General features: G+C 41.9%; 4 protein-coding genes and 3 long non-coding RNA genes across 13 annotated transcripts; 5 read left to right on the top strand and 2 right to left on the bottom strand.

Moving 5' to 3' along the window:
• Window positions 1-60,539: 60,539 nt before the first annotated feature.
• Window positions 60,540-63,225, top strand: LOC107276161 (transcription factor GHD7-like). The gene is made up of 2 exons (XM_015790784.3): window positions 60,540-61,220; window positions 62,866-63,225. The coding sequence occupies exons 1-2, from the start codon at window positions 60,777-60,779 to the stop codon at window positions 63,193-63,195; spliced, it is 774 nt and encodes a 257-aa protein (XP_015646270.1). The 5' UTR covers window positions 60,540-60,776; the 3' UTR covers window positions 63,196-63,225.
• Window positions 63,226-83,798: 20,573 nt separating this feature from the next.
• On the bottom strand, window positions 83,799-84,609 carry LOC107281722 (uncharacterized). The gene is made up of 3 exons (XR_001547482.2): window positions 84,482-84,609; window positions 84,140-84,401; window positions 83,799-84,039 (listed from the first exon to the last, which is right to left on the bottom strand). It is a non-coding gene; the product is annotated as an uncharacterized lncRNA (long non-coding RNA).
• Window positions 84,610-90,371: 5,762 nt separating this feature from the next.
• LOC136357178 (uncharacterized) lies at window positions 90,372-92,781 on the top strand. The gene is made up of 3 exons (XR_010742355.1): window positions 90,372-90,986; window positions 91,303-91,384; window positions 92,510-92,781. It is a non-coding gene; the product is annotated as an uncharacterized lncRNA (long non-coding RNA).
• Window positions 92,782-101,205: 8,424 nt separating this feature from the next.
• On the top strand, window positions 101,206-110,198 carry LOC4342872 (phospholipase D delta). 2 transcript variants are annotated; one of them, XM_015792502.3, is made up of 13 exons: window positions 101,206-101,343; window positions 102,788-102,850; window positions 102,920-103,157; window positions 103,275-104,319; window positions 104,828-104,944; window positions 106,184-106,378; window positions 106,789-107,049; window positions 107,149-107,217; window positions 107,366-107,513; window positions 107,866-108,014; window positions 108,162-108,326; window positions 108,581-108,778; window positions 109,583-110,198. In XM_015792502.3, the coding sequence occupies exons 4-13, from the start codon at window positions 103,399-103,401 to the stop codon at window positions 109,874-109,876; spliced, it is 2,517 nt and encodes an 838-aa protein (XP_015647988.1). In that variant the 5' UTR covers window positions 101,206-101,343; window positions 102,788-102,850; window positions 102,920-103,157; window positions 103,275-103,398; the 3' UTR covers window positions 109,877-110,198. The 2 variants fall into 2 exon arrangements, with proteins under 2 accessions (XP_015647988.1, XP_015647990.1); XM_015792504.3 differs by having other exon boundaries at window positions 104,817-104,944.
• Window positions 110,199-112,811: 2,613 nt separating this feature from the next.
• LOC4342871 (uncharacterized) lies at window positions 112,812-116,622 on the bottom strand. 3 transcript variants are annotated; one of them, XR_001547832.2, is made up of 10 exons: window positions 116,330-116,622; window positions 116,159-116,224; window positions 115,363-115,443; window positions 115,234-115,287; window positions 114,394-114,462; window positions 114,233-114,295; window positions 113,535-113,617; window positions 113,396-113,461; window positions 113,193-113,300; window positions 112,812-113,080 (listed from the first exon to the last, which is right to left on the bottom strand). XR_001547832.2 is itself a non-coding variant. In XM_015792505.3 (9 exons), exons 1-9 carry the CDS (start codon window positions 116,573-116,575, stop codon window positions 113,270-113,272), a joined length of 759 nt encoding a protein of 252 aa, XP_015647991.1. In that variant the 5' UTR covers window positions 116,576-116,622; the 3' UTR covers window positions 112,812-113,269. The 3 variants fall into 3 exon arrangements, 1 of the variants encoding a protein (XP_015647991.1); XR_001547833.2 differs by having other exon boundaries at window positions 112,812-113,072; XM_015792505.3 differs by having other exon boundaries at window positions 112,812-113,300.
• A 2,072-nt stretch (window positions 116,623-118,694) lies between these two features.
• Window positions 118,695-120,116, top strand: LOC107281674 (uncharacterized). Its single transcript, XR_001547434.3, has 3 exons — window positions 118,695-118,830; window positions 119,347-119,437; window positions 119,629-120,116. It is a non-coding gene; the product is annotated as an uncharacterized lncRNA (long non-coding RNA).
• Window positions 120,117-137,848: 17,732 nt separating this feature from the next.
• Window positions 137,849-144,047, top strand: LOC4342870 (pentatricopeptide repeat-containing protein At3g29230). Of its 4 annotated transcripts, XM_066312790.1 has the most exons (7): window positions 137,849-140,781; window positions 141,143-141,352; window positions 141,478-141,556; window positions 142,579-142,605; window positions 142,693-142,742; window positions 143,409-143,634; window positions 143,738-144,047. In XM_066312790.1, the coding sequence occupies exon 1, from the start codon at window positions 137,929-137,931 to the stop codon at window positions 139,813-139,815; it is 1,887 nt and encodes a 628-aa protein (XP_066168887.1). In that variant the 5' UTR covers window positions 137,849-137,928; the 3' UTR covers window positions 139,816-140,781; window positions 141,143-141,352; window positions 141,478-141,556; window positions 142,579-142,605; window positions 142,693-142,742; window positions 143,409-143,634; window positions 143,738-144,047. The 4 variants fall into 4 exon arrangements, 3 of the variants coding, with proteins under 3 accessions (XP_066168887.1, XP_015648036.1, XP_015648034.1); XM_015792550.3 differs by lacking the exon at window positions 141,143-141,352; XM_015792548.3 differs by lacking the exon at window positions 141,143-141,352 and having other exon boundaries at window positions 141,478-142,605.
• Window positions 144,048-144,179: the final 132 nt, after the last annotated feature.

The following is a 144,179-nucleotide window of genomic DNA, read 5'->3' as shown; positions in this document are numbered from 1 at the left end:
GAAAGTAAGATAAATATAAATCCATAATGCCGACTGAAAGATCTTCCGTTGGTTCTTTTCAAAAGAAAGCAAAAGAACTTTGGTTGATAGATGGTTTTCATTGCACATGATCAAGGCCATATAGATAGTTCCACACTTCCACATACACTTACCGACTTCTTTTTAGAAAGGGTTAAGTTGATTTATGTCATTTCAGATAAATACCACTACTATTCGTGTGTTCGTAACCATGTCATTGCAATAACTGCAAAATTAGATCATACCATTTTATACGCATAGGATTATCTTTTGAATAATTTTTGCTACTGTATTTTTATATGGAAAAAAAATACCTAATCTACATATGGGATCCAGCCGTAAGTTTCACCTTCTTCCTCCAATCCTCCACCCAATCCGGCGCCGAAGCTTTCTTTGTGCTGCACGACCCCGTCGCCGTCAACGCCACTGCACATGAGGGAGCCATGGCCACATTTGAGCGGCATCCCTGGTGATGAGCCTGTCTAGACCATGGCGGCGGCCTCTCCATGCTCTTCGACAAGCTAGCAGTGTCGCAGCCGGCATCCAAACTCATGGCACCGCTGCTACTTGACTCCTGGGTTCATCCAAACTCATGGCACAGTGCTGCCAAGCCGTCCACCGTGTCCATCGCCCAGACGTCCTTGTTCGCCACGTGGACTATACCATCCCGAGGCCCCATCCCTCCAGTGCCGTTGCCTCCACATCTCGGCTTCCTCTCGTTGCCGATCCAACCCAAGCCGGGGCAAAGCTGCTACACGGACAGTCAGTCCTTGCACAGCAGTGGCGACGGGAGGCTAGGGTTGATGCGTGGTAATACGGGTCAGCCCAAAGTTCGTCCTCCAGGAACACATCGGCGCCAGCAGTGGCAATGGCATGGAGTGCACCCGTGGAGCCCGCGACCATGGGCGGTGGGGAGCCACTGCGGATCGAAGAGGTCCATCTCCAGTTCACACTCCCTATTTCGTCCATCGAGCATCCGAAAGGGGATGAGTCAAATCTTTAATATGCAAGGGTAATTTTGACCATATGAAAATAAAGTACAAACAAAATAAGTCAAACCGGGCTTGTGATGTACAGCATGGCATGGAACCAAATTTTTTGTGTAGTCAGGTAACATGGTTATGAATAGATGAATAGTAATGTCATTTATCTGTAGGATCGTAAATGGTCTTTCCCACCCCAAAAGCTAGCCATTGAGGTGAGGGGATCGTAAATGGCCTTTTCCACCCCAAAAACTAGCCATTGAGGTGAGGGGCTCCACGGAACAGGCCCACGGTCCATCAGGTATACGGTTCCCGCAGGCACCCACGGTCCATCAGGCAACCTAGCCTGGCTCTGATACCAATTGTAAGATCGTAAAGGGCCTTTATCACCCTAAAAGCTAGCCATTGAGGTGAGGGACTCCCCTACTTATAACTTAGGTCCTTTACCCTTCCACAACTAATATGGAACTATTCAACATTATCAAAAATGACACTATTGTAATAGCATGGATCAAATTAACCCTTTTAGAAATCACTACACCTACCATTTTGATAACGCATTGAACATTTACCTGTTTCACCATTAAATAACAAGAAATTAAACCGTGATTGATAGACTGCACCAAACTAGCTTTATATATACCAATCTTATCATATTACACAAACCAAATAACCTTTACATGAACCAGCTAGAAGGGAGAAAAAAAATCGTTGGAGTAGGAGACATCAGGAAAACATGGAAGACGTAATTGTCAATGTAAGCATCATCCATGGACCATGAAACCTTGTGAACCTATAAATTGATGAAAAGAACCCAGATTGGGTGATGTCCGCTCGAATTAGAGCCCCAATTTATATACTCTGCTTCTAGTAGTTCCTTGCATAAGCGTGTTCAACATGATAATCCATCTTTTGTATCGGTTTACAAATCATAGGCTTTTGTTCTGGCCGTTATATTGAGTTGGATGAGAAGTTCATCATGTGAATGTAGTATTCATCAGAGATCTGGTTTACTGAACATTGATAAATGTTTTGTCAAGTACTAAGATGACATATCAAATAATATCTCAATTGAATATTGCCCAAATCATAAGAGAACCACCACCTTTTATTTGCAAATTTACAGTGGCCCCCAACTTCACGATCACCGTTCTGAGACGTCATATGAGATTTAAACCACATTTAATTTAATTTTTGGGGTGCATAATTAAAGGATCGCTATGTAGGAAACAATTTTTTTTATAGGTAACACAAAACTTTAGTCATGACCTCATCCACATTAATAGCTCTTAGCTTTGTCATCCATGACCTCATCCACACAAAGCATCATTATCATACATAGAACACAATAGCATTGCGACTAACAGAAACATTAAAAACTGAAATAACAGTAGAGGGTTATACCCTGTGAAAGTCCCTCCGCTGGATTATGAGGCAGAACTGCCTCCGTTGGTGTTGTCGATCAGTGCACCAGCTCCCGGTGCACTAGCTTCGGCTCCAACTCCCGGCGCGCTATCTCCAGGTGCGGCAGACATGGGTGATGCAAACGACCGGTCAAAGACAAACAGAGGACGAGGAGCAGTCGTGCGGAAGCACTCCCCAAAAACCTAATCACCCACCTACCCGGTGCAGATCTCAGGCGAAGGTGTGGTTCCGAAGGCCCTGCTCGTTCCGATCTCTTGTGCGCGCAAGCGATCAGAACCGGGGAAGCAGCAGCAGCACAGGCAGCGCGAGGAGGAGGAAGAACCAGTGTTTGGAAAGCAATGCAGGAGATCTGATCGAGGTTCTCTCTTTCCTTATAGCGCAGGAGAGAAATCCGCCCGTTGCCGTAGTAACGACACGATCAATGGATATTGAATCGCCTGCCCGTTACAGAGGCAATCATGTGGTTGGATTCCGATCCATTGCAAAAGGATAGAGAGAGAGAGTGAGTCGCAATGCACGCATGCCCGCCACGCCCACGGCCTCGGCCCGACCTAGCGTGCACGCGCGCGCGTGTGGCTTTCCGATCCCCACCTCAACCGGTCAACAGGGAGCCTCCAATAACTCTCTATTTAAGTTGAGATACTCCTCTTTTAATTCCCATGGTGGTATTATTATCCTTAACATTTATTATGGGCCCTTGAGATTTAATAGAAAAATCGGGCCTCGCCTATTTATTCTAACAATCCCCACCAAATTTCATGGCTCATAAGAAATGTTGTCAAAGTTGTGCCTGTTTGATATACCAGTGTTTTGGTGGAGACTGTTAAGTTGAAATTCCACCTAGGAAATGAACTACGTCAGACCACAACTGAACAATGGACTATGCCTTAAATTGTCAGTCTTGTGTGATTAGGTTTTACTCAAACCCTTGACTGGTACTAGGCTGCCGTTTGCACCCCCTCTGTTTGGAGCATATAAGTCAAACTCCAGGCCCTTTCATGAGTATCTAGAGATCGCCCAAATCTCATATACTATGACTAGCAGTCGAACTCATATAGGTGTGTTCCTTCTGAGATGTTCTTCAGGTCAACATCTCTGCTTAGAAAAGCCACTTGGATCACATTAAGGTATAAGCCATCCTACCATGCAGAGTAGAAGAGAAGTACATCATGAAAATGAGCCCTTTTCAAGGGTCTCTTCTCTCAGCCACACAATAGTTTGTTTCGCCATCCAAATTTACGGGATCTCCGATCACAATGGACAGGTTTCCACTATTATGCAACCTTAAGTGGGTATCAAGCACATTTCCCTCGATGCACTGTCTATCACATTACGTGGTAGCCCCTTGGTAAACTGATCTGCCAGATTTTTAGCCGTCTGGACATAGTCCAATGCTATCACTCCGGAGTTTTTCTACTTTCTGACAGATTTCAGTCTTCTTTTGATATGCCTAGATGACTTCATGTTGTCCTTTGAACTGTTCACTTTAATAATCACTGTTTGATTATCACAGTTCATTAGGATAGCTGGCACTGGTTTTTCAACCACCGGCAAATCCATCAGGAGTTCACGAAGCCACTCGGCCTCAACTGTCGCAGTATCTAGTGCTGTAAGTTCTGCTTCCATTGTTGACCTCGTTAAGATGGTCTACTTGCAAGACTTCCAGGAAACAGCGCCACCTCCAAGTGTGTACACATATCCACTTGTGGCTTCTATCTCATCAGCATCAGATATCCAGTTTGAGTCACTATACCCCTCCAGTACTTTTGGGTACCCGGTATAGTGAATTCCATAGCTCATAGTGCCCTTTAGATAGCGCATTACTCTTTCCAGAGCCTGCCAATGATCATCTCCCGTATTTTGAGACAAACCGACTCAGCTTGCTTACAGCAAATGAGATGTCAGGCCTCGTTGTACTAGCCAAGTACATCAATGAACCAATGATTTGGGAGTATCTCAGTTGATCCCTTGCTATTCTTCGGTTTTTCCTTAATAGCACGCTGGGATCATAAGGAGTAGGATCTGGCATGCAGTCGCTGTATCCAAAGCGACTCAGAACCTTGTCCACATAGTGGGATTGCACAAGTGTAATCCCACCCTCATCTCCTCTTAGTAGCTTAATGTTAAGAATAACATCAGCCTCTCCCAAATCCTTCATTTCAAAACTCTTAGACAGAAAGTCCTTGACCACCTCAATCACATTGAGGCTGGTCCCAACGATCAATATGTCATCGACATATAAACACAAGATCACTTCTTCTCCCCCACCATAGCAATAGTACACACATTTGTCAACTTCGTTCACAACAAAGCCAGCAGATGTAAGTGTGGTGTCAAACATCTCATGCCATTGCTTAGGTGCTTGCTTAAGGCCATACAAATATTTCAATAGTTTACACACAATTTCCTCCTAACCTTCTAGTACATACCAGTCTGGTTGATCCATATAGATCTCCTCCAGCTCTCCGTTTAGGAAAGCTGTCTTAACGTCCATCTGATGGACGAGAAGACCATGAGAGGCTGCCAGAGCAAGTAGTACTCGAATCGTGGTCAAACGGGCAACTGGTGAGTAGGTGTCGAAAAAAATCCTCGCCTTCTTTTTGGGTATAACCCTTGGCCACAAGCCTTGCCTTGTACTTTTCAATTGTACCATCAGGCCTAAGCTTTTTCTTGAAAACCCATTTGCATCCTACAGGCTTGCACCCATATGGATGCTCAACGACTTCCCAAGTACCATTAGACATAATTGAGTCCATCTCACTGTGTACTGCTTCCTTCCAGTAGTCAGCGTCAGGAGATGAATATGCCTCTTCTATGGTTCTTGGAGTGTCATCCACGAGGTATATAATGCAGTCATCCCCAAAGGATTTTGCAACCCTTTGTCTCTTACTCCTACGAGTATCTACAATGCTATCCTCCTCACGATTTCCCTCAGGCGTTTGATCATTGTGTTCTATCGGTGCAAAGTGCTCATAGGATATGACAGTTTCTTGACTAGAAGTGCTAGGTGTATTTTTCATGGGAAATTCATTCTCAAAGAATGTAGCATCCCTGGACTCAATAATTGTACCAACACGCATGTTGGGTACTCTAGAGTTTACTATTAAGAATCTATAACCCACGCTGTGAATAGCATAACCAAGGAACACACAATCAACAGTATTCGGTACAAGTTTACGCTTTTTGGCTATAGGTACATTTACCTTAGCCAAACAGCCCCATGTTCGTAGGTATGAGAGATTTAATTTCTTCCTTTCCCATTTCTCGAATGGTGTTACTTCCTTATGCTTCATTGGAGTTTTATTCAGGACATGACACGCAGTCAAAACCGCCTCACCCCACCATTCCTTGGAAAGTCCGTAGTGTCTAACATGGCATTCACCATCTCAGTTAGAGTACGGTTCTTTCTTTCGGCTACCCCATTTGATTGGGGTGAATAGGGAGGCGTCCTCTCATGAATAATTCCAAACTCCTCGCAAAAGGATGTAAACTCATTGGAAAAATACTCTCCACCCCTATTAGACCTCAACCGTTTGATTTTCCTTTCAAGTTGGTTTTCTACCTCAGCTTTATAGGTCTTAAAGTAATGCAATGCTTCATCTTTTGTTTTCAATAGATACACATAACAAAATCTAGTGCAAACATCTATCAGTGTCATGAAATATTTCTTTCCCCCTTTAGTCAACACGCCGTTCATTTCGCACAAATCGGAATGAACAAGTTCTAGAGGTGCCAAATCCCTCGCCTCAGATGCCTTGTGAGGCTTGCGAGGTTGTTTCGATTGAACACAAGTATGGCACGTTCTTCAGCTGCACGGTCTTTCCCAAAGTAAACTTCAGATCGACCGTACCAACACCATGAACAGCCGTAAGTGACCCGTTTCCCATCAACAAGGAGGAACCTCTCCCGACCTGATAAGAAGAAAACAGGGAAATATCAGCACATACATGAATATTAGCACCAGTATCAACCCACCAATCTGGTGAATGAAAAATAGAGAGAACTGTAGGTAAAATTTTACCGTACCCCGATGTTCCTCTGCCCTCGCTAGTGACCATGTTGGCAGACTTCCTATCTTTGCGCTTAGGACAGTCCTTGGCCCAATACCCAGACTTGCCACACACAAAGCAGTCTCCCTTTGCCTTTCCCTTGCCTTTCTTCTTAAAATTGGTTGTAGCCATGGGTTTAACATCAGGCTTGAATTTCTTGTTGTTGTGGGATGCATGAGGGTTCTTCTTCTGTACCATATTGGCACTAGAACCACCCTCAACCTTTTTGTCCCTGTTGTCCTTTGCCCTCGCGTTCTCTTCAACACCCAAAGAGCTAATGAGATCAGAAACACTGAACTCTTGTCTCTTGTGCTTTAGAGAAGTGGCAAAGTCCGACCAAGAAGTTGGCAATTTGGCAATAATGCCACCTACCACAAACTTGTCCGGCAACTCACAATTGTTGTTCTCAAGTTACTTAGCCAGCATATGAATCTCAGGAGCTTGTTCTACTACAGAACGGTCATCGACCATCTTGTAGTCATAGAACTGCTCCATGACATACAGCTCACTGCCGGCGTCGGAAACTCCGAACTTGGCCTCAAGTGCATCCCACATGTCCTTCCCTGAAGGCATGTGCATATACACGTCCACTATATTGTCAGCAAGTACACTGATCAATGCTCCACGGAACAGGCAATCCGAAGCCTCGAACTTAACCTCTTCCTCAGGAGAGAGAGGTGGTTCACTTCGTTTACCCCGTGAAACATAGAAACATTGCATCACAGTCAACCACAGTAGTGCACGTGTTTTCCACCTCTTATAATTAGAACCATCAAAAGCATGTGGTTTCAGTGCAGCAGCAAAGCCAACTACCGAAAATGACCTATCAAGTTTTTGGATTTTTGGAAATATAGTCATATATCAAGATATTTTAATCCAAATATTAAGACAATGATCATGGCATGAACAATGTGAGATGATCTAGTGATAAAATCAAACATAAACAGGAGCATGCTTAAGATAGAATAAGCATCATCATCATATATAGAACGCAATAGCATTGCGACTAACAGAAACATTAAAAACTGAAATAACAGTAGAGGGTTATACCCTGTGAAAGTCCCTCCGCTGGATTGTGAGACAGAACTGCCTCCGTTGGTGTTGTCGATCGGTGCACCAGCTCCCGGATCCCTAAAAACCTGATCACCCGCCTACCCAGTGCAGATCTCAGGCGAAGGTGTAGTTCCAGAGGCCCTGCTCGTTCCAATCTCTCGTGCGCGCAAGCGATCAGAACTGGGGAAGCAGTAGCAGCAGCACAGGCAGCGTGAGGAGGAGGAAGAACCAGTGTTTGGAAAGCAATGCAGGAGATCTGATCGGGGTTCTCTCTTTCCTTATAGCGCAGGAGAGAAATCCGCCCGTTGCCGTAGTAACGACGTGATCAATGGATATTGAATCGCTTGCCCGTTACAGCATCGCCTCGCCCTCGCCCTCGGCCCGGGCCCGGCCGGCCGGCTCGGCGCGAGCGCGCGTGTGGCTTTCCAATCCCCACCTCAACCGGTCAACAGTGAGCCTCTAATAACTTTCTATTTAAGTTGAGATACTCCTTAACATTTATTATGGGCCCTTGAGATTTAAATCGGGCCTAGCCCATTTATTCTAACAGGTACATGTGGCGGCTCATCGAATCCAAGGCGCCACAGACACCGCCGGCCATCCCTATCAAGCCACCTGCACCGCCTGAACATGGTGATGACCTCATGCTCCAGCAGCAGCATCAGCAATAGCAGCAAGCCAGCAACAGAGTGTCATGCAAATGTTTGATCCTCTTCAGATGCTCCCAGGGATGGGTTGAATTCGGTATCTGTTCTGCAGTTATGCTCATTACTTCTCTGTATTAGTTGGGTTGTTCCTCCGTGAATCCAATGCTTGTTTTATGTACCTTTGTTCAATGTTGGGGGAGATTGGAAGAGAGTAGAACTGAAAATGAGGAATTGGGAGAATTATTTAATGAACCAATTAGCTTCATGCTAATCATCTCGTCAACTTCTTGGTAATGTTGGGTCGTTAGTTGGGTATATAATGTTGGGTCGTAAGAAGGGCAGCGGGGAGGCATTGCCGGCGGTGGGATTCGGGTGGAGCACAAGACCAAGAGAAAGGGTGAGAGGATGAGGGAAGAGAGAGGTAGAAGATGAGGGCAGTTTTGTTCAATACATGTAAAATATGAATTTTAGTGGCACCATTGAGATTATAAACGAGTAATAGTAGCATCATTACAAATATTTGAATAGTAATGGCATATTTCCAAACTGGGATATTTTCAATGGCATGGATCTAATTAACCCTTAATTATATTACTTGGATTGGAAAAAGTTTTGGTGAGGACTATGCATTGCTATAGAACCTAGCATCCTTGTCAGCCCAACTATGGTAGAGTCATGCGATCCGTCACAAAAGCACTAACCTGTGAAGGGCTGAAAAGACCCGGTTGAAGATTCGGCCTTATGACCTAACCCAACACTGATGATGATGCAAGTTATCCGCCTGTCAAAGATTACTATATATGGACCATCACCAATAATCTCTAATCTATAACAACTATAACAATACAACCCGTTAGAGATAAAAAAAACATACCTCTAACGGGTTATTCTCTCTACCTGTCGCTGATGAGGCCAAACTCGTCATCGCTGCATTATATTTTTAATGTCTGTCTCCCCAACCCCCACCCCCCCCCACACACACACTGCACATAGCCACCCCACCTCTCTCTTCCCTCTCTAACTCTGTCTCTCTCGAACTCCCTCCCAAGCGGTGGATCCAGCCACCCTAGGACATGGCGGTGATGCATAGTTGCTAGACCCAACCACCCACTGCTGGAGAAATGGTCTTTTACACCGATTTGTAACCCCCTTTTGTACCGGTTATAGCAACCGTGATCAACAAATCGAGATCTGATCTTTAGTACCAGTTAAATAACCAGTACTAAAGATGCATATTAAGTCAAAAAATATACTAAAGATGCATATTAAGTCAAAAAACATTTGGGGACGGGGGGATAGGGATTTGAACTCAAGACCTGTCACCTCAGCCCTCACACGTCTAACCATCCCACCAACTCCACACATCTAACTTGGATAGATGTGCTTTCCTTTTGAACTAACCCTGGAAGCATCTTTACTCGGGTTGGTGTTACCAACCGGTACTAAAAATGGATTTTTAGTCTGGGTTAGTGTTATCAAGCGGGACTAAAGATCCTCTATCATTAGTCTCGGTTGGTGTTACCAACCGGTACTCAAGATGTATTTTTGGTAACTCCAACCGGAACTAAAGATGTTTTTAGGACTTGGACTTTTAGAATCAGTACTAAATACATCTTTAGTATCAGTTCTTAATGTTTTTTGTACCACAACAAAAGATCAATTCTCTAGAAGTGACCCGACCCTAGGGGAGGGGGGAGGGGATCCAACGACAGCCAAATGCCCGAATGTTGAACGGCACCACCTACATCAGTGAGTGTTGGCCGTCACCTCGTCTCCCTCTCCACCTCCCAAGCATCGGCGCCGCCGCAACCTGCAACCCCAAGCATCAACCTCCTTCTCATCTCCCCCTTTGCCTGCAAATACACGAGTGGCTGCCACCTCCTTGCCACAAGCTCCGGCCTTGCCTCCTTCTCCCTTCGCCTCCGGTGGCCAGATGACCGGATCCATATCCTGTGCTCAGGGTCGGGGTAGGGAACTGTAGTACCTTAGTCCCATTCTCCCTTCGCCTCCAATGGCGAGATGGCCATAGCCGCATCATGTGGTCAAGGTTAGGGTCCAGGTAGGGAACCGCCAACACCTTAGTCCCATTCATCAGCTCTCCCTCCATGCACCTTTGCCTCCATCGCTGCTGTCGTCTTGACCGACTCTGTTATTGTTCCCCTTCCTCTTCGTCGTCTTGATAGAAGCCCCCATGGGCAGGATTAACCAGATTCGCTGCTGGGCTTTGGAGGGGCTCTTTGACATCGTCGGCATCATTTCATGCTTGATATATTGTTGACATTTTTGGTTTTCTTTACAAATATTGTAACACATCGATTTCCATATTACCGACAAAAACTATTTTAACAAAATCCTAGATTCTAAAAGATTGACGGAGCAATGCAGCAATGTAATACTCCACAAGCTCCCGGAGAGGAAGAAAGATCCGGGGTGTCCTACGATCACCTGCTCGATCGGGGCATAACAGTTTGACCAGGCCTTGTGCGACCTGGGAGCCAGTGTCAGCGTCATGCTAAAAGACGTCTTTGACAAGCTCAACTTCACGGTGTTGGCACCAACACCAATGCGCCTTCAACTGGCTGATTCGTCAGTCCATTACCCGGCAGGGATAGCGGAGGATGTGCCAGTCAAGATACGGGATTTCTTCATCCCGGTTGACTACGTGGTGCTGGACATGGACACGGGAAAAGAGACGCCGCTTATCCTGGGGCGCCCTTTCCTTAGCACTGCAGGAGCCAACATTGACGTGGGAACAGGGAGTATCCGTTTCCACATCAACGGGAAGGAAGAGAAGTTTGAGTTTCAACCGAGGACGGAACAATGCTCCATGGTCAGAATAAAGTATGGGTCGAACCCATGGAATATTCAAGAGGTCGAAGTGGAGCCACCCAAAATGGACGGCCCAGTGAAATTCATGCAGAATTTCCTGGAGAAGGAAACAACGATGCCTAGGAACCGTTATTGGAAGACGCCGGTAAAACCACCCATACCGGCTAAGAAGCTAGAGCAGCCGGCTCAGAAGAAAACGCAATCCGCACCAATACCAAAGAAGGTGTGGAGGGAGAAACCAAAGACGCCCGCTCCATCACCTCCGGAGACGGGTGGGAAATCTGCAAACTGAACTAGAAGGAGGTACAGTCTTGCACGTCAGACTTTAAATGACGCGACCTTCACCAACAGGTACATTGGTATGTATCCGTATATTTGCTTTCAACAATTTGAATTTTTGCATCATCACATGTTTGAATTTCAAAATTGCATTCAGGATTTTTGAATTTTGAGGAAATTTCTTCAAATGAATTTTTCAGAGCAAACCAAAATGAAGTTTTCAACGAAACTTCGCTGTTCCACGACCACACTGACCGTTGGAACCCAATGGCCGAAAGTGGTGCTGGTTGGGCCCACTGTGGGTTCGGCCGAACTGGCCAGGCAACGGTTCCTTGCCACTTTTGGCAGGGTAACGGCTAGTGGGTCCCACATGTCATTTCTGATCGTTGTGAGTAACCTATAAAAGCTAGTCGGCCGAGAGAGGGAATTCCACCCCATTTCATCACATTTTCATTTCCCCTCCAAAGTTTGCTCTCAAGTTCATTCAAGCTTTGATAGTTTCCCTCAAATTCAAATATTTAGTTACATATATACAAGTTGCTTTGGTGAAACTAACCGGCGGGTGAAATTTTTGTCATTCCTAACCCCGCCGAGTTAGTCCGTTCTTGCTCCATTGTGCAGAATCAGGAGGCGACTGTCTCGTCTGTTCAAGGGGTCCGGCTTTTCATCAAGTCATTATGACGAGTCTAGCACTCGTTCATCAGCCGATGTCTCGATGGAAGACGCCGAAGCTCCACGACGACTCCTGAACGACACCGACCTCGACCTTGTCATTGATTGGGAGAGACAGGCCTACTACATGCCGAGCGACCGGGAGTATGCTCACACGCGAGAATACTCACCGAAGCTGCTAAAAATGATAGGTATGGATGTTGAATTTCGTACTATTTGGAAAGCTGTTGGTTGGCAGAGATTTGTTGTGGTAGATGAGCCTGGTTTTCGTCTGCTTACTTTGCAATTTCTGTGCACTTTGAAAGAAATAGAAGATGGAATTTCCTTTCGCTTTTTCCATAAGGAGTACACACTTAGATGGAAAGGCTTAAGTACACTTCTTGGTTTTCACGATACCTGTAAAATCGATCTCCAGAAAGGAATTTCTGGGTTCGAGAAAAATAGGTTTTCGGAAGACATTTCTGGTGCTCCAATTTGCAAGAAACCAAGAATGAATGAAATCCATAATCCTACACTTAGGCTCATGCACAAATGGATTGCTATGACTTTGTTTCCTAGAGGTGATCAAAGGCCCATTAGGGGAGATGAATTGATTATCATGTTTGCCATGGTTAGAAAGATGAAAATTGCTCCTGTGAAATGTATGATAAGGTAATGGTTAGAAAGTATAAAGTTCTCTGCTCCTGTTGAGTGCACTTCTCTGATTACTCGGATAGCAAAAGGGCTAGGGGTCGGTAGTGACCAAATTGCTTTTATCTCAGCCGCTGTCCGTGTATTGACGAGAATTATCTAGTGCAAGGGCATATTCTGAAACATGGAGTAGATGGATCTTTGATTTACTTTTTCCCCGGTTGTACAAATGAAATCCCGTTGCCAAATGCGGGGTATCATTTGTACAACTGCCATGAACTAACCATTCCCCTGCAGACCATAGAAGAATCTCGTGTAGGTGGAGCATACAGGGAGACGCACAACATGACAAGGAATGAACGAGAAAGTTCATCATCCTCAACACCCGTACAGATGTATGAGGCAGGTTGGGCAGCAATTGGGGATGCATCCGGATGGACCCAAGCTCCACGTCACAACATCGGAGTCTCAACCTGGGCAAGTGCCAGTGAGGACCGGTGGCTTGCGCCTCATGACATCCAATGGGGGGACAACCAAGCCTCCAGCTCAAGTGGTGTGCCTTCATCTCCAAGTGAATGGCACTCAAGTTCCTCTCATTGGGACTTGGGTGAAATCACTAGGAGAATGGACACCCTTGATATGCAGACAGAGGAGATCCAGTAAAACCTCATGGAACTAATAGCACAAACGCAAGAATGGTAACGATCTGCTGATGCTCAGTTCGCCAACATCAACAACATGATGCAGCAACAGCACGATGACCTTCACGCGTACTCTCGCTTTCAGGGGTTCAATCCTTATCAAGGACCCTGAGCGAAAGCCAAGCTTGGGGGGAGATATCTCTCCCCCAACCGAGGTAACTTGTATCACACTTTCCCTTTTCACTTGCATATTTGCTTTCCAATTGCATCTTGTAAACCTTGAAAACAACATAAAAATTTGCAAAATAGAAAATACCAAAAAGATAGGATAGGTGTGAGTCATGCTAGGTAAGACAAGCTAGTTCTCATTGTTGAAATGATGAATAGTTGCTCTGTTTTATATCTCTGATATATGGGTTCTTGGTAAGTGCTCTCTCAAAGGTCAAATATAAGTGGCCAACAATTATCCGGGAACCTGACGTAAATGAGCTGCACTTGCTGATCTAAGTCTAAGTTATTACGAGATATGAGATAGTAAATATGAGTTGCTATGATCCTGATACTAGTTTGACTTGAATTCCGGATGTTTTGTTTTTTTTTTCAAAATGATAAAATTGAAAGTTCCTCATTTGTTATAAATTCCTACCAAAGCCAAAAATGTGCCATCATGATTAAACCATATATATTTTGGTTGCTTGTCATTCCATTGAACTTTGTCAAACTCTTGTGACTTGTGTGGATACTTTTCATGCTCTATGATCAAGATCATACATCCACATTTATACACATGCTAAACTCCTACACTAGGAGCTAAGAAATATTCCATTACATTCCCATTTTACCACCAAAATAAATTCTCCATGCTTTCATGTGCTTTCTTCTCCTAGAGAAAAAAATATCCTTTTGAAAAAAAAAGAAAAAAAAAGAGGAGGGAAAGGCATGGTTATGAAAAATAAAAGTTATGCTCCATCAAGCATGAGCATGATGTTGAAAAAAAATGTAATCATGCCCTCTCCTAATCAATAAAAGAAGGATTTTTGGGAGAAGAAAGTAAGCACAAAGGAGAAGAATTTTCTTTATTCTTCATATATCATTTCCACCATATATCACACACATTGCATGATCTTGATCTTGAGTATGTTTAGTTATCTGCTTTAGTCTAAGTTTTTGACTCAGTAATAAATGTGAATGCAAGTATGCCATGTTTGATCCTTACCGAGCTCCACATATCAAAACCTTAGAGTAGGAATCAACAAGGCAACAACTGGTGAGAAATTCATTTTGATACACTTGGAGAGACTGAGTAAATCATTTGAGGAACTTGGCTTTCTTTTGCAAAATCATTTGAAAACTTCTGGAATAAGAGTTGAATAAAGATTGGGTGATTGGTGCTCTAATTACTATTCTATCTTTCAACTGCCTAAGACAAGGAGAAGCAGTGTCTCGTGGGAATCAGGGGTAAGGGTAAGCCACCGTGCCAAAGATTATTTAATCTGAGAGAGAGTACATATACCTTGCACCTATATCTTTGAGATATGCAGCATAGTAGCAACTCCTGATCAACAACAAGTCTTTGTTTCCTTTCGTCCTTCACTCGGGACGAGCAAAGTTTCAAGGTTGGGGGGTTTTGTTGACGGTCGTTATCAATCAGTTTCGACCGTCAGTATTACCAAAATAGAGGAGAACTAGTAATGCTTGCAATGCATATATCTGTTAGAATAATAATATTCCACTAGTATTAGGTATACTAACCTTTTGCAGAGAATGACAATAAAGTGGAGGATAATCGACATCAACTCAAACGATAAATCAATCGGACGATGTCGAGAACCAGACTTATGTATCAATGGGCCACAAACTCAAAATTGACACGATGAATTGGGCCAAAATTCACAAGTCTACAAAGTAAAGCAATAGAGCAGGCCGCCAGCCGAAGATGGGCCGGGAAGACCTAGCCCATGGTTCGGCCGAACCCATCCTAGCACCGTTGGATGCAGGGTTCGATGTGGACGTCCAGGATTGCATTCCAATGACGGTTGGAGGGCACTTCAGACAATTCCCCTTCCACAATCGTCATAACTACCTCTATATAAGGACTTCACTTCTCACTTCACTCACACACCTCAAGTAATAGCTCTCTCATTTCTCTCAAGTTTAGTTTAGTAGTATCTAGCTAGGTAATTAGGAATAGAATAGAAATCGGAGTCCGGAAGCCTTCAGAAGAGTTCGGGTATGGCTCTAGTAGCTTTCCTTTCCTCTTTTGTAAGCTTTGCACTTTTAATAGAATACTCTTCTTTATACATTTATGGTGTTGGAATACTTTCCGAGTATATGAGTGCCAACTTTACATTATGTCCATGTTATACTGATTATACTGCTAGCTTATCTTGGAGATACATAGGTACGGGTATAATGTTTGCTTATGCAATTACTCTATGTCATGACGATGATATTAGAGTAGTATCTGGTAGTTTAGGCGTGGTGTCTAGATTACGGGATATTATTATTTGGGGTTATATGCTGCGGATGAGAGGTGGTCCGCTGATGGTGACAGCTCAGTATGGGTATTCCTCCGCGCGTGTATATAGTCCTAAGTTAATTCCCTGGGGAGGGTACTCCTCCGTATTTAGCCCCGGTTGTATGGTAAGACGAGATGTCGTAAGGAACTCGACAGTCAGGAGTAACTTCTCGTAGTACTAAGAGGGCATCGGAAAAAGGGTATTAGCTAGTTAATCATATAACTAGAATGTATGTATACTATGTATACTAGAAGTATAGGAATAGATTCTCTTTCTATTTTCTTTCCACTTAGCTTAGATATTTTAGTATGAGAATGAGTAGCTTCCTGCTTGTGTGTCACTCTACCCTTTGATTTACCTCAACCCTTGCTTAGACTATAATTATTACAAGTAACATATAAATTATTAGTATAGTTCTCTCTACTATGATTTTTCCACGGGATTAAATAAATACGATACCCTTGGAATACTCTTGGGTGAAATGCTACAATGGTATATCCGCGCGCTTGCAGATGAAATCTGTAACCATAATATACCAGGAGTATTTCTGGCGCCATTGGTGGGAATTATATTTCTAGTAATGTCGTTAAGAAATACCAATATCGTTATCAAGCGCCTGCCGCAGCTATAAAAGCCACTAGAATAGCTCTATCCTTTCCCGAGGCAGGTCGCATGGCAGCGTTGTCACTACCACCAGCAATCAAATCCTCGTTCATGCCATCCTTCTCCGCCACCAAACTGTTATAGTATATGGTAGTTAGACGGCTAGATATGTATTAGGATAGGATTGATTTGTGTGGACTTTTTTTTCTTATATGTAATTTTTCCTTATCTCTATCTGTGTATCTCCTATATATACCGGCCCCCTAAGACTCAATATAATGCGTCCAATATTCATAATATCCCTCTCCCTCTACTGTCCAACATGGTATCAAAGCAAGAGATCTAGTCGCCGCTCGCACGCTTCTGCCCATGCTGTCCCTACGACTAGCGATCTTCTGCGGTGGCCATTAGTTTTTTCGTTTTCCTTGTCATCGTCGTTCACACCTTCGAGTAAATTGATCTCCTCAGCTGGGCTAGTTCTTCATTGCTCTATTCGTCTTTGCGTCGAGTCAGTAGCATGTGCACACCACCATTCTCTTCAACCTCCATCGTGACAACTGTCCCCATTGGTCCCATTGTCGGCACCCTAGACTCCATCACGCGATGCACGCATAGCCTAGACCGCCCACCTTCGGCCATCCCCTCCATGGCCACCACCGTTGAGGGTTCTCTCCACCGATCTGGTGGGCCACCCAAAGGTCATCACTTCTCGAGACCACCGTATCCTTCCTCGTCGTGCTTCAGCCCCGCCCTTGCCAGCTGGCGCTAGGCTCCTTCTGTCGCAACCTCCCCTGCAGGCTAGCTCCACCTCTCTTTGATGTCCACAGTTGAGGCCGCCATTGCTAATCCGGGAGGAACTAAAAGCGCATCTAGGCCCCCAATTATTTTAGTGATTAACGACAATACGATTTTAGGTAGGACTAACGATTTATTTTATTTAGTATAAATGACGCCCCTCTACTACCAATCTGGATGACAATAGGCCACCGGTCTGGATCTCTTCATCGGACTGTTCTTTCTGCTTTTTCTTTGTCTCCCTCGTTCTTGTGAACTTGTGCCCTCGTACCAAGAGAGGGAGGAGAGAGACCATAAATGGCTGCAGAATTTATGGCCCATTGACTTGGTCATGGCCGGCCATGGAGGGCATAGAGGATGTTGACACATGGTGCTCCTGTAGTGGTACTGATTGCTGCTAGTATCTTTTTTTTTCAATTAATTATTGGGTTTGCGTCACCCATCGCCTCATCGATTTCTGCGCATCTCCGAAATTGGCATTGACTCTAGCTTCCTCTTCGTCATCTCGCCTCGCACGTCATGTAACATCCCTAGAATTTGACAACTTTTTAAAACCGATTTAGTTTGCTTTGATTCTCTAAAAATATAACCGTCGAGTTAGACATTTATTTAAAAAATATTATTTTCCATGTTTGTTTCCAGTGTTTCTTTCTTGTTTAATTTTGTCGCAAAGTGCATATCATCCCTCGAATAATTCCTTTGATCTAATTTAATTCTATCCCGAATGTCTGACCATCTAAATTCCACCAATTCAAATCCTATCTATTTTAATCTTCCTCATATATTAGAACCCTGGTGGGCCTGTGTGGCTTCCAAATTTTCTACATGCTCAAGCTAACTTATTCTAAGCACAGAAATGACAATTTTACAGGAAATTAAGCATGCTTTAGATGAGATCATTATGATTCATAATCGATTAATTCAATAATATCCACTTCTTCATCTAAAGTTTCATCCGGCTCAAGGAAAATTTTTAAACGTTGACCATTTACCTTAAATATGTTATCTGAATCGTCGTGGAGTGTGATTGCCCCGTGCGAAGAGGTGTCAATGACATCGAACGGTCCTTCCCATTTACTGCGCAATTTCCCATGGTCAAAAAGCTTAACCCTAGAGTTGAACATCAGCACTTTGTCTCCTCGCTTGAATTTCTTGATTTTTATCCTTTTAACATGCCAGCGCTTCATCCTCTCTTTGTATATCTTAGCGTTGTGATACGCCTTCTCTCTCCATTCTTCAAGTTCAGCAATTTACATTTTCCTCCATTCTCCTGCTCTTTCAAAGTCCATGTTCCAATTCCTGATGGCCCAGTATGCTCTGTGCTCAAGCTCTACAGGGAGTCAGCATGACTTCCCGTAGACTATCTGATAGGGAGACATTCCAATGGGTGTCTTGTATTCTGTCCGGTATGCAGAACCTAGGCTGGGCCCTCTTGGCCTGGCATACGGCTCATCTTCTCTCTTGGTTCTCCTCTATCCATTTCCTGGAGTTTTGGGCTGATTCTCTGGTATTTTGATGAAGTTCACAACCCATCCTTGTATGGATACATGTTTCTCCTCACTTTAGTCTGATTTCCCTCCCAATTCGGGGTTTGACACCTACATATAAATATACACCAATACTTGTGGAATATGTGAGATTTAATACCTATCACTATGTTAGATGTTTTATTATCTGGACTTTATGCAGATGTTGGCGGTATAGAATCGGCATTTAAGAACCACCAACAGCTTCCAATTGCTAGCCTCCACTACAATCCATGTTATGTAGTTAATAGGAACAATATTGTTCTGTTGTTCTCTCTTTTCTACTGTCAATGGCAGGTTACATCTCTTATGGAAATTAGATAAAATTGGATGGGAGACAAACCATAGCTGCTACATCACCTTCCACAGATGCACGTGATGAAAGTACTTTGGTGCAACAAGTGCTAAGTTCTCAAATGGATAAAGCAGAGCAAAGGTCGTACCACGAACTATTTGAAACAAAGTTTGAGGTAAAGGATAGAGCATGTCGTGTTATAATCGATACTGAGAGTTGCAATAACTTTGTGAGTTTAGATTTGGTTGAGAAACTTGAGTTGCCTACACAACCACATCCTCATCCATATTACATCAAATGGTTCAACTCTTGTGGTAAGTTCAAGGAAAATAGAATTGTGAGAGTAAACTTTTCGATTGGAAATTACCATGATACTACAAATTTTGATATTGTCCCAATGCAAGCATGTTCTTTGTTATTTGGTCAACCATGGATATATGATAATAATGCTTTGCATAATGATATTGCTAATACATACACATTTAGACATAATGGTCAAAAAATGAAATTGGTACCAATAAGTGTTGCTGAAATTTTCGAAGATAATCTTGAAAGGATGAAGAATGGAATCGATGAAATTTACAAAGATAGTCTTGAAAGGATGAGGAATAGAATTGATGAGATTTTCAGAGATACCAAGAATGATACTAATATTGCGATGCCTTCAACTAAGTCTGAGTTATTACAAAACGAATGTATTGTTGTGCCTATTGCTTTGGATACTAATATTTTGCAGGCATCTGAGAACAACCAAGGTAATGAGGAAGAGAAGAAAGATGAAGAGGAAAAAGACCTATTGTTGGTATTTCTTACGATCACATATAAGATCCACAAGCGCACGGATATACCGATGTAGCACTTCCCCTAGGAGTATTCCAAGGGTATCGATTCTAAGGGAACGTGTGTGACATCTGAGAATAACAAAGCTAATGTGGGCAGAGGGCAGAGAGGATTTCCTAATAAGAAACAGTGTCTAGGGAAAGCTTAAGTTTAATCCTAACGTAATACTTCAGGCACTGGCAACCTGCTGTTCCCAGATGTCACTCTACTACGTACCCGGACAGGGAGGACTTAAGTGCTCTTGAGGGCCGTCACCACCTCTACACCCACCTCAAACGTACTGTGGGATACGCAGCAACCACTGGAGATTAATTTCCTAGACACCACGTCTACGCAATTAATAACTACTCTAGTGCCGATCAAACACTAAAGCAATCACTATAAATAAATGGACTATAGTGAACAATGATCCCGTATGCTAATTAGGAACTAACCAAGAATTAATTCTCACTAAGCAAATCTTAATTACTCAGAATGATATTTCTATTAAAGTAGAGTAAATAACAAGATACAAAAGTAGGAGGAGATTACCGACAACTCCGAGATTCCTCCGATTCCTTCTACCTTCCTCTCTCCCTATTCTAATATACAATAAAGTACACTAGAGCCTCTTGTAATTCAGCTCATGCTTTGGTGTGTGTGAATGAGGGAGAGGAGAGGGGTATTTATAGGTGGATAGTTGCCTTGGGAGAGTGGAGATGCTAGGAATATTCTCCATAGAATCCAAAGAGCATCTTCCTTCTCCTCTTGCCATGTGTCCTCTTGATGATGGTTTCTACTGGTATTAACGCTCGTAACTGTCATAGAATGAGGAGCACAACCGTCATACCGAAGTCGGGCTGGATTGGGCCAGCTGGGGGTTCGGCCGAACCATGGTTGGCTCCCCTGGCACACATCCTTCTTTAGGATGCTGACATGTGGGCCCCACTTCATGATACTCCATGTTTTGGCTCCAAATGATTGCACATTTTATATATTGTAGCTCAAAACCATGTGAGTTTGTCAGAGCAAAATATATTTCCTTTCTTTATGCTCATTCTCTCCCAACTTTAGTGGTTGATCACCTGCATACAAATATACACCAATACTCGTGGAAATTGTTAGAAATAAACCCTACCACTATGTTGGATGTTTCACATTTATGGTTTTATGCAGGTATTGACGGCATTATTTTGGCACTTAACAATCGTCAACACCTATCTATAGCTCCATGCATGCTTGAAGAATGTTCAATTGACCAAGCGTCTATAATTTCTGAAGATGAGAAAAAAGGTAATGATAATGGTGCTACAACTACTCAAGGTATGCATATTTATGATGTGCCAACTATGTCCACTACTTAGGCTGAGTTTGGCACTCCCTCTTCCCAACCCACCTCTCTCGTTTTCCGCATACACGCTTTTCAAACTACTAAACGGTGCATCTTTTACAAAAAATTTTATATACGAAAGTTGCTTTAAAAATTCATATTGATCCATTTTTTCAAAAAAAATTAACTAATACTTAATTAATCACGTGTTAAAAGGCTGCTCCGTTTGCGTGCAGGAGGGATGGGTTCCCATCCTCCACCTGCGAACACACCCTTATGCTACATTGGAGCAACCCATAGTGGAATCAATTGCTGAAATACTTTTGTCACAAAACAATTTGCTTGATGTTTCTCGTGATAAAGAAGAGTTGTGCGATGCTTCACTTATATCCATGCCACAACTAGTGAATGGACATGTTAGTTCTATAGTAGAGCCACCATGTGTTGAGTTTAAACATGTTATTCACATTGCTAGCGAGAATGAAGAATTTAAATTGCTATCTTCTTTAAATACTTGGGGTTATATTCAAATTTGATGATTTGAATTGCCATGCCCTTCTGATGTGATTTTTCATATTATTGGCAATTATGATAGTAAACGAGTATATAATGTGCATCGAGTATATATTTGTTCGAATTTATCTATACCTCCTTTTCATGATGAAATGTATTGTCTAGAGGACCGCATGCGTATAAGTAATTCTCTATCTTGTTCCTCTAATTGTTTAAATGAGTTACATGTTGGTTTGCAAGAAGGGGAGTGACGTGGTTCTTCGACTATAAAGATTTCAGGATCCAACCATATAGCCATCAAGAAATGTTCCTCACTAGATGTTGTGATAAATAAAGATAAGTTCACTACGCTCCATGACAAAGTGAAACCGATGACGGTTTCCAATCAAGAAGGGGAGGATGATGAGGGCACAACTAGCTCGGATATAACTATGACTACCTTATGTATTAATCAACCAAAGGTGCATATGTTCTATATTAGATTTAATTGTTATATATTTGAACAAACGTTGCTACACAATAAGTTCCTGTGTTTTTCTTTGTAGAGGTATTTGCTTGGGCGAAAGAAAAAAGACTGGGCATAAGGAATGTATGGATGATTAAAGAAGTTGATTGGGGACCAAATCAAAACCTTCTACAAGTCTACTTCTACCTCACCACGTCATTTTTGGTCCATAGAAGACAAGAGATCAAGTTCTATACATTTTGGATTCGGATTCGGGCCTCCTAACAGCATCAACTTCAAACGGACCTAGCCACTGATCTAGAAGGAATTTCGGGGCCCATGAGTACTTGTTGGAATGCTTATGAAGTCTACTTACAGATGGTTTTGGTCCCACGTCAAAATTCCTACCGAGCTGCTGGGAATCTACAAAGCAGGCCGCGTATCTCATCCAGTCCGAATCTGATTTAGGTTTTGGGCCTTATAATTGTGTCGTGGCTTAGCCCAAGGGGGTGTGCATCCTAGGGCAACCCTAGAACGTCCCTAATCATACTTAATCAGTGGTCGTCATCGTTTAGAGTCGGGTTTTGCTTAGATTATTCTGTCAATAACAGTTTCGCCGCTAGATCGGTTTGTGGAACCCCAAATTCGTGTGCTTAATCATTCATATGCATTTTGTTGTTGCTTGTGCTCTTCGATTCGCATGCAGGGATTAGCCTTCTTGGTTAGGTCAATCGGGTTTCAACACGGTTGATAACCAGAGGAGACGTAGTGCTGTGATTGCGGGCCTAAGTAGTGTGTTAGTTCAGAAGCCGGATTGAGTTGTATCGCGACTTCGCCCAAATCGACTGTTTATCAGTACCTATTGGAAGATCGGGACCTAACATCCTCATCATATACTTTGAATGACCTGAAGCTTAATGAAATTTATTTGTAAGATAGTCATGATTAACAAGTGTGAATTATAAAATTATATGCACAATTTTATATTTTTCTCCTAATTCTCTCGGCTATCAGATCTCGTAAATATAAGTCAATGAGGTACTTGTAAATATTCTTTTTTCCAAATGAACGTGTAAATATTTCTTTCCGCGGGAAACGTTACGTAGATAGGTATCAAAGGTCTATTTACAAAACATTTTTTTTACTGAGGATGCACATGGTAAAATTATATCCATTAGTATCTTTTTCTTTGTTGGCACATGGGACTTATAGACAAAGTCTTGTTTTTTTTAAATAGGATTACTATTTCCTCTATCCAATATTACGGCCCTGCTTATTTCCTGCAGCCGGCCCACCAGTAGCCTACATCGATGACGGCGTGCGTTTGCTTCCTTTCTCACAAGTTGGGCCTTGTCGGCTGGCCCTCAGCCAAACAAGCTCGATTGTTGTAGTAACTAATGGATTGCCTCACAAAACAGCGCCTCGGCCTTTTGCCCCACTCGATTTTATCCACAATTTTCATCACTAGATGCGACATTGTGAGTTTGTTGTTTGTGAAAACTTTGTTCCGTTCACACCAAATCTCCCAGCGGAGAAGCATATGAATGGAGTGTATTCCTTTTGTTTTGCTCTTGTCGTACACTACTAGAAAAAACATTTTTCCCAACGTAGGGGTCTTATTTTCGCAGACGAACATATCGCTTAGAGCTAAATAACCGCCTACAAAAATATAAATCGGGGTTAAATTTGATGTCCGCCTACGAAAATAGGGACCACTTAAGTGGCGCCTGCGAAAATCATTTTCGCAGGCGGACCATATGAGGTGCGCCTGCGAAAATTAGCGTGGTATATATATGTGGCATATGGGCTAAAATTTTTCTAAGTCCTTTCCTCTCCCCTCACTCTCCTCTCCTCTCCCATCCCCTCCCCTCCCCTTCACCTCTCCTCTCCCCTTACTCTCCCCACGGCAGAAGGGGCGGCCGCCGGCGGCTCCCCTCCTTCCCTTTCTCCCCTCCAGATCTGCCCGAAGAGGGGAGACCGGTGGTCGGCAGCCGGGCGCGGGGCGGTGGCGGCGTGTGCTCCCGGCGGTGGCGGCGGCGGGCGCGCCCCTCCCTCCCGCGGCGTAGGGCGGCAGCGGCGAGGAGAGTCGAGGCAGCGCGGCTCCTGGCCCCTCCCTCCCAGATCTGGCCAGAGGGGGCGGGGGGAGAGCGGTGGCCGGTGGCTCCCGGCCCCTCCCTCCTAGATCTGGCCGGAGGGGGGCGGGCCGTGGCCGTGCGGCGGCGGCAACGGACAACGTCCGCGCCCGCGCCCGTGCGGCAGCAGCGACGGACGACGGCTGGGCGGCGGACAACGGCTAGGCAGCGGCCGTGATTTTTTCGAATGTTTTTATTTGCTTTCTTTGCTAGAATTGATTCGGTGATTTTGGATGAACTGGATGAATTGAATGGATTGGATGGGGATGAAGTGGACGAATTGGATGGGGATTGAATGGGGAATGGATGGGAACGGGATGGATTGGGAATGTTTTGGATTGGGAACGGGAAGCTACCGCCGTCCGACGGTGGCTGCCCATGTTTTTTTAGCGCTCGAAGCTATTTTCGCAGGCGGACCTGTTGCGCGCCTACGAAAATCAACTATTTTCGAAGGCGTTGAGGTGCAAGCGGATGGCTTGTCCGCTTGCGAAAATATGATTTGGCCGCCTGGGAAAAGCCTTTTTGTAGTAGTGGCAGTAACTCGTTCTTCTTTCCCACCAATCAAGTAAGGCAACGTCGGCAATGTTTAGCATGAAAGCGTGATTGCAATTCAATCTGGAAGGGACCCTATATATCCCAAACATCCCTTTGTGAATGTGCAGTCCTTGAATAGATGCTGAATAGATGCTGTGTTGTTTCCAAGAGTTTCTTCACGTTTCCCTGACAAATGTTTCTGTAGGAAAGAGACCCTCTATTTCACAATATAGCAACCTAAAATTAGATGTGGCATATACTAGTCCTATAAATTTAGAGAAGTTATAGAGTATACATTAACTACAAAGCTAGCTCGAGATGAGTTGGATAATAATTAGAGTAAGCAAGGGCTCTTTTATTGCCCTTGCCCTAATATATTACACTTGAAAAACAGCAGCATGGAATTAAAGGATTGATAATTGAATGCTCAATACATATTAAGCTATAATTAACTAACACAGAATGGTTAGCACACAATATACAGTGATTGTTGGGATTGAGTATGGCAGTAATTCAACTGATCTTTTCAATATAAAGTGGTTCAATATAGCTAATTTTCTTTTCTAATTATATGGGAACGCCTCTGCTCACCTCTTGGTTTGATGTTCAGAGATGCATGTACGACTGCTTTCCCTTAGTTATTTTGAATTTGACTTCCGGATTAATTTTAGGGTTTTTTTTTTTCATCACCTCCGTTCCATAGCTTTTCATGATTACCTAAAAACAAGCAAATAAAAATTTCCATAGCTTTTCATGATTACCTAAAAACAAGCAAATAAAAATTATTCTTGAAAATTAAATTTCAAATTCGAGAAGCATATTGGATTGCAATACAAAACAGAGCCAACACTACTAAAGATCCGACCATCAGTATCAGCCAGATTTTTCACATTTTGATCCTTTTAGAAAACTTATTCTACAAATTGACAAAAAAACATATTTTAGAAATGATCTTTTTCGCTGCTCCAACGCCATTGACGCCGTGATCCAACGTAACGGCGCCAATGATATTGGTGCCATTCACTAACCCTCCGGTGGAAACTAAGTCACTAATGTGAAGGGGACGACACCAATATTATTGGCTCCAAGGTGTAATAAAAATGATCAAGTTGTGATAAAATAATGTCCTCAGTACCATTGTCATTGGTGCTGAGGACCTATTTGTAGATATTTTTTATTACAAATATATCCTTTTCTACTACAAATTGGTCCTTTTATTTTTTTTTTACAAAATGGTCCCCTGCGCCGTCCCCTGTCACATTAGTGACTTAGCTTCCACTCGAGAGATAGGGGAATGATACCAACGTCATTGGCATCGTCATGTCGAACCATAATGCTAATGTTGTTGGCGCCGTGAAAAGCCTATTTCTAGAATAACTTTTTTTACGGATCTATTTGTACAATAAGTTTTCAAAAGGATTAAAAGGTGGTAAATCTAGTCAGTATCAGATCCAAATTACCATCGGTGTCAGTTTTAGGATTGGAGCTACAATATTGTAGCACTAATGAGGGGTGCTCATTGCCAAATTTGTGAACTGGCACTCACGCCTTTTGAACAAATTCAAAAATAACAGAGCACTGAGACGGTTCAAACCGAGATGGCTCTACGAGCTTGTGAATCACAAAATCACAGCATCCCAAAATCGTATGAAATCATTCTCAAAATCACAGAATCACTAATCCTAGTGGATCTGAACCAAACATGAATCATTCACGTCTGAGAATCATTCAAGTCCCAGAATCAATCACAAATCCAAGAAGATAAACGAATAACATCATATCACACTGTTGCGCCGTTGCTGGTCGGAGTTGGTCGGAGGACGAGCCTACTGCCACCGTCTCTGCTCACCGTGAAACTCAGGCCACTAGGGATGTTGAGGACGGTGGTGAAGTCGGAGGCATGGGACCTCAAGGCTTCCGAATCCTGGAGGCCCCAATCTCCATACGGTTGGATCTAGCAGCCTAAGGCAGAAGGAACGGTACCCGACAGATGCCCGTTGTAATAAGGAAGATGGAGGGAGCCGCCGCGGTGCTATGGAAGAGGGAGGGAGTTGCTGCTGTCAAACCCATTGAACCAATCGGATCAAGTCGTGCTGAGCTTGTGGCAACTCTGGGTGACCGGATCTATCAGGCCCAGAGCTTCAAACAACCACCATGCTGGTAGAGGGGATGGGAGGTGGCAAGGAGGATGTGTGGTGACAGTGGCGCTGATGCTGGCAAGAGAGGTGAGGGGGAGAGGGGATTGATGCTTGTGCTGAAGAGGGGAGGTACGGGAGAGGGAGTGGTGTTGGGGCCGCCGCGTCGAAGAGATGCAAAAACTCATGGATGGCTAGAGATGAGCGCAGAGCGACGATATCATGTGGAGCACGCTTGGCCGGTGAGAGATGCGAGGTGGATGGGGAGGTCGAGATGATTCGAAGAGATTGAGAGAGAATTTATCGGCTTTGCGTGGATGGATTACGCAGCGGCCAGAGCTCAGCGGTTTTCTATACCAGCTATTTCAAAAAAGAAAAAACCAATACTGATTACTAGGACATCAGAGATATTTTTTTAACAAACCAATACTGATGCTATCAATGCTGGTTGTTTTAGTAAACCGACGCAGTGGTGGTGTCATTAGTGCTGGGTTCTTGCTCTTGGAGAGCACGGACTTGGTGGGTGGGCGGGGAATCTCTTATCAGTGCTAGGTTTATATACCCTACCAGATAGGTGATACAAATGTGTCATTCTGTAGCGGTGCAATAAACTCATGAGAATTAACTTTGCCTAGTATTTTTAATTTGATAGCTCCACTCAACCATGCATCCACCAAGAATCAAACTCAACAAAAGGAATCTCTAAGTGCAAAGCATGCGGTGGACCCCACCACTAACTGTCGCTATATGCTATTTACAGGCCTTATTCATGTAGTATCGCCATCTTAGCACAAGGGTGTGGGCTCATGAGGTGATAAGAGGATTATTCCTTGTCCTCTCTTATATTATTTGCTAGCTTTTGCTTTCTCTTCTAAGTGTACTGCAACATATTAATTAGGGATGGCAATGGTACCAGATTATTATCACTTATTCACAAGGTACGACTATATTTAGGTCCAACATGTTTTTAATTTTATGCCTGTGGGTACGACTATTGGCCCAATTTTAAACTGGTATGAACATATATATTGGTGATCACTATACACATGCCTACTTTGTCCATTTACTTGTTTTCTTTTAGGAAAATCGTACATTTACCTAAATTGAACATAGTCGACGTATTTATCGGTTCCAAAATTAGGTTTCCATTGCTCCCCTCACTGTCTCCAATTCTCCCAACGATGTCCAACATGGTTGCAGCACTAACACCTTCCCTCGATCCACCTCCCAAGTCCCCAATACCTTCCATCCATCACCAAGTCCTACCACCTTCCATTCATCTCAACTGTTGCCCCCTAAGTGCCAACATGCACCACCCATGTAGTCTCTAGACATGGCCAACCATCCACCCTTACCTTGGTGGCCATCGTTGTCCTTTCATTATCTAACAGTGGCTAACGCTGTCCACTAGATTCCAAGTGTTAGGTGTCAAGCAAACCTAGGTCCTAGGCTACATGCGCTGTGTTGTTCAGGGCAAATCATAGAAATGCCTGGAGTTTAAAAATTTTTGCCAGGCTAAGTTGATGGTCGACCAAAATAGTTTATAAAAAAATTTCAAGCTTCAATATGTATGATGATATGGAGTGTCGTGGGACCGCTTCAGTACTACTGATGACGTGGAGTGCTGATTTTGTATCACCGTCTCACCCAAGTCCAAAACGACATTTATGACATACGGGCCCAATATATCCATAACATGAGGGATTTATGCACAATCGTTATGGAAGTAGTTAATATTGCAACAATCTGACAATTAAGTAAACTAGGAAGGTAGCCCACGTAGATACGCGGGCAATTTATTTTATGTTTATATAAAAAAATCTGAAAAAAAGTCATATATCATCATATTAATTATAAGAACAGTATATTACCTCGTAACCTTTCCATAAAAGAAGGAAATATTTATACTGTGAATTTGATAAGGTAAATGATAGTGTCTATCATATTCAAACAAAAAATCACTTTGTTTTGGTTATATGTAAACTTACCTATCATCATCCTTTGCAAACATAATATGAGTTTTGATGTTTTTTTTCATTTATTATACATCTAATTCACTTACGCATGTTCATGGGTAATGTACAAAGAAATACTCTATATTATCAAAATTATTTGTACTAATTGTTAACACAATTTATATGAGAACGACATAATTAAAAGGGATAAAATATGATTCCATATGACATTTTTTATTGTACGTATGTATGTAAGTTTTTTTTTCCGAATGGTAGTCTCTCGTATGTTCGTTCTTTTTCATGTTTTTTTGACAAATATTTCTCTCTCATAGCAGGTAGGGTGTGCGTATGTGTATTCATAGGGTGGGTGTGCACACGTTTAAACGACCGCCTATGATTGCGTTTTATATCGTTAGTCAAAAAAATTATTTTCAAGAAAATTGGCAAGGGTGACATGAAGTGGCGCCATGGCAACGTGGCTTCTTCGACAACCTCGCAAAGAGTGGTCGCTACATATATGTATAATTTAAGGAGAACCTAAGGGCTACAAAGAAAGAAATTGAAAAATACCAGACGTGGTGGACCATATACACACACTTCTTTTTTATTTTTGACATCTCGTATATGTACGTGCATATATACACGCACTTCTTTTTTTATTTTTGTCATCTCTTGTATATGTACGTGTATAGAGAGGGATTAGCTAGTTTATAGAAGCAAGGGCTTACCTGAATAAATCTAATTTAATGGTTGAAAATAATGGATTCATCGGTTTAAGTGCAAATCGATGGGTAGATGTTTTGTTTTCTCCTTATATTTTTTCTTAAATTTCCTCCTATTTATTAGAGCATCACATGACATCTCACAAGTGTTTGTAGAAGTATAGGAACGCTATTGCTTAAACTCATAGTCTATTTGTAGTCAACTATTGTTTGTTGTGATTTTGTGTCATCCTCTACTAATCTATCATTTTTTTTATTAATGGGTTCCCACTAAGTATCATCATATATCTGCGGTGCTTGATTACGTACGTGCTTATTGGATGTCAACTAATTATTAAGTGCATTGTGCATGGATGTATCATAAACAATATAACTTGACGATTGTTGACACTGGTTTGTATATAGAACTTATTACATAGAATTTATCGGGGACATACGATTGATATATTATACTATTCTAGATTCACAAAGTATATTATACACTACATATTTAGTTTTACTGCATAAGTAATAAATTTATGGTTAAGTTCTAAAGTGCTTATCGGAGTGGCTACTTCATTATTTATCATGACCATGTTTACCGAATTGTTAAACGGTGCATATTTTACAAAATATTTTTTATTATAGAAGTTTTCTAAAAATACAAATAAATCCATTTTCAAGCTTTTAATATTTAATACTCGATTAATCTTGTGCTAATGACTTGTGACTTTTCGTGTGCCCTGGATACGCTAAGTCAATGAGCTAGATCGAACGAAGGCTAAGTAGGAGAAAAAAGATATTGATGTGGTGTCAAATGAATATATTTGATCTTCAATTTTCTAATAATATATGAATAGAGTAAACACATAATACATAAAAAAATATTTCTGATAAATTTATAACATCATTTTTCCATATCAGTATTTTTTACAAGAGAGAGTGAGTAATTTTTGAAATTCTACACACACTTGAAGTTGTTTTTATTTTGGAAAATGTAAGTCTAATTTAACTATCACATAATCTATACTTTCAATTTATTTATATTTTTTATGGGTGTTTCGATGACATGCGCCTAATTTGAATACAACTCGAAATAGCATATAGTTTTACAACTCAAAGCATAGTTGATATTAGTTTAAATTATTAGTTTGGTTTTCCATCTAATCCAAATGATGAGAAGAAAAAAAATAAGGATGTGGGATGCGGTGTGTATACGCACTGTTCATAGGAATAGCTGTGTATATACTCTACGTAGGTACGTACTTTTCTTAAAAAGCAATACCTACATACCTACGTGCATGTATATTGGCCGGTCGTGCCAATATGACATGGGCCTTTTTACAAATAAATTTATTTTATAGTTTTAAGATAGATCTAATAGTTGAAAATAATGGGTCCACCAAATTAAATTAAAACCGATTGGTCGGGATTTTTTCTTATTTTATACAATTTCTATGATTTATTAGAGTGTCACATGGTGGTCTATGAGCATTTATAGGGTACTATGTCTGGATTAGAAGCGTTCGTAGGAAGTTTATCCTCTTGATTAAAATTTCTCCCTTTTTCTCTTTATGAAAATATTTGCAACAATAATTTTTAAATAACCACAACCTTCTGAATTATATATTTATTTGTAACAATATATTTTAACTCATTATAATTTTTAACTTTTAAATCATACCTTCATTTTTTTATTTATTTTGGACCATTGTGTTATTTATGATAAAAATCACAATTAGAATTCATACGTAAGTTATCTACTTCACTCATAAAATGCATATTCTTCCATGTTCTATTTACTATCCTATGCATGTATATTCTTCCATGTTCCATTTACTATCCTATGCATGTCATTCAAACGTATATGAAAAATTATAAAAGGAAAGTGACTATATATTATTTCTTCCAGTACCACTTCACTTGCATGCATAAATAAAGTCAGTCACTGTATATTGTTAGATCAACTTTTTAAAGAATGCCCGCGTAGCTGAAAACATATATTTTCAAATCATATATTTTTTATTGTACGTTTTTTACCTTATTGGTTTTGTATACGCGTATGTACGTTCGTTTTTTTTAAATAAACAATACCTAAAGTTTCTGTTTTTTTTTAATTGTGCGTACGTACGTAGATTTTTTGGTATAAGCGGTTTTACTCGTATGGACATGATTTTCCGGTATATACGGCTTCAATGTACAATGTAGTACTTTTTTTTGGCTTTATAGCTGCGCGTATGTTTGTTTGTTTTTTTAAGCGAGCAGTACGTATGGGTTTGATCGGAATATACTTTAATTTTTCTCGTAAAACTTTCTCATGTATAAAGCTTATACGTTAAGGGTGTAGCAATGACTTTTCAAGTAGATCTAATCTAATGGTGTAAAATAATGGGTCCACCAATTTAAGTGAAACTCAACGGTTAGATTGAAAATTGCCATGTGACGATTTAGGAGCGTTTGTAGGAACGCTACATGGCGGCTTAGGAGCGTTTGTAGGGAGATTAATGGACTTTTAGTATATAATAGATAATTTTATACTTCCCCATTTCATATTATTATAAGACTTTCTAGCATTACCCACATTAATATAGATGTTAATGAAATGGGCAATGCTAGAAAGCCTTATAATATGAAACGGAGAGAGTAGTTCTCTGAAATTAATTTACTCCAAATATTAAGCTCCATATATGAGTCCTTTGCATTAATTTATGTGCCGATCAGTACCATAAGCCTCCAGAGAAATTAAAGCTTGAGTGCTTGCAGATAGACAGACCAGACATAGACAAATAGATAGATAGATTGTCGACAGATAGACACAAAAAGCAAGCAATAAAGAAAGATATATACAAAAGAGATAGATAGACAATACAAGATTGGGGAAAGGACGACGAAAACAGAAAAGGAAAGCGATTGGGGAAAAAAAAAAGAAGAGGCAAGATGCCGGCGCCCACGCCCTCCCTGTCCTTGTGGCTTCTCCCCGTCCAGGTAACTGATCCCAGCCCACGCCCCCCGCACCGGTTTGTGTGGCCACAACATGTGTGTGATCAAATTTCGCGCTGTGGATCGGAGCAATCGCCAGCGAGAGAGAGATCCTGCGGCAGCAATCAAAAGACGGGAGGGGAATGAGTGATCGATCGATTGAATGGATGCGGATCATCGACCGGGGGAATTCAAGAGCTTTTGCTTTGCTTTAGCGGTTTGGAAAGGAAAGGTGGGCAGCGGATTACAATCCCCAACCACGGAGGATGGCGGTGCATCTTCCCCCTCTAGCTTCCATTCCTTCCTTTAGCATTGCCCGTCGTCGCCGTCGCTGGCCTGAACATGTAATGTTCTTATCCCGCAGCAGGCGATCGAGCTGCATCGACTAATCAAGCGACAACTACGTACATATACTTTATTTTTTATTTTTTGTAGCTGTCTGCGTCGAGCTCTCTCCTCGTCTCCTCTTATACCTTCCTAAAGCCAAAGGAGCGAGCACACCCTGCTGCTTAGCTTTTTATTCTGGCTGCGCAAACCGTCAGTGCTAATATATAATAACTTAACCGCTAGAGATCGATTAAGCTTTTGTGTAGCAATAGTGGCTGTTAATTACAACATATACACAGAACAGAAGCTTCCATTTTAGCATATGTACTGCATCTATCATGCCATGTTCTTTTCATTTACTTCACTGGATAATTGCCTTGGATTATTTGTTCCATGCCTAAAAATACGATCTTTAATTTATTTAATTACTACACTTTTTATTTTTTTCCTCAAAATATTTAATTTATTCCTATAATAAAGTGGATGATCCATGGAAATAATCTGATCAATAGTATAACTCAAAGCTTGGGAGAGAGGATCGAGAGGGCTCGGAGGAACAAGATAATTAGAATATATTCAATAGAAAAGCCTAGCGTTGTTTGAAACTGCTTGTAACGTGTGGTCTCAAGGGCACGCGTATATGTTCAAAGGTGATGATATATGGCTGTTGCGTTCCATGGCATGTAAACACAACGTTATGAACAAAAAACTGAAATAAAGGATTCAACAGAAAGAGACATGCAACAAAATAATCCCCTTGTTTAAAGTTTTTATTCCTAGCCAATCCCATATACTACCAACTCCCTTTCAACGACACCTTTTTTCTTTGTTCCTAGCTATAGTCACATCCTCGCATCTCTGACGACACTAATTGTTCATACAATTAAAAGGAAAATCACCAACTTTAAAAAAAATTGGTCTAATGTTATGTAGGGAAGATTCTAATCAAAACCACAAAGTTTGGAAGTTTTTTGTTCAAAATCCTCCCCTCATCTATTGAAATAAAAATTTGGTAAGATAAACGTTTCTGGACTAAATTAAACATGTCTATTAATTAGACTCGCTGCCTCTATCACAGCTAGCATTGATAGCTTGCTATGAGAGGGCATCTTGGGGAAAAAGGAGAGGTCCCATAAAATGTATATTCTGTAGTAGTTTCACCTGCAAGCAAGGGATGCCATCTTTTCTGATGTTTGCTGGGCAACTTGAGTAGTAGATGCTCTTCTCTCTCCAATGTTTTCTCCATTCAACACGTAGGATTGCATATCCTCACGTGTATGAACTAATAAGCCTACTGGGTAGGACTAACTGTTTAAATTGCTTTTGTTGCTAATTGATCTCATGTCATCTCTGCTAGCTTTTTAATAAGGAAGAAGAGAACATATGCAGAAATATATATATATTGCACCTTCTATTTCCTACGGGGCACTTAATTTAAGCTCATGAAATTAATTAAATGCTTGGACATGCATGTTGTAAATTATTTTTATTAGGTTTCGTTCTGATTGTACCTAGCTAGGTCCCATTTGGAAGAAAGGACAAAAACAAGTTAGGAATTGGAACATAAATGAATATTATATGAATATATGTGCAAGACGAAGGATCTCCTTGTGACTGTCCAAATAAAAAAAACACATATATTCATTTCAATATCCACTCATCAAATTAGGTCAAGTTAGATCTTACAAAAAGGTCATGTTAGATACTAAATGACCAACCGTTTCATTTGATAATGCGTATTATACAGTAAAAATGACAAATTGTATAGATTTTGACCACTTTACTTATAAACTGAAATATTAATGCCTACAAGCTTAATACTATATGAAAATGCATTGGAGTATAGTTCTATTATATTGGTATACTTTTTACATGTCAAATATAATTAAGTAATTATTAGTGATCAAAGTTTATAAAATTTTGAACTTAATTTCTTACTTTATAATATGCATGTCTTTAATTAAATAGAAACTGAGGCAGTATGATGCACTATAAAGAGCTAGGTTCTGATCATGTGGGGTTCGCTGGAGCTCTCCTCTCTTCTTTAGTTTGTTCCATTTGATGTGGTTCACACGAAGACCCAAATTGAAAACGACTTTCTGCCCGCTAGACCTGTTTCTTGATGCAATCTGTAGTGACCACACAACATTTCAACCATATGTGTATACCTCACTGCTATAGAAACAATTTTTCCATACAAGAACCCCAATATGTTCCAGGCGGAATATAACTAATATTGCCTGCAAAACATCAACCACTATTTTCGCATACGGCTATTTAAGAAACCCGCATAAAAATATCTATTTTCGCAAACAGACCTCTAAGGGGCTATATGCAAAAAGGAGCATATTTTCTCATGCGATTCTCAAGGAGCCATATGTAAAAATAGATTTTTGCATACGAGCCTTTTAAATGGTCCACATGGGAAATTGCCTCTCTTTTTTCTTCCTTTACTCTCTCTTTATCCTATTAGGACTTCAAATTTTTTTCACTTCCTCTGCTCTCTCTCTCTCCCTCTTCCTCTCATCTCCTGATATTGTTTTCACCTCCTCTCGATCTCTCTCTTCCTCTTCTCTCCTCTCTCTCTCCTCTCCTTTCCTCCGACCAGGAGCAGGCGGTGGGCGGCTCGGTGACCTCAGGCACCACTACTGCCAATGATGAGGTGGCAGCCAGTAGCAGCGCCATCCCTGTCCCCGCCTAGCACTTGGAGGCCGACGACGACAAGGAGGCGGCCAGGAGCGGTGCCACCATCGACGATGAGGAGGCGGTCGGGAGTGGCTCCATCCCCATCCCTGCCTGGCGCCGCCACCGCCGACAAGGCCAGTGACGGGTGGTGCACCCGCATGAGGTTTTGGTTTTGGCTGCTAGCCCCATGACAGCAGGATCCGCCGGCGCCGGTGCTGGCACTGCGACGGCCAGATCCGCAGCCGCCACAATTGGGGAGCTAGGGTTTTGTTTTTTTTTTATTTTTTTCAGATTTTTTTTTGCGTGTGGACGACATAAGCACCCGCATGCAAAAAAAAAACATTACTATATGCGGGTGCACCACCCTCATGAAAAATTTGCTATTTCCGCATACCTTTCCTAGCAGATTGGCGGTCTAACCGTAAAAAAAAAGGTTTTGGTTGCATGGGAATATGGTTTTTATTGTAGTGCTTATGCAAACGTTTACCAGCTGGTATGCAAAAGATATAGGACGATTGAACATGTGTTCACCAATTCCACTTAATGAAGAGACCTGCCAAAACGTCAGAAACCTCGTACATTCTTAAGCGTATAAACAATTTGCCACTAATAATGGAATAAGATATCGCCACGGCTTCAGATATAGATCACCTTTGCTCAAAACTAGATCCTTAATTGTATTTAAGTTTTTTAGAACTAATTATTTTCAAGTGAAAACTTAGGTATCAAAATTAATACCCCGGGGACACACATCCCACATATATCCACGTGAGGAGAGTAATTTCATATACCACTACGCTATAAGACTGACGATATTCTATCTAAGCATCTAAAAAAGAATGGATGGAGAACAAATGTCAACATCAAATAATATGCTTTGTGATATCCCAGTGTGCTCTTCAACGAATACAAGAACCAAGTGTACCAAAGAGGGTGAATGGTTTCAACACCAAAAACTTAAACTTTTAGTGCAAAGACAAAAAAGTTACCCTCAAACTTAACAAAATTGCACTGGTCACACCGCTGGATTGCTGCTGGTTGGACCGTAGTACTCTCGCCAGTCTAACCGCCTGCACGCCGACAGTCTGACCGCCGTCTTGTCACAGGTTGGACCGCTTTCCTGCTGCTGGTCCGCCCAATGAACTCCGGTCAAATCGTCGGGATTCAGAAAAACACATATCGATGAAACTCTTGAAAATATATCAATTTTATTGTATCAATATGTGTTTACAAAGTGCATATAAAGCACTCATCTCTCAAATCATGAAGTAGGATTAAAACCTTGGAGTAAACCCTAACTTTAAAGTCAATATCTTCTAAACTCAACGCCTTGTCTATTTATACCCACAACATTGCTATCCCTAGACACGAATCCAACTAGAACTAGGACTCCTAATCACATAGGAAACCTACCCAACCAAGAAAACAACATCCCCATACAACTCCACACTCCAACACTTTAAAACTTGGACTCAAATCCAAATTTGACTCCTCTTTTCATACTCACATATGGAAACCACGTGTAGTCCATATGAAAAGTTTCTCCTCCACATGCATCCCACACGCTATTCTTGAACGTCTAGACCTTAACTTCTCCTAAGTCTAGTCCTGATCTATTACCGGCTATACTCTCATAGCCTCATGCAACACATGCACAAGAACAACAAAGAAACTCCATATCCAAGTACAAGTTCAAACCAACTTGACTTACATCATCACACAATAGTATCACATATGAATAGAAACTATCTAGAAATTAAAAATATGAAGCAATTTAAAAATTCTACGAAAATAACCCGAAACCAACTCCAAGCCCGGAGTCTACCGGTATGACTGTCGGGTTACCTAGTCAGACCGCCCGGATACCCCTAGTCTGACCGGACACCCATTGCCAACCTGCACTGTTCACCGTCTGAAAACACTATGTACCATATTTTCCAAAACACTCACCTTTGACACAATTATATTTGATCATCACTGATTTCACATTCACCACGTGTACATAAATTGATTATCACGTCAATTCATGCATATCACGATCAACATCGAGTATTTCGGTTATGCAGTGAATAATTAACTGTGCTAATTAATTTAATTTTGTGCTTGCATCCAATCAATTCATCGGTGCCTAGCTGCACGTACAGAAGTTTTATGTACTTTCAAATATGGCCCACCTGCTTTGTTATATTCTTCTCTTGTAGCTTTCATGTTTTTGTCCCCTGCTGAGAATATATTCATCTGATCATACCTTGTTTGGAATGGTTTTCTTTTTGGAAAAAAGGCGAAACACCCCATTAGCTTTACCTGAACTATTAAATCAGATAGGTATAGTAAGCCCCTAACTTGTTCATTTGGTCCAAATGATCTCTGAGCGGTTTCACCTCTATGGTGTCACTGGTGGAGAAACCCTTTGTAGTCCCGGTTCGTAACCCCCCTTTAGTCCCGGTTTCCAAACCGGGACTACCAATCCGGGACTAAAGATCGCTATCTTTAGTCCCGGGTGAAATAACCGGGACTAAAGATCGATCTTTAGTCCCGGTTGGTAACCCCAACCGGGACTAAAGATGGCTTAGCCGTACCGGTTGGTGTTACCAACCGGGACTAAAGATCGAGCTGACCTTTTTTTTTGCGTGGCCCTGTTGCTGCATATATATGTTTCAGTACATATATGCATATATAATATATGCATATATATATATATTATTATATTTATATATGTTTCAATACATATGTACATGCATAATATATATGTATTTATACATATATATGTTATGCAAATGCATATGTATATATATATATGACCAAAATATATTTACATTATAGAAAATGTGTACACATGCATATAGAAACATATGTAGTCATGTATTAATTACAATCCATTATATGTCCTAGCTAGCTACGATTTCGACGTAGTAGTAGTCGCTAGCTCAGAAGTTAAGGACCTATGAATTGTGTTTCCGTCGTAGTAGAATTCACCCTTGGGATCAAGGATTTGTTCGTTGATGAATCCCATGAGTTGTTCTTGAACCGCCGCGATAAATTCCTTGTGCGTGGTCAGGTTATCCCTCATGCGAATAAACTATATGAATGTATGAAATTGATTAGTATTTAAACAAGAAATCGATACGTAATGAAATTTTGAATTTATTTGTACGTACATTGAGCTCTCTTGTGATGATGATTTGGTCTACAAGGCAGTGGCAATACTCGCACACGTAATAGCCGCACAAGTTAGTTCCCTTCTTTTGCTTTGCGCACTACAAATAAATGACAAACAACGAGAGATCTAATTAATATACACTTGTATGTATTTGAATCGGAGAATAAATGTAGAGCACGTGTACTCACAGGAAATTTGAACTTCCGCCTAAGTCTTTCTCTCCATTTGCCGCGGACCAAATGACGGAACCGATACCAAGCCCTACATGGAGTTTAAAGCTATGATTCGTAGTAGCAATTAACATAACAAGATTTTCTTAATTAACAGAGGAACTTATGACGGTACCTGTCTATAAGTTCAAAAACCTTGTCAAACGTAGACTCTTTTTTATCCATTGAGTCATATACGTTGACGGTGCAGGCCGACAGGTCGAAGAGTAAAAGCACCCAGTGGAATCTGCAATGTGCGTGGGATGCATTACATATGAAACACTTAGCAAGTTCGTACGGGAATGAAATTTGGTATAGGAAGACAGTAAAATTAAACTAACTCTGTGTTGTACGGCAACAGTATGAACGTCTTGTAATGCTGCGCCTTCAGGAGATGGACGAGATTGTCCTCTGTGGCTTGCGGATATTGGTCGAGCATTGCGACGTTTACTTTCCGAGGGTCGATGAATCCAGTATCGAAAACCCCCCGCCGTTTGGTCCTTTGAATCTCCATTCTACAACGATAAAAGGGAGTATATTATTTTCTATAGTCTACTTATATACAAGGACCTAATTAATTAAAGGAGACGTAGTAAGAAATCTAACTGAACGATATACTTACAAAATCCAGCAACTCATAATAGAGACGTCGAGGGCGTCCAGCTGGTATAGTTCGTAGATTCCCTTGAAATTGATCCAGAGAATGTCATCTTCTTGCAAGAAGTCCGTGTCCCTGATCCTCGCTCCGATCATCTCTCTACCGGTGGCGCTCATCTCCATGTACAGCTGATGGAACTCGTACATTTGTGTGGGTAGGGACTGCAGCAGCTCAGGCTTGACAAGCAGTTTACCGAGTTCGTACATGTATTTCACTTCCGCCTTTTCGATTGGTGCGACTCCTAGCAATTGATCCGTAGTTAGACCGGTGTCAGTAATAAATTCTTCTATCGTCATTTCTTTACCGGTCACCAACGGCTCGATCTCCTGGTTTGGTTGCTCTCCAAGCTGAGGGACTGGTTTGGACTTTCCAGAAGAAGCTTTCTTCAGCGTTCGCTCATAGTCCGATAGCTTAATGGCCTCCTTGGCAGGTGCAGACATACCCCTGAAGAAGTTCATGACACTCGGGTCTATAGGAATCTTCTTTTCTGAACTTCGAGGCTTGAATTGTCTCTTGACTTCTGATGCCACGTAAGTGTTAAGCTCCTCTTGCATGCAATCGTACCCCGGGTCCTTCTTCTTGGCGGCGTCAACTTTCGCCTTCTTTGTTGCCCTTGTGTGGGCAGGCGGTGGAGCTTGGGGGGCCCTTGACTTTGAAGGTGCCGGAAGAGGAGCTTGCGGAGGAGTCAGTGTAGGAGCCCGAGGAGGAGTCGGTGCAGGAGCCTGAGGAGGAGTCGGTGCAGGAGCCTGAGGTGGAGACGGTGCTGGAGCATGAGGAGGAGACGGTGCAGGATCCTGAGGAGGAGATGGCGGAGCCGGAGGAGATGGTGCACGAGACGCCACTTGTTGCCCAGGGAGGATGATGTACCGCCTGCGCCATAGAATAATGGCTTGGCTTGTGTCTCGTAGATGCGTCTCACCGTCTCCTCCAGGGTAATCCAGCTCGAGGTCGTCGTACGCGCCTTCGACCAACTCAACTTCGACCTTGGAGTATCCTGCTGGAATCGGCCTGCAGTGGTAAGTACCTGAAGGATCCATTGGGATGGCCATGCCCGACGCCACCTTCATGTGGTGAGAGGTTATTTATTAGTAATCAACATATATAAGCAGCAACTAGCGGAATGGGCAAATCTAAAATATATAAACTACGAGCTTACCTTTATTGATAAGTTCTTGAAAGGAATATGCAGCTCACATGGTGTCCGCTGAGTGATGTCATCAACGGGGCAGGTGGATTCGTCCTGGGTTTGCATGGCGTCCAAGCTCTGTGATCCTACCTGCCCCGTTGAGGCGCAGCTGCTACGGTTTCCTGACGGGCTCACCATTGCAGGAGGAATGGTCGGCTGGGGATCATTGGACCGATGTGCGGCCATGCGTTCATCAACCTTCCTTGCCACCTCCTCTTGCATGCTGAGCTCGTAGCTCGATACCCTGAACTCAAGATCTGCAATCTTCGCCTCGGTATCTCTCTTGCTCCTCATCCCACTCCTGTATGTGTGGATGTCCTCCTTGAACCCAATCTTCCAAGGAATCACCCCTTTCCCTCGTGTTTGTCCTGGATGCTCTAGAGTCTGCAGGGCGAGTGACAGCTCGTCCCTCTCTCTATCCGGTCGAAACGTGCCGTCAGAAGAGGCTTCCACTGCGTCTGTTAGTCGACGCGCAGCCTCTCATATCTGATCGCCGAAGACCAGTGAGCCATCAGCTGGTTTGAGTGTTCCACCGTGAGCATAGTACCAGAACTTCGATCGTTCCGGCCAATTAGCGGTGGCCGGTTCGATACCCCTCTCAAGCAAGCTAGCCTCCATCTCCTCCCACTTCGGCATTGCGACGCTATAGCCGCCTGACCCCAAGTGGTGATGGTACTTCTTCTTGGCGGCATTTTCTTTGTTTCTTTCCATCATCGCCTGCCCTTGTTCACCTGTCTTATATGCAACGAACTCGTCCCAGTGATCCCTTAGCTTTGGGAATGTGTCGAAGTTCGGTGTTTGCCCATTCAGGATATATTTCATGTACAGCTCTTCCTTGAAGCTCTGAAACTGTTCTGCCATTTTCTTCAAAGTCCACCTTTTCACTTTGTCCTCTATACCCGCAGGAAGGGTGAATGTCTCGAACATTGTGGTCCACAGCATCTCTTTCTCCGAATCTGGGACAAAGCTCTCATGATCTCCGCGTGCCCTTGTTCTTCGCCAGTACACCGTACTGACAGGCACGTTATCCCGCACAACCCAACCGCTGTGACGTACATAGTTCTTGGCGGCTTCTGCCGGGGCACTAGGTCATCCATCTTCTTCCACTTCCGTTATGATGTGCCGACCCTCAAGCTTCTTCACGTCACCTCGTTGCCCGCGTGCCCTCTTCTGTCCAACGGAGGGTTGACTTCCACTAGCTTCCTCCTCCTGGTTCCCCTCCACATCCCTTTCCACGTGCCCCTCCTGGTTCCCCTCCGCATCCCTCTGCATGTTCCCTTCCTCGTTCAAATACTGGTTTGGATCCTCGTTCCCCTCTTCTTCATTCCAGTACTAGCTGCTTCCCTCCGCGATTGAATCGTACAATATCTGTTCCTTATCGCGATCAGCCATCAGTTCATACAGGAAACATCTGCTAAGTCATGAGACATTTATGTTTTAACAATCTTATATTAAAACTCAAATAATCTTATATGCTAAGACTAAACGAACAGTCATGTATGCTAAGTGTAACTGTCGTATATTAGAACCCTACACAATCTTAGAAGCTAAGTCTAATTACAAATCTAATAATCTTATACTAAAACTCAAATAGTGATGATATATGCTAAGACTAGGTGACGTATATTATAGGACCCTAGCTAGTCAATAATTATATACTAAGTTTAATTACAAATATAATAATCTTATATTAAAACTCAAATAATCTTATATCCTCAGACTAAAATAGCCATGTATGCTAAGTGTAATTGTCATATATTAGAACCCTACACAATCTTACATGCTAAGTCTAATTACAAATCTAATAATCTTATACTAAAACTCAAATAGTGACATATGCTAAGTCTAGGTGACGTATATTATAGGGCCCTAGCTAGTCAATAATTATATACTAAGTCTAATTACAAATATAATAATCTTATATTAAAACTCAAATAATCTTATATGCTAAGACAAAAATAGCCATGTATGCTAAGTGTAACTGTCGTATATTAGAACCCTACACAATCTTACATGCTAAGTCTAATTACAAATCTAATAATCTTATACTAAAACTCAAATAGTGATATATATGCTAAGTCTAGGTGACGTATATTATAGGACCCTAGCTAGTCAATAATTATATACTAAGTCTAATTACAAATATAATAATCTTATATTAAAACTCCAATAATCTTATACTAAAACTCAAATAATCATGTATTCTAAGTGTAACTGTCGTATATTAGAACACTACACAATCTTATATTCTAATTAAGTCTAATTACAAATCTAATAATCTTAATTGCATTACAATTATAACAATCATATATATAATTATGTCACTTGCCTGGGCGAATTCCTTCGAGGGCTAGCTCTACCACTCTGGCTTGAGGGACAACTCCGACAACGTCTTTTCTGCAAGATACAAAAAGATGCATTAGGATAAACGCGAAGTAACATATATTGCATTCGACGTTCACGTTTCGTTCACGATATCGTTCATGTTCGCGTTCTCGTTAAGGTCACATTTCATTCACCTACGTTTGTTCGTTCACGTTCATTAACCTGCCTATAATTGCATTTCACGTTCACGTTCATTGGCTCGTTCACGTTCGTCTGACAACGTTCTCGTTCACGTTCATTCACCTTGTTCTCGTTCACGTTCGTTCTCTCGTTCTCATTCACGTTCGTTGGCTCGTTCACGTTCGTTCGCTCGTTCTCGTTCACGTTCATTCACCTTGTTCTCCTTCACGTTCGTTCGCTCGTTCTCATTCACGTTCGTTGGCTCGTTCACGTTCGTTCGCTCGTTCTCGTTCACGTTCATTCACCTTGTTCTCGTTCACGTTCGTTCGCTCGTTCTCGTTCTCGATGTGGCGGCAGCGGAGCGGTGGCGGGGCGGCGCGGCGGCGGCGTGGCGCCACGCGCGGCATCGGGCCGGCGCGTGGCGCGGCGGCGTGGCGCCGCGCGCGGCATCGGCGTGGCGCGGCGGCGGCGTGCGGCGTCGTGGCGTCTCGTGGCGCGGCGTCGTCGTGGCGTGGCGTCGTGTCGTGACGAGGTCGGCATCGGCGTCTGAAACAGGGCGGCCGGCGGCAACCGAGAGGGAGAGAGAGAGATCGAGATCGGAGAGAGATCGAGAGGGAGGCGGCGCACGGCGGCTCTCACCCCAGATATGCGGCGGCCGCGGAGGAGGCGGAGGCGGCGGCGACGACGACGAGCGCGAGACGACGGCAAGATACGGCGGCGGCGTCGGCGCGGGGATGCCCTAGGCAGTGGCGGCGAAGGAGAAGCCGAGAGAGATCGATCGAGCAAAAACTTCTAAGTGTTGGTGGAGAAGACGAGGGCGCGCATCGGGAATATATATAGCCCTAGATCTTTAGTCCCGGTTGATGAGAACAACCGGGACTAAAGAAAGTTCTTTAGTCCCGGTTGTTCTCAACAACCGGGAGTAAAGATATCTTTACTCCCGGTTGTTCGCATCAACCGGGACTAAAGATATTTTCCTGCTATTTCCAAATTCTTTTTAAACCCAGTTAGGGTTAAGAATCGGGACTACTGATAAGCGCACTGAATATTATTTTCCATTACATATGTGTTTCTAAAATAGAAGATAATGCATTACAATTATTTAAAGTACAAAGATTAATGACAATTACTTTGAAAAATTATTGTTGTCTGTAATAAATTAAGTCGATAAAACGTAATAAGCAAATATATGATTTAAAATTAATAAAAATTCTAGTAATCATATATACTTAGCATATGAATGATATTATTAAATCGGTAAAAACTCTAATTAACATATGTATATACATACGGCATGATTTAAAATTAATAAAAATTGTAATCATCATATATACTTAGCATAGGAATTATATTAAATTAAATTGTGAAAAACTCTAATTAACATATGTAAATGCCACATGCATGATTTAAAAATTTTAAAAATTCGAATAGTCATATATAATTAGCATTTGAATGATAGTAAATTAAATTGTGAAAAACTCTAATTAACATATGTAAATGCCACATGCATGATTTGAAACTTTTAAAAATTCTCTAGTCAATTATAATTAGCATATGAATGATAGTAAATTAAATGTTAAAAACTCTAATTAACATATGAAATTGCCACCTGCGTGATTTAAAACTTTTAAAAATTGTAAGTATCGCATATAACTAGCATATACATGATTTAAACTTGTTAAAACCTCTAATAATCGTGCGTAATTAACATATGCCATACATCAATTGATTTATATGGATAATCAATACATCCAAAATAGTTTACATCGTGTACACAATAATTACGGCAATACATCAGCGGTGACGGTTGACCGCACGTACTTTCTCCTCACTATTGTTCCCTCCTTGTGATCGCTACGTGAGTAAGGGGTGTCTTCATTTGATAGGAGGATGCTAGGTCAATCGTCACCGTGAAAGGGGGTTGCCCATCCAACTGATCATAATCCTCGTTAGTCTTGTCCTCAACTCCGACGATTTTTCTTTTGCCTGGGAGAACGACGTGACGCTTAGGCTCCTCAGGCCCTCTGCCCTTCTTTCCTTTGCTAGACATGTCCTTCACGAAAAAGACTTGCGTTACATCATTGGCAAGGACAAAAGGTTCGTCCGAGTATCCAACCTTGTTAAGGTCAACCGTTGTCATCCCACTGTCATCAATCATTACGCCTCCACCAGTCAACCTAACCCATTAGCACCGGAACAGAGGGACCTTGAGAAGACCATAGTCAAGTTCCCATATGTCCTCGATGGCACTGTAATACGTGCCAGTTGTTCCATCGTGCCCATGGCATCGACACGAACAGCGCTGTTTTGGTTCGTGCTCATCATGTCTTGGGCTCTCATGTAGAATGTGTACCCATTGATCTCATATCCCTGGAATGTCGCGATCGACCCAGACGGTCCCCTTGCCAGGAAGGCAAGTTGTTGGTTGATCGACTCGTTACCCATGAGATGTTGTCGTATCCATGTGGGGAAAGTATCAATGTGATGCCATGTAATCCATGCATCCGACTTACCGATGTTCCTGGCGCGAACTAGAGCCAAGTGCTCCTCGATGTAAGGAGCTACCAATGAAGATTGTTGCAGAACTGTGGAATGGGCTTTACGGAATAAATTGTTGTCTACCGCCATTATTGCTTTCCTTCCGAGAGTTCCCTTTCCCCGTAGTCTCCCTTCATGGCGTGATTCAGGTACCCCGATTGGGCGAAGATCTTCGATAAATTCTACGCAAAATTCGATGACCTCCTCTGTTCCATAACCCTTGGCGATGCTTGCCTCTGGATGAGCACAGTTACGAACATACTTCTTCAGAACGCCCATGTACCTCTCGAAAGGAAACATGTTGTGTAGGTACACAGGCCCGAGAATACTGATCTCTTTCACAAGGTGACAAAGCAGATGCGTCATTATATTGAAAAATGAAGGTGGAAATATCAACTCAAAACTGATGAGACATTGCACCACATCATTCTGAAGGGCTTCTAATCTATCCGGATCGATGACCTTCTGCGAAATTGTGTTCATGAATGCACATAGCTTTGTTATTGTTGCCCGGACATTGTCTGGAAGGATACCCCTTATTACAACTGGTAGCAGTTGTGTCATCAACACATGACAGTCATGAGACTTTAGGTTTGTGAACTTCTTCTCCTTCGTGCTTATTATTCACTTGATATTCGTGGAGTATCCAGACGGTACCTTTATGCTCTCCAAGCATTCAAACATACTTTCCTTCACTGCCTTGCTAAGATTGTAGCTGGCTGGACTCAAGTAATGGCTTCCTTTCTCCTTTGGTTCCGGGTGAAGGTCGCCACGTTGTTCCATATGCTTCAGATCATTACGTGCTTCCAGTGTATCTTTCGACTTTCCGTATACACCTAGGAAGCCAAGAAGGTTTACGCAAAGGTTCTTAGTGAGGTGCATCACGTCGATTGCGTGGCGTACGTCCAAGAATTCCCAATAGGGTAACTCCCAAAATATAGAGTTCTTTTTCCACATCGCCGCGTGACCATCTTCGCTCTCTATAAGCTGGCTTCCAGGCCCCTTTCCGAACACTACTTTAAGATCTTTAACCTTAGCAAACACTGTTTTCCCGTTGCGATGTTTAGGCTTCGTACGGTGGTCAGCCTTATGTTCGAAGTGCTTGCCTTTCTTCCGTACTGGGTGGTTTGCTGCAAGGAATCGACGATGACCCATGTATACAACCTTCCTACAGTGCTTAACATACGTACTTTCTGTTTCATCCATACAGTGAGTGCAAGCCTTGTACCCCTTGTTGGATTGTCCGGATAGGTTGCTAAGTGCAGGCCAATCGTTGATGGTTACGAATAGCAGCGCTCGTATGTTAAACTCCTCCTGTTTGTCCTCGTCCCACATGGGGACACCTTCCTTCTTCCACAACAGCTTAAGATCTTCGACCAGTGGTCTTAGGTACACATCGATGTCGTTACCAGGTTGCTTGGGGTCTTGAATAATAATCGGAATCATTATGTACTTCCTCTTCGTGCATAGCCAGGGGGGAGGTTGTAGATACACATCGTAACGGGCCAAGTGCTATGGCCGCTGCTCATCTCTCCAAAAGGATTCATGCCATCCATACTCAAACCAAACCGTATGTTTCGTGCGTCCTTTCCAAATTCTTCAAATTTTCTGTCTATGTTTCGCCACTGCGAACCATCGGCGGGGTGTCTTAGCATCCCGTCCTGTTGATGCTCTTCAGCGTGCCATCGCATCATTCTAGCATTCCCCTTGTTCCTGAACAAACGCCTTATCCATGGTATTATAGGGAAATACCACATCACCTTAGCAGGAATTCTCTTCTTTGTTAGCTTCCCGTCAACTTCTCCTGGATCATCTCGTCTAATCTTGTATCGTAGTGCTTTGCAAACAGGGCATGCTTCTAGGTTCTCATACTCCTCACCGCGATATAGGATACAATCATTCGGACACGTGTGAATCTTCTGAACTTCCAGTCCTAGCGGGCAGACTATCTTCTTAGCCTCGTACGTTGTCTCGGGCAATTTGTTTCCCTCCGGAAGAATGTTCTTGACGAGTTTCAATAAATCGCCAAATGCCTTGTCACTAACCCCATTTTTTGCCTTCCATTGCAAGAACTTCAGAGTGGTATCCAACTTTTTGTGCCCCTGCTCGCAACCTGGGTACAACGAAGTTCTGTCGTCCTCTAACATCTTGTCCAATTTATGGGCTCCCTTTTCACTTTCGCAGTCCTCCTTGGCGTCCTGCAACATCTGACCAAGATCATCCGCAACGTCGTTACCATCAGCATCCATTTCCTCCTCGCCCGTTTGATTTCCTTCAAATCCAACGTACTGAGCAAAGTCTGGAATATTGTCGTCTTCCACTTCATCTTCTTCCATTTCAACACCTTGCTCTCCGTGGGATGTCCAACAATTATAGCTTGGCATGAACCCCGACTCAAACAAGTGGAAATGAATAGTTCTGCATGCAGAATACTCCTTCTGATTCTTACACTTATTACATGGATAACAAATAAAACCTCTTTGCCTGTTAGCTTCGGCCACTCTCAAAAAATAGTGCACGCCGTCAATAAACACTTTGGACCGCCGGTCAGCGTACATCCATTGCCGATCCATCTACATGAGTCGAAAAAAAATCGTACAAAAATAATTATTCTTACAATAATGACAGTCATACAATAATTATAAGATAATTACAAACTGTTTCAACAGTCATACAATAATGACATATCTTTATTCATACAAAAATCATGAAATATTACACCAAATAATTCTTATTTACTATTTCTAAAGTTTTAAACTAATTTTAATGTGTTTTACTTCTTTTAATTTTCATTTTAGTTTGTTTTCTAGTATTCAAGATTAACTTTCACTATAGTTTTCCTTCTCAACTATTTTATAAAACCTTCTTTAGCAAATCAACTAAATTTCTATATATTCTTTCTTCCCCACACAAATTTTCTCCCTCATCAACTTACAACTAAATTTTGGAGACAAAAAAGTGTGCAAAACATAGCTGCAAATGTAATATGACAAAAAAAACATTGGAGGATGAAGTTGCAAACCTTTTAGGCACCTCCGATTTGTATGTAATTACCAAAATAAATTCACTAGAAATTTTGGCATCACCTCCCCTCTTTTTTGAAGAAATTTTGAAGCTTGCTCGGGCAGCTGGAGGAGGAAGAAGACATAAATATAGGGGTGGGACTTTAGTCCCGGTTAGTGTTACCAATCGGGGCTAAAGATCCCGGGATCTTTAGTCCCGGTTGGTAAGTTACGATCTTTAGTCCCGGTTGGTACCAACCGGGACTAAAGATCCCGGGGGGCCTGACAGGCCCTGACAACATTTGAACCGGGACTAAAGATGATCTTTAGTCCCGGTTAAAAAGGGTAACGCGCATATTTAAAGATCATCTTTAGCCCCGGTTTTTATTGCATCCGGGACTAGTGTGGAGTTCGGCCGACCGACAAAAGATGGTTTCTCCACCAGTGTGTGTAAGGGTTCAACGATGTCGCCTTTTTAAATACTCTCTCCGTCCCATAATATAAGGGATTTTGAGTTTTTGCTTGCACCGTTTGATTACTCGTCTTATTAAAAAAAATTTGGAATTATTATTTATTTTTTTTGTCACTTACTTTATTATCCAAAGTACTTTAAGAACAACTTTTCGTTTTTATATTTGCACAAATTTTTTAAATAAGACAAGTGGTCAAACAATGCAAACAAAAACTCAAAATCCCTTTTATTATGGGACGGAGAGAGAAGTAGTATATGGAGGATGCTGAGGAACGTCCATTTGAACTATATGTCATCCGAAATTCATACTCTCTTCCGGGACAAATATGTAGTGATATAATTAATTAAGCGTTTATTAGTTAGATTGACATGGTTTTCGGTGTTGAAATTAGAATCAGTACGGCACAACTCGTTTTTTTACTAAACATGTAATTAATAAAATTGCTAATTAAGTTAATAGTTAGCTAAAAGTTCTAAATGTCATTTTTGTATAACACATGTATATATGTATTTCAATTATCTACTGTGGTAGTATATTATAAAGCGGCATCAATGTATTGTAATATCATAGCTAGGAAACACATTAGCTAGGCATGCAAGAAAAATTCTGGTCCAGCAACAGTGCTAAAATAAAAAGCATAGAAAGGGAGTTATCACCTCCCACCCAAAATGAACGTACGACACCCAAGTAAAACAACAATAAGAAAATAACAAATAAACAAAAGGTCCAGTAAAAAAAAACAAAAGGATTGATCTTCCTTACATATCTGTTGCACCCAAATTGTCTAATTTGTTATGGAAAATAAGCATAAGCATAGATATATTTTTTAGATAATGGAAATGGGTTACATCTCCGGCTTCTGTTATAAGACACACAGCCATAAGCATAGATATATAAATAAGGTTCTTAATTATCCATGTGGCACGTAATTGTTAATTAACGCCTTTGTTCGGTTTGAAGGGGATTAAGGGAGAATAATTCCACACCACAATAGGTGTTGAATAAATTGGGAAATAAGTAACAATATTGATGTGGCGCTAGAGTCTTGATCATATCCATCATGTTTCGAATCCAAGTGTCAAAATAAATAAGGTCACATGCATCCTTGGGTACTGCATGTAGGGATGGAAATTATGCATGTGATCTATATATGTACATAAAATTATAATTAAGTAAAGCTAATGATGCGTTCAATATGGTTTATATTCTAGGGTTTTGCCTTCTCCTCTGTGCTGCGTCGTCGCTCGTAGACTACTCCATCCCGCTCGCAGGCGTGCACCTGCAATCGGGAGAGCAGGTCTCCGGAACCTCTGCCTTCGACGTCCTGCACCGGGAGAAGGCGGCAATAAGGTTTTTGGGAAGTACTTCGCGCGACTGCTCCCTGTTCGTCCGCGACGGCTCGTCTTCCTCTTCGCTCGCGTGCTGTGCGCCGTCTTCGACGCCCGCAACCGCGAGTAGTTCCTGCCGAGCAACTGGTCTTTCCGCCACCTCGGTATGTGTTCGACATGTTGTGCATATTTGATCTGTTCATGTTTTACTGCTTAGTTTACATGTGTAGATCTAATGATGCGTTCAATCTAGTTTACATATGCAATGTCATGATTTATTTATGGAATAAATTAAATCATTATTTTCTTATAATTTCAACAATCCAAAAACCTTATTATAGGCACTGTGATTTTACTATGGCTGGTTTTGCCGATGCACTGAGGCCGGATAAATTCACCGGTGTGCACTTCAAGAGATAGCAGATCAGGGTCACTCTGTGGCTGACAGCTATGAAATGCTTCTGGGTGAGTACAGGCAAGCCTATGGGCGTTCTTAATGTTGATCAGCAGAAAGAATTCGATGAGGCCACTACTCTCTTTGTGGGATGCATTCTTAGCGTGCTTGGCGATCGTCTGGTCAAGGTGTATATGCATATGACCGACGCTAAGGAGTTGTGGGATGCACTGAATACTAAATTCGGTGCTACGGATGCTAGCAATGATCTGTATATCATGGAGCAGTTTCATAACTACAAGATGGCTGACAACCGTTCTGTAGTCGAACAGGCTCATGAGATACAAACCATGGTTAAGGAACTCGAACTCCTTAAGTGTGTCTTACCCGACAAATTTGTGGTCGGGTGCATTATTGCGAAACTACCTCTATCTTGGAGAGGTTTCGGTACTGCACTCAACCACAAGAGACAGGAATACTCTGTTGAGGGGTTGATAGCGTCTCTTGATGTTGAGGAGAAAGCTCGGGAAAAAGATGCCGCGTCTAAAGGCGATGGTGGCCAGTCCACTGCCAATGTTGTGCACAAGGCCCTGAACAAGAGCAAGGGGAAATACAAAGCTCAACAGACCACCAACTTCAAGAAGAAGAACAACAACAACAATTCTAATCAGGATGATAGGACTTGCTTTGTGTGTGGTCAACCTGGCCATCTGGCCAGGAAGTATCCACAACGCAAGGGGATGAAGGCACCTGCAGGGCAGACCTCTAAGTCTGCTAATGTGACCATTGGCAACACTGGAGATGGAAGCGGGTATGGTAATTTACCTACTGTTTTTTCAGTTAATCAGTCTACTAATTGGTGGGTTGATACTGGGGCCAATGTACATGTTTGTGCTGGCATCTCATTGTTTTCTTCTTATCAGGTCGCACGGGGATCCACCGTCCTAATGGGGAATGGGTCACATGCTTCTGTTCATGGTGTTGGCACGGTAGATCTGAAGTTTACTTCGGGAAAGATCGTGTAGCTGAAGAATGTGCAGCATATCTCTTCTATCGACAGGAATCTTGTTAGTGGCTCCTGTCTGACTAGAGACGGATTTAAGTTGGTTTTAGAGTCTAATAAAGTAGTTATGTCTAAACATGGATATTTTATTGGTAAAGGTTATGAGTGCGGAGGCCTGTTCCGCTTTTCCCTTTCTGATTTCTGCAATAAGTCTGTGAACCATATTTGTGGCAGTGTGGATGATGAGGCTAATGTTTGGCACTCACGTTTATGTCATATTAATTTTGGCTTGATGTCTCAGCTTTCCAGCATGTGTTTAATTCCTAAGTTTTCCATTGTCAAAGGTTCTAAGTGCCATAGTTGTGTGCAATTGAAGCAACCTCGCAAGCCTCACAAGGCTGCCGAGGAGAGAAACTTGGCACCATTAGAACTCCTACATTCAGATCTTTGTGAAATGAATGGGGTGTTGACGAAGGGTGGAAAACGATATTTCATGACGTTGATTGATGATGCTACTAGATTTTGCTATGTGAACTTGTTGAAAACGAAAGACGAAGCTCTAGACTATTTTAAAATTTATAAGGCAGAAGTTGAAAATCAACTTGACAGAAAGATAAAAAGGGTTAGGTCTGATCGTGGTGGAGAGTTTTTCTCAAACGAGTTTGACTTATTCTATGAGGAACATGGCATCATACATGAGAGGACGCCTCCCTATTCTCCCGAGTCTAATGGGATTACTGAAAGGAAGAACCGCACACTGACTGACTTGGTGAATGCCGTGTTGGACACAGTGGGACTACCTAAGGCATGGTGGGGGGAGGCATTGTTGACCTCGAATCATATGCTAAATAGAGTTCCTAACAGAAATAAGAACAAAACACCATATGAGATATGGATTGGGAGAAAACCATCACTTTCTTACTTGCGCACATGGGGGTGCTTGGTGAAAGTCAATGTACAAATAACGAAGAAGCGCAAACTTGGACCTAAGACTGTGGACTGTGTCTTTCTGGGATATGCTCATCACAGCATTGCCTATAGATTTTTAATAGTTAAATCTGAGGTACCTAACATGCATGTTGGTACAATCATGGAGTCTCGTGATGCTACCTTCTTTGAAAGCTTTTTCCCAATGAAGGATACACATAGTAGTTCTAGTCAAACCTCTGAAATAATTCCCAATTCAATCACACCACCAGAACAAACTGAACATACACACGAACATGTCACTGAGGAGGATGACAGTGAAGCTCCTCGAAGGAGTAAAAGACAAAGGACGACTAAGTCTTTTGGTGATGATTTCACTGTGTACCTCATGGACGACACTCCTAAGTCAATTTCAGAAGCATATGCATCTCCTGATGCAGACTAGTGGAAGGAGGCTGTCCATAGTGAAATGGATTCCATTATCGCTAACGGAACTTGGGAGGTAACAGAACGACCCTATGGGTGTAAACCTGTGGGGTGCAAATGGGTGTTCAAAAAGAAGCTGAGGCCTGATGGTACCATTGAAAAGTATAAGGCTCGGCTTGTTGCTAAGGGCTATACTCAGAAAGAAGGCGAAAATTTTTTTGACACTTACTCACCTGTTGCTAGATTGACCACAAGTCGTGTGCTACTTTCCCTAGCAGCCTCACATGGTCTTCTCGTTCATCAAATGGACGTTAAGACAGCTTTTCTTAATGGAGAGCTGGATGAGGAGATCTATATGGATCAGCCTGATGGGTTTGTAGTTGAAGGTCAAGAAGGCAAGGTGTGCAAATTGTTGAAGTCTTTGTATGGTCTGAAACAAACTCCTAAGAAATGGCATGAGAAATTTGACAAAACATTGACATCTGCAGGCTTTGCAGTCAATGAGGCAAATAAATGTGTGTACTATCGCCATGGTGGGGGTGAGGGAGTTATTCTGTGCTTGTATGTTGATGACATACTGATATTTGGGACAAACCTTGAGGTGATAAATGAGGTTAAATCATTCTTGTCTCAAAATTTTGATATGAAGGATTTGGGAGTAGCTGATGTTATCCTAAACATTAAGCTAATTAGAGGTGAGAATGGGATTACTCTCTTGCAGTCCCATTATGTGGAGAAGATCTTGAATCGCTTTGGCTACATTGATAGTAAGCCTTCTCCAACACCTTATGATCCTAGCTTGTTGCTTCGCAAGAACAAGAGAATTGCTAGGAATCAACTGGAATACTCCTAAATCATTGGCTCGTTGATGTACCTGGCTAGTGTAACTAGGCCTGATATCTCCTTTGCTGTGAGCAAGTTGAGCCGGTTTACCTCTAATCCGGGAGATGATCACTGGCGTGCGCTTGAGCGAGTAATGCGCTATCTGAAAGGTACTATGGAATTGGGGCTTCACTATTCTAGGTATCCTGCAGTAATGGAAGGATATAGTGATTCTAACTGGATCTCTGATGTGGATGAGATCAAAGCCACTAGTGGATATGTCTTCACACTAGGTGGTGGTGCTGTCTCATGGAGGTCTTGCAAACAGACCATTTTGACGAGGTCAACCATGGAAGCAGAGTTGACGGCACTGGATACTGCTAATGTTGAGGCAGAATGGCTGCGTGATCTATTAATGGATCTCCCTATTGTTGAAAAACCAGTGCCGGCTATCCTTATGAACAGTGACAATCAAACGGTAATTGTCAAAGTGAATAGTTCTAAGGATAATATGAAATCGTCTAGACATGTGAAAAGACGATTGAAGTCTGTCAGGAAATTGAGAAACTCCGGAGTTATAACATTGGGTTACATCCAAACAGCTAGAAACCTGGCAGATCCCTTCACGAAGGGACTATCATGAAATGTGATAGACAATGCATCGAAGGAGATGGGTTTGACACCCATGTGAATTATACTATGGTGGTAACCCAGTCTATGTGATCGAAGATCCCGTGAATTAGAACCTGGGAAGAACAAACTATTAGTAAACTATAAGAGAGTACCGAGATATACCCTCTCTAAGTGAAGATGCATGTACTCTCGTGAGCTGCAAGGCAGGTTGGCTATGCCTTAATGAGTTCTGTTGGCTTTAATTAGCGAAGATGCTGTCCTGCAGAGCATTCTTGAAAGAACTCACCTTTGTGAGCTTGACTGTTGGTCGCAGTCTATGGAGATTTTGGGTGAATCTTCTAGGAAGCTTACTAAAGACCTAAGAGTATGACTTATATGCTCCACCCGAGGGGTAGTCTACAGACGGTCTAGTACCAGATAAGACTCTGAGTGAAACTTGCTTGCACAAGACTTGCAATTCAAGGCGTAGTCCATTGTTCAAGTTGTGAGTAAGTGTAGCTTGGAGTTCTAGGTGGATGTTCAACCTTAATCGGTCTCCATCAAACCGCTGGTATATAAACAGTACATTGGAAAAGGCAAATCTCAGTGGGATTTTGAGATTTGGTGGGGGATTGTTGGAATTAATAAATGGGCTAAGGCCCATTCGAAGATTAACTCTTTGGAAAATCACAAAAGCCCACCACATGGGATGGCATGCATGTGAAGTTTAGTACCACCTTACTTATTCTAGGAGAGGGGGACCTCCTTAAAAGGGAGATGCCCTCCTAGCCACTTGAAGCATGTGTGGTGGAGAGAAGGGGGAAAACACGCGCGCGCGCTCACTCGCCTCGCCTGGCCTAGCAGGGCAGGGCTGGCGGCGCGCGTGCACGACGTACACGTCGAATGATCCGCAAAATTGGCTCCTCACCCTTGCGCAGATGCAGCTTCCTTTTGCAGTTTTGTTTTGCTACAGGAAAATTCGGATTTGTTTTGTTTTGGAAACATTCCGAAAAATCCGGTGCGTGAAAACGGCGTGAAGTCCGGATAAGTTACGCGCGACTTATCCGGTTCGGTTACGCGGAGTGGAGATCGTGCGGGCGCCCTGATCAAGCGACCTATCTCTATATAAACCGAGCCGCCGCCTTCACGCAACACACACGAAATCAATCTAGGGTTTGCCTCCTCCTCTGTTCTGCGCCGTTGCTCGTAGACTACTCCATCCCGCTCGCAGGCGTGCACCTGCAATCGGGAGAGCAGGTCTCCGAAACCTCTGCCTTCGACGTCCTGCACCGAGAAAAGGCGGCAATAAGGTTTTTGGGAAGCGCTTGGCGCGACTGCTCCCTGTTCGTCCGCGACGGCTCGTCTTCCTCTTCGCTCGCGTGCTGCGCGCCGTCGTCGACACCCACAACCGCGAGTAGTTCCTGCCGAGCAATCGGTTTTTCCGCCACCTCGGTACGTGTTCGACATGTTGCGCATATTTGATCTGTTCATGTTTTACTGCTTAGTTTAGATGTATAGATCTAATGATGCGTTCAATCTAGTTTACATATGCAATGTCATGATTTATTTATAGAAATTAAATCATTATGTGCTTATAATTTCAACAATCTATGCGTCCCCAAAAAGTCTATTTGGGATAGGATATGATCTATCCTAAGATAGGAATGCCCTGTTTGGTTTAGGGACTAAATTTTAATCCCTATCACATCGAATGTTTGACACTAATTAGAAGTACTAAACGTAGACTAATGCCAAAACCCATTCCATAACCTTGGACTAATTTGCGAGATAAATCTATTAAGCCTAATTAATCCATAATTAACATATGTGATGCTATAGTAAACATGTTCTAATCATAGATTAATTAGGCTTAAAAAATTTGTCTCGCGAATTAGCTCTTATTTAATCAATTAGTTTTATTATTATTCTACGTTCAATAGTTCTAACTAGTGTCCAAACATCCGAAGTGACAAAGACTAAAATTTAGTCCTTAGATCCAAACACCACCTAAGACAGGAATCTAGATATCTAGATTCGTTGTTCTATGATAGGCCACGTCATATCCTAGATTATTTCTTTTTGGAACGGAGGGAGTAAGTATACTATCGATCATAATGGCGACGTGACCAATAATATACGTGTACAATTACCAACTGTGTACTCCCTCTGTCCTATAATATAAGGGATTTTTTAGGGAGGTCTAGACAGGCTCCTTATCTAGATTCGTCAAACTATGATGTGCCATATACTTTTAAAATCCTTTATATTATGTGACGAAGGGAGTAATACAGATTTATATGTGTGATATGACATGTAGATATCTTTTGTGGGTTCTCAAACCACGGTATACTAATATGACTGCGATATGTTTACGTAACCTTTATAGCGAGGTAGATTTATTTTCAGATAAGTGGAATCGACTTTGTACATAGTAAACTCTAAATAATTAGTATGTATGCACTCATGAAATCGGATCAATGATCTTAATTATTAAGCCTTGATTTTGCATATAACGTGCGCACATGATCAATTCAAGTATCTTATCTATCTACTTCCTCCGTTTCAGATTATAAGACGTTTTGACTTTGATCAAAGTCATATTGTTTCAAGATTGACTAAGTTTATAGACAAATATAGTAATATTTATAATACTAAATTAGTTTTATCAAATCAATAATTAAATATATTTTTATAATAAGTTTATCTTGGGTTGAAAATGTTACTACTTTTTTTATAAACTTGGTCAAATTTAAAGCAGTTTCACTACTACAGGAAAGATTTTCTTGGATACCGGACCCTTTTATTTCTAGGCGGACTGTAAATGGAACTGCAAAGGAAATGGGGCGGGGGGGGGGGGGGTACATGCGCCAGACCATCGCCCGCATAGGAAAATCAATTTTCGTGTGCGGGTCACTATATAGTCCACCCTACACGAAAATAGTCCACCCTACATCGAGCGCTCGATATCCTTTCGCGCCCCTCGCCCCTCCGCCCACTGCCCCACTACCTCCCTCTCTCCCACCTCACTCTCTCCCTCTCTCCCACTCCACTCCTCTCCTCCCACTCAGCGGAGACAGCAGGCAGCGGTGGGTGATATAGCGGCAGCGCTTGGCCCCTCCCTCCCTCTCCCTCTGCTGTGGGTGGGAAGAGGGGCAGTGACAGCGGTGGCGGCGGGCGACCACGGCGGCGTGCGGCCCCTCCCCTCCCTGCCCTTGCATATCCGGTGGAGGGGAAGCATGGGGGCCTGGTGGATCCGGCAGAGCTGCGAGAGGCGACGTGCGGTGGCGGGAAGGAGGCAGCCCGCGCCCCTCGGTGGCGGGAGGCAGTTGGACAGAGTCGGCCTGCGTCCCTCGGCGGTGTTAGGTGGTGGGACAGAGGCGGCCCGCGCCGGATCTGGAGGTGTGGCAGTGTCAGCGGCTGGTGTGGAGGTGTGACTATCGGCAGGAGGTGCGACAGTGGCATCAGCGATCGATGTGAGTTGATGCCCCTCCCCTCCCCTCCCCTCCCCTTGCAGATCTAGCGGAGGGGAGGAGCGTCTTCAGCTGGCGACTATGGATCCGACACCAGCGACGGGAGCGGGTGGTAGATCTGTAGCCGGCGACCGCGGGGGCAACGGTGGCGGGCCTCGGCTAGGGCAGCGGAGGATTAGGATTAGGGTTTTGTTTTTATTTTTTTTGTTTCGATATTTTATTATCTCGTGCGGGCAGCTTAAGCGCCCGCACGCGAAAATCCGATTTTCGCGTGCGGGTGAGGCACCTGCATGTGAAAATCACGATTTTCCCAGACCCCTGGGTGCGAGCGGGCCGACCATCCGCGCAGAAAAATTATTTTCGACCGCACGCAAAAATCTTTATTGTAGTAGTGTTTGACTTTGACTAAAGTCAAAACGTCTTATAACTGAAATGGAGGGAGTAGAAAACAATATTTTCCCTTTAGTAAACTCATGAAACCATCCGGCTTTGCAATTTCAATAGACACTAAAATTTCTGTTGTTGCCAAAATTTTGAAAATTTCATGAATTTCGATGTTTTCTAACCGGAAATATTTTAAGTTTTAACATATTTTTGACCAAATTTACAAATATTTAAAAAAATTAGAAAAATTTTGGGGGAGATTTGTGCTTGCCGGTGGAGCAAAATTTGTTTTTTTGAACGACTCGCACAAGACGGTGCGAAGTTTTATTGATAGAGCAGAAAAAAATTACAAGATTAACCAAGAAAAAGGAAAAAATATACCACCACCCACACACCGACAGCGCCAACACATGGGTCCGGGAGAAGGCTAGCACCGGACAGGCCGTCACTAAGCGTGACCAACCGCCACTAGGCCAACAAAGGAACACAGAAGAGAACGCCCAAAAAACGCCCTTACAACCAACACAAAGCCCAACTCCATCTAGATTGTGCTTGCACCAATCGTTCGAGTGGTTTCGGCAAGGGGATGCCTAAACGACGTCTCCAACGAGAGAAGCGACGGAAAACCGTCGCCACCATCCGTCAGGGACTCAAAAGAGCCAAGATTGGGCTTTCGCCTGGCAAACACCTTTGAGGGATGAGACGGCACGACAACGCCCTCAGGAGGGGGAATGAACCATCGTTGTCGGTCCAGTCAAGACCAAGCTGGGTTTTCACCCACCGCTCATCACCTGCAAATCCACGGCTGACGCACCGATGCTCCACCACAGCTCAACCTCTGCCGATGTGTGGGACCACTGCACCCCGTCCCCGCCGGCTAGCCTTCGTGCGCCGAAGACCGCGCCACACCCTCAATCTATTATCAGTCATATGTATGAGAGCAACCACGGTATATCGAAAGGTAACCTTATGGCAATGATTACATTTATAAAGTGGAACACATACATTGTGAGAAATAGCTTTAGCTTAGAGTGCATCTTATACTTAAGGTCTACCACAAGCATAAAGAAAATATTCTCTCTCTCATTTATGTCATGAACAAGAGCTGAAAAGCAGGTTTTTCTATCTCATAAGGGCCCCATATTATTGTTAAATTTCAGCAAGGGATTAGCTAAAAAACTGTTGCAGGTTTTTTGAGTAAAAAACTTTCAAATCTAACTATAGTACATAATTTTACTAGAACTACACTATAATAATTATATAACTTGTATAGATGTATTAAAATAATATATGCAACTTTATATCTAATTTGATAGAGATAATAATGTAGTTACTGTAACTAGGGTATAACTGGAGTATAAGTAACATGTAACTTGCTAATTTTTTAAAAAACTTGCAAGCTGGTGGGATCGAGGTCCTGGGTTCGAACCCCATGCAGCGCACAAATTATGTTTCTCACACGGGATTTTTTTCCATGAACGCGCCAGCACGAATCTTGAGATGAATCTGACGGTCAAAAATTCGAAAGAATTTACCCCCGTTTTCTGTCGATAGAAAACTAGCAAATCCGTTTCAGCAATAGCATTATGGGAATTGCTTTAACAACAATCAAACTATTCATGGGCCACTTCTAAGATCACACTAGACCCATATACATTGAGATTGCCCTGATATATCCATCTAATTCATGGACATTTTCCTAGTCTTGGGGGGATATAATATAATAGGAGCTAGAGGGGGGCATGGGTAGTGAAGTCCAGCCAGCGCAGAAGATCCTTGGGGGGATCTGGTTGCAATGGGGATGGCCAATGAGGAGTCGCCAAATTATCAGGTGAAAAAAGGCGGCCGGATTCCTCCACGTAAGGACCAAATCCATCCACAGATCGCCCCGCTCTCCTCGATCGATCATAATATGATCTCGCAATGGCCCCCCTACCTTTCCCTCATCCCCAACTTGCCCTGTCTTCTTCTTCTTCTTCTTCTTGTACCTATATTATTACAAGTCATCGATCTCGCTGATCGATCAGTGATCACAAGCATTTCACAACCCTAGCTAGCTGAGCTGATCGAGCTCAAGTGACCTCACCTGCTATAGCTAACTTACTAGCTAGCTCTAGCTAGTTGTTGTTTGTAGCTCGATCGAGTTTGATTTATCCGTTCATGTCGATGGGACCAGCAGCCGGAGAAGGATGTGGCCTGTGCGGCGCCGACGGTGGCGGCTGTTGCTCCCGCCATCGCCACGATGATGATGGATTCCCCTTCGTCTTCCCGCCGAGTGCGTGCCAGGGGATCGGCGCCCCGGCGCCACCGGTGCACGAGTTCCAGTTCTTCGGCAACGACGGCGGCGGCGACGACGGCGAGAGCGTGGCCTGGCTGTTCGATGACTACCCGCCGCCGTCGCCCGTTGCTGCCGCCGCCGGGATGCATCATCGGCAGCCGCCGTACGACGGCGTCGTGGCGCCGCCGTCGCTGTTCAGGAGGAACACCGGCGCCGGCGGGCTCACGTTCGACGTCTCCCTCGGCGAACGGCCCGACCTGGACGCCGGGCTCGGCCTCGGCGGCGGCGGCGGCCGGCACGCCGAGGCCGCGGCCAGCGCCACCATCGTGAGTATCAATCCAATAATCCTGATCCGGCCGGCATGATCGGCTCGATTGAGCCGTGTCGATTATTAATTTCCATCTTATATATTATTAATTGATGAATTCTTGATTGATTCATCGATCCTCCTCGTCTTTTCTTGGCTTCTTTGTTTTTGTTATTTAGTCAAAAACAACTCTTCATTTCTGCTGCCTATATGCCGTACAACTTCAAACTATCAAAGGTCAAATAATCGATCAATATATACCAAGTTTGAATTAATTTGGAGCTTAATTAATTAATTACTGGCTTGCAGCAGCTGGTTTATAGTATTGTTTCTAGCTATATATGTGAGGGCCGTGTGTGGGATGTGATTTGCATCTTTCGATGGCGACTTAATTAATTCGATGATATATTTCATTGCATATGCATACGGATCCAGCCTCTGTCTATACTGTACGATTCCACATACGTATATGTACGGTTAAGTCAGTATATATACTTTTAGATAGTCGCGTGTGCTTTTCGAGTTCGGTAGCTATATTTTAGATTGTAAAAACAAGTCAGAGGCTAATTTTATAATCTAGAAATACTTATTTCCCCATATATAAGCGTATGTTAAATATTGATGGTGTAATCTACTTATATGTCAGGAAACATCATTGCTTGCTTTCTGGCGCTTTCTTCTACATATCAGTAGAGGAAAATGGAAAAAAAAAGATGAATTTTGATGTTGTAGTTTGCTATATTCAGCATATATACCATCAGTTATACATATGCAGATCTTGCTAAAACCAAAATAAAAATAGAACTGTAAGGAGATATTGTGCTTCTCGGTCTATTTACTTACAGTTTGTTGAGAAGTAATACGAGCAAGCAAATGTATATATATATTTCTTTAGAACTGCAAGGAGATGCATATACATGTGTGATTCAAACACACGTACTGCACATTCAAACTATAAAAACAACTTGATTGCCGTAGAAGTTAAAAGGGAGACATATCCATGGGTTTCGGATTCTAAATCAATCTATGTGTAAATGAAACTTTAGTATAGTAGGAAATAGGTTTTCAAAAAAAAAAGTATAGTAGGAAATAGTATGTGTATATGCCTTTTTAACCCTTAATTACAAGTTGTTATAATTCAGTGTTAACAAAGTCACGGACTCACAGAGTGTGCCCTTACACAATTTCAGACTAATTTGTAAATGCATCGATCGTCACATTTTATGTGGTTCAATTATCTGACACAGTTAATTAATGGTGGCCGATCGATGTATGCTCTTCTAGCTTTCCAGCTATATGCGTATGTAATAAATGAATAAAACGTGTAGGATGAAATGTGAATACGCATCATTGTAATTAATTTGATTAATGCTAGTAAAAAATCTGCAAATTTGTCTTTTTGAAATTAAAATATGCCTTATAAAATTAATGGACCCAGGCCCCTAGGGCAAAATATATTGGGGCACAAAATCATGTCCATATATACATTCTTATTTGAAAGTAGACTCTGAAACAAAATATGCCCATATAAATCAAGGGAGGTTACAACTAACTGCATTTGCTTATGCGTACATCTGGATTGTAACTTCTATGTTTTGTACATACGATGATTAATTGTATTCGAGCTTCTTAATTGTACATCTATTAACTAACTAGTTTTGCAGATGTCATATTGTGGGAGCACGTTCACTGACGCAGCGAGCTCGATGCCCAAGGAGATGGTGGCCGCCATGGCCGATGATGGGGAGAGCTTGAACCCAAACACGGTGGTTGGCGCAATGGTGGAGAGGGAGGCCAAGCTGATGAGGTACAAGGAGAAGAGGAAGAAGAGGTGCTACGAGAAGCAAATCCGGTACGCGTCCAGAAAAGCCTATGCCGAGATGAGGCCCCGAGTGAGAGGTCGCTTCGCCAAAGAACCTGATCAGGAAGCTGTCGCACCGCCATCCACCTATGTCGATCCTAGTAGGCTTGAGCTTGGACAATGGTTCAGATAGATAATTACAGTGCGTATATACCACTGACTATATATGACTGATCATCATGCATCACATATATATATATATATATATGCATTATTAGACCATACATACATATATATATATATATATATATATATATATATATATATATATATATATATATATATATATATATATATATATATATATATATATATATATATATATATATATATATATATATATATATATATATATATATATATATATATATATATATATATATATATATATATGTGCTTGCATATAACCTATATATTTAGGCATGCAATTCGGTAATATATATATATATATATATATATATATATATATATATATATATATATAATTAGTGATCGATGGCCCATTCAGAAAACTTGATTGCATGCATATACATTAGCTTGCTGAATAAGAAGGTTGATCTGCATGAAGATAAGAAGGTTGATCATGGAAATGTATGATTCAAACATATATTTGTTCAAGAATCAAGAGGTTCCTTAGATGCTTTATCACTCTTTATATTCTTTAAACCAGCTAATATTTCTTTTGCCAAAATTGAATCCCGCATGCAGTAGCTCTGATCAGGAAGCACAATTAATGGTGCTGGGATACATAGGATAATTATTTGGATTCAAGTGCTAGTCTTTCAGATTTTGTCCAAATTGACTAGGTTACAAGAAAAATCCCTAATTCAAAGTTCCACGTATCCTCTATATATACTTTCGCTAAAGATCGATAACCATGTTGGCACACCAAAATAAATGTCTAAAGAAAACAGGGTCCTTAATTAATTCTTCCATGCATACATCACACACAATATAATAGTGGAACATAAGATAAGATGATAGAGAAATATTATTGTGCATGCATGTATATATATTTGTGCCATGAGAGAGCATACATGTATCATGCACAATATCCAACTAAAAATTGGTTCCTTTTTAATAGCACACAGCCACTAAAACTTGGGAAATAAATCTAGCTAACTTCTGTTCCGTTCACCTTTAGTTATGAAATTACTTGGAAAGAAATTATTGGCCGGAAACTAGTTTCTGATATGATATTGAATGAATTTCATGTTTGACAAGTTAAAATAATTTGTAATACATATTCAACTAAGCTCTAGTTCAATTTCCATAAGAACAATCTGGCTCCATTATAACTGATCATAATGTTATCTAACCGGTGGTAGCGATCAATCGAGTTAGTTGATGGAATTATAACAACTTGTAATTAAGGCTATCTATCGGGGCAATATATCCTATGCACACGAGCTTACCGTGCACACTTCGTGCACACCAACTAACAATGTCATAAAAAATTTTATAAAAAAATTGACATTTACTCCTAATAGTACTACACATATCTACAAAGTCTCGTATTGAAATTCATTATATTGTAGCCGTAACAAAAAAGTTAAAAATCTTACAGTTTTAAGGGTAAAAAACTGTCAGAATTTTGTCTTTTTTGCTACGGCTAAAATATAATGAATTTAAAGATAAGATTTCACATGTAGTTGTAATACTATTGGAAGTATGTGTCATATTTGTTTTAGAATTTTCTGCGATATTTGCTAGTTGGTATGTATGGAGTGTGTACGGGAAGTTTGTGTGCATAGGATATGTTCCCATTTATCAATGGTAAAGAGTATTGGCTACTCAGTTGATCCAGCAGTTTGCAGTTGGACTTTCTACCATGAAATTATAGAGAAATTCTTATAATCGATACTATAGAAAACACTATCATTGCCGGTTCATAATTGGCACCAGCGACAGTTTTTTAACTAGTGGTAACAAATTAAGTGGCAAAGATATTTGGGGAGTATAAAAGGAGTTATATAGAAACTGGCCATTTTGATAGTAGGATCTTAATTACGTTTGAATTTTGCAACCCCCAAAATATAAGGCCAAGTAGTATGACATGGTTTTTCATACAAATATATATGTGTGCATGCGGACAAATGGAGTAAAACAGGCGACCTCTATCTGTCATGCAAAGGCTCTTTACCATCTCACCAATAAGATAGATGCTTTAATTTGACCCTTCTTTTCCAAAACTTATTGACGAATATTTGGGCATCTAAATAAAATGGAAAAGGTTTCACCTATATGAAAGTTGTACATCTCTCGTGCATAGAGAGCTACAGCATTGATTTTTTTTCTTCATCCGTATTAGTATGAAAAAATTATGAATTTTCTAAGTTATAGGTTGCTATACCATTATTTTTCACTCCTGGAACACAATATTGTTTGGCTCAGCCTTGTCACTATGTGTTATAAAGGTGGCCTATATTAATGTTTGTATAATGGCAAACATTCAACTGGAACCTGGAAGTTAATTAGGATTGATAAGAAAAAAAATACCTCTTCTGATTTATGTTCTCCTATTAACTATATCTTTGTTGTCTTCTTATTTTCTCCTCCTAAAGCGGTGAAAGTATGGCACTTTAGTGAGGTCATGGATTTGCCACATGATTCCTCCAAGTGTGAATAAAAGGAACGCACTCATGGAAGTATATGTCCATGCATCTTCTATATAATCTGAAAAAAAAGAGAACATCTTACACCACTTTTTCTCACTTGACTTTGTGGAAGATGCCCGATTGAATGATCTCCATTGGCCGGGTTGGGTTCTACCATATATGTTCTCATACCTGATCTCATTCAGTAGTATATTCTTTTTTCCTAGCCCATATCTGTTTCTACTAATTAATATAGAGAAAGTCTTCGATCCCTTGAGAGAAATAAAAAGTAACAATAAAAGATACATAGCACTGCATGTGAGTTGTTAATTAAAAGTCGAAAATAGTTTTTTTTATTGAAGTTTGTTAGCACATAAATTTCCAAATTAAGCAGCACCCACTTACACACACTAGAACGGGATTGCTTATCTGTGACGGGCTGAAAGCCTCATCACTATCGGGTAAGGTCCCCGTTACTGGGCAAAGGTCACTGATGTGAGAAAATATCTCAATCCGGCAAAAGCTCGTCACGGATGGATGTTATCTCAATCGGGCCGAAAACAAAGCCCGTCACAGATGAGTATGACCAGTCAAACCAGCGTAGTTAGGAGCCCGTCACGGATGACTAATCTCAATCGGGCACACAACTAAACCCGTCACGGATGAGCTGTCATCTCAATCGGGCATTTAGATAAAGCCCGTCACCAATAGGTTTGACCCCACGTGTGGAGTCAAACTAGTCCCGGTTCGGATGACTTATCTCTAACGGGCTTGACCCTACAGCCCGTCACGGATGACATATCTCTTTTGGGCATTACTAAAATGCCCGTCAAGGATGAGTTTGGAACCAAAAAAAAATTTATAATTTGGCTAGCCTCAGGCCTTTGCTAGCCATGCCCGCTGCAAAAATTGACAGAAGCACATTTATATAGTTGTTGACAAAAAACACGAGGCCTCGGAGATCTGCTTAACTCCAGTGCAGGTCCAAAGCTCGCCTTCGAATGTATGAGCATGCCAGTTGATTTGATCCTGTAATCAACAAGAAATAGAGACAAAGAATTCGTGGTTAAATCTATAAATGATAGCCGATCGGCTAGGTGCCGATGACATATCATTTATCTTTGAGCCGATGTCATATATGAATCGATCGGCGGTTATAAATAGACAGTAAGGAACTAAATCTATTCGATCGGCCGTAGATATTAACGATATATAGTTCTTATATTAATATATACTTAAATCAAGTAATTGGGATAGATCGGTCACCATGCCGAGACAGTATAAATCACTTAGACCGAAATATATATTAATAACAGGATTATATATGTTTATAGCATAGCCGATTAGATAGATCTAGCATGTATCGGCTAATACTCCGATACTACTCTATACAAACATATCAAGACAAGTATAATATACCAAACAAAGGCTTAATATACTTAAATGCACTAAGATCTTGACATAAAGGGCGGATTTAACATGTCACTGAGGCACATAGATCGAATATGGTTAAATCAGATATGATTGGCTGAAACTCCGATACTACCCTAATCAGCAACCAGAGGATAGGCTAGAGATTGATATTCTAAGCACGACTTAATAGATCAAACTCAACTGATGCATCATTAAGTATGAAAAGAAGAACAATATCTAGACAATCAAGCCGCTGGATGTTTCATAAAGTGGTAAATATCTTATATAATCTAGGACAACGTCGCTATTTAACCTAATCGGCTGCCTTCTATTAATAGATGTTAGCCGATTGTAGGTTAGATGACGATATTGCCAAAGATTATGTAAGATATATGATAACTCGACGAATTATATAGGCAAGATTAGAGTGTCATAAAGATGGAAGCACTAATCTTGAGAACACAAGTCGTCATAACAAGTTTTACCTCTTGTTGAAGATCGAAACTGATGCAGCTCAACCCGCAAGCAAGAACTCGTTGAAACAAAACTAAAGCGAAAGGGTGGCGATGCGCCGAAATTGTATTGAACGTGTGTGTTAAAAATTACATAGGGCTCGGGGTCTATTTATACCCGAGAATTACAAGATATGTCCATACCGGACACGACCACTATCTCTAACAAACTCTCTAAGATACCATAAATCTTTGCGGCAGACTTTTACCCAAACATATCTCTAAGGAAGTTACATAAAACATCCTAATTAATAGATACAATTGCCTTCTCAGGACTCTATCCATGTGCGGCAATCATCTTGAAGCACCTCAATTCAACCCGATGTCATACACCAAATTATACTGTCGGAATCGGCTGCATCGGCTTACCTAGTCCGACCTAGACCCAGCCGATCCTAATCGTAGCCGATCTGGACTTCTGCCGATTCTTGCTCTGTTCTCGAATCAATCTCCGCCTTCGACTCCACCTGGATCTAGTCTCCTCTTCCGATGCTGATATTACCAAATTTGGTTGTTAACACATGCCCCCCAAGTCCGGGATATTTGATAATGTTCCGGATTTGCCGTGTACCGACTCCGAGCAAGTTTCGCACTCTGCTATTTTTCGACCGTTATTCTATCGCTTTAAATACCAACCGTTGCCCTCGAGAAATCTCACGCCGTGACTTCCGTTTTCACCGCTCAAGCGAAACATTGTCCTTTCTCTCTCCAGCGATTCCTTCAACGCAAAAGCGATCCCTAGGCGATTTCGATTCTGATCAGATCTCCGCCTGCGGCGATGTCGTCTTCCACTAGCCCGTCTACTGCGCCATCGGCCAAGTACGCTAAGGTAAGTTCTCACCGGCTAGATCCCGTTTCCTCGCATGAAATCGATTTCTCCTTTTCTCATTATGTTTTCTGCTTCCCGATTCCTTTGGATTTGCAGCACCTTTCCAACCTAGTTGCGATTCCCAACCTATCACACAAAAACCACTATTTTCTTGGCCCAATCGGCAATCTTGACCCCAATGATTTCATCATTAGTGAAACCAACAGAATCCTCTTTAGACTAGCCAACCCTAACCTGGGTCACTGGAAGAATACCTTCAAGTCTTGGCCATCTCTCGAAAAGCCTACCCCTGATAAGAGTTGGACCACCTGGTACCAACGCATATCGGCTAGTAAGAAAGTCCACTGGGATGAGATTGGGATCGGCCAAGCGTTTGCTCTCACCATAGCCAATTCTGCTAAGGATGAACCTCTGATGGCCGCCGCCACCTATTTCTGGTCCAACACCATCAATGCCTTCTTATTTAACTAAGGGCCGATGACTCCAACTTTGATCGACATCATCATGATTACTGAATTAGATGTAACTTCATCGGCTAACCCTATGAGTATGAACACCAAGAACCAATTTGACTTCAAGACCAAAAGCATAGGAGGGTGGTCTGGTTATGTAGCGGCATACATGGGCAAAGGGCCTATCACTCCTCGGGAGCACATAGCTTTCTTGCTAATGTGGCTAGAAAAGTTTCTCTTCTGTGGATTCAGCTGTGGTCCCACAACCAATTGGCAATTTGTAGCCGAAGCCTTAAAATCAAAGAAACAATTCCCCTTGGGCAAAATCCTTCTCGACTATCTATACCAAATGTTGAACAATGCATCGGCTAAGATAGCCGTCGGCTCAATAGTTGAAGAAGGTGGACCATGGTGGCTACTGCAGACCTGGCTAAACCTGGTAGTCATAAAAGTTGTCAATCGGCCATCTGTAACAAAAGCTGAATTCCCAAGGTTGGAGCCAATTGTAGAAGATGATGGAGAAGAACGCACCCATCACAGATGCATGTCATATGGAGAATATGCATCCACACCAGCAGATGCTGGGGCAAAACTATCGGCTGAGCTGCTCAAAGATTGGTTCTGCAGCTTTTATGAAGGCTTCTAGAAAGATGCTCGTGTTTGGTTTCTTTATGAAGACTCAGCAGACCTTGAGCTCCCATCAGACTTCAGATTTGAAGACATCAATCATGAAAGATATCAAACATCCAGGGAAATCTTTATAGCCGCAATCAGCCCATGCATCCTACCTGTCGGTATTCACCAAGGAAGAAATATCCAAGTCTCCTACGAATTCTATCACCCCACAAGTTCAGCTAGACAACTTGGATTAGGCCAACTCCCAATCGACTTATTCTTTGCTAACAAGATCCAATGCCGAGGAGAAATTTCTTCAACTCTAATGATGGATCGACTGCTTAACCTCCAAGGACCTCCCTTAGGCAATATCGACAATATTGAGTTAGCAGGATTCAGGAGCAGGAACTTTGACAGATGGTGGGGTGAATGGAAGTTGCATCTATTTCATCAATCGGCCACAATGTACATGACAGATCTATTCCCCGACGTCATACCCCAGGTAAACTTTGTCATCACTAAATTTCATAACGGTTAGCCGATTCATTACTTGACTAATCTTTTGTTCCTGTTTTGCAGACAACTAAGTCCTCCCCTCCACATCAGAGCAATAGTGGTAGGAACATTGAATATGCCCTAGGTCTGATTCCTAATGGAGGCGGATTGTCTCCCCCTGTCATCGGCTATCATGCCTCTAAGGTCTCAACCCTCCTCCAAGGCGCCATCAGGGAACCAACCGATGTAACCAAGAAAAGAAAAACTAGATCATCGGCTGTGAGCACCTTGACTCTAGCTCCAAAGAAAAAGGCCAAGTCTAAGAAAACCAAGCCAACCGACGACCTGTCTGCTTTGGATCCATCCATTGAACAAGCTCTGGATGAAGAAGATATTGAGGATGATGTTGATCAGGCTGCAGCCGAAGTAAGTGATACTAAAAAAACACCATCGGCTTCGCCTAAGCAGATACCTCCAACTCCTTCTGCCCCCACTCACTTCTTCAGAGTAAAACATCTTTCCTTGCAAACCCTTTTATAATCATTATTTTCAGCCGACTACTCATAGGCTTTGTAGTTACAGAAGAAGAAAACTGCTATAAAAAAGAAATCAGCAGCACCAATTCTCAAACCAGCTCCACCAGTAAGACACTCCCAATTTTACTAGTTGATTCCAGCCGATTTTGTCTAACACTTGTCTTTTTACAGCCTCTTCCTCCTCCTTCTTCCCCTGTACAACAACCATCGAGTGACCGAACTCCATCAGCCGTGGGGAGTCATCATATTGTGGAAGAAGAACAACCAGCTGCTCCTGCTATCCCAGTAAGTTTTCCTTTGATGCAAGAATTTAGATCGGCTATATTGACTTAGCTCTCAAACTTTCTGAACTTATACCTGCAGGTTCTAGCCGATCTCTTCTCTTTTGATATCAAAGATTATCTTGTTGAGGCAGAAGAAGATACTTCAAGCAAAGCTCTAGCTCCCTTATCTGACGATGCAAAGAAAACACTTGAAGATATCTCGCGTAGGCTAGAAGCCTCTTCTCTGGATAGCTTAGTGGTCGACTATGGATCGATTAGGACAAGATTGCATGAAGTTCAAGCTCTAATTCCTGAAGAACTGGCCGATGTCCTAACTCCAGCCGCTTATCATGAGCAACATCAATTTAAACTAGAAAAAGCCAAGCTAAGACTAGCCGAACGCCGTGAGCGCAAGGAGATTGAAGCCACAATCCAGGTCAATCGGTAGCTTGTGCATGAAGAAAAAATCAAACTCGATCAGCTATCCGAAGGTCCGATCAAATCCAATATCGATCGGCTTGAAGCCCGCAAGATCGATCTCTTGGCACAGCTTGAAGAATGCAATGCTGAATTGGATATGGAGCACAAAAAGCTAGCTGATCTCCCAAAATCTGTCGAAGAGCAAAAAGCAAGGCTCAAATCGGCTATCAAGAATGTTGCTGACCTAACCAAGTCCCTGAAGGTCATTTCTGGAACTGATGCTCAAGATGCCCAAGCCATTGAAGAAGTCGAACAAATTAGGCAAAGAGCTATTTCGGCTATCCAGCAGTACTTGTCTCAATAACTTTTGTGTAATAGGACTTAGAAATTCTTGTAATCGGCTAAGATACCTTAATACCCTGCTGTTTTAACAATCCTTTGTGCCGATTAACATAACTTCTAATTTTCACTTTCATTTTTTGTATATATGTGCCCCCCAATTTTATAATGTCAACAGCATTGATAAAATTAGAAAACCAACTAAGGGCGATATAACAATATCGGTCGTTATATATCAGCAAACCATAACCGATTACAACTGGAAAAACGACTAAGGGCAATATAACAATATCGGCCGTTATATATCGGCAAACCATAACCGATTACAATTAGAAAAACGACTAAGGGCGATATAACAATATCAGTCATCTCAAGACGATGTAAACACATCGGCTGTCATGCATCAGCAACACTAGCCGATCATGCGTCAACCCAAACACTTGGGTAATACTTCTTCAAGTATTTGGCATTGAGCGCCCGTCCATAAACTTCATCATCAAGCCCTTGCAACATATATGCCCCTTTAGACACAACCTTATTGATTTGAAACGGTCCTTCCCAATTTGGTGACCACTTGCCGAACTTGTTATCCCGAGTTCCAATCGGCAAAATCAACTTCCATACAAGTTCACCTTCCGAAAAAATCTTAGGCACTACTTTCTTGTTATAATGCCTAGCAACTCGTTCCTTATCTTTGGTAACCTTAGCAAGGGCTCGTAAACACGATTGAACAAAATCCTCCCTCTCATCGGCCATAAGGTTATAATACTCATCGGCTGTCAAACCGTCTTGCAATTCTATCCTTCTAGAGCCGATTCTACCTTCCCATGGCAAAACAGCTTCATATCCATAAACAAGCTTATAAGGAGGAACTTGAATTGATCCATGACAAGCCATCCGATAAGACCACAATGCTTCGGCCAACCGGGTATGCCATTGCCGAGGATAATCAGAAATCTTCCACTTAATTAATTTGATCAAGCTCTTGTTAGATGCCTCGGCCTGCCCATTAGCTTGTGCATAATATGGTGAAGAATTCAACAATTTGATACACACACTCTCGGCAAACTAAACAAACTTATCGGACATGAAGATCGAACCTTGATCAGTTGTAATAGTTTGAGGAATACCAAATCGGTAGATTATATGTTCTTGAACAAATTAAATTGCATCCCCAGAATCAACTTTCTTCAAAGGAATGGCCTCCACCCAGTTGGTGAAATAATCAGTCGCCACCAATATAAACTTATGCCCTTTACTTGATGGTGGGTTTATCATACCGATCATATCAATTCCCAAACCTTTGAATGGCCACGGTTTAATAATAGGATTCATAGCCGACGCCGGCGCTCGTTGAATTGCCCCAAACTTCTGGCAATCTTGACACCCCTTATAATATCTGAAGCAATCCTCCAGCATTGTCGGCCAAAAATACCCTGCACACCGAAGTAACCACTTCATCTTATGGGCCGATTGGTGAGTGCCACAAATTCCTTCATGAACTTCGCCGATTGCAACTTTAGCCTGATCGGCACTCAAACACTTAAGTAACACTCCATTAATCGTTCGATAATAAAGCTCATCATCCAATAGAGTGTACTTCAACGCCTTATATCTTAATTTCCTAGAAGCCGATTGAGATGGATTATGTAAATATTGATGCACATCATACCTCCAATCATCGGCTGTTATTGCTGCAATTTAAACCTTAACATCTTTGATCATCAGTTTATACCCCGATGCCCCTTGGGCCAAATCATTAGCTTCAATATTTTGTTCTCGAGATACATGCTTTAAAGTAACCAGCCGAAATTCCTTCATCAGTTCTTGGCACTTCTCATTATAAACCATTAATATATCATTCTTGCACTCATACTCCCCTGCCAATTGACTGATTACCAGCAAAGAATCCCCCATGATTTCAATAGCATCGGCTTCAACTTCCTTGAGCAACTGCAACCCTTTAAGCACTGCTTCATACTCAGCTTGATTATTAGTCGCATAAGGTTTAATAGCATAAGCAAACTCGAAACATGCCCCCATAGGGGAAATTATAACTAGGCTGATACCACAACCATGAGTACACACCGATCCATCAAAGAATAAAGTCCATGGCACCATTTCAACCGAGCCGATTGAATCATCACGATGTTCCACAATAAAATCGGCTATAGCTTGTCCCTTAATCGCCTTCAGTGACTCATACCGAAGATCAAACTCAGTTAAGGAAAATATCCACTTTCCAACCATTCCTTTCAATATTGGAGCCGATAACATGTATCTAACAACGTCGGCCTTGCATATAATAGTTCATTCATTGGACAGTAAATAATGCCTTAACCTCGTGCATGAAAAATATAAACATAAGCATAACTTCCCCATAGGAGAATATCTAGTCTCTGCATCCAAGAGCCAACGACTGAGATAAAATACAACTCGTTCTTTTTCATTCAACTCCTGAATCAAGACTGAGCCGATTGACTTCTCACCGGCTAACAGATACAATCTAAAAGGTATCCCTTTCTGTGGAGGAATCAAAACAGGAGGGGAACTCAGGTATCCTTTAATATTATCCAAAGCCTTTTGCTGCTCTGCTCCCCAAGAAAACTGCTAATCAGCCTTCAATCTCAACAATGATGTAAAAGGTTCTAATTTTCCAGACAAATTAGAAATAAACCTTCGAAAAAAATTAATCTTGCCGATCATCTCCTGCAATTCGGTCTTGTTTTCCGGGGGCTTAATCTTTTTTATCGCATTGATACTTCTCTAAGTTATCTCAATTCCCCTCTCATGGACAAGAAATCCTAAGAACTGGCCAGCCGATACACCAAAAGTACATTTTGTCGGATTCATCTTCAAGCCATATTTCCAAGTCCTCTCGAAAACTTTTATTAAATCGGCTATGTGGTCTTTTATTTCCTTAGATTTAACAACCACATCATCAATATAGACCTCAACCAGCCAGCCGATTAGATCATGATAAATATAATTCATGGCCCATTGATATGTAGCTCCAGCACTCTTCAAGCCGAAAGTCATAACAACCCATTCAAATAAGCCGATTGCACCAGGTCATCTAAAAGCTGTCTTATGGATATCTACTTCAGCAATTAAAATTTGATTATACCCTGCGTTTCCATCCATAAAACTCAAAATTTTGTTCCCTGACGCAGCATCAACCAGCTGATCGGCTACTGGCATTGGATATTCATCTTTTGGTGTAGATTTATTCAGATCTCTAAAATCAATGCATACCCTCACCTTGCCGTTCTTCTTGATGACAGGAACTATGCTAGAAACCCACTCAGCATATCGGCAAGGACGAATAAAACCAGCATCATATAAACTCTTAATCTCAGCCTTGACAGGTTCAAGCATATCGGCTTTGCATCTCCTCGGAGGCTGCTGGTGTGGCCTAACCCCTAGTTTGATAGGTAGCCAATGTTCTACAATTGATCGGCTGAGTCCAGGCATCTCATAATACTCCCAAGCGAAGCAATCTCTAAACTCTTTTAAGAGCTCTATCAGCTTGGTTCTAAATTCTGGAGACAAATTCATACTAATAAATGTCGGCCTTGGCCGATCGCTTGGACCTATATCTATTTCTTCCAAATCATCAGCCGACATAAAACCTTGACCTTGCTTGCCAAGAATTGGACACTTTTAGAAAATCTCCATCCCAAACTTTTCCAGATAAACAATCAAGGCCATCCATCTCCCAAAGAGCTAAATCGGCACTGGCAACATTAACTGACCTGTCGGCTGGCACGATCTCTATTTTGTCGCCTTGCCACTGAATCAAGCATTGATGCATAGTTGAAGGAATACAACAATTGGCGTGAATCCAATCCCTTCCAAGCAACAAGCTGTAAGAACACTTCCCATCGATGACAAAAAACGTGGTAGGAATAGTCTTACTGCCGACCATCAGCTCCACATTTAGAACACCTTTGTTTTTCGATGGATTGCCACCAAAGTCCTTGAGCACCATATTTGTCTTGATGAGATCCTCGGCATTTCTACCCAACTTCCTGAATGTAGCATAAGGCATCAAATTTAACATGGCCCCACCATCAACCATAATTTTAGACATCGGCTTCCCATTGACATAGTCATTTATATACAATGGTTTAAAATGCCGATTCTCTGTCCCCTCAGGCTTCTTGAACACCGCCTGTTCTGGTGATAGAACCAACTTAGTCGATTCCTCTTCCACCTCATCGACATCGCCTTAATCGATCCCGAATTCGGCTGGCAAGGTAAAAACCATGTTAACTGGTGCCGTCACAACACTCTTTCCTTTTGCCAACCTCTTTGCCTCATCGGCTGCAACATCATCGGCTACAGGAGCCTGATTCTTAACACGCCACTCCTGCCTCGGTTTTGCTTTCTTCAGCCGATGATTAATTTCTTTCTCGACCTCCTGGAAGCGTTCTCTACTCCTCAATCTTTGAACCCTTCTTTTCTGATTCTTCATAAAAATACCAGAAGGACACCATTGAGTCTTCCTATTTTCGTTGTCTTCCAAATCACCACGTTGGTTCACTGGGCCCAATCTTTGATGAACAGGTACTCTTGTCTGTTTTGGCCGATTGCCTCCATCGTACAATCGGCTTGAACCCCCTGCAACATCACTGCATCCAGGACAATCCTCGATAGATGGTAGCCTCATACCTTCATTCCAATAGAACCTGAAGAACTCACAGCCCCAATGAGGATCAAAGCCACCATTATCTTCTTCATGATGCCTTTCCTGTTGCTTGCCGTATTTCCTTTGATATTTGTTTATAATTCTAGCCAAACTTACTTGATAACCCCTCATGCACCCCGTATCAGCTATTCGGTCAGCTATGTGTACCATGTTAACAGGAAATGGGTTACCATCGACCCTCATCGGCTTTTTGTAATCATCAAACTTAATCTTGCCTCCCTCAATGGCCACCTGAATCTGTTGTCTAAAAACCTTGCAATCGTTAGTAGAATGGGATCCGAAATTATGCCATTTGCAATATCTCTTTTTGCCTAATTCCTCAGCCGATGGAATCGTATGACCAGCAGGGAGTTGAATTTGCTTCCCTCGGAGTAGCAGATCAAAAATCTTGTCAGCTTTAGTAATATCAAAAACATACCTCTCTTCCTTTCCAGAACTCTTTACCCATTGGCACGGTATGACCTTTTTACTCCTCACCCATTCGGCTGCAGCTATTTCAGAATCATCCTCATCGTCATCCGACCCATACATGTAAGGACAAACATGATTAACCTTCTTAGAGCTTTTCCTAGCCTCCGCAGACCTATGCTCGTGCAAGGTCACCTTTTGTATCAGATGTGACAAGCTATCATAGTCTTCGGACGAGAATTTCTCCCTAATCGGAGCAATCATGCCCTGAAAGGCTAGATCGGCTAACTGAGCGTCAGTTAAACTCAAGCTAAAGCATTTGTTCCTCATCTCCCTGAATCTCTGAATATATTCGTGCACAGGTTCATCATGCCGCTGCTTAATCACAGTCAAGTCAGATAACTTCATCTTATGAACCCCACTGTAGAAATAGCTGTGAAATTGCTTCTTCAAATCGGCCCAACTATTGATCGACCCATACGGTAGAGAAGAAAACCAAGTAAAAGCCGATCCAGACAAATATAACCAGAACAACCTATCCCTCAGAGCGTCCACAGCCGATGCTTCACTACACTGAGCTAAAAATTGGCTAATGTGCTCATAAGTTGACACACCATCCTGTCATAAGTCCGGAACTTTGAACCGATTGGAGAGAGGAACTCTCTCAAACCACTCAGGGTAAGGCTGCCGATACAAGCCTCCAGTCTCTTTTGGTTTAAGCCCAAACTGTTCCCTCATTACATCAGCAATCACATCGGCCCACGGTAGTTGCTGAGCTGCTCCCTGTGACTGTTGTTGCATGGGCTCGAACTGACCGTACTGAGACACAAACTAAGGTTGAGCCAGTCCCCCTGGCTGATATTGGGCTTCCGGGGAAGGAGGCTGATATTGATAATTCAAGTTGCCCCCTGGTAATTATGAAGGTTCGGCTGAATATTACGTGCCAAATGCTCGGGAACAACTTGAGGCATTACTGTGCCATCCGGCTGTACGTGGTGAACCAAGTGTTCTGGGACGACTTGATTTAAAAATTGTTGTACAGGCTGTCCTCCAGGCGTCACAAACCTGACCGATGTGCTCATTGAGCCTTGGTGCTAAATCGGCTGAACGATTTGCTGTCTTAACGGCGCCTACTGAATTGGCCGCGGAGGCTGTTGCCTTGGTGGCGTTTGCTGAACTAGTTGCACAACTTGTTGCTGGATTGGTTGTACAACCTGCTGAATCAGGAGTGTCTGTTGAATCGGCTGCTGCTGTATTGGATCAACAGCATATTGAGGCGGCAGAAACGTGGCAGCAACCTGATCCTGCATCAGCCGATTCGCAACCTGCCCACTATGCTGTGGCTGCTCTCTCATTAACAACCCTCACCAGCTGGCCTGGTGCCAATGCTGACGGAGCAGGTAAGGGAGTCGATGCCAGCGCCGTCGGCTGAGCTGATGGTGCGATGGGGGGAACTGCCTGAATAGATGGCTGGGCATCAGTGATCAAAGGCCGATAATTTGGAAAGACACCTCCTTGCAAATAAACTGGGCCTGCAGCCTGATGCTCAGCTATTAATCCATCGGCTATTGACTTCATCATGTTTGATAAGGTATTGACTAATACCCCAGACTGATTGATCAAAGCATGGTGCACAACATAGTCGACCCGGTCTTAGAAATTATTGAAAAAATCGTGTGCCGCATCACTATTCTGATTAAGATTTCCCCCTTGCAACCCCTAAGCACCATCACCTTGAACTCCATGCACTCCATCGCCTTGAACTCCATGGATCCCTTGAGAGTTGTCACCTTGACTTCCTAGAGAACCGTTGGTAGCACCTTTGTCACTCAGTTGAGCCGAGCCATCTAGAGCTTGTTTCCTGTCTTCACCTTTGGAAGAACTGGTCCCATGATCTACATTTACTTTATACTTCTGAACCAATGTTCCCTTGCGGATCTGCATGAATGAGTTCAAGAACTGATCCCAGGCTTGCTGCAACATTGCTTCAAAATCCTTCTTCTGCTCAGGTGTGAATTTCTCTGGATCGATGGGCACGACGTTTCCTTCATTGACGTCAGTCAACCCCAACTTCTGGATCTTTTCTTTAACAGTGCTTGGGCTAGCCGAGGATGGTGACAGCGGTGGCTTCTCGGCCATGAGGAAGAATTGCTTGCTGACTTCTAATCGGTCCCACTAGGCCTGCCAAAAGCGTGTTGATAGAAAACACGAGGCCTGGGAAATCTGCTTAACTCCAATGCAGGTCCAAAGCTCGCCTTCGAATGTATGAGCGTGCAGTTGATTTCATCCTGTAATCAACAAGAAATAGAGACAAAGAATTCGTGGTTAAATCTATAAATGATAGCCGATCGGCTAGGTGCCGATGACATATCATTTATCTTTGAGCCGATGTCATATATGAATCGATCGGTGGTTATAAATAGACAGTAAGGAACTAAATCTATTCGATCGGCTGTAGATATTAACGATATATAGTTCTTATATTAATATATACTTAAATCAAGTAATTGGGATAGATCGGCCACCATGCCGAGACAGTATAAATCACTTAGACCGAAATATATATTAATAACAGGATTATATATGTTTATAGCATAGCCGATCAGATAGATCTAGCATGTATCGGCTAATTCTCCGATACTACTCTATATAAAGATATCAAGACAAGTATAATATACCAAACAAAAGCTTAATATACTTAAATGCAGTAAGATCTTGACATAAAGGGCGGATTTAACATGTCACTGAGGCACATAGATCAAATATGGTTAAATCAGATAAGATCGGCTGAAACTCTGATACTACCCTAATCGGCAACCAGAGGACAGGCTAGAGATTGATATTCTAAGCACAACTTAATAGATCAAACTCAACTGATGCATCATTAAGTATGAAAAGAAGAACAATATCTAGACAATCAAGCCGCTGGATGTTTCATAAAGTGGTAAATATCTTATATAATCTAGGACAACGTCGCTATTTAACCTAATCGGCTGCCTTCTATTAATAGATGTTAGCCGATTGTAGGTTAGATGACGATATTGCCAAAGATTATGTAAGATATATGATAACTCGACGAATTATATAGGCAAGATTAGAGTGTCATAAAGATGGAAGCACTAATCTTGAGAACACAAGTCGTCATAACAAGTTTTACCTCTTGTTGAAGATCGAAACCGATGCAGCTCAACCCAAAAGCAAGAACTCGTCGAAACAAAACTAAAGCAAAAGGGTGGCGATGCGCCGAAATTGTATTGAACGTGTGTGTTAAAAATTACATAGGGCTCGGGGTCTATTTATGTCATGACCGGAAATAACCCAACGGGCGTTCCTTACGTGCGTGTATTATTCCTTGTCCCAGGAGGCAAGGTACACCAAAAGTTGATACATTTCAGACTTTCTCAAGCGGAAGCGTAAATAATTAATTTATTACATGGGCGGCGAAGGCCCAGCACACACAAAGACAAACGGGAAACAGCGGAAGACTAGGGCGACGACCACAGGCGCTTGACGACAGGCACGAGCTAGACACCAAAGCCTTCATCTTCCAGGAACTCCTCTTCCGGGTTTGGGAAAAATTGAGCAAGACTGAGTACAACCACCGTACTCAACAAGACACACCCACAAGTGCAGAATAAATGCAAGGGAGTACAAGGGGGGTTATAATATAAGGGTTAGGGTTTGCAGTAAACAGCATTAAAAGACCCTTCGTTGCTCAAAGCTATTTTGTAAATACGATCCTAGAGCTATACAATATTATTAATCAAGGCCGTGAACCCACACGAACCTGCCTTAACCCAAGGCCTACGATGATTCGGACCGAACTAGCAACCCGACCCTGGGTCCCAGCTCGTCCCAAGCCAACCCAGGCCAACCATTCCACATTTTAGTTGTTAAGCAGGTTTTAAGAATTAAAACACTAACTTGGGTACATTGCTCGGCTTGGCCATAACCGAGGGCGCGGCTATTCGAATAGCTTATACTCTGATCAGAGGTGTACATCTTTACCCACAAGACACATCTTCCTCACGTGTAACCACGTGCCACATACCACCACGGTATACGGACGGAAGACGTCACATAGTTTCCAACCCATCCTAGCCATAGACAAGAGTACCGACCCAACCCCACCTACGGCCGAAACCTCCGGGACAGGTAGGCAGGACTGAGCCCCTAACAGCAGGACACCGGCCCTGTGCCATGACATCTCGACTACCGGGCCGCAGCTCGTGTAGCCTTCATTTGCCCTAGAGATGTCCATCGAGCCCCGACTTCATCCATCTCCATCCGTGTACTATCTCCATCCGTGTACTTTTGTTTATAACCAGACTGAGCCACAAACTAAGCCTTACCCACTAGACATGTGGAAGTACGGTAGTGCTTTGCAATAGAGGCCCGAAGACCGGTCCTTATATGGCCGAGGTGCTACTATCAAAACCATGCACCCCAAGCCCAGCCTAAAACCATTTTGAGGGTTTTGAATAGAGGGGGAGGTGTGAATCCAATTCCACAATAATCCAACCATTCCATAGTGTCCAGGTGATATGAATATTCCCAAAGTCTAGAGTTGTAAAACCACCTAATGTTGCCTAATTAACCAGCGAAGCATCTACCTAAAATCATACTAGTGGTACCATGAGTAGAGTGTCCACTAGTTGGGGTTTTGTTTATTCTAGGGTGAACAAGGTAATAATAACAATAGCAATACTAATAAGGTCATAACAAAGGTAAATAGGCATGGCTAAATAAAACATTGATAACGCGGGAATTTAAATAAAGCGATAATGTAAAAATTTAAATCAAAATAATTTTGTAAACTGGGATTCAATATGTTCCAGGATGATGTGACTTGTCTTGCTCGCTTTCCCAAACGTCGGCTTCAACCTCCACGAAGAGCGGATCTTCCGAAGCTGCGGCGTCTACACAACCAACGGAAAAGAAAAGGCTTTTACTCTAATAAACTCCATATAACAAGCAGGAACAAAGCACAAAATTGGGTTCTTGACTTCTTAAGGAAAAATTAGAGACTTGAACGGTCCAATTCCGAATTCAAATGGCCAAGTTATGGCCATTTGAAGTTTATATGCTCTTTAAATGAATATTTGCAAATTTCTTCATTTAAATTTTAATTTTAAAAAGGGTTTATTGCGCCAGCCGAGGGGGAGGGGCGCGCGGACCGGGTCCACGGGAGTAGGGCCCACGCGGCAGCCTCACGGTCCATGGTGGACCGGGTGCACCCGGGCTCACACCGGCCGGCGCCGTGGGCCCCACACGTCAGCCGCACCCGAGGGCGCGGGCGGCTGACGGCCGGGCCCCATGCGGCAGCCACTCGGCGCGCCAGAGGGCGGCCATGCCGGCGCAGTCGGCGGGAGGCGGCGCGCCCGCGCCCCGATGGTCGCCGCCGACGACCACCGGCGCGGCAGAGCGGCGGCCGAGAGAGGGAGGGAAGGGGGAAAGGAGGCGACGGTCCACGGCTCACCCTGGGGCGACGGCGGCGACGGAGGAGGCGGCCGGAGCGGAGGAGGCGGTGGCGCGGCTCGGGTCGACGGGGACGGCGGCGCTTCGGCGGTCGGCGACCGAAACGGAGAGGTGGACGAGGTCGGCGAGGATGCGGCGAAGCCGAAGGAGGCGGCGCCGAGGTGGGAGGCGGTCCGGGGCGACGACGGTGGCGGACCGGAGCTCGGCGGCGACGGTGGAGAGAGAGAGCGACGTCGCGAGCTCGAATCCGGCGAGGAGGAAGGGCGGCGAGAGGCGGAAACGGACGGAGGAGGTGCGGGGAGGATTTAAATAGGGTTGGAAGGGGGAGAGGGCGGCCAGAGGGGAAGGAAACCGGCACGGCGTTCTCGGGCTCCATCAATGGCGCCGGCGGGATTAGGGGAGGGTTTCCAAACGAATCCAAGGGAGAGAGGGAGGGAAAATTGGGGGAAAAGGGAGAGGGAATCACGGGGAATAATTCCCCCCTATTTATTTCACGCGGGGACGATGGGATGCGGCGGATTCGGCGGCGGCGGCGGCGCTTGGCGCAGGCGGAGCGGCGGGAGCGGCGGGAGGTCAGGGATGACGGGTGGGCCCCACCCGTCAGCGAGGGTGGCGGGCGTGCCCGCCCGTCAGCGGCGCACGCGCGGGGAGGGGCCGAGTGGGCCGCGGGAAAGAGGAGAGAGGGGGAGAGAAATGGGCCGAGCCGGCCCAAGAGAGGGGGGAACTTTAAGGTTTTTCTTTTTATAAAATCATTTTAACTTTGTTTATTTCTTAACAATTATTATTTATGCTCTGAAAATTCCACGAAAATTTATTTACAAATTTTAGGCTTTTAGGAAATATTCAAAAATCCTCTAAGCCTTGTTTGACTTTTACTTTGCACATTTTAATTTTTGGAGGCTTTCACACGGATTTTAATTATTCTAGGCATAATTTAGAGGATATATTTTAGGGTCGTTTTGGGACGTGACAATTTATACCCGAGAATTACAAGATATGTCCATACCGGACACGATCACTATCTCTAACAAACTCTAAGATACCGTAAGTCTTTGTGGCAGACTTTTGCCCAAACATATCTCTAAGGAAGTTGCATAAAACATCCTAATTAATAGATACAATTGCCTTCTCAGGACTCTATCCATGTGCGGCAATCATCTTGAAGCACCTCAATTCAACCCGATGTCATACACCAAATTATACTGTCGGAATCGGCTGCATCGGCTTACCTAGTCCGACTTAGACCCAGCAGATCCTAATCGTAGCCGATCTGGACTTCAGCCGATTCTTGTTCTGTTCTCGAATCAATCTCTGCCTTCGACTCCACCTCGATCTAGTCTCCTCTTCCGATGCTGATATTACCAAATTTGGTTATTAACAATAGTCCCATTCCCAGCAACCCCATTCCCAGCATCACAGCATTCACAACCAATTCACAGCATCATAGCATTTATATTCCCAGCATCGCAGCATTTATATTCCATCACAACACATGCATTCACAGCCAATTCACAACTCATTCACATTTATATTCCATCACAACACATGCATTCACATCACATATATGTCATTCACATCTATTTTTCTCTCCAAACCGCCGACATGCATCAAAACCTGCAAACTAAGTTATAAATTGGAAAGATTTTATATGTAATTAGAAATGCAAGTATATACAGAGATGAGCTACCTAGGACTTTACTCTAAAGAATTTAATTGTATTACAAAGAATATTTACAAAAATCAAATGTTTGTCGCATATGCATTGCAAATGTTCTGCCATTCCGAGACGAGCTACCTAGAACTTCACTCTAAACATCCCTTTCGGTGACAAGAGATCATCTAGTATGAATTGTGCTATCTCCTCTCTAATGATATCGAAGTTGATTTCCGGAATCGTTGAAATTTTTTCCTGCATGTTCGGCGCCAAGTTAGTCTACATACTTGTAAAATTGTCGTCCTATGTGTGTATAAACAATTGAAGGACACACCTCAGGGTCGAGCAATGTCACCTTGTCTGCGAAGCTCCTCATGTTATGGCAGACATGGAACCCGCACTGGTCGCCAACTTGTTGACGTATTGGGAAGTCTTTTGTGTGACCGAGTTTCGGATGCCCATCCTTATGCCTCCCGCCACTTGCCACGTATTGGTCCCATGCCTCGTTCAAGGCAGATTTGATGGCCGACCAATCGTATATTTTTGGATTGATATTGGAGTTAAGGTAGTGTACCAAACTCCACTTCGGCATTATTACCAGAAGAATCCAATGACGCCTGCGAAATTAATAAATTGCCAGTTACAAACTACAGTTGTACGCATCACGCATTTGAGTATAAGTATGGTACACGCTTACTGTTGATTGTAGGCACACATAATGAAGTCCTTGTCTTGACGGGCAAATAAGCAGTCCTTGATATAGTCCACCATGTTGGCTCAGTCATTTTTTAGCGTTATCTCATTGACGACAGCTGGATCGAGTAAAACAACATGGGGTGCTTTATGATGGACATGCTTCCAGGTTAACCTACGAGCAAGACAAAAGTCAGGGTAAGCGTAATTTATGGATAGTTACTACCATATCGCGTACCCAGAAATACTTAAAAGGAATAGCACTTAAGGAGGTTGGTGTCGATCGCTCGCACCCTGTAGAGGTCCCATAGATCTTTGAAGTCTACGGCGATGAAGGTAGAAGGCCCGAGGAACGGCTGACTATTGTGCTAGCCCAACATGGAGGTCTCTCTATTCTTCCTCCTTGCATTGGACTTCTCCATGTAGTACCTGTGCAACTCATTGCATGCAGGGCCCTTCTTGAATAAGGCATCGTCTCCGACCAATGGCATGCCCAATGTGAATTCGGCCGGAGGCTTTTGAGCTATTGGCGCCTTGCCAAGATCAAGCTTCTTTGGGGCAAATGGCACCTTTCCTTTTCCTCTCCCCATTCCAGCAGCTTTTCTGCGTGTGTCAAGCTTGGGTGGAGAAGATTTTGCCCTCTTGCTCCTTTTGGCAGGAGGGGGGAGGTGCGGCCTGCTGTCGACCTCCATACCGTCGACCCCAAAATCTGTATCATACTGTAATTGGAGATCTTCATATCTTTATTCAATGGCAGGAGGGAGAGATACAACAGTTGGATGGGGACGCATCGGCGGCGGACGAGAACTTGGCGCTGGCCTTGGAGTTATATTGATCTCAATGCTGTGCTTGGGCCATTGAATAAAGGTCCCACATGCAGCCCCAAGGGTCAGAATCTCGTCATTAGGTGGGTGGGGGATAGTGTAGCCAACCCAATCGGGCTTCACTAAGTCCACCTGAACTTTGGCATTGCCGGCTAGCAGCTGCGCTCCATGCACTTGGGTGTCCGGGGTAGGCTTGAACGCTTGACCCTCTGCAGCAGGAATTGCAAATCCTGGTGTCACCCTAACGACTAGGGTACACGATGTGGGTTCCTGCGATAGATTCATTAGTGTCCTTAGAATATGTTGCAATGTATTGTGGTGCTAATACAATATATGCCTTTTTAAGTTGTTTTTACCGTTATGTGGTCCACCGCAGCGGGGCCTTTAGGCTATTCTGCCGGAGCCTCAGTTGATGCGCAGCTGCTACGCCTCTGCGTGGGGCTCACTTGTACTATGGGACCGGGAGTGGCATCGGTCGACCTATCCCTGATGCGTGCCTCCACCCGAGCCTCCATACCTAAGAGCTCGGTAGTGAGCTCTTCTCTAAGCTCTTCTTTAAGCTCCACCCGAAGTTGGTCCTTAAGGCGTGCAGTTTTCTACGCCTTTGAAAGCTTGTGCTTCTTGTACTGCCACGCGTATTGGGGAAACCCAAACTTCCATGGAACATTGGAGCCAATGCCCCTTGTTCGTCCACGGTGTTCTTCGTTTCCAAACGCTTTCGTGAGGATGTCATCCTCGCGTCTTTGTGAGCAGACCTCTTGGGAGGCATGTCTCTCAGCATTCAGTTCGACCTGGGGTACGGTTAGGATGAGTTAGATGAAGAATAAGATACGACATAATGAAATTTATTCTATGTGTTCAACTTACGATTTTCTGGTACACCGCTTGATCTTTGGGATTTGGGAACAAAAGAGTTCCATCACTATTCTTCTTCACCCTTGCCCTTGCGCAGTTCCATGCCCGCTGGACCGGGATATCAGTAAGCACTTGCGGGGTGTTAGATTCCGCTGCAGCTTCATCCTCCTTGTCCCATTCTTCCTGTTTCCCCGTGTAGGCTCCGGTGCCAAGCCGGTGCGGGTGAAGGTTCCTTGCCTGCAGATCCCGGTAGGCCTGGCTTTTTGCCCGAGACTCTTTCGTTGATTTGGCGGCATGGAACTCATCCCACACGGTTCGGGTGATGAATGGGTATTTCCCAAATGGTTCTGGTTGGGCTGGGTTGAGGACGTACTCCGTGACCAGCGTTGTCTTGAAATTTTTCCAACAATTCCCCATCTTGCGGATAGCCTGCCGCTTGAGTCCTGCCTCGGCCTCTAAAGGGTATTGGAAGCTTTCCTTGAACTGCCTCCAGGCCTCTTCTTTTTCTTCTTGAGGGACCAGATAGATGTGGTCCTTCAGAATAGTGAAGTTCCGCCTCCCTAGGACTCTGCATATCGTAGGGAACTTTTTGACAGCTTTCGTCAGAGCCGTCGGATATCCAACATTGTCCACCTCTGTTATGGTGTAGACTTCCTTAGGAATCTAATTCTGGGTCCTAGGATTCCGGCTCAAAGTAGTCCTAGTAGTAGTCGTCGACATTGGTTCGCCTTGCTGCGACATGTCCTATGTGACTGTTGCACGGGAAGAAAGTACTTTTTAAAAAGTAAATTGCATCTAGACACATTCTCTGATGGTTTGATATACCTCTATCTCCTACCTGCGCCCGCCCCGTCGAAGGATGTCACGTCCCAAAACGACTCTAAAATATATCCTTTAAATTATGCCTAGAATAATTAAAATCCGTGTGTGAAAGCCTCCAAAAATTAAAATGTGCAAAGTAAAAGTCAAATAAGGCTTGGAGGATTTTTGTATATTTCCTAAAAGCCTAAAATGTGTAAATAAATTTTAGTGGAATTTTCAGAGCACAAATAATTTTAGTGGAAGTTAAAAAGGTTTTATAAAAAGAAAAACCCTAAAAGTCCCCCTTCCCTCCCTTGGGCCGGCCCAGCCCATCTCTCCTCTCCCCCCCCCCCTCTCTCTCTCTCTCCTCTCCCCGCGGCCCACTCGGCCTCTCCCCGCGCGCGCGCCGCGGACGGGCGGGCCCGCCCGGCACCCTGACTGACGGGTGGGGCCCACCCATCATCCCCTTCCTCCCGCCGCTCCCGCCACCTTCCCCGTGCCCTAGCGCCGCCGCCGCCGCGAATCCCGCCGCCTCCCGCCGTCCCCGCGTGCAATAAAGTGAGGGGAATCACTCCCCGTGATCCCCTCTCCCTTTCCCCCCATTTTTCCCTCTCTCTCTCGCGTTCAAACGAGCGGATTTGCCCCCGCAAATCTCGCCGGCGCCATTGATGGCGGCCGGACCTCCCGCGCCGATTTCCTTCCCCTCCGGCCGCTCTCTCCCCCTTCCAACCCTATTTAAACCTTCCCCGCGCCTCCCTCGCCCGTTTCCGCCCCTTGCCGCACCGTCTCCCCGCCGGAATCGAGCTCGCGACGTCGCTCTCTCTCTCCGCCGTCGCCGCCGAGCTCCGGTCCGCCGCCGTCGTCGCCCCGGACCGCCTCCCACCTCGGCGCCGCCTCCTTCGGCTTCGCCGCATCCTCGCCGACCTCGTCCACCTCTCTGTTTCGGTCGCCGACCGCCGGAACGCCGTCGACCCCGTCGACCCGAGCCGCGCCACCGCCTTCCTCCGCTCCGGCCGCCTTTTTCGTCGTCGCCGTCGACCTAGGGTGAACCGTGGACCGCCGCCTCTTTTCCCCCTTCCCTTCCCCTCTCTCGGCCGCCGCTCCGCCGTGCCTATGGCCGCCGCCGGCGACCATAGGGGCGCGGGCGCCACCTCCCGCCGGCCGCGCCGAGTGGCCGCCGCGTGGGGCCCGGCCGTCAGCCACCCGTGCCCTCGGGTGCGGCTGACCGTGCGGCCCACGGCGCCGACCGGTGCGAGCCCGGGTGCGCCCGGTCCACCGTGGACTGTGAGGCTGCCGCGTGGGCCCCACTCCCGTGGACCCGGTCCGCGCGCCCCCTCCCCTCGGCTGACGCAATAAACCCTTTTTAAATTAAAATTTAAATGAAGAAATTCGCAAATATTCATTTAAAGAGCATATAAACTTCAAATGGCCATAACTTGGCCATTTGAACTCGGAATTGGACCATTCAAGTCTCTAATTTTTCCTTAAGAAGTCAAGAACCCATTTTTGTGCTTTGTTCCTGCTTGTTATATGGAGTTTATTAGAGTAAAAGCCTTTTCTTTTCCGTTGGTCGTGTAGACGCGGCAGCTTCGGAAGATCCGCTCTTCGTGAAGGTTGAAGCCGACGTTTGGGAAAGTGAGCAAGGCAAGTCACATCATCCTTGAACATATTGAATCCCAGTTTATAAAATTATTTTGATTTAAATTATTGCATTATCGCTTTATTTAAATTCCCGCGTTATCACTGTTTTATCTAGCCATACCTATTTACCTTTGTTATGACCTTATTATTGTTATTGTTATTATTTCCTTGTTCACCCTAGAATAAACAAAACCCCAACTAGTGGACACTCTACTCATGGTACCACTAGTATGATTTTAGGTAGATGCTTCGCTGGTTAATTAGGCAACATTAGGTGGTTTTACAACTCTAGTCTTTGGGAATTTTCTCATCACCTGGACACTATGGAATGGATGGATTATTGTGGAATTGGATTCACACCTCCCCCTCTATTCAAAACCCTCAAAATGGTTTTAGGCTGGGCTCAGGGTGCATGGTTTTGATAGTAGCACCTCGGCCATATAAGGACCGGTCTTCGGGCCTCTGTTGCAAAGCACTACCGTACTTCCACATGTCTAGTGGGTAAGGCTTAGTTTGTGGCTCAGTCTGGTTATAAACAAAAGTACACGGATGGAGATGGACGAAGTCGGGGGTCGATGGACATCTCTAGGACAAATGAAGGCTACACGAGCTGCGGCCCGGTAGTCGAGATGTCATGGCACAGGGCCGGTGTCCTGCTGCTAGGGGCTCAGTCCTGCCTACCTGTCCCGGGGGTTCCGGGCGTAGGTGTGGTTGGGTCGGTACTCTTGTCTATGGCTAGGATGGGTTGGAAACTATGTCATGTCTTCCGTCCGTATACCGTGGTGGTATGTGGCACGTGGTTACACGTGAGGAAGATGTGTCTTGTGGGTAAAGATGTACACCTCTAATCAGAGTATAACCTATTCGAATAGCCGTGCCCTCGGTTATGGGCAAGCCGAGCAATGTACCCAAGTTGGTTGGCTTGGGACGAGCTGGGACCCAGGGTCGGGTTGCCAGTTCGGTCTGAATCATCGTAGGCCTTGGGTTAAGGTAGGTTCGTGTGGGTTCACGGCCTTGATTAATAATATTGTATAGCTCTAGAATCGTGTTTACAAAATAGCTTTGAGCAACTAAGTGTCTTTTAATGCTGTTTACTGCAAACCCTAACCCTTTATATTATAACCCCCTTGTACTCCCTTGCATTTACTCTGCACTTATGGGTGTGTCTTGTTGAGTACGGTGGTTGTACTCAGTCTTGCTCAATTTTTCCCAAACCCAGAAGAGGAGCCCCTGGATGATGAAGGCTTTGGTGTCTAGCTCGTGCCTGCCGTCAAGCGCCTGTGGTCGTCGCCCTAGTCTTCCGCTGTTTCCCGTTTGTCTTTGTGTGTGCTGGGCCTTCACCGCCCATGTAATAAAGTGTCACATCCTGATTTTCGTTTCAGGATTTATAAATTATTTAATAAATTAATAATAGAATTTATATTAAATGTTCATTAATTTACAAGTGAAGTTAAATGTGGGAAATAAAATTTCCTAAATATAAAGCATGGATGGATTTAATTTTTATTAAATTCTCCATGGTTAATTATACTCTCTGGAATTTTCTCGGATTTTTCGGAGCTCAATTCCTATTTTTTTAATCTTACAAAGAGCATTTCAGTGATTAATTTAATTGGAAAAGTATTTAAAATCACCTTTACCTTTTCGGGCCGAATTAGGAAAAGTCCTCTCACTCTCGGCCCAGTCTCCTCTCAGCCTGCAGCCCTTTTCCTCTCTTTCCCGAAGTCTGCTTTTGTCCCTCCTTTAATCAGTCTTTGGAAGTAGAAGCCCAGCAGAAAGTCTACTTTCCCTCCCTGGCACTGTTCATCTTCCAGCTCTGGACAGAGCCGAGCCGCCCGTGCTGTGCCCTGTGCCGCCGCCTCTTCCTTCCAAATCTCGCCTCCCCGTTGCTCCTTTTTCCAATTTAGTTGAGGGGAAATATTCCTCTTATCCTCCTCTATCTTTACCCCCCAAAAATCGGAGCAAATCGTTGAGTATCTTATCCGAATCAAACTCGTTTTCGAGTTTATCTCCAAAACCGAGTTTTTGATTTCCCGGATCGATTTCTTGCGGGAGGAGTCCGATCTCTTCAATCCAAGGCTATAAATAGGACCCCCTAGTCCTCCTCTTTCGTTTGCCCCCTCTCCCGTGGTCTCCCGTGCCTCGTAGCGCCGCCGCCACGTGCTCCACCCCGTCGCCGCCGCCGGCCATCTCCGGTGCCGCCGCGCCGCCGTCTCCATCGTCGTCGCCGGTCGCCGTCACCACCGTTGGGTGCGCCGTGGTGAGGGGAAGCTCGGCCACCCTTCCTTTTCCGTCGCCGGTCATCGGAGCTCCGCCGCCCCGTGAACCCGAGCCGTGCCGCCGCTAGACCTCGTCGCCGGCCGTCGTCGTTCGTCGTTTGGCACGAGGGTGAGTATCGTTGGGTTCGTCTCGTCGTCCTCTACGTGTTCATGTCCTCCAAATCCGCAGCCGGTCGCTCTATCTCCGGCGAGGTCGCCATCTTGGTCCGGCCATTGATGATGTCATCATGACGTCATCATCTTCTCCTTTTCCAGTTTTTTCTAATAGATTAAATCTTCGGAAATTCATAACTAAATCATCGTAACTCGGTTTTGAGTGGTTCAAGTTGCTAAATTCATCTAAAATCATGATCTACATGTTTGTTTACTTTATATGTACTGTTTATTTGGTTTTTATTAGTCTTTTTCTTCGTTTTGCGTGTTAGCTTGTCGTTTCCGTCGTTGCGAAGGTTCGTGAAGTGCGTCGGAAGTGATCAAGAAGATTACTTGAAGACCGATTATTGCAAGGCAAGTCACACAGATCCTAAACACAATCCTTTGAGCATGTTGATCCTATATTTAAATTCTCTATTTATTTCAACTGTGCATTTATTTTCGAATGTCACCGGGTGGTGTGAACTTATTCCTTTGTTATGGCCAATTTGCATTGATTACTTTATTCCTTGATACCTTGGGTTATTATAACTTGACTAGTTGGGCTTTATATATTGGTTCAGCTAGATATTAGTTATGATTGCTTAGCCATGCTTAGAAACATTAGCACACTATTGGGATAACTTATGACTCACTATTATTTAAGGATGGCTTAATGATAGTTCACGATGGTTAATCGTGATTGGTTGATTAATTACTTGCCAACTAAAACTTGATAATGGTGGGTTGTGAGCACATGGTTTTGAGAGTCGTGCTCATGACAATTAAGGACCAGTTCACGAGCTACTGTTGTGAAACATTTATCGTGCCAACCACAAGCCAGCGTGGGCAACGGCTTTATCTTTTGTGTAGCGTGATTCATTATAGTGCGCCAGACTGAGAAGTGGCGAGAAGTCCACGGGGGTCGCTGGGGAGTCCATGCCTTGTTTATAAGGGGGTGATTATGATCCAGGAAAGGTGCGCTGTAATGGGTTAGGTTGTGCAAGGGGTATTGTCACAACTCCTTTCCGAGGTACCGTGGTGGTATTGAGGCACATGGTGACATGATGAGGGGTTGTGTCTTGTGGGTACAGTGGTACACCTCTGGCCAGAGTAAAACTATTCGAATAGCCGTGCCCGCGGTTATGGGCGGGTTGAGCAATGTTTTTCGTGATTAGTCTCACACCTCTCACAATAATTATGGATGTTATACCTGGTAATAATTTGCTTAGCTCCTGGTTTGGAGTTAGATCTGTACAGCCGGGTATGGTTGTTCAGGATGGTTGGGCCTGTGCAGCATGGGTGTGCTGTTCAGTGTTGATTAAAATTTTTAATTAATTACTCTACTGTTTTACTACTCTTAACTCTTTGCTAAATGCTGCTTTCGCAAATGAGCCTATATTATGCCATCCTTTGGTATCCTTGTGCACTTGCATATTTGCTGTGTGGCTTGTTGAGTATGTCATATGCTCATTCTTGCAATAATCAATCAAACCTCAGTTGAAGATAAAGGATCCAGAAGGAGAAGACGTTTGGCTTATACCCCAGTTGAGCTGCCTGTGGGAGTGGAGCTGAAGCCATCGCTAGACCGTTAATTCCGCTGCTGTTTTCTTTTCTTTTGTAAGTGTGTAACGTTATTATTATGATGGATTTGTATATTAAATTGTCAGTTTGTGTACCTCGGCTGATTCCTGGACGAGGATTTTATGCACAAATAAGTTCGGAAATTACTAGTGAATTTCCGGGCGTGACATAAAGTAACTATTCACGCTTCTGCTTGATAAACTCTGAAATGTATCAACTTTTGGTGTACCTTGCCTCCTGGGACAAGGAATAATACACGCACGTAAGGAATGCCCATTGGGTTATTTCCGGTTGTGACAAAGGAACACGAGCATCCATGCTCAACAAGGCTGGAGCAGCTGGGAACTCGACCTCGACATCAGTATCCCACTCGAACTTGCTATCAATGTCACTACCATAAGATAGTGGCAACAGTAGCAAGTTCCAGTGGGATACGGATGTCGAGGTCGAGATCCCATATTCTCCGGCCTTGAGGAACATGGATGTTACATATCTGCTGACGAGGAGGACACAGATAGAACACACAGGCAACCAAAACCCTTCCTATCCTTAGATTGCATCCAAGATCCCTAACGTTATCGTCAGCAAACTCCTAGATTGCGTCCAAGATCATTTCGTTAGGGAACCCTTTCCCATAGATACAACAACCAGCTTTGGATACTGAATTTATGGGAATGGGGTTCCCTAAAGAAATGACCTTGAAAGCAATCTAGGATATTGGTAATGATAACAGATTTCTAGACATGTCTTATTTGAACGAAATGTTCTGTTTACCAATTTGTCTTGGTCGGTACCGTGCAGGCAGTAACCCGACCAAACTAGATTTGGCAACCGGAACACTTCGTATTCTCCTAAATGCCATAATTTCACTAACTTCATTTAATAACAGGCCTATGCATATCCATCCCATTTCCCTCAAAATCACCCAAAACAGCCCATAGTACACAAGTCATGACATGTAATAAGTTTGGCCTCAGTTTTGCTCATTTTCTTTCCTAAAAAAAACAACAAGTGTAGATGGTCTGTTCTTGTTGAAAAAACCCAAAAAGAACAAGTGTAGATGGTATGTTGTTATGCGTTAAAACCCCACATTTAAACCTAAACAAGAACCAGAGTGAGGCTGGCCCAAAAATGCATCCATTTTTGCAAAACATCCCTTACTGCCACTCCTCCCAAAAAAATGAACAAGAGTAGATGGTCTGTTCTTATTGACAAAACCCAAAACTCACAAGTGTATAGGGTCTGTTCTTATGCATTAAAAACCCACATTTAAACCTAAACAAGAACAAGAGTGAGGCCAGCCCAAAAATGCATCAATTTTTGTAAAACATCCAATACTACCACTCCTCCCAAAAAAAATGAACAAGTGTAGATGGTCTGTTCTTATTGACAAAACCCAAAAATCACAAGTGTATACGGTCTGTTCTTATGCATTAAAAACCCACATTTAAACATAAACAAGAACAAGAGTGAGGCCGGCCCAAAAATGCATCCATTTTGCAAAACATCCCATACTACCACTCCCCCCCCTAAAAAAATGAACAAGTGTCTGTTCTTATTGAAAAAACCCAAAAATCAGGAGTGTATAGGGTCTGTTCTTGAGCAATCATCATTGGCCATTCATCACAAATACATCCATCACAGCCCCCACAGCATCCCAACATGGCATTTCCCCCAAAAATCACAAATTAATTCCATCACAGCCCACTGCATCCCAACATGGCATTTTCCCCAAAAATCACAAATTAATTCCATCACAGCCCACTGCATCCCAACATGGCATCACAGCCCACTACATCACAATATCTACACACATGGCATTTCAAAGGAGAAGAGGGAAGACATGCATTCCAGGGAGAAGAAGAGGCAACGTCGGTGTTGACGACGACGGCTGGGCTCGGGGTCGACGTGGCCTCTGGATCTTGTAGGTGGCGGTGTGCAGACTTGGTGTAGAGGAAGCCGGCGGACTTGGAGAGGACTTGGCATCGATCTTGAGGACTTGGCGGAGAGGAAGCCGGCGGCGGCGGACTTGGAGCGGAGGCCGGTGGCGGCGGTCTTGGGCATGGAGGACGCGGACTTGGAGAGGAGGCCGGCGGCAGTGGTCTTGGGCATGGAGGAGGCGCTAGCGGTCAGGGAGGCCGGATCCACAAGGGCTCATGGACGACGAGGAAGGAGGAGGCCACGGTCAGTGAATCGAGAGGGCGACGGCGGTGTCGAGGAGGAGGAGGCGGCGGCGGCGTCGAGGAGGAGAAGGCGGTGGCGGCGGTGGATCTGAGAGAGTGAGAAAGTGAGAGAGAGTAAGAGGCAGCGGCGGCGGAGAGAGTAAGGACCTGTGGATGAGGATTGACTAAGTAAACCCTAGTCAATCCTCATCTCTATCGGGCAAAGTACTATACCTGATGCGGATGACACTCATCCGTAACGGGCGCTATTTGTAAGCCCGATACGGATGACACTCATCTGTGATGGGCATTAGTACTAAGCCCGATTGAGATGATTACATCTCTATCGGGCATGGTACTAAAGCCCGTCACAGATAACTTATTAAAATAGTTTTAAAATGATGTTAAAATTATAAAATTAATATTTAAGTAATACAATAATTTATAATCACGTATAATTAAAAATGTCTTATTTACATAGTTTAAAATTCCTATTAATTTTTTAAAATTCATATAATTAACAAATGCCTTCCTCACATATAATTTAAAATTCATATAATTAACAAATACCTTCCTCGCATATAGTTTAAAATTCCTATTATTTTTAACAAATGTCTTATTTACATAGTTTAAAATTCCTATTAATTTTTAAAAATCATATAATTGACAATTAGTTTTCTCACATCTAGTTTAAAATTCCTAACAATTTTTTAAAACCACATAATTAACAAATCCATTTCTTCAAAGAGTTTTAAATCGTAATTAACTGGAATGGCATGAAACATATGCAATTCATTCATTAAGGCTCCAATACAAATTAAATACATCATTACTGATACCAATTTGGAAATTGCATTACTACAAAGACTTCATTTATAGTGATATGCATTCCGAATGGTCTGAACGAACGTACGCCACTTCATCTTCGAGATCATCGTCAAGGTCGATCTAAGGTCTCACATGAAGATTCTTGTTGTATTCTTCTTCATCGACGACGTTGTCCACCCCCACAATTCTTCACTTGCCATCCCTAATGACGTGCATCTTCTTGTTTGCGGGGTCTTTTATGTAGAAAATCTGTTCGACCTGCTTCGCTAGTACGAATGGTTCGTCTGCGTATCCAACCTTAGCCAGGTCCACTAAGGTGAATCCTTCACCCAACTGCAATGAAACAACGGGACTTTGAAGTTCAGGTAGTTCAGCTCCCATATCTGCTCTATGCGGCCGTAGTATGTGCTTGATCTAGCCTGATCCTGATATGCATCTATACGGACTCCACTGTTTTGCACTGTGCTTTTCTCATCTTGTGTGACGGTGTAAAATGTGTATCCATTGATATCGTACCCTTGCCATGTGTCAACATCCCAAGATGGACCCCTTGCCAACCTTTGTAATATCTCACTTGCGCCATCGGTCGACCATGCTACACGATCCTTGAACCATTCATTGAAGCAAGAACCATGTTCTCTGTTGATCCAAATATCTGATCGACCAATATTGTCCCGTCGGACCTTCGCTAAATGCTCATCAAAGTATGGGGTTACTTCAACCATATGTTGCAGCACTGCGAAACGAGCCTGCACGTACGAAGCTTGATTGGAAACAATTCTTTTTCTGCCAGTTGTGCCGACACCTGCAACCTTCCTTCGTGGCGAGACGCAGGAACTCCGATAGGATCAATCTCGGCCATGTAATCGATACAGAACTCAATGGCCTCCTCGGTCGTGTAACCTTCAATGATGCTCCCCTCTGGTTTTGCTCTGTTCCGAACATACGACTTCAGAATTCCCATGTACCTCTCGAACGGCCACATTTTTCTCATAAAAGCTGGCCCATATATTTTTGTTTGCTTCACTGGGTGAACAGTGAGATGAACCATGATATTGAACAAAGCTAGTGGAAAATACATCTCCAAGTGACATAGGGTACTGACAATATCGGCTTGCAACCCATCTAAGTCTTCTGGATCTATAATCTTCTGACCGATTACATTGAAGAAGGCACAAAGCCGTTGGATCGTGTGACGGACTTGTGGTGGTAGAATGCCTCTGATAGCAACTGGCAATATCTTTGTGATTAGCATGTGGTAATCGTGAGACTTCATTCCAACCAGTTTTAGATCCTCCAATTTAACGTACGTACTTATTCTCACACAATAGCCTGAAGGAACTTTAATATATGCCAGACATGATAGCATTGCTATCTTCTCATCATTCGACAATGTGTGGCAAGCTGGTGGGAGGTACACTCTTCCTGTCTTCTCATCCGTAACAGGCTGAAGTTCACTACGAATGTTCATCTCCTGTAGATCAAGACGCGCATTCAACCCGTCCTTTGTCTTGCCAGGCATATTCAGCAATAGCCCCAGCAAGCTATCGCACACATTCTTCTCTACGTGCATCAGATCAATGCAATGATTGATCTCAAGATCTTTCCAATAAGGTAGCCGCCAAAATATGGATTTTTTTCCACATCCTCTTCTTGTCCTCATTGCTATGTTTTCTTTTCTTCCCAAACTCATTAGTAATGTCCTTCACCATGTTGTATACCTGATCTCCGAACAAATCCTCAGGGGCAGACCCAAGTTCTTTCTTACCATTGAAAATTTTCTTCTTTCTTCTAAAGGCATGCCATAGGGGGAGTCATCTCCTATGACCCATGTAAACCATATTTCTTGATTTCTTCAGCCACCTACTACGTGTATGTTCCATACAGTCAGAGCATGCCTTCTTTCCTTTCACGATTTGTCCAGAAATATTACCCAGTGCGGGACATTAATGGTGCAGAACAATAGAACTCGTAGCGTGAAGTTATCCTGACCATATGCATCCCAAGTTTCCACACCCTCTTTCCACAGAATTTCAAGGTCATCGATATCATTGCCGGGTTGTCTTGGACCATGGATTAACAAGTACAACATAATATATTTTCTTTTGAAGCACAACCATAACGGGAGGTTATAGTTCGCAATAAGAACTGGCCAAGTGTTGTGAGAACTGCTCATGTCTCCGAAAGGATTCATGCCATCCGTACACAAACATATCCTCATGTTTCTGGGGTCGGTAGCAAAGTCTTTGTGCTTTCGATCGATATTCCTCCATTGAATCGAATCCGCAGGGTGTCTTAGCAAACCGTCATTCCTTCTCTCTGTGGCATGCCAACGTACTAACTTTGCTTCGTTGGGGTTGGCAAATATTCTCTTGAAACGATCAATGATTGGTAGATACCATACAACCTTCGTCGGACCACCCCGCTTTGAATTCTTTCCCTTCCCCGCGCTCTTCTTTCGCTTGTATCGAGAAGCCTTGTAGACAGGACAAGCATCTAAGTCCACGTATTGCTTGTGGTACAATATGTAGTCGTTTGGACATGCGTGAATTCTCTGGAGCTCTAACCCTAGGGGACGCATAACCTGTTTTGCTTCATATGTCGTCTCGGGCAATGTGTTCTCCTGAGAAAGCATGTCCTTCAGTATTCCCAAAAGTTCTATAAAACTCTTGTCTGTCCATCCACTACTAGCCTTCAACTTCATTAGGTCTAATGTTGCTGACAATTTGGTGTGCTTTGGCTTGCATCCGGCGTATAGAGGAGTCTCCAAGTCACTGACCAACCTGCTGAACTTCATGGAATCTCTCTCGTTCATAGCTGGGTCATCAGCGTCACGTAACATGTCTTGCAGCAGATCAGGGTCCACATCAACCATTTCACCGCCCAATAGAGATGGGACAAACATGTCATGCTCTTCTTCATCTCCTTCTTCATGATTGTCTGCACCATTTCCATCTACAGTTGCACCATCAGTATCCGAATCTTGCTCTCCATACTTCACCCAACATGTGTAACTCTCCATGAATCCCCGGCATATCAAGTGAGCGTGTACTTCCTTTCATCTTCCCACAAAATCTCATTCCTGCAATCACTACATGGACAACACATGCACTTGTCGTTTCTTCTTATCCTATCCTCCTCCGCGGCTTTCATAAAACTTAATATGCCATCTTTATACTCCTTGTACTGACGCATCAAGCCAGTCATGTACATCCAACTTCGATCCATCGCTGAAAAATGAATAAAATATTAGTTAACATACTACTCAATTAATAAGAAATTATCAATACCTTTTTACTTACTTTTATGATTTTTCCTGTTCTTCTTTGGAAAAAAAATGTCAAAAATTCACCTCCTTCAATCTCCCACCAAAATAGTGAACAGTGGGATAACTTCAGACAACAGTCGGGTGGACTATTTATAGTGTGCAAAATATATCTCAATCGGGCCAAAGATACGACATCTCTAACGGGCGGACAGTCATCTCTAACGGGCATAAATAAAAGCCCGACACCGATAAGAGTCATCGGTGACGAGCATTAAGGCCATCTCAATCGGGCCTTTTTTTGGAGCCCGTCACCGATGACACTCATCTGTGACGGGCTCAGTATCAGGGCCCGATTGAGATAGTGGAGGTCATCTCAATCGGGCCTAACTCTGAGCCCGTCACAGATGAGTGTCATCGGTGACGGGCTATATGTACTTGGGCCCCGATTATGTCTGTACGAGTACATTTACAACGGAGTATTTTTAAGCCTGATTGAGATAACTTCGTTCTGACGGCCCAAGAAGTCTAGGCATATGTTCGCTCGTCACAGAGGGCCGGATCTGTACTAGTGACAATTAGTTTAAGTTAGCTGCATTCAATATTTTATATGAGGAAGTACCATTTTATTGAGAACATCACAAAGTGTCAAACAGCAAAAATATGACCTATTTATACAAGTGAACGAAATACAGCTTCGTCGGAATATTCATAACTATATATACCGCATATTCTTCTCTCTATCTATTATTTTCATGTGTTCTGTTGCTTTGCTATAACGAAGAGTTTCGTCCTTTGATAAATCGGAGAGGGAAAAAATGGATAAGTGTTTTCGAAAAAGAAAAACAGAGAAATGTTGCATCGCCGTTTGCAAAATGCCAAGTCAACAGCAGCATACAGAATTTTGAGTCAACTGCAATAAATGCATAGCCCCATAGTATCGCTTATGCTAGCCGAATTTTAAATTTAAAACTTAATTTTTTTGATTTTGTAGTTTTTTTATCGAAGTTTATTTTACACATCGGACACTAGAAACATGTATATACAAGTCTTACCCATAAATTTCTTTTTTGTTGTTAATATGCGGTTCGGATTAACATATGCATAAGCAAAATAAGTCCACTTTGACTCTCTCTCCAATCTAATTCGTATCTCTCAACCAGAATACTAATATCTTAGCCCTAGCTATTCAAACCGGTGCAATTTAACTGCTAAGACAGTACAACCCCTGTCCGGCATCGATGGTTACCACCGCCGCCCGCCGCCTCAGGCCACTGCCACCGCTCCTTCCTCACCACTGCTGATGGGGGAGAAGGTAGGAAGAGAGACAGAGAGGAAGTGAGTATGACAAGTGGGCCACAGTATTTTTTTCTCTCTAGTCACTTACATTTGGCCCACTTCTACGTTGTGACTGGGTTGCCACGTCAGCAAGGGTTGACCAAGCCAACAAGCCACGTCAGCAAAAAACCGCTCTCAAAACCGTTGAGGAAGTCAAATTACAATATATCTGGTGTTGCAGTTAAGGGGTAAGATTGGAGCAGTACGTGAGGGAGTTAAAGTGGACTTACACCTAAACGGAAAAATGGGGCCGTGCCTCTATGACATCGGTTTTGATAATTAGCGCGTACGCGCGACTTCTCTAAGTCACGCACGTGCCACGTGGCAGGCCCTCGTCACCGTGTGGATCTGCGTCCCATGAGCTTTTCTTTTTTTTCCAGAATTTTCTTTCCGGAGACGCGTTCATCTAAACTAACTAATCCGGTTAGTGTTAGATAATGACGATAATTAAGGTAAGATTTATGTTTTTTTCTGAAGAATTTTTTAAGTAACAGGTTGAAAATAAATCTATACGTGAAGTCAAAATTTGAAAACTTTCCCCCCAAATTTGGAAACTTTCAACCCAGATTTGAAAACTTTCAACTTCTCATCTCAAATTTGAAAAACTTTCAACTTTTCATGTCAAATTGGAAAAATTTTCAACTCAAATTTAAAACTTTTAACCCAGATTTGAAAACTTTCAACCCAGATTTAAAAACTTTCAACTCAAATTTGAAAACTTTCAAGTCAAGATTAAAAACTTACAAATCTACATTTGTAAAGAGGTGTGCGAAAGATTGAAAAAAAAATCAGAAAGAAACGGAAAAAAAAAAAGAGTCCGAAGGCGCCAAAATCGGAAAAAAAAGTATGAAAAAAAAGGCGCGCGGGGATGGGCTGGGCCGATCCGTACATGCAACCGTCCCGGTCCAGCTTTGCGAGCCAAGACCACCATTGTCGACAACTACCATCTGGGCCGCAGTGGACTAGGCCCAAACCGGGCCCACCTACGAATCGCCGAGCTTACCCGGAGCGCTGCCTCCTCGCCGCCGCACGCCACGCTGGTGCACCGTCGTGCTCCGCCGAGGCCGCGAGCTCTCCTCCCTCCGCGCGCCATGGATGGGTCGATGGGGTATGAGAGGAAGAACATCGCGCGGGTTATTAGTTATTACTCCGCTTCTGTAAGAACCCTAGCCCCCAAATTTTTACCCCCCCCCCCCCCCATTTCTTAATTTTAACCCGTCCCCGATGTGCTGCATTGCTTTCGCATTGGATTTGATTTGATGTTACTTCTTACTCCTGTGTTGGGTTAGAGATGATGTAGATTAGTTTACGGGCAGGCCAACTTGCGTCATTGGTTTGTATCCATGGATTGTAGTGGTTAGCCTTGGAGATATGAGATTGGAGATTCTTCTGTTATTACTGATGCATTGTGACGATTAGAGCGTGTTAATTTTTTTAAAAGATAATCGTATATGTTATCTCTTGTTTATTGCTACCAGAAGACGTTAGAGGATTTGTTTACCTCTAGGGACCGGTTAATTCATGCTCAACCATTTTTTGTGAGGGTTCTTGATGTAGCTTAGGCTATTGTTTTTGTTCAAGAAAAGAATTTGATGAATCTTTTATGTGCTTTTGATAAATTGACTATGGAATGTGGAGTAGCAAGCTTTCATTGCTCAAGAAAATGGTAAACAGTCTACATCTCACCACGCTATAATATATTTTTCTAGCAGTATTGTATTTTATAATTTGTCAAGTCTATTTTGCATTGTCTCAAAGGGTGCCAATTGCTGTCAAGTGTTGTACGACTTCATGCATGCTGTATTCTCTGCACATAGGAAGCCAGAGCATTAAACCTGGCAGATAAACTATTTGAAGGAAAATTGAGTTTATTGGAGAAAGAGTTACATAACACAATAGATCTGCTTCAATAGCTAGTAGCCTTCTGGCCTCCATAGGTACAAAAGAAGTCGTCAGGGGTCCAATTGCTTTTATACCATCCTGTTTTGGCAGATCGCATCCACCTTCCATGTTGTTTGATCAAACATTCAGCATCCATATTTCCTCATTTTCCCTATTTTCCCCCTTCCAAATTGTGGGGATGTTGGCGTCATAAACCCTCTGGAATATTTTGATATCAGTTAGATCAGAAGAATTGCATTTTGGACCACTTAATTTCCATCTTTCTTTGGATTTAGCTATTGAAGTGTTTTTTTTTTTCAAATTCTTCTGCAAATTGAGAAGTAATAATACTCGGATTGGAGTCTATGATGTTGCCTAGAGCTGCAGCATTATCATGCATGGGTTTGATGAAAAATTAAAGGGGTATTGATCTGATTCAAATGTAAAGGGTGACTAGCCTTAATCAATTGTTAGTAAATCAGCTATTTTTACACAACGTCAGCGAACAACCAAGAAAACCGGGAGGTTGGCTTGCTACGGTTATTAGTGGTGGAGAGGTGAATGGACCACAACCAACACTCTGTTGTTTATTAATAGTAAAGATAAAAGGTTGAGAAAATGGCAAATGAACAAAATGCCCCTTGCGCTTTCCATCTCTCTCTTTCATCATCCCTCGCCTCTACTCTCTCCATCTTCATCTCTTTTTTTTCTGGTCTGCAGATCTGGCGGTACAACAGCCTTCTCCCCAGCCTATGCTCCTCACCGGAGGAGGCTAAATATATTGTATGTGTGCTTTTGCTTCCTGACATTTTATAACCAGATTCTTCCTACTAATGTATGGATGTCATACAGAACAGGACTTGTATAAGGTTTTCATCTGCAAGTTGGAGTTGGAAGCCAATGTGAAGTTGAGAGGCTTAGACATACAGAATAAAGTGGATGGGGAAGAGAGCTCTGCTGTCAGGTGAAGCCTGGGGAATCGTCTTCACTTTTTGATCCAGCAGCAAATGCATATGTTCCCGACTCAGCGAGGAGGTCTGCTTTGATCTCCAGTCAAGAATTTGATTAAAAAACATACAACTAGAATCAGGTACAATGTCCCTATTATGGGTTCAAGGTCTTTGTGGTACAAATTATAGATCTCGTATATGATTATTTCTCATGCTATTACGGACTCATATTTTACAGTTCTTGTCATATTCTCCAGGTATCATTCTGCAGCACCCTACATTGTGATTTGCCTGGCAAAGGATGTGTTCTCCAGGATAATGGTGGTTTAGCTTCTGGTTTACTTTATTATTTGGTGGATTTTATCATCATAAATCAGTACAATGGGGAAACACTCAGCTGAATCAGGTACTAGTATGCTCTTGCATGGAGATTTGGACATACAGATAGTGGAAGCAAAATGTCTTCCCAATATGGATCTTATGACTGAAAGGATGCGAAAATGCTTCACTGGCTACGGCGCTTGTAGTACTGAGTGTGGGAAGTCTGATCCACATACAGACGTGAGGAAGATCATTACTAGTGATCCATATGTTTCGGTTTGCCTCTCAGGAGCAACAGTGGCACAAACTCGAGTCATTGCAAACTCAGAGAATCCTAAATGGGATGAACATTTTTATGTTCAGGTTGCCCATTCTGTTAGCAGAGTTGAGTTTCACGTAAAAGACAATGATGTTTTTGGAGCAGAACTTATAGGCGTGGCTTCAGTACCAGTTGAAAACATCACACCAGGTGATACCGTCAGTGGTTGGTTTCCAATATCTGGTCAGTATAGTAATCCTATGAAGGCATCTCCTGAACTTCATTTGTCTATCCAGTACAAGCCAATTGAGCAGAATCCATTGTACAAAGATGGAGTTGGTTCTGACGGTTGTCAGAGTATTGGTGTGCCAAATGCTTATTTTCCTCTTCGAAAGGGTGGTATGGTCACTCTATATCAAGATGCCCATATTCCTGATGACTTTTGTCCTAAAATTGAAATTGATGGTGGAAGAGTATACGAACAAAATAAATGTTGGGAAGACATTTGCCATGCAATTGCTGAGGCTCATCACCTTATTTATATAATTGGTTGGTCGTTGTATCACCCTGTCAAGCTGGTAAGGGAATCAACAAAACCTGTGCCCAATGGAAGCCCACCAACCCTTGGGGGGCTTTTGAAAACCAAGGTTCAGGAGGGGGTCCGTGTTATTGTGTTACTTTGGGATGACAAAACATCACATGACAAATTTCTCTTGAAAACGGTAGGCTGCATTCCGAATTATCTATTTTACCCCTTTATCATCTTGATTTCCTCATGCTATGAAAATGGCTATATATGAAATTTACTCTGCGTTTTGAAGTGTTGTGACCTTCCATTTTTGGTTATTATGCTAGTAGAATACATGCTTTTGACAAAGGGACAATGATTATAAAGCTAAAAGTGCTTATCTAATATCTCTACATGCTACTACATTAATAATAAAAAGGTGGTGAGTGCTGAAAATATAAACTGAAAAGGGTGGGAAAAATAAATGGTAGGTAATATCTTCCCTCTTGGTACTGGTGTCATGGGAGCTTTGGTAGGACTGCTGAGAAGCTAAATATCCAAAGTACTCCTTTATGTTTCGGTTGTTATTGTAGCTCAACTTATATAAAATTGTTTATGAGATAAATCTTGATGAACAAAATTCTTACTGCAAATGCATTTGTTTGAATGCTGTTTTCTTTAGGAAAGAGTAGTCTGATGGAAATGATGTAGGTTGAATGCAGGATGGACTCATGCATACACATGACGAGGAAGCTCGGAAGTTTTTCAGGCATTCTGGTGTCCATTGTGTGTTGGCTCCTCGCTACGCTAGCAACAAACTTAGCATTTTTAAGCAACAGGTGGGATGTTATTTGCTCCCTTCCATTTTGGTGGCAGAACAGTTATACTTATTTATACTCCCTCTGTCCGAGAATATAAGGGATTTTCACTATTCACGTGTAACGGTTTGACCACTCGTCTTATTCAAAAAATTTGTGTAAATATAAAAAACAAAAAGTTGTGCTTAAAGTACTTTGGATAATAAAGTAAGTCACAAATAAAAATAATAATAATTCCAAAATTTTTTGAATAAGACGAATGGTCAAATGGTGCAAGCAAAAAGTCAAAATCCCTTATATCCACGAACGGAGAGAGTACATACTAGTTGATACCCCATGCTTTGCTACGGGATATGTGGATGAATGTATGTTATACATTACAAAAATGATAGACGTATATGTTTAAATCATGTGAAGATGGTGATTTGACATTGCTTACGTGCTAAGTTCTAAAAATACAACTAAATTACAAATGATATATCATGTTTGCGAGAGATCTAAAATACTCTAGATAATAATTGCTAGTGGGTGATGATGTGGCACACTTGCATCTTGAGCTTTAGGAGTTAGTGGGTACCAACTATATAGAAAGTATAGATTGAGTAATCGTTCTTGTTCTCTTGATTTTTGCTCCTTGTCTATATCTCCTAGCTTCTTAAGTATCATCTTTTGGAAACTTAAAAATGTGTACATGCCTATACATAGAGAATGTTTGCTGTCATACTTGACAAGATTCTAATGAATTTAATTCATGCACATGATGTAATATTCCTTTTTTTGACCGAAAATGATGCAAAATATTCCTTTCATGTATAATGATGTTCTTCTTTTCTTATTTGATATTGAAAGGAGATAATTAGTAATTTTTCATTTGTAAATTACTTGAAAAAAAATTGCTAGTGTTATTTATAATTCAGAAATATTTATATTAGGAGAAAAACCTAATTTTAGGTGTGTTGTAAACATTAAAGCCTATTACTACCCCTTATGCCAACTGCCATGCTCTTCATTAAACTTCTGTCGAATAAATTAGCAATTCTCCTCATATTTCTGATTGTCTGGAAAAGTCCAGGTGAACTATTGACTTATATAAGAGCATGCTGCATTTGTACTTCTAATACATTCTATCCGTTGAATTTGATGCAGTGAACAATAATTACAATGAAGTTACTGGTTAATAAAGCTTTCATGGATGCAACTAAGTTTCTAACAATGCTTAGTTGCTTAATGTACTGCATCTCACCAAATTTTCTTTTCCAGGTTGTAGGAACTTTGTTTACGCACCATCAGAAATGTGTCATTGTTGACACCCAAGTCATAGGGAACAATAGAAAAATAACTGCTTTTATTGGTGGCCTAGACTTATGTGATGGCAGATATGATACACCTGAACACAGGCTCTTCAAGGATCTTGACACCGTCTTCAAGGATGATTTCCATAATCCCACATTCCAAGTAAATTCTCTAACACTGTAGTTTTCCTTCTAGAGATTCTCCTACATTATTTCTAAAGGGGAATGTCCACCATCGGCCCTTTAACTGTGGGCAAAGTCCATTTAAACCTTGAACTCAAGAATCGTCTCATCCCAAACTTCTAACGTTGGGCCAAATATCACCCTGGCCAGAGCTAACCTCACAATTCCCATCAACTATAGTATTTTCCATAAAAACCAACACCTCTTCTGAGTGCTCAAGGACACATCATGATCATACAGTCATACTATCTGCAGTTCTGCACTATTGTGGTTTCTCCTTGTGGACTATTTTTTAGTTTAGGGGCAGAAAGTGAAGGCTTTTTTCCTTTCTAAAACTATAAATGAGACATGAACCTGCTAAAATTTAGAACATCATTCTTTCATTCGCAGGTTAATAAGTCTGGGCCTAGACAACCATGGCATGATTTACATTGCAAGATTGAGGGTCCAGCTGCCTATGATATACTTACAAACTTTGAACAGAGATGGAGAAAATCTGCAAAATGGAAAGTCAGCGTTAGAAGAGCTGTAAGTTGGCACCATGATACCTTGGTAAAAATAAACCGGATGTCGTGGATTGTCTCCCCCTCTGCAGATGAGTTAAATGCACGTGTTTGTGAACAAGATGATCCAGAAAACTGGCATGTACAGGTACTACAATTTATCCAATCATCAAATATCTACCATCTCCTTGCAATTACTACGTCAATTTTAGTCTAATAAATTGTTCTTTACTTTACTCGTCACTAGATATTCCGGTCCATTGATTCAGGATCAGTAAAAGGGTTCCCTAAACTTGTTCAGGAGGCTGAGTCACAGGTACTGCCTGTTTCCCAGGTTCAAAATAACAATGCATTACAATTTTACATGTGAACTTCCTGGGATTTCTTTCAACATTAAAAATGTAAGTTTTCTATCAAAAGGTGTGTCCTTGGCTCCTAGCAATGAGGTGATTGTATTTGTGCAGAATCTTGTCTGCGCGAAAAATCTGCAGATAGACAAGAGCATACATAATGCATATGTGAAAGCTATCAGATCTGCACAACACTATATCTACATTGAAAATCAATATTTTATTGGATCTTCATACTACTGGTCTTCAAATAGAAGTGCAGGTAACAAGTTGACTATCAGCCATGCTATTGTTTTCTTTTCTTATTGCTATGTGCACTGCCTCCCATATAAAACAAACTTTATATTTGCCTCACAATACCTTGTACACTAGAACATGCATTTGGATTTTGTAGTAAAGCATGCTCCTGATTTCCATACTGGAAACTTGGTTTATTTTTCATATCTACTGTAGCAATTACTGGGCAATGAGAAATGAAAAACAAACATGACTATAGCTGGAAACAGGTGATAAAGATTAAAGAAAGCTACCTCGTTAGTATCTAGCATGTGATTTATTCCTTAAATCGTGGATACAACCATGAATCCCGCTTTTGAATAATCTTGTATTTACAGGTGCAGAGAATTTGATACCGATCGAATTGGCCATAAAGATTGCAAGAAAGATTAAAGCTAGGGAAAGATTTGCAGCTTACATTGTTATACCAATGTGGCCCGAGGGTAATCCAACAACTGCTGCTATGCAGGAGATCCTCTTTTGGCAGGTTTGTTCCACATCATTATATATCATGGCTTCATCTTGAGATATTTTGGGAAATGCATCACACATTTTGATTTTAAGATATTGAATGAATCATGATTGATTATGCATTCTACCTTATGTTTTGCTGCTTCTGTTTAATCTCATCTAGGGACAAACAATGTCCATGATGTACAAGATTGTCGCAGAAGCACTACAGAAGGAGGGGTTAGATGATACGCATCCACAGGATTACCTTAACTTCTACTGTCTTGGTAAGCGTGAAGTCTCAAATGACGTATCTACAACAAGCCAATCCAATGAGAATTCCCCACAGGTAGTAATATTTTCTTCTTTCTCCGATAAGCATATCAAGCTAAGCACATTCGATGTGCTTTGCTGGAAAATAAACAATTACTCCCTCCGTTTCATATCGTAAGACTTTCTAGCATTGTCTATATTCATATAGATGTTAATGAATCTAGACACATATATATGCCTAGATTCATTAACATCTATATGAATGTGGGCAATACTAGAAAGTCTTGCATTATGAAACGGAGAAAGTAATTCCTTTCTTTTACTCTCTAGCGCCTGGTCCAAAAGTTCAAGCGATTCATGATCTACGTGCACTCCAAGGGGATGATTGTCGATGATGAGTATGTGCTCATAGGATCAGCCAACATAAATCAGAGGTCCATGGATGGCTCAAGGGACACCGAGATCGCTATGGGCGCCTACCAGCCTCACTACAGCTGGGCAGGACGCAAGAAAGCTCCACGAGGACAGGCATGCTACTGTTCATTTTCCTCACCAATTAAACCTTTACATAATACCTACAAGCACCTTTATAGTGATCTCTATTGGTAGTATTCTACTGCCTGTATTATCACTATTAGTAGTATGATCACCAGTATTAGTATTACCACCAGTATTATTTCTTTTGTCTTCCTCTTCTGTTTTGTTTCACCTCCTTCCTATCATTCTAGTCTCGGCCCCTTTTGGCTTTATATGTTCTTCACCCACAATTAATACAATGGTTAAAAGGTAGAGTCTGTAACTTTTGCATAAAAAAACAACTAGTAGTAGTGATATCAAGTTTTGAATCATTGATTTATTAGTTTTACTATCATTAGAAAAAAAATCTACTACTAATAGTTGAGGTGGTAGTGGTAGTACTCGCTCCGTACCATAGTATAAGGGATTTTACCCCTTCTACTCGTCCCACAATATAAGGGATTTTGGTATGCTCACATCCATCAACTCCAATTCAAATTTCTACCTATTTTAACCTCCAACTACCTACCCACAACCAAAATCACATTTAATAGAATACCTACCCACAACCAAAATCACATTTAATAGGGGTATTCTAGTCTTTTTATTCTATTCTTAATCTTACCCAAAATGGAATGATCCCTTATATTATGGGACGGAAGGAATATATAAATAGATATGATCCATTGGATTGGAAATGATGCATGGTTTTGATTAATTCTACCACCATTAAAGACCATTTTTAAAAGACTTCAATATTTAATTACCTGCTGCTCCAGCTTGTAACCTCGCACTTCAAAACTGTTCATTTTTCAGGTGTACGGGTACAGGATGTCGCTGTGGGCGGAGCACCTGGGTACAGTGGAGGAGTGCTTCCGTTGGCCTCATTCCGTGGAGTGCGTCCGGCAGGTGAATGAAATGGCAGAAGAGAACTGGGCGCGCTACGTATCACCGGAGATGGTGAACATGCGGGGGCACCTCATGAGGTACCCCATCAATGTTGAACGGGATGGTAGGGTTGGTCCGGTGCATGGGTACGAGTGCTTCCCGGATGTCGGTGGCAAGGTGCTCGGCACACACTCTTCTCTTCCAAATGCATTGACAACTTGAATTGGCTGGAGCATGAACGAGCTAGATGTGGCAACTACCACTAATACTTTGAAAAGAATCATTTTGGGGCGTGAAGCTTTTTGTTTGTACATGAAAGAGAGACTGCTTGATACCAGTTCCACACATTGCTGTTATAGAGTACTGCAGTTCGACTGCTGCATATGCAGTATGTATAATAGGATTTCAATTATAATCATCTCTGGCTGGATGCAAATACATCTGTTCTTGCATTTAGTTTGTTGTAAAAGGCACCTTCCCTTTATTCAGACAGTCGGTTAGCCTTAAAAACAAAATTCTTGGTGGCACATGATTCAAGAATTTATTGGAATGCCTCAGAAGCATTACATTACTTTCTCTCAAAATGTACGAGAAAAATTATCTCTTCAAGGCTGTTTGGTATTGAGCAATATAACCAAACCTTTTGGCGCGATGTCATGTGACCATAATTTTTTAGCACATAGGCAAGAGAGTTGCACATTTTTAGTGAACACATTATGACCATAATTGGGTGGCATCTATCTACTGCAAAGTTCTGTCGAGTAACTCAAAATTGATTTTCATTCTAGTTATCCCCCAAACATTTTCAGAACACATTCACAAACGACTGACAGTTGTTAAAAATGACCTGACAACATTCTTTTATGAGCAATTTTATGGTCCTTGAGGAGGTACCATTTTTTCTATTGTAAATTTGGTACCTCTGGGTACTTAGGTATTATGAGGAGTACCAAGAGGTACCAAATTTTACACCAAATTTTTAAGTACATTATGGTACCTACTGCAACTGCACCTAATCCGAATTCACCTTACTAATACTATGATGTATGCATATCTCTTAAGACCATCTCCAGTGTGAGTAAAATGGAACTGTACTCTAAAAGACCGAAGACAACATATTGCGACAATCAACTGATATGTCTCAGAGCAAAAAATCGACAAAAAATATGAGTCGAACTTAGCGACTAAAAAATGGATGCATGTGATTGAGAGAATTTTTTTTATGTGGGCCATACAATCGAAGTGAAACATTGTAGCTACTGAACCAAACTTTTGTTCAACCACAATAGTCGAATCAAGTCTGCAGGTACCCTAAGGACATAGAAAAAGCTTCAACCGGTTTAATTCTTTTACTTCTCAAACAGTAAGTAGGTACAAGGACAGGAGAAAAATCGCTTATTACAGATAAGAATTCTAAGCATAATATATTCATGGCATTCCTTGGCCTACCAAAAAAATATTTGTACAGTTAAAAAGATTGAGGGCTAGTTTGGTTTGGTTCCAAATAGCCCTACCAATTCATTGGCAATTTTCAATAGTGTTTCTAGTTGTTTAGATTGGTGCCAAATTTTAACAACATATCTCTTTAGATAGAAAATTTTTGACCATCTAAATTTGGTAGTGCCAAAAGTTACCCAAACTTTGGCACTACTAAAATTAAAATTTTGGTATGGTACCAAACCAAACTGGCCCTGATTGTATAATCAGAGTATTGCATAATAGATGTGATATGCATAGTAGAGATGTAAGCTAGCCATATATTATGCTCGCTGCAACAAAACAGCAGCAGCGCCAACCACACTACACTGTTAAACCATAATAGAACAGGGTGTAGATAAAAAAGTCTTCCGGCCATGAGACCAGAAATTGGTTCAAATGCGGTCGTCGTGATTGAATATCGTTTGATCGAAATATAGAATTGTTAATTTGATCACTGTGTACTTGTTTATATTTTTTATCACTGTGTAGTGATATAATTTCGTTTGATCACTGTGTACTTGTTTATATCGTTTTCTTTTTCTCCAACGTGTAGGAGAGTTACGCACTAGAGAAGACTCGTCCAAGCCCTTCAGGACCATGCATGGTTAAACATAACAAACAAAGACTAGAAGAAAGGAAAACAATAACCTGCGAAACAAACTTATGGATAAAAATTAAGAGGACCTTTGCTCCACCAAACACCATAATTTGTCCCATCCCTAATATTCTGCATAAGTTCATTGGTATTAGGTAAGGTCTCCTCTTGATCATAAAGCGGGCAACTGATCAACACTCCAGCATCTATCTAGTGAGGCCAACCAAACAGAGAAATGACAACAACGCACGTAGAATTTTTCTTTCACACTGAAGAAACAAATATTTTTGTTTTATGGAAATAAGAAAGATGGAAGATCTTTTTTTTTTCATTTCACTGTGTATTCTCCATTATCCAGACTCCAGAGAAACAATTTTTTACTCTATTTTTGTTTCGTGGAAATGGGGAAGATCCATTAGGCAGGAAAACATGGAAAAACTCGAATGCCTAGTTGCATGCAGCCAAGCAAACCCCCTACAAAGAAGCAAAGGCAGAATGCCTCAAAATTGCATAGAGCCGTTGTAGACTTGTGATATAATCTATAGATTCATATGGTAGCACTTGGGACATTTAAACCAGCAGAACGTAAAGAGTGGTTTTGTATGCATGGTAGACACGCGTCTAACCAGCGGACGCCCAAGGTGTTCTACTGCAGTGCATGCAGTAGAAAGTGCATAGACTCTGCTTTAGCCCTTGTTTAGTTCCTAACTTTTTCTTTAAACTTTCAACTTTTCCATCACATCAAAACTTCACTACACAAATAAACTTTCAACTTTTTTCTTCAAACTTTCAATTTTAGTCAAACTTCTAATTTTAGCGTGGAACTAAACACATCCTTATTCCGTGCTCTCCTTCGGTTATCAACAAGACGTCTTTCAGGCGGTTGCTGGGCTGGGAGCTATCTCTGCTGTGCAGTGCTCTCCATCTCTTCTTTGTTCAGCACGGTTGCTGGACGCCCAGTCGCCCAGCGTACCGTGCGAATGCCTCTGGAGTTGGGATCACCCTCTAGATCCGCCAATGCTATCCAGAGCTAAGCAGCGTCCATAGGCGAGCCGAGACATGGATACAAATGGAAGCAGTGGGGAGGAGAACTCGATAGCCCTCATCTTTAATTTTCACCCGTGGGTGTTGTGTTAGCCATAATAATGGGTTATTGTACTTGTGTGCATTATCCCATTGTTGCACAAATACCAGTTACATCCATCAGTTTTTCTTTTTCCGGCCAAGATGAGACACCAGCACACAACATAACACTATCCACGCCATTCATGTCTAGTTTTGCAACTCTCAAGTTGAACAGCCCCCACAACGTTAAGAATCAGCTCCACAAGGCCTCAACTGCATCTATTTCCCTTAAAAATTACATTATAAATTAGCTATCATAAATCTACTATGTGAAATTAGCTATCATAAATCTACTATGTGTGTGCTTCCATACTTCTAGTAGTAGAGAGCATGGCTCACCTCAATCCCCATGTTCAACCTTCAATTTAAGGGGGAAAAACATCTATATTCCAGCACATGACAATGCAATACGCTCTTCATGGGTGCCATTTGATGCTGCACCCGACACTATAGGAACAAGAAGCAAATGCAAGTAAATGATAAAGTGAAGTGACATACATGGTGATTAAAGCAACACAGATTCTCTAGGAACTAAAGGAAACCTGGGTTTTGGCACAAAAGGTAGCTCTTGTCCACTAAGTGCACAATCAATCGCACGACTTAAATCCCTACAAATAAGATACCAAATAAGCACAGGGGAGGGTGAACTGGAAATTTTGTTCAAGATGTTAGAAAACATACCTTCCGGTAACTGGCACGTTGTTACTCGGTCTTGAATCGTCAAACTGCCCATGGTAGAAAAGCTCAAATGGCCTTCGTCCATCCTGGCACCGGGAAACCAAAATGATTAGATAGAATAATAGTAGATTACGCTCGTAGTGTGCAAATTTGTGAGGTTAGTGTAATTCAGTACAACTTGCAAGATGAGAACCGACATAACTTGGGCAGCATATGGACCAGCACAATAGTCCACATTAGCTAATTAGAGTGTTTCAGTCCTGAATAGGAAACCCAAGTCACAAGGCTGCAGGGGGTAGGCTAGGCTGCTAGATTTCTTTTCCAGAAAAATGCTTCCTGATTTTATTTTCCCATTGAAGTCCCTGAGTTGCTGCATGATGTATTTCAATGGTGATCTGCTCACTGTCAGGAGCTACAAATGCAGTAAACAATTTGTATCATAAAAACAGAACAACAATCAAATGATACCTCGTTGTACCCTTGCTCAGTTGGTGTCCCAGTCAGTGCTGAGACACTCTAATTAGCTAACATGGATTGTCTAGCCGTGGTTAGCATGCAACTTGCAAGTTATTGCAGCAGTTCAAGTATTTTGCATGGCGTTGCATTAAATTTCTTTCAGGAACAACGTGTTAGCATCCTAGACATTGGACATAGCAGCATCATGAATTCATGATTCTAGGCATAAGCATAGATGATGTTACCTTTTTGAACAAGTAAAACTCTGGCGTGCAGACGGCTCGAAAAGCTTTAGCAACTTCTTGAGACTGCAGGTTGCAGTAGGACAAATGAGTTAAATAGAGAAAGCATGGCCGCTGTGTCTGGACAAATAGCCATACAATTGAAGGGAATAATGTGGTCAAACCTCATCATATAGATACGGGAAAGAGTATTTATACAATTTTGCTTCCTCAGCTATGTAATCAGGACCATCCTACAAAATCAGATGAACTTGTGTTAAAATGGAAAAATCTGACAAGTATCACATAGATCACATGGAACAGAAGAACATAAAACAACTAGTTTCCATATCCATGGATCACTGATAGGAAGGAATTGTTGCCTAATCCTATACTACAGTAACTCAAGAAGTATTTTTCTCATACACCAAGAGAAACTCATGACATCTTATCGGATAGCCTATAAGCTTGTCAGCTTACATATAATATAACCAGCAGCTAAATGGCTATCTAATTATCTATAGCCATTGTATTTTATACCCTGCAGGACAAATCCTAAAATTCGATGCTTCTCCAGCATACATATCTGTGTTAAGGTACAACTTAAAACGAAAATTCCACCAAACAGGCAGAGATGGGAAATGTTTTCTTTGCCAGACTTGGTTGGGCGTGTGGCTAAAAGCAATAGTTACTCAGACGACGGTTGATTTCCTAAAAAAATTAGATAGGGTAACAATTTGAATTAAATCTGCTATTTAAAAGTTTTAAACAATTTTTAGTAGCTTCTATATTACTATAGAGTATGTGGTTTAAATTTCATGATCATCTGTATCTTTATAATTTTTTTGTATTTTATTTCGTTTCAATATAATTTCAGGACTTCCACAACTGCTACTACATTCAAATAAAATATTTTATAACAAAATCCATTAAGCTCTCAACAAGAGAACTTCTGGTTACTTAAGATTCATAAGCATGCAGAAGACCAAAATAAAAGGTATACAGTTCATTGGTTGTAACTCAACCTGTGGGTGTGTCACAATTGAGTTCGAGGATATGGCAACAGCAGCAAGCCCTTTCTGCATTGTATCGAGATGTCAATACAAACACACAAGTTAAAGGGAAAAGCTCACTACCCATTCTAGAGTCCATACCTCCATGTAGAATGAGGTGAGCTTCGCAATATCTTTTTTGAGATGCTTTACGAATGGACAGTGATTACATACAAACATAACCTGAAAGGAGGAAAATAATCATATAAGATGTAGATAATCTATGCAGTGGCTGATCGATTGCTCAATTGCCTACATCCCCTCCTTTCTCTTCTTAAATACAGACTACGAGTTTCCCAACAAAACAAAATCAATATGTCAAGAGCTGATAGCTACTTCTTGAAGAGATAAAGATACATGCTGACATAAATATCATTCAGCACTTATTAAGACTTGCAATTTGGCAAAGAAATTCAGAGGGAACTCAAGGACTAATTTGACAAAATGGAGATAATAAACTGGTAATGTTCTTCCATCAAAGTCATAAGCCACATCTTGAATTTTTGATCTGTTTCATTCATAAAGAGGCTGTAATACCTACAAGACCTAACAGTTTTTCCACATAAATGACTAGATAGACGGCTCATAACTAATCCAAGCACAAAGCCACTACTATTGACCAGGTGTGGGACAATCCAAACAGTTGTAAGTGTAAGCGTATAGCTAATGGGAAAATGAGAAAGCATATTAGCATTTCAATATTTCATTGAGTTTCATGGGGAAATGGGAGTGGCAAAATCGACGAAATGTAGTTAAGCATATAGCATGGATAAACTCATTTCTATTCAGTTCTCCAGTTTAGAGTGAAATTAACTGAACCTGGTTTTTTTCTTTCCTAAAAAATAAATAAATGCAGAATTGAATTCAAGCACGAAGCAACCTAGAACCAATCACTGACCAGCAGCGCGGGGTTGCCTTCGAAGTCATCCAATGTCCAGAGCTTCCCCGTCAGTGGCTCCGGGAGCTGCACGCCAAGAAAAAACCTCGAAATCAATCAACGCCCACGCCCAAATCCCGTCCGATGAAACCTTCCCCGAGACAAACTTAAAACTCCGGCGGAGGGAAGCACCTCGAACTGGGGCGCGCGGAACCCGACGGAGACGCCCGTGGACTCCGTCCTTGCCGCGCGCACCTGGAGGAGCGGACGACGACGACGCCGCCTTGCCGCGGCGGCGGCGGCGGCGAGAGATCCATGCGGGCGGCGGTGGCGGGCGGCGGCGACGGCGAGCAGGGGCCGCGACGAGGACGCCGCGGCGGCGGAGGAGGAGGAGCGGACGAACGGTTGCGCTCCGGCGGCGGCGGTGGCGAGTGACATGGCGCGGGTGGGGCTGTGTGGCTGAGAGATGCACCGTGTTGGCTCTCGTTTTCTTTTCTTTTCTTTTCTTTTCTTTTTAAATATGGAAAAAGGGATTTGGTTTTTGGTTTTTGGCGGAGTAAATTCTAGAAAAATCTCAGTTGCACTGTCACGTTGAGAAGATTGCTGAGGTGGAATATTTAGTAATTAGGAGTGAGGAATACCTAAATAAACAAGATTTAATTGGATCATGCCATTTTTGCTAGTTTTGAAAAATATCGTTGTTATTCCTTAATTCGTAACCATACCAATATAATACTCTCAAATTTAGATCCATGCCATGCTCTACAATTAACATACATTTTGAATCGTTTTAGGTGTACTATATTTTTTATAGACTAAAATACCTATGCCGATTCTCTTTTACCTTATGCCGGAGTGCTGAGCACAACGGCACGATGGGCCGCAACGTCGGGGATGGTTAGTCCAGCAGTGACGTGCGACCCGATAGCGGTGGAGAAATCGGCGGTAGCGATGATGGGGTGGTATGCTACGGGCGCAGTACAAGGACAGATGGTCCAGCGGCAGCTGCGACGCTGCCCATGGCGGTGCCATCTGTTGCGAGCTCAACACGAGGAGATCTAGTGGTGACGGCGGCAAGGTCTAGGTGTTCTGTAGATCTAGCAGCGGCGATGTTGGGTCTGGCGTCCGCTAGGTCTAGCGGGCAGCAATGAGCTGAGCTGCGTCATGCGGTCCAACAACGGCGACGTTGGGTCTGGCGTATCTAGAGGTGGGCAATGAGCTGAGTTACGACGTGCGGTTTTGGTGGCGATGACAAGCTTAGCTGCGACGTTGCCCGTGCTGATGACGAAGGAGACGAGCTGGCCAGCTCGGGCGGTCGTCGTGGATGGCAACGGCAACCACCCCACCACCATTTCTTTATTTTTATTCTTCATATTTTACTTTTCTAAAATTGTTATACTTTTTTTTCATGTGTATGTATAAATTTTTTTTACCGAAATTTAACCGGTGCTTGAGTTCTAGGAGGGGTACTTAGGTCAATACGGAAATATAGTACACATAAAACGATTAAGAATGTATATCAAGTGCACAACATGGCATGGATCTAATTTCAAAAGTGTTGCAGTGGCATGGTTGTAAATAAAGAAGTAGTAATGTTATTTTTCAACACTAGCAAACTGTATAATTTAATTAACCCAAAACTATGAAACGTTAGACTTGGGCCCTGATCGAGAGTGAGGGACGAGGAATAATCCCTCCGGCACGAAAAACAGAGCAGGCCATTAGCGCGTGATTAATTAAGTATTAGCTAATCTTTTTTTTAAAAAAATGGATCAATATGAATTTTTAAGCAACTTTTATATATAATTTTTTTTAAAAAATACACCGTTTAACAGTTTGGGAAGCATGCGCGTGAAAAACGAGGTGACAGGAGCGGTCGCCCGCGGGAACGAGCGCACCCTTAAAAAGGCCAGCGATAGCTGTTATGTAAAAGGAGATAATTTATTATTAGCATATTAGCTGCTACAAACATGGAAAATAAGTTTATTTGATTTATTATGAAACTTTTATATACAAATTTATAAAGAAAACATATTAATTTGTAGTTCGGGAAGCATGGAAGATGATCAAGTTGCCAAGTGGCCCTTAGGTTTGTTACAATTAAAATGAGTTTTTTTTTTTGCACTGGTTAGGTTTTCCTTGTCGTTGTATGTATGGCAATTTGTTATCTATCGTACAAATGCTACACCAATACTCCCTTTGTTTTATATTATAAGTCGCTTTGTTTTATATTATAAGTCGCTTGATATTTTTTCCTAATCAAATTTATTTAAGTTTGATTAAGCTTATAAAGATATATAATAGTATTTTTAATATAAAACAAATATATTATCAAAATATATTCAATGTTAGATTTAACGAAACTAATTTGATATTTTAGATGTTACTAATTTTTTTTTTAAATTTTGTTAAACTTAACCAAGTTTGATTAGTTAAGCCACGTCATTAAGAAATTGTTAGCCATTGGATTAAATCCTAATTATATAATTGTAGCCGTTTGATCATCCAATTCACAGCAAATCAGCAATGTTGGAACGTACGCAAGCACCAAGCAGTACCTGGGCCCAGCTTCTTCGTTGAGCCATATTGCGCAGCCCATCAGAGAGAGACAAGGCCTCAACCTTATCCATGAACGCGGCCGATAGCTCGCTGCTCGCTGCCCCTCCCACGCCTCCCTCGCGCGGACAGTATAGGTGAGCATTTTTTTCCATAGCTCAATTTTGATCGCTGGATAGGCCAATGGAGGGGGAAACAAAACCCAAGTTTTTGGTTTTTTCAGCATCTGTCTAGGACTCTTCCTATGCTACAGTTGACAACAACTCCGTTTTTCAGATGGTGTGTTGAATGGGAATTGTTCGCTTCTGCTAAACATCCAATTATTTTTTACCCCCATTTTTGCCATTAAACTTCTTTGTGTGGCTGATGCCATGGACGCTTGTTCTCCCTTATCCCAGAATAAAACCTTCTTTGGAATGAATGGAGGAATTTTCAGTGTTTGTTCTGTGAGAATCGAACTAATGTCGATGAAAATCCTATGAAATTTTACACTATTTTCTCATGAATTAATTCAATCTTTGTAAAAAAAATCCTCCCGAAATTCATCAAATCCAAAGGCTGCATGTGTTGCTGAATTATTAATAAAAACCTGATGGAGATGATTGGCTTTCTTCCCGATATTGAGACCCTGACCCTAGAAATTATGTTGCAAGGGCATGCCTTTGGATCATGTGTATTTTATCTGCTCAAGATGTGTGTACAAGAATAAGTAGGCTGGAGTTGGCAATAAGTGGTGACCCGGAGGTAAATTTGTTTTTCCTAATATGAGGTTTCCCCAAGGATGACGAAACCATTCTGCATTTTTTGTTCATAAGTTTAATGGTCAAATTATACTCTAGCAATTTATCTCTAACTCACATTTCTACTTCTCTTAATCTTTCATTTCGGCCTGACCGCCATTTCAACCTAGTCTTTACATATTATCCTCATTTCAGGCTAAGATTATTGATTGCCCATTTGATTGCATCTGTGGAGAACTGAAGATATCCAGCTGAATTTTCTTGTGGACATAACAATCAAAAGCATGAGAGGAATCGAACAAAGATTGAATTTGTGTTTTTGAGAAGCCTACTTAGGTCAGCCACATCACTCCGACGGATCACATTGGCTTTCCATGGTATGATTATGAGTCCTGACAATGGGGAGCCATTCCAGAACTTCCTGGTTGAACTATCCAGCCTGATGAAATTCAAGGAAATTTACCGCGCTGAGAGATCCGCATTCAGACCAAACTGGGAGTAAGCGTGATCATTCAGAAACAGCGTGCTACAGATCAACACCAAAATTCCTAAATTGCATGTCCTTGCCAAAATTGTAATAGACAATGTGTAATGCTTGTATTATATTTTTCTGCCTTCTAATATATTCGACAATACTCTTGCCGCTTTCATATAAAAAAACCACCAAAATTCCGAATAACTGAAGGCATGGTCTATCGTGTTGCATGCATACCAGAATTATTCCTGAACCGCTGAGAGCATGCCGTACTGTGTTGCAGATCGATAGCAGTATTGCGAGCGCAAAATAAAGGCCGTAAAACTTGTTTAATTCGTGTTTTACTTAGAGAGATATTTTTTTAGATAATAAAATAGAATATCCTGACCTTTACTCAACAAGTTACAGCCAATTATTACAGAGTAGTACACAAAATGAAAAGTTTCTCACACAAAAAAGAAGACACCTACCAACCCAAGATAAGGAGTACACAATTATTGAATTCTGTTTGTGAATCTCCATCCAAAATTGGTAAACAGTTGCATAACCGTTGCCTCAAGATTACGACATGCAACTTTTAAACGCTCGCCCTCTTCATCACACTTTTGTAGCAGTACCCAAGACCTGAGCCAGTGCGTTGCCCTGAAAATTACATGCATATATGAAACAGATGGTGATTTGTCAAAAATCATATCATTCCTACTCAACCATAGAGCCCAATATATAACAGAAGCTCCTATGAGAATAAGTTTCCTATTTTTCTTGTCTACCCCCAGAAGCCAATCATAAAAAATATGAGATATGCAATTAGGAGGGTAAAGACCAAAAGAGAACTATACAGCTCTCCAAATAAACTTTGCAAAATGACATTCCATAAAAAGATGTTGAATAGTTTCATTCTTCATACAGAAACAACATCTCAAACTTCCATTCCAGTTCCTCCTTGCCAAATTATCTTTAGTTAATACTACCCCTTTAAGCAAGTACCACACAAAGATCTTAATCTTCAGAGGCATCTTGGACTTCCAAATAATCTTATTTCTCTCAATATAACCATTGTTTATTAAAGCCAGATACATTGACCGGACAGAAAATTGGCCATTCTGATGATAGTTCCATCTAAAACAATCACTCTGTTGATTCAACTCAATATGTACAATAGAAGCCCACAATTCATACCACTTTGCTAGATTCTGACCAACTAAAGCCCTCATAAAAGAAACATTTAGCGGAACAGGTCTCGTAACATTAGCAACTGAAGAACTTTTCCTTCGAACAATAGCATAGAGAGATGGATACCTACCTTTAAACACTAAGTTATCTAGCCATTTATCTTCCCAGAATCTAACTTGTTCCCTATTATTCAGAATCCAGGAACCCATGTTTAAGAAAGTATTCTTAACTTTCATAAGACCTAACAAAAAATAAGAATCACCTTGTTTCCTATCAACTTGGGTAATAGACTGATTATAAAGATACTTTGTTTTTAATAAGTCTTGCCAAACCCCTTACTCATTTATTAATTTAAACAACCATTTAGTCAAAAGGTATTTATTTTGTATTTCTAAATTATGGACACCCAAACTACCCTGATCTTTGGGTTGGCAAATAATATCCCATCTTGTAAGTCTGTACTTTTTCTTATGATCATCCCCTTGCCAAAAGAATGTTGATCTATAATAATCAATTTTTTGAAGAACCCCTTTTGGAATCTAAAAAAAGATATCATAAACATAGCTAAACTAGAAAGAACAGAATTAATCAAAACCAGTCTACCCCTAACAGACATATGTTTTCCCTTCCAACTACTAAGTTTCTTCTCAATTCTTTGTTCAATAACTTTCCAATCTTTGTTACTAAGCTTTCTAAAATGCATTAGAATACCAAGATATCTAACTGGAAAAGTACCTAACTTACAACCAAAGATAGTAGAATATTATTCATAAAAGTCCTTTGCCTGGCCAAAACAAAATAATTCACTTTTATTAAAATTTATTTTCAAGCCAGACAACTTTTCAAACACAGATAAAATCAATTTCAGATTCTTGGCTTGTTATAAATGTGGAATTACCCCATTAATGGTACCAACATCCACACTTTTGTAGCAGTGACCAAGACCTAAGTCAGTGCGTTGCCCTGAAAATTACATGCATATATGAAACAGATGGTGATTTATCAAAAATCATATCATTCCTACTCAACCATAGAGCGCAACATATAACAGAAGCTCCTATGAGAATAAGTTTCCTATTTTTCTTGTCCACCCCCAGAAGCCAATCATCAAAAATATGAGATATGCAATTAGGAGGGTAAAGACCAAAAGAGAACTATACAGCTCTCCAAATAAACTTTGCAAAATGGCATTCCATAAAAAGATGTTGAATAGTTTCATTCTTCATACAGAAACAACATTTCAAACTTCCATTCCAGTTCCTCCTTGCCAAATTATCTTTAGTTAATACTACCCCTTTAAGCAAGTACCACACAAAGATCTTAATCTTCAGAGGCATCTTAGACTTCCAAATAATCTTATTTCTCTCAATATAACCATTGTTTATTAAAGCCAGATACATTGACCGGACAGAAAATTGGCCATTCTGATGATAGTTCCATCTAAAACAATCACTCTGTTGATTCAACTCAATATGTACAATAGAAGCCCACAATTCATACCACTTTGCTAGATTCTGACCAACTAAAGCCCTCATAAAAGAAACATTTAGCGGAACAGGTCTCGTAACATTAGCAACTGAAGAACTTTTCCTTCGAACAATAGCATAGAGAGATGGATACCTACCTTTAAACGTCAAGTTACCTAGCCATTTATCTTCCCAGAATCTAACTTGTTCCCTATTATTCAGAATCCAGGAACCCATGTTTAAGAAAGTATTCTTAACTTTCATAAGACCTAACAAAAAATGAGAATCACCTTGTTTCCTATCAACTTGGGTAATAGACTGATTATAAAGATACTTTGTTTTTAATAAGTCTTGCCAAACCCCTTACTCATTTATTAATTTAAACAACCATTTACTCAAAAGGCATTTATTTTGTATTTCTAAATTATGGACACCCAAACCACCCTGATCTTTGGGTTGGCAAATAATATCCCATCTTGTAAGTCTGTACTTTTTCTTATGATCATCCCCTTGCCAAAAGAATGTTGATATATAATAATCAATTTTTTGAAGAACCCCTTTTAGAATCTAAAAAAAGATATCATAAACATAGCTAAACTAGAAAGAACAGAATTAATCAAAACCAGTCTACCCCCAATAGACATATGTTTTCCCTTCCAACTACTAAGTTTCTTCTCAATTCTTTGTTCAATAACTTTCCAATCTTTGTTACTAAGCTTTCTAAAATGCATTGGAATACCAAGATATCTAACTGGAAAAGTACCTAACTTACAACCAAAGATAGTAGAATATTGTTCATAAAAGTCCTTTGCCTGGCCAAAACAAAATAATTCACTTTTATTAAAATTTATTTTCAAGCTAGACAACTTTTCAAACACAGATAAAATCAATTTCAGATTCTTGGCTTGTTGTAAATCGTGCTCCGAAAAGATGATGGTATCATCAGCATATTGCAAAATAGATAAACCATCATCCACCAAATGTGGAATTACCCCATTAATGGTACCAACATCTTTAGCCCTCTTAATTAGTAGAGCTAGCATATCAGCCACTATGTTAAAGAGAATAGGAGACAAAGGATCCCCTTGCTTGAGGCCTTTGTAAGTTTGAAAATTATTCCCAATTTGATCATTTACTTTAATATCAACATGACCACCCTGAACAAAAGAAACTATCCATTGACACCATTTAGGAGAAAAGCCCTTCATTCTCAACGTTTGTTGAACAAAAGACCATTTAACCTTATCATAGGCTTTCTCAAAATCAATCTTAAATATTACCCCACTTTTATTTTTACGATGCATTTCATGAATAGTTTCATCGAGAATAACAACCCCTTCCATAATATTTCTCTCAGGAATAAAAGCAGTTTGAGTAGGACTAATTACTTTTTGAGCAACGCCAATTATTCTATTTGTAGCAACCTTGGTAAAAAATTTTAAAACTAACGTTAAGTAAGCATATAGGCCTATACTGTTCAATTTTCATGGCCTCCACACACTTAGAGAGATATACCTTCCCATTTTGTTTGATTTGGAACATCGCACAAGTGGTTAATTATTCCTCGACGCTACATTATACTCCCTCCGTTATTTTTTTTTCGCCGGAGAGGCCAGAGGAGGCCATCCGAATATATTAAAAAGAATAAAGTTACAAGAAAAAGCGATAGAAAACTATCGAGGTTGAAAGTGCACGACCAAAAACCACATGCTAACCACACAAGCACAACCCACTGAGAGAGGAACCTAGCACTAAAACGACCCCCGCTATGCATGGCCGATCGCCACTGGGCATACGACAACACCACAAGATGAGACTCTGAAGACGATGCTGCCACGGAGGTCACAACATCAAGGACACCGCCATCATCCATCTATGGGAGATATGGTTTTCACCCAGAGCAACTCGCCAAGGGAGAGAGGTATCCTCGACAAGGCCCCAAGGGGGGTTACGATGCCAGAAGGTGTAGCCGCTGCCAGCCCGATGAACCATCACGCAAGGCTTTCGCCTAGAACCCTGCAACCCTGCATGAAATTCGTCACCCATGAACTCAGAAACCACCACACAGGCAGTGGCAACATGAGGCCTCCACCCCATGTCACCGGTGCCCCATCACCGGCTGACTTCCACACTTGTTGTTCCCTGCTGCCACCCTAGAAGCTGGCCCATGCCTCCTTCATCCCACCACCTGCTGGCCTCCTCGTCATTTTTGCCAAAAGGAGAACCCGGACTTGACAGCGTCGCGTGGGTGGCCAAAGCTTCCCTCGTTAACCAACTGCCGCCTCGATCCAACCTAGAAACTCCCCCACGAAGAAGGGAGAGGAGCTCCAAGAAGGGCAAGGGTGCCCATCAGCAACAAGGAAGATGACCCACCACCGCCAGCTCCCTTTGCACTACCATCATTACCTGCTCCAGGCACATTTGCGCCGGTGTCACCACCACCCTTCTCGGCTTCCTGGTCGCCGCGCCGACGCCTGCGCCACCTTCCGAGCACACGGCCGTCGCGCCAACGCCGGCACCACTACCGCCGTACCCAGCCGTTATTTAATATACGACGCTGTTGAATTTTTTAAGATATGTTTGACCATTAGTCTTCTTAAAAATATTTAATTAATTATTATTTATTTTATTGTGACTTGATTTATCATCAATGTTTTTAAGCATGACTTAAATATTTTTATATTTACACAATATTTTTAAATAAAATGAATGGTCAAATATTTGTCAAAAATTCAAAGACGTCGTATATTAAAAGACGGAGGTAGTACTTGTTTATCGACATGATGAGTCGAGCTATGTTATTTCTGCCTTCGTTTGATAACCTTATCAAAGGTGAGAAAATGCAGAGCATGGATTTAGCTTCTCATGTTCAGTTAGTTTCTTGCATTCTTTTCATCAAATTTTGTGAGCGCTTACTTTTAAACCTTGGCCAAATATTTTTTTTACCGAAAATAGCGGGAGAGGCTTATACCGTACTATATATATTATATAATTATATAAGGAGGATATTTACTATGCGGATGTTTACACAGAGATTATGGGTAACCAAACTTTGGTTTGCCGATTTTCAGTATGCTAGTTAATTTGGTCGAAAATTGAGCACCCCCTGTATATTATGCTGCACCAAAGAAAGAATGCTTACTCTGCACAGTCTATATATTCCTCTTTGCAGCATATCTACCTACTTTCGAAAAAAAAAAACCTAGGTCAGTCAACGAGAAGTTTTACAGCGAATATATATAGGTGGAACAAAACTATTTCCAATTTGATTAACATTGAACCTTGTATGACAGATTAAACATATGTTAATGCGTCGTCAAAAGTGCTGTTTTGATAAAAAAAATCCTGAATTATTCAATGATTTTCTAAACCAATCCAGAGCAAGTTAGGTTCCAAAGGTGAGATCATGCACCCAAACTACTCATGTGACAAAGCAAGAATATGATAAAACAAAGGATAGGATAGGAATACATGTGTAAAATAGAGGATTGAAAACACAGAAACTTCATAGAAATTGGAATTCGGATAGGTGGTAGGAAAATCACATGATTTTTTTTATTATTGCATAATAACCATCAAACACCCAACAATCAAAATTTACAATGATCGAAGAACTAGGCTTATTTCGTTGCTTCCACCGTTCATGAGGTGATTTGCCTGTGTGAGCCAGCCAAAAAATGAGCTTTGAGTGGATAATAGCTTTCCTGTGTTTTTCTTCTAAAATCACATGGAAAGGAATTTCATATTTTGTTTTTTAGAAAATTCCTTGTATACCCTAAAATTTTAGCTAATCCTTTCTATTCCTTTGAATTTTGCTTGCTTCTTTATATACCCAAAATTTGATTTTTAGCCCTTCCATACCCCTCCCATCAGTTGAGCGTTAGTTGACCGTCTAATTTCTATAAATATGACCATTTTACCCTTTGAATGAACATAGAAATTTATAAATTACACCATTGAAAATGTAAAAGTTTGTCGCATGACACTATTATTGTTATGAGTTTGCTCTTTGATACATTATTTATGACAAAATTTATTTTTAGATAATGAAATAAAAATATGTATTTATTTTATTTTTTTTAAAAAGTCATAAAAATGAGGAGCAATCATGCAAAGATAGGACAACCCACGATATTTTTTTTATAAATGCTCCCGATAAAAAAAATATTTTCCTATTAAATTTCAAATAAAAATTTTAATTTATTACATTTGTTTCATTTTAGAAATTTATGTCAAAATTTTCTGAACTATTTAGTCTCATTAGTTATATAAAATGTACATGCTGTGCACTCAAACAAAATTTTCAATCGTTTTTGAAGCTTATATTCAAACATAAATCACCAAGGACATTAAAGACATTTGCCACCAAACTTAACAGTGACCGCTTGGCCATGCCGCCAAAAAATACGATCTAAAATCGAGAAAAGAGCAAGTATTCATCCACTTTTCTTACTAAAACTAACTTTCTTTTATCTTAAATCTAATTCTACTTACTTTTTTCTAATCTTTTTCAAAAAATCTATTCATGCTTTTTTTTTGATCCAGTTATGATTATAGACTCTACCAAGAGTCTGACGAATTTTTTGCTTCATCCAAATGTGTAAAAGATCGTAGTCGCACTTAAAAGCCGAGTACTCTACCATTAATGAAGGAAAATGTAACGGCAGGGGTGTATAAGGGATCAAATTGAAATTTCAGGGGGTATAGAAGTGATCGGATAATTTCAGAGATATAAAATTGATTGAGTGATTTTTTAAGAGTATACAAGGAATTTACTCTATTTTTTTCCCATTTGGTCATTCCTACGAACCAAAGGTATCTACTGTGACCATTCCTGTAGGATTCAAATTCCTAAGTTTTTCCTCCATTCCGAAGTGGTCCTCGAAAGCTAGGAATTTGGCAAGTATCTTGAACCATCTTTCCAAAGACAACAAACCAAATTTTGGCTAGCCAATGCTTAGTTTGGTTCCATAAATCAAGCACCTGTAACACTACAAAGTCTTAATAAACGCATATGACTAAATAAACGCATAATTCTTCAGTTCTTCCAGCACTTATTTGTCTGGTGCTGCATATCCACTTCGAAGAAAATTAGGTCAATCAGCACCAAATTACAGCGCGTATAGATGGAGCAAAACCATGTCTTATATTGTATTAATGTTGACTGTTATTCCAGTGAGGAACAATCCATAAACCTTTAGGCTGAGTTTGAAAGGGAGTTTGGATTTTGCTACTCCCTCGTTTATCATGAGAACCTTCCCGAACTATCAACGGTATGTTTTTTATAAATACTTTTTTAATTAATATAGAAGTTTCTTTAAAAAATCAAATAGACTAATTTTTAAATTTATAATAATTAATACTCTATTAATTATGTGCTATAATAACTTATCTTGTTTTACTGCCACTAAAAATCAAAGACAAACTTTACTTTAAAACTCAGCCTTAGTCTTATATGAAAGAAACCAATGGCACATCGGCCTATTATATTGTCAAAAGTGATGTATTATTACGTATAAATAAGAAAGGCGAAAAAAAAAATTCTTCGACCGATTTCTAAACCAACAGCAGTGGTAAATTGGATTCCAAACGTGGATCATGCATGACTGAAATGCAATTCCATAGATAGATGATTTGAACTCTCTTTTCCAGAAACAACTAAACCATGCAGTAAGCTGCAGCTGAAAATCTTAGGATGAACCACACATATGAAGCCATATGCATGCATGCAGGACAATGATTATATATATATGGCTAGTAGTGTTTCTCTGGTGCCACTTGCAGTGATGCTCTAATGAGCAAGAACTAGAGCCTTTTTCTACATGCAGCGTTGCAGAGCTAAATCTGGAAGCCCCAACTTGACCACCATGCTTGGTACTTTGAGCAAATAGAATCCATGTACTTCTCCAAAGAGTCTACCATTGATGCTAGTCACAAAGCTAGCTTGCTTCCATTGATGCTAGTCACAAAGCTTTGTTTCAAGTGGATCCATCAACTTGGGCCTTACATTACATCTTGTCTGTGTACGAATGATGGAGATTGATCACCCTGAAAAGCAAAATATTAATATATGAGTGTCTAGTCTTATCTAATACTTTCTGTGTATGCATATCATCGCATGGTTATATCCTCTGCTCCCTTCATTGGATGACTACACATTATATATATTACATTTGGGGAAACTATATGCACATGATATGTAACATGCTTCAAAGCATATGCCACCCTATTGATGCATATTTGTGCATAAAGAGAAAAAAATGCTAGAAATAATTTTTTCACATAGGTCACGCATATGATCCCGGTACTAGCTAACCAAACTATAGTTAAATACAAGTTTTATATAAGTAAGATTGTAGTTACAGTGTAGTTACAATATAGTTACAATGTAGGTACACTTCAATTATACTACAGTTACATTTGAAAGTTTTTCATAAAAAGACTTGCGGTACGATTTAGATTTACTCATAGTTTTCCATGATGCATTTCTGATTATTTTTTAGTTGTAAACCTTCCGTGGGACATCTTCCATATAATGGATACATCCTTGATTTGTGTGCATAGGTGGAACAACCAATTATGCAAGTGGGTCATCCAAATTCAAAGAGAAAGCTGAATAAAGACGATATATGTCCAGTTAATTGGCTTGGGAGTTTAATGTTAGGGGTCCTGCACTTAACAGTGTAGTGTGGATTCATGGAATTCCCTAGAATTCTATCACATCATCACCAATCAACGTCTAGAACAGAGGATTCATGGAAAATTTCTTGCTGATGACAAATTTGGAATATATAGAAGCTACTGAAATCATCAGATTTTCAATGATATAATGCTTCCACTCGAAATTTGACACTACCCTACCAATTCTAGTATTGCAAAACATAAGCGCACTTATTTAGTAGCATAAGATTGCATTCTCATATTTAGTTTGCTACCAATGTGGAGCCAAATTATGATATTATAGTGTAGAATGTTCTAAATTGATACCAAATCTACTATAGGCAATACCAATAGCCTTTAATCCAAAGAATTATAAGTATCATACAAGCTAAAAAAAATAAATAGTACGGTACATTTTGGTAGCAAACCAAAATGGCCCTAAGTCAACATTTAGTTGTTAAGTCTAGAGAATTTGATCAAATTTTCACTCAATTATGCATGCGAACCCTAATATTCTCCTCCATTCCTGTATATTCTAACCCTATATAGACATTTTAGTATTTTTTATATAAATATCCATAGGGACCACCCCTATTATTTTTTGTCAAAAAAATTAGATGGGAGATCGAAGGTTGTCAATATTTTTTATTTAACACTATGAAGAAGATATACCAGTATGGTCGATAAGTAGATCAAATATATATTTATATATACATGATATGTTTAAGATTAGTATCTGCATGTTTAGGCAACACAAATTGATCCAATTATTTATTGATATGAATGTGGTTACGAATAATATCTTCATAATATATTTTGTTAATGTATACACATCTAGTTGTTCTTGTACTCCCTTCGGTCATAAGTATTTCATGTTAGATACTACTATACGTAAATAATGATGTCTCGAGATACTCTCAACTAAAGGCTCTAGGAATGACCACAACTAACCTAATTTTCATGATAACTAAATAATGTAAGCAAAGGCTAAAAAGAACCTATATAAACAAACATTTACCTGAGGAAGAGTATTGATCATATTGATATTCATAGGAATAAGATATTTTTCTGGGTATCTACTGTTGGGATACGCGTAGGCTACAATAGTATAAATCAAAATTTTCTATCGCGTAAACCAGAAACCATGCAAGTATTAGATCATATATTGTTACCACTCGACGCGCTGCGCAGCGGAAAAAGGCGCTAAGAAGTCGAAGGAATTCTCGCGAAGTAGCGCGCGTCGATGTAGAGGAAGTAGTTGATCGCACCGGCTCGACCTTCTCCTCTTCGTGTGTTCTCCTCGCTGTACTCCCACGCCGATCAGCACCGCAAACCAGCGGCGCCTCTACCAGTATCCACATGTACAGGGACAGAACGCCACGCGCAGATGTGCTAGCACCCACGCGTGGCTAGAGTTTTGCTCGGGGAGGGAAGTGACGGCTAGAGTTTCTCACGTGATGCAATTACTCCGCCGGTCACACCCCTCACGAATATATAGGATCCATCACTTGGGCCTCCAAGGCCCGTAGGACTCCTATTCGGATCCCTATTCGAATTAAGCTCATATTGGATCTCCATCCAATCCCCTTATTCTGGTCCATTAAGCATGCGACCCTGTAGGTTCATGTACACTCGGCTGTAACCCGAAAACTCCTTTTCGGTTCACGCGTCAACAGCGGCCCCTAGCAGAACGTATTGACCCACCGGGCATACATAAAGATCATATCGACTGAACCTCTACTGTATACTTGTAAGAACCCCTTTGCCTCACGATATCGATTAAGCTCAATGCTAGATATGTGTCATCCTCAAATAGCTCAATCATTCACTCGAACTTGTTGATAGATTATATAACTTGTGATTGACTCCTCAATCACCTTTGGTATGGCCATACACTTTCATAATCTACAACATCAAGGGGCCCAGAGATATCTCTCCATAGGAGGGGCAAATCCCATCTTGATTATTCATATCTCACTACATGTTTTGATTCATAGCATACCCGAAAACTACTTTTATAACTACCCAATTACGGAGTAGCGTTTAGCAGTCCCTAAGTAAGCTACTACACATGTTGGGAACCATGATAATCTCAGGTCTAAGGATTCAACACCAACACTAAATGAGATCACTGATGACACAACACATATGGCTCTTGCAGTGTCTTATGTTGCATGTTCACTAACATGTGTCCACATTATTAATTTGGTATCTCTATACCATGATCCATGGGACATGATCATCAATTAATACATGTGCTGATCATCTAATTATATTTGTTCCACGTATGATATTTGAACAGGAATCCTTTAGAAATAGTAACAAACAACATAAAGAGTCTCATCAAAAAATCACATATTCATTAACCAATAATGTTTTATCTATTTCGAGGAACAATGTCGGAGAAATATATAAACATAGTATGTGATACAATCATCTCTATGATTACCTCTAGGGCATATCACTAACATCTACCAACATCAAGAAATTTAATCAAGCAATATATCATGATGCTCATGTATATCAGAAGTACTAAATTATGTTACTGTAACCAAGCAACGTAAAATATGTTATTTAGTTAATTATGAAACTTTGTTAATAGCAGTCCGGCTATTACACATTACTCTATTAGCATTGCTACTCAAATAGTATTATTTCATAATGATCAATTATACTGAGCAACTCATTGAGGCTTAGTTAATTTATGCGCATTCAGCATCATATCATTATAAAAACAAATGAAAACCCACAAAACATATATAAGAAGTAGAACATTTACTACCACGAAGGAATGAACCATATCTTCAGGGCTCACCACACACGTCCATCATCCATATGTAGTGCCCGATATAATTTTTCAACAAAGACAAATCTACCGGTCATATATTAGCTAAGTTTTGCAGGATTTAATTAAATTTCTGCTTGCAAAAGCATCTGGATTTAATGATATGGTTTTCATTTTTCAGTTTTGAGTGGGCCGGCCGAGTGGCGTGTCGTCACTTATTAGAATGAATTTGAACTCCAAGGATTGATACCAGAAAAGCGAAATTAATTAACGTGGAGAAGCATATCATCGAACTTTTACAGTATGAAGTTATCATCAGATCTCTAATATGGAAAAGGAAAAGGATTGTACCCCTCTGTTTGGTAATTGTGGTTCCAACTTTCGTAAGAACAATTATGTAATCCTTGATTATGGTACTTAATTAAGAAGATACTAATAGGTATCATAGTCCATATTATAGAAATTTACTCTGAGGTACCACACAAACGTTTAATTTCTAGCTAATGCAAATTTGTGAAACCTCTCAATACTTTCTTAAGTATCATAAAAACACCCTAATTTGGTACATTCAGGTAACATACTCTCTCTATTTTAAATGTCGTTGACTTTTTAAGATACATTTGACCATTTGTCTTATTCAATATATATATATATATAATTATTATTTATTTTATTGTGATTTGATTTATTATCAAATGTTCTTTAAGCATGATTCAAATATTTTTATATTTACATAAAAAATTAAATAATACAAATGATCAAACGTTGATAAAAAAATCAACGGTATCATAAATTAAAAAACGGAGGTAATAATACTTATAAAAGATGTGGTCCATCTAAATTATTTTACACTAAAAAGTGATGACACCTATCAATACCATGTTCCTATTTGTGTGTTCATTTCTACTCTACATGACTTCAGCCGGATAAATTAGCAGCTATCAGTGATTTCGGATTGGGGTGTAATTGAGATTTTGAAAAGCCGGTATTTTCAGTAAAAAAAAAAAGCACACCTGTATGATTTGACGTTTAATACTACATTGCTTTAGTTTGTGGAGTACGTCCTATAAAGAAAACCGTAGAAGATTTCCCAGGAAAGAAATGGAATCGAAGCTTAGGTTAATTTAGTTTAGCTAAGCTTGCTCGTACAACTTGATCCATTACTTAAGCACCAAACAGTGATCTACCTCTGCATATATAAACCATGGCAGCCCTGGCATTTCCAGCTGCAGTGCAGATCAACACATCTCTCATCTCACTTAATTAGCGAGTTATCTTAACAACTAAATTAGGTCACCATTAGCATTAGCAAGCTAGACATATAATCCAAATATTGTTGCTGTGTGATCGATGGGCAGCGTGTCGTGCGGCAGATCAGCGGCGCCGGCGGCGCTCGTTGCACTTGTGGTGGTGTCGTCGGCGTTGCTGTCACTGTCAGCTCGCTGCCAGTGCCACGCCGCGCGATCTTCCCCTCTCGCGGCCGCCATGTCGCCGCCGCCGTCGGCCGTGACAACGGCGGCGGCGGCGGCACGCGGCGGCGGCCGCGTGCTGCAGGAAGGAGGAGGGGAAGGAGGAGGAGATGGAGGTGAGGCGGGGGTGGGAGGAGACGGCTTGTTGCCGACCAACCCAGGCAACAGCCCGGCCACCGGGCACGCACGCAAGCCTCCCGCGTGATCATACGCATGATGTGGAATATTTGCCAAAGTGTGAAGCAAACAAACGTACGACACGCTGCGTGCGCGCGCGCGCGTTAATTAGATAGCTAGCTAGTTTGGACGGAATAATCTCGATCGATCTTGTGTGTGTGTTGTTCTTGTTGGTTTCGCAGTATATTTTGTTTGTGTTTAATTTGCGTCTCGTGGTTTGTAAGAGTTATTCTGACTTCGTGGTCGCTAGCTAGCTAGCTATATATTTATATCGTTGTTTGTGCTCAAGAGCATAGTTATGATATGTAAAAAAGATATATATATCGCATGTACATCTATATTGCAATAAAAAGACGGTGGTTAATTAGTATATTGTATTGGGAAAATACCGCATAGGTGTCTATATTTTTCTCCGGTGATCTTTGAGGTGGCGGGCATGGGAGGTGGCGCGCTGCAGGGGTGCAACCGGTGGTGGCAGGCTACAACTGCTACACCCCACCTAGCCTATTGGATCCCATGGAGAGGAGAGAAGGAAGGGAGAAGAAGATGAGCCACCTTCAAGTAATCATGTCCCTGGCTACGCTCTTTGGAGGCTGCCGCTTCATCGGGCATCGAGCCAGCCACTCATCTTCTGGTGAAAGTGGTGGGTACAGGTGATTGGCCGCCGCTCTAGCCGATCTGTCTCCTAATCCGGCTGGCCACTACCATCGTAGTAGTGAGCTTCCCTTTGAGTATCGGCATCGGTAACGCCTGTGGGTGCCACACATATTCCTAGAGGGGTAGTTTCCACGATTCTTCACTCATACTTGCCATGAGGTGGACACTCAGAGCGAAAAATGTCACAACCAGAAAATCACATTTCCCAATCACTACTGTATTAATCCGCGTCCTAGAAAAAAATCATGGTATACCTCAACGAATTTGATGCGAAAGACACATCTTTATTATGTTGATAATATTTATATTATTATAAAGGCCGTCAGACCTAACAAACAAAAATAAACAACAACAGAAAAACAAACCTATATTTCCATCATCACATGCGCTCAACTAGGGTATAAGACAAGACTCTACCTAGGACTTCTTCTCCAAAGTTTCACTTACTAAAGAGGAAAAGATTGAACAAAAATGAATATAATCATCGTACTCAGCAAGTCACACCGGGAGATGCATGATTAATGCAAGGTGGTATAATGAATAGTATTACAGGGTTGAGTTTTGCAACAAACAATCATTTCAAATCATTTTAGGAATAAAAGTCAATTTTAGAAACATGTTCCTATAATCCAATTAATTATCAAGGTCACGACCCATGCGAACCTACATTAAACCACAGGCCAAAAACAGATTAAACCGGCCAAGCAGCCTTGTACCAGATTCTAAATCGTCCTAAGCCATACCAGGCCAACCATTCCAAGTTTTAGTTAGCTAACTAGATTATCCAAATTTTAACTACTAACTTGAGTACATTACTAGGGATGCCCATAATCGAGGTACAACTATTCAAATAGGTTTTACTATGATTAGAGGTGTATATCTTTACCCATAAGACACGCCTTCCTCACATGTCACCACGTGCCTCATACCACCACGGTACATGGACGGAAAAGGTGGCATTGTTCTTTACTCATCCTAGCCCTGAACAAGGGGACTGACACAACCCCATTCTACAGCCAAGGACCTTGTGACAGGTAGAGGTTATAATTGCGTCCCAAAGCATCAGCTCACCCATATTGGGAGTGACTACTCGAGTGATCTTCCTTTGCCACAAATATAATCTAGGTTATCGAGCTAGCTACTTGAGTAGCTTTCCTTTGTCTCTAAGACAATATCCATCACACCAGACTTCGTCTGCTTCTATTCGTGTCCCGATGCCCAATACTAGACTGAGCTACAAAGTACGCCTTACCCACACTAGACATGTGGTAGTACAGTAATATTTTACAACAGAAGCTCGAGATTAATCCTCATAGCGGTCGAGGTATGGTTTTGGGAGTTTTGAAAGGGGAAGAGAGTGTCATGTGAAGGATATACCTCCTAAGTTCCAGAGTTACCATAAGTGATCTGAAATAGCTCCCGAAAGTCACATAATAAAACATCTACGTGTTGCTAATTAAGCATGCTAAGCATAAACCTAAAAGGTCTAATAAGCGCCACATATATAGTTCTTACTAACCGGTTCTTGTTACATAGGGTTGTCAAGAAATAGTTAAGCAATAACAACCAATAGGGCCATAACAAGGAATAATAGGCCTAGCTAAGTTAAACAGTTATTCATCGAAATTTAATACAACAAAGTGCAATAATTTAAATTAAAATAACTTCTGTAAACTGGGATTCGATATGCTCAAGGAGAGCATGACTTACCTTGCTCTAAGAAAAGGGTCTTCTGAACCTTTAACAACAAACTCAACCCACACTACGGGATCCTCCAGAATGACAGCAACTACACGAAGCACACAAACAAAACTAAAACCCTATTCAAGAAGCAATAACAATACCTAGAAAGCACAAACATGGATTCTTTATGTTATAAAAAAAGTTAAGAGAATTGAACTAGTTGATTCAGAGATCATATGACCAAGATCATCTAAAGTTTAATGTTGTTATGACAATTTACGAATTATTGTGATTAATTTTAGATCTGTAGAACATGTCTAAGACATCGACCCAAGAAGAAAGGAAGAGTTGAGTTGTTGACATTTGGACCTTACATGTCAATCTCTAGACCACAGTAGACAAAGTGCATAGAAGCAGTCCGCGGATCTACGGAAGGGGAACCTATGTGTCAACCGGAACAAATGACCGACAAATAGATCCCACTAGATGCCACATGGGCTGCACATATGGGCAACCACATGGCGCTCACATGAGCATGTGGAAACACTGTCATCACATGTGCACATCACTGCGGCACGAGCGAAAGCTGACACCGACGCACGACCACGTCCCATCGACAAACAACAGTATAAGGAAACACCAAAATGAGAGAAGGCCTGACGAGGGGATGATGAGCTCACGAACAGGACTGGCACAGTGAGGAGACAACGACGATGACTGACAACGAATGGACGAGGACGATGTAGACGAGGAGATGACTTTAGTGACGACCTAGCGGCGTAGGCAAGGCAGTGCTAGAGCATGGCTTGATGACGCGATGCCGAAGGTTGTGATGATGAGGTTTGGCAGCGCGTCGACGAGGCGGGAATAGCGACTAGAGGCACTCCAGCTTGATAGTGAAAGACGGCGATGAGGACGATGTTACTGTGGCAGCCTTCGGGCGATTGGAGAGCGAGGTTGAAGTGGAGTTCAGCACTGCGAAGCCGAAGGCGGTGGCGGTTCAGCCGGGCAACGCTCTGGCGAGAAGAAACAACCGGCCAGAGTTGCATTGCGAGATAGAGGAGGAAGGCGGCGATAATGAATGGGTTCCGGCGTGCTTTGGGCGAAGCCGAGGGGTGGCCGGGGAAGGAGATGGTGACGTCGGGCAGCACTCCAACAAGGTAGAGTGAGGAGGATGTCGTGGAGAGACGATGTAGCCAGGAGGGAGGTGGCAAAACAGAATGATGGGAGGGAGAGAGGGCTCTGTTTTATAGGCAAAGGAGGGAGATCCGGTGATGGAAAGTGCGGATTGGCAGTGGCAATCATGCCGAGCAGCCATCAATGCCAGCAAGGAAAGGCGCGGCCATTTCGGGCGTTTCGATACACACAATTATTGGGGGGAAACTTAGGGAAAAAAATAAGAGGAATGAAAGGGGGGTTAAAAGTCCCCAGTCAATTTGGAAGCATGGGATTTAATTCGGGTGGATTTTGGGGAGCAACATGCAGGGTTTATGTTAGTTTTATCTTTCTAGAAACTCTAAAAATTGTTCTGATTACATAATAATTATTTCTTGTGCTCTGAGTAACGTTTTAGACCATGGAGATTTTAGGGGGAAAAAAATACTCCAAGGCACATTTGAATTCTACTTGTACGTATTTCATTGTTTGTGATTTCTTTTTTGGCTTTTAATACATTCTATTATTCCATTTCAGAAATTATTTTTAATTGGGATAATTTATCACGACATGACAAAAATCTTATTGTGGATGTCCACAATACTGATGGTGATATTTCAAATGTCACGACCTGTTCTGATGGCATCGAAGGTTTCCTATCGGCGAGTTGTCTAGTACTCCGTATGAAATAGTGTCTCCGTCAGATTGGGGAAGCGGGAAAGGGGAAACGATGATCCGCATCTGAATTCTCAAGTCTCCACGAGACGACGAACCAAAGCAAAGCAAAGCGAAGCGATGGAGCAAGCGCTGCTCCGAATCCTCCGAACCCTCGGCTCCACCGCCCACCTCACGCAGGCCCACGCCCGTCTCCTCGCCGCCGGCCTCGCCGCCAGCCCGCGCCTCCTCCCGGCGCTCGTCGCCGCGGCCTTCTCCGCCCACTCCCCTCGCTACGCCGCCGCCGCGCTCCGCGCCGCCGGCCCCGCCGCCTCCACCGTCTCCCACAACACCCTCGTCGAGCGCCTCGCCGGGGCCAGGCCGCGCGGCCGCCGCCCCGCCCCCGCACCCGCCCCCGCCGATGCCCTCGCCGCCTACGCCGCCATGCGCGCCCAGGGCGTCCCGCCCAACGGGTTCACCTTCACCTTCCTGCTCCGGGCGTGCGCGCTCCTGGGGCTCCCGCGGCCGTGCGGCTGCGTCCATGGCCAGATCGTCAGGTGCGGGTTCGGGAGCGACGTTTTCGTCCAGAACGCGCTCATGGATGTGTACCACAGGTGCGGTGGCGGTGGCGGTGGCGGTGTTGGGGCCGCTCGGCAGGTGTTCGACGAAATGGTTGACAGGGATGTGGTCTCGTGGAACTCCATTGTTGGGGTGTACATGTCGAGTGGGGACGCTACGGGAGCAATGGGGTTCTTCGAGGCGATGCCTGAGAGGAATGTTGTCTCCTGGAACACTGTTGTTGCCGGGTTTGCAAGGATGGGTGACATGGTGACAGCGCGGGCTGTGTTTGACAGGATGCCTTCTAGGAATGCCGTTTCTTGGAATTTGATGATTTCGGGTTATGCGATGAGTGGTGATGTGGAGGCTGCACGTTCCGTGTTTGATCGGATGGACCAAAAGGATGTGGTTTCGTGGACTGCTATGGTTTCTGCTTATGCCAAGATTGGGGATCTAGATACAGTGAATGAGTTGTTCGATCATATGCCTGTGAAGAACCTGGTTTCATGGAATGCAATGATAACTGGATACAATCACAACTCGCGATACGATGAGGCATTGCGCACATTTCAGCTGATGATGCTTGAAGGACGGTTCAGACCTGATGAGGCGACATTAGTGAGTGTTGTCTCGGCATGTGCTCAATTGGGCAGTGTTGAATACTGCAACTGGATCAGTTCTTTCATTGGTAAAAGCAACATCCATCTCACTGTTGCACTAGGAAATGCTCTCATAGACATGTTTGCAAAGTGTGGGGATGTAGGAAGGGCAGAGTCAATTTTTTATAAAATGGAAACAAGATGTATCATTACATGGACAACAATGATTTCTGGCTTTGCTTTTAATGGTCTTTGTAGAGACGCTCTTTTGGTCTACAATAATATGTGCAGAGAAGGAGTTCAACTGGATGACACAGTTTTTATTGCTGCACTCGCTGCTTGCGCTCATGGAGGTTTGTTGCAAGAAGGTTGGAGTATATTTAATGAAATGGTTGAGCGATATAACATTCAACCAAGAATGGAGCACTATGGGTGCATGGTGGATTTACTTGGTCGAGCAGGTAACTTACAGGAGGCGATTTTATTTATTGAAAGCATGCCTCTTGAACCTAGTGTTGTCATATGGGTCACGTTGCTTTGTTCTTGTGTTGCACATGGTAATGCAGAGCTTATAGAATATGTCAGTAAGAAGATAACTGAACTAGAACCATTTAATTCTAGTTATCAAGTCCTGGTTTCTAATTGTAGTGCTTTGGAAGGAAGGTGGGATGGTGTGATCGATGCACGCACAAGCATGCGTAATTGGGGAATTGAGAAAGTGCCTGGAAGTAGCTCAATCCAGGTAGGCAGTGAGGTTCATGAGTTTTTGGCTAAAGATACAAGGCATAAGAGGAGGAAAGAGATATATGAAACAGTTGACGGTTTAATGGCCCTCATGAGACATACAGAGCAAGCACATTGGGTAAGATAATGTAGAACACTGCAGCATCAGAAGTGCTTAGTTGAGTGTTGCTCGTCCTACATGTGCAAAATAAATACTAGATTACCATTTGAACAGGATGGACTGGTAAGTTGTATAGCAGAGAGAGAGAGAGAGAGAGAGAGAGAGAGAGAGATCAGCAGTTGATGATTTGATTGAATGCATGAATCATAGAGGACACCCCCTTTGATTGCTTAAAGAAATTGCACACCGCTTAACTATTGAAGATCTTGCCTGCTTGTCTGTCTTGTGCAGCTCATGTGTAAAGGTTGAGAGTTGGGACCCTAGGACCTTATGTCCTTGAGTCCTTGTGGCAGGACCTTTTTGTGGCTAGGTACTGGGGCTATTCAATGCTTGATAGGGCAACAACTGTGTAAGATACAGCTAGTTTTTGCTGACATTGCTTCACTGTGATTATGGGAGAAGTTAATCGCTGGAGTGCTCTTTTACAGCCGTTTTCCAAGTGTAACTGAAAAAGTCTAATTCAGTTCATCAGGTGTTGTGAATAATCTGCAGTAACATGGGTAAAGGGGATCTTCCTATTGTTCTACAACTGTATCAGGTTTGCTAATAATCTTCTTTCTGGATCAAACTGGAGAGCATCACTTTTGGTAAATAGAAGGCAGAGAGTTTTGCTGCAATTGGCATGAACCAAGCTCTGGTTCTGTCACCACTCACCAGGAGCAAATAGCTGCGTACTATCTCAGATATAAGTAGACGTCACTTATTCTCTGGGCAGTTGAGTCTTCTTTACTATCAATGCATATTTGAGGAAGCTGCTTTAGCTAGCAGCAGAAGTGCTCCATACGGTCTTTTTGGGTGATCACCCCAACCCATTGCATTTTGATTAATCTGGTGAATCATATTGAGATCCTGTCTTCAAACTACTGAAATCACAAATTGGGAGCACACGACTTATCTGTTTCTTTGACTAGCATGGCATATTTGTTACAAATAGTAAGTATAGAAATTTCTTTCCCAGTTTTATGTGTTGTACATTATTCTCAAACATCTTATTTGAAAGAAGAACACTTTTCAATATTAGTACACTGGTAAGTGCAACTGGTTTTAGGCCTTTACATAGTTTTCTGATCTTACTTCAATTTTAGCTTCTAGCAATCTTGACTTTGGCTGAGGAACATAGCTGCAAGCAACTTGCAGCTAGGAAACTAGGATGGGATTGGGTTGATACTTGATAGAAATCCATTAGCCACTTCGATTTATTTTGTTAAAATTTGAGTTTTTGTTATTCTCTTGTTGGCGCTATACGGTTCAAAATCGCTGAATCATGTTCCATCTATTGCCTGGCTATTTCAAGGTGCATTGGCCTTTACACCACATGTCATCATGACAGCAACAACCAGTTAATAAATGCCCTACTGGCAGTTTATAGTTCTGGACCATGCTGATTACATAGCTGCCAGTCTGTGACCTTCATCTAGATCAATAGTCGTATATGTTCAATCCTCTTCCATCTATTATGAATTTATGATATGGTAAATTTTTTTTCACCAAGCTTGTTTACAAGGTAAAATTTTTCTGCTCTTATTTTGTTACAAGCATGAATGTAAAATTAATAGTGAACTACCATCCATTTAAAGAAGAAATTTCTTTTTCAAGAAACAAAACCTCCACTGAGAATTTGCATTGCAGGCAGAAGTTGCTGTGCTCATGTCAAGATGTAGTTTTACAGTGACAACTCATACCAGGATGAACTTCACATTTGATTGTGGTGTGTTCCGCTTCTTCCTCAGTACAGACATACTGTCTGACTGTCTCCTGGGTCATTAGAGCTATAGGAACATACATTTTTTCTTAATGATATATGGGTACTTTGTGTTGTCTGATTTCTCATATTTTCACTGTGGAAATTTATCTTTAGTTTTGGCTGGATTATTCAGCAAATTTTATGCTTGAGTACTCATTGTCGACTTGAACACTATTTATGATTGAATTAAATTAAGACAACAAATTACCTGGATTTACAGTAGTGATTCTCTTCTGTAATACATTTAGGAGATATTTGTTGTGGAGAATAAAAAAAGAGCAGGGACACGAATGTTAAGTGCAAAATCTTATAATAATTTCCATGTGAATATAAGACAACATTGGAGTGATAAATTGATTGAATTTTTTATATATGCTACTGAAAGTTGTCATTAGCAAAGAGAATATTTGTTGTTTATTTATGTCTGAGGTTAAGCAGCATTACCCAAAGAGATGATATTGATATGGAAAATCACAAAATAGATGAAGATAATATGACATAGAAAGCTGATGGACACTCTGGACTCTATTTCTCAGGAATTTCCCTGATTTAGGGAATTGAACTTTTTCCTGTAAAATTCGTTTAATGCCGTGTGCTCCATTTCATCATTTTTCCTATCTTTACCTTTTTATTACCCTAATGTTTACAGTGTCAAGGTTATTCTTTAACAAAAAGGACACCTAATGCTAAGAGATGACTAAGTGACCAATTAATTTATGAAGTACTAGTAGAAGTCTAACCGATCTAATTTTGAATCTTCATGTTGTCCGATGAGGCTTTCCTGACATTTTAATTCACATTCTGTAAGACTGTGACATGCTTTTGCATTCTTTGAACTTTTGTAAGGAAGGGTGTGAACAAATTTTGAAACATCAGTTCAGGACTTCTTTTTTCAAGGCTAATCTCAAGATATTGTTGCTTTAGTTTATAGAGACTAGAAGATCTGATTGGCTTATATTGTAACTTTTCTGTTTTCCATCATTCAGGAAGATCATCGAAGTTTTGATCACCAGGTCATTCTGACTCTCCAGCCCTTCTTTCCTTTTTACCTTTGTCACTCCAATCATGACTCATGATAAGTTATTTTAATTTGCTTTCAGGCTGCTGTCCGAGGATTAAAACTAATCAGTCCTTCAAATTCGTGCCAGCGGTAATTTTGTGCTTCCTGACTCCTGAGTTGGATGATTTCACATATCTAGTACTTTTTTTTTTATGATTTTAAAGATCTCCAGGTCGATAGCATCACATTACTGAAACACAAGGAAATCATAGGTTTAGGCATATCAAAAACCTAGGTACTACAGCATAACTTGGAGTCTAGTTTGGTCCAAAAGAATATTATTTATTTGCATTTTTTGCATACATTAGATTCTCCTCTGTGGAAGCCTTATCTGCATCACATTTATCTGACATGCAATTTGATGCCATCTATTATGCTTCCCGTACAAAACTTTTACTACTTTAAGAATACCCGATGTTGTATCAGTGGACAAACTATTGTGAGGAAATCGATCGCATAACTGGTCCTTCTCTTTACTATCTAGTAGGAGTATTTGCAACTTACACCTTATCTGCTAGTAAAGTGAATGCTCAGTGTTCCAGTTGATTTTGATATTCCCAACTGAAATAAGCAGTCCTATTGTTGTCGATATTTTCATTCAATAGTAATAATAATATAATTATTGCCCCTTGAACCATAAATACTGGTAAAATACATGCTGGAACTTGGAAGTATCGCACAGAGCTCAATTATTCGTAGTACTACAGTACTGGGTTCTCAACTAATTGACTACTTTCTCATGCTCTTCATGTGCAGCTGGGAGCAAGGACAACCATTGGACAAATTGGTGGTCACAACTCACAAGAGCCATCATCATCCTGGGGTTTATAGAAACCAGAGATCTCCACACAAAGCATTGATCAGAAGTATACTGGCCTACTGGGATACCAGAAACACATGGAACCATTTTCACCTTGTGCATTCAGAGACCGTGAGTTATTCTGCCACGCAATCGCAAGCGAAAAATGGGCGATTCTTCCATGTGAGCATTCATGGCCCTGCCAGGGGTTCTAGGACACCAAGAGGACGTTCCTTGTTCATCTTTTGCTCAGCATGGACTAATGCAATTTCATTTTCTGTTCCAGTGTCCCGCCCTGTCTCCCCTGCTCCCCAAAGCTGGAGCAGGGGGAATGAAGCTGGGCGATTGTTGCTTGGAGGGGCCGAGGATTCGCTGGTGGCTCAATTATCCTGGAGTTCATTCTGAAATCTGAACTTATAAGATGAGATAGCTGTTTCTGAATTCGCAGAAGAGAAGGCATCTAATGCGATTTGAATACTTGGTTACTCTCTCTGGTAAAAAAAAATGATGTTTGATGGACAAAAAATTAAATTGTTGTGTATTAATAATGCCAATATTCCTTAAATGTAATGTGAGGTATTGCAAGTTTGGTAAAACCTACTGTTGACAAGTGGCTAGTCAGGGTGGAGGCCACAGGGACTAGGCCATGGCTCTGGTGTGTCATCTCTAACAAGATAAATTCAATGCGGATTAAAAATAAAAGGCAAGACCAGTTCATGGCTTAAACC

The sequence above is a fragment of the Oryza sativa genome, chromosome 7, assembly GCF_034140825.1.
Source record: "Oryza sativa Japonica Group chromosome 7, ASM3414082v1".
Lineage (NCBI taxonomy): Eukaryota > Viridiplantae > Streptophyta > Magnoliopsida > Poales > Poaceae > Oryza > Oryza sativa.
Note: the sequence above shows the minus strand (reverse complement) of the source record. Positions and strands in the feature narration are given on the sequence as shown.

Coding starts and splice junctions, on each gene's coding strand:
- LOC107276161 (XM_015790784.3), top strand. CDS start 60,777: ATGTCGATGGGACCAGCAGCCGGAGAAGGATGTGGCCTGTGCGGCGCC. Junction 61,221..62,865: donor CCGCGGCCAGCGCCACCATC/GTGAGTATCAAT, acceptor CTAGTTTTGCAG/ATGTCATATTGTGGGAGCAC.
- LOC4342872 (XM_015792502.3), top strand. CDS start 103,399: ATGGGGAAACACTCAGCTGAATCAGGTACTAGTATGCTCTTGCATGGA. Junction 107,218..107,365: donor TTCAGGAGGCTGAGTCACAG/GTACTGCCTGTT, acceptor GTATTTGTGCAG/AATCTTGTCTGCGCGAAAAA. Junction 107,514..107,865: donor GTCTTCAAATAGAAGTGCAG/GTAACAAGTTGA, acceptor TTGTATTTACAG/GTGCAGAGAATTTGATACCG.
- LOC4342871 (XM_015792505.3), bottom strand. CDS start 116,575: ATGTCACTCGCCACCGCCGCCGCCGGAGCGCAACCGTTCGTCCGCTCC. Junction 114,463..115,233: donor CAATTGTGACACACCCACAG/GTTGAGTTACAA, acceptor CTGATTTTGTAG/GATGGTCCTGATTACATAGC. Junction 113,618..114,232: donor AGTTTTACTTGTTCAAAAAG/GTAACATCATCT, acceptor TCCCGGTGCCAG/GATGGACGAAGGCCATTTGA.
- LOC4342870 (XM_015792550.3), top strand. CDS start 137,929: ATGGAGCAAGCGCTGCTCCGAATCCTCCGAACCCTCGGCTCCACCGCC.